Source organism: Phocoena phocoena, chromosome 7 (assembly GCF_963924675.1).
Source record: "Phocoena phocoena chromosome 7, mPhoPho1.1, whole genome shotgun sequence".
Lineage (NCBI taxonomy): Eukaryota > Metazoa > Chordata > Mammalia > Artiodactyla > Phocoenidae > Phocoena > Phocoena phocoena.
The window spans coordinates 21,523,736-21,667,914 of NC_089225.1; the positions used below are offsets into that span (position 1 = coordinate 21,523,736).

At 41.0% G+C, this 144,179-nt stretch overlaps 3 protein-coding genes across 3 annotated transcripts; 1 reads left to right on the forward strand and 2 right to left on the reverse strand.

The window, feature by feature from the left end:
• The first annotated feature begins 2,338 nt into the window (after positions 1–2,338).
• On the forward strand, positions 2,339–34,951 carry UBXN4 (UBX domain protein 4). The gene is made up of 13 exons (XM_065880894.1): positions 2,339–2,421; positions 10,078–10,180; positions 12,740–12,768; positions 13,430–13,548; positions 14,195–14,369; positions 18,754–18,847; positions 22,199–22,253; positions 23,010–23,174; positions 24,213–24,340; positions 28,529–28,631; positions 30,831–30,962; positions 32,409–32,611; positions 34,288–34,951. Exons 1-13 carry the CDS (start codon positions 2,340–2,342, stop codon positions 34,424–34,426), a joined length of 1,527 nt encoding a protein of 508 aa, XP_065736966.1. The 5' UTR covers position 2,339; the 3' UTR covers positions 34,427–34,951.
• A 3,861-nt stretch (positions 34,952–38,812) lies between these two features.
• LCT (lactase) lies at positions 38,813–89,813 on the reverse strand. The gene is made up of 17 exons (XM_065880135.1): positions 89,174–89,813; positions 80,622–80,701; positions 77,870–77,953; positions 75,815–75,917; positions 74,323–74,401; positions 70,238–70,964; positions 58,983–59,628; positions 55,190–56,740; positions 54,275–54,543; positions 51,232–51,522; positions 48,899–49,097; positions 47,276–47,478; positions 45,336–45,445; positions 42,719–42,853; positions 40,751–40,974; positions 39,640–39,864; positions 38,813–39,033 (listed from the first exon to the last, which is right to left on the reverse strand). Exons 1-17 carry the CDS (start codon positions 89,811–89,813, stop codon positions 38,813–38,815), a joined length of 5,787 nt encoding a protein of 1,928 aa, XP_065736207.1.
• Positions 89,814–99,047: 9,234 nt separating this feature from the next.
• MCM6 (minichromosome maintenance complex component 6) lies at positions 99,048–143,962 on the reverse strand. Its single transcript, XM_065880463.1, has 17 exons — positions 143,805–143,962; positions 133,912–134,058; positions 132,480–132,590; positions 131,347–131,596; positions 129,619–129,784; positions 129,187–129,332; positions 128,271–128,421; positions 123,672–123,813; positions 121,216–121,357; positions 120,396–120,503; positions 119,152–119,307; positions 116,532–116,660; positions 114,644–114,805; positions 106,114–106,249; positions 105,482–105,637; positions 103,127–103,266; positions 99,048–99,790 (listed from the first exon to the last, which is right to left on the reverse strand). The coding sequence occupies exons 1-17, from the start codon at positions 143,909–143,911 to the stop codon at positions 99,674–99,676; spliced, it is 2,466 nt and encodes an 821-aa protein (XP_065736535.1). The 5' UTR covers positions 143,912–143,962; the 3' UTR covers positions 99,048–99,673.
• Positions 143,963–144,179: the final 217 nt, after the last annotated feature.

The following is a 144,179-nucleotide window of genomic DNA, read 5'->3' on the forward strand; positions in this document are numbered from 1 at the left end:
TTCTACAATTCTTAGAAAAATGTCTGCAATCCTTAACATGACTTCCAAGGCCCTGGATGAGCTAACCTTGCTATCTTTCCAGCCTCATTTACACCATACAACTCTTTGTATGTTCTAGTCACACTGGACATTTTTCAGTTCTTCAAGGGTACTTTCTCATTTGCTTCGAAGCCTTCACACTGCTGTTTCCTCTATCTCGAATGGTCTCCTTCACCTAGCTAGCTTTCCCCTCACATGCCATCTCCTCAGAAAGGTCTTTTCTAACCCTGCTATTCACGTCGGGTCACATCATCACATTTCTGAAGGACTCAGAATTTCCCCTCTTGTGGCATGCATCATCACTTGTCTTCCTCTTTAGACTGTGCAGTCACAAAGGCAGGGCCTTTGTCTGACTGCCTCACCTTCTTATCAATGCCAGGTACAATGCCTAGTTCATAGCAGATGAGCAATAAATAATTGATGAATGAGTGAAAGGCTGTGAATGATTCTTCTAATATTAATTCTAACATTAGAAATAAAGACATTGCTCTACCAAACGGATATATATGTTGATGGAATCACAAGGAATCCATTTAAAGTTGATGTTGAAGATCAACTCTAATTCTTTCTGAGGCATGGTGTCCTATGTAAGCAGCAACTGTCTGTAATCAGCATTATATTTCGGTTTATAATGACACTGTATGAGAGGCCTGGTTGGAAAAGTGTAAATAAAAATCAGAAAGAGGGACTTCCCTGGTGGCGCAGTGGTTAAGAATCCGCCTGTCAATGCAGGGAACACGAGTTCGATCCTAGGTCCGGGAAGATCCCACAGGCCGCGGAGCAACTAAGTCCATGCGCCACAACTACTGAGCTTGCGTGCCACAACTACTGAAGCCTGCACACCTAGAGCCCGAGTGCTGCAACTACTGAACCTGTGTGCTGCAACTACTGAAGCCCGGCGCGCCTAGAGCTCGTGCTCCGCAACGAGAGAAACCACTACAGTAAGAAGCCCGCGCAGCGCAACGAAGAGAGTAGCCCCCGCTCACCGCAACTAGAGAAAGCCCGTGCGGAGCAATGAAGGCCCAATGCAGCCAAAAAAAAAAAAAATCGGAAAGAATGTTAGCTATTTTTGGTTAAATATTTGTAGGAAAGGGATATTTTCAGATGTAGCTCCTCCTTAACCCTGCAAGGATTGTTAAATGACTGTACTGCTGTAAGAGAAATTTAAATGATGTAGGATATCTAATATAATAGCGTATGCAACTTTAAATAAACCATACAAGGCTTTAGCCAATAGTTAATAGAGACCATGTAATTTCAAGAAAGTATTAAGTATGAATCAGTTTTCATTTTAATGGCAACCAACCACAAAGTGCCCTATCTTGATCACAGTACTCTGTCATCGTAAACAAAATTATCTATTCTTCTCTTTTGTATTACCTTGAAAAGTAGCTGGAAAATACATCATTATCTATTCTCTGCTTTTGACTTACTTTCGAAAGCAGCTGTGGCAACAGCGTAGCTAAGCGTTTTGAGGTTTGGAATGATCTCTAACCAACCACAATGAAATTACTCAAGGTCTGCGTTCAACCAATACCTCCCCTCAGGTACACGGGCTGTACGGTATTACAGAAGGTGACTGCTGTGGTTCTTTTCTTCAAGGTTGAGCTGATAAATTAAGTCCAATAGAAATCAAAGCCTTGCAGTAAATCCCTACAAAGCCCGTTTAGTTCTATACCGAGAGACACCCACCCTATTGCACAATGACCACTAATCATAATACACAATTACATGGTCCCACTACGCAGGGTTCCACCCGGGGCGGGGATGATTTCCTCCACATTTAAGGTCTCAGTAATGCTGAGAAGGGCATCTCCCGGTGACTAGCGCCACTTCTCCTCTTTACAGATTGTGAAGTGGTTCTCACTGCTGCCCCCTTAGCCGTGTCCGGGAAACCACAGTGACATTTCCCCCATTAAAGGAACCAAGCCTAAGAAGACTACAATTCCCGTCATGCCTCAGGAAGGCGCCGCCGCCGCCACTTAGCGATTAGTCATCCTTTCCGCTGCCTCCTTCCACTTCCGCGACTGCAGGGCCTGCGGCCTCGCGGGCGCCCGCACGCACCGACTTGCCAACGAGACAAGGCACGGGGGCGCGGTGCCGACGGCGACGCGTGGCGTCATGTGTCGCGGGGCGCGCCTCGGCCTGCGCGCTTGCGCGCGTCCTGGGGGCCGCTGACGGGCTTGCGCGCCGGTGCGAAGCCGGAGGCGGGCCGCGGGGCCCAACGACGGAGAGGGCGGGGCCAGCTCCGGGACCGAGGCGACTACACACCGAGAGAGCGCCTGTGCCCGAGGGCAGCGATGCTGTGGTTCCAGGGCGCCATTCCGGCCGCCATCGCGTTGGCCAAGAGGAGCGGCGCGGTCTTCGTGGTGTTCGTGGCAGGTGAAGGAGGCGAGGGAGCGAGACGTGGCCGGGACACCCCCTCCGGCCTACTTCTAATCCCAGGGGCCCCCAGCTTTTCCTCCGGAGGCCGAGAGGCCCGGGCTGCCCGTCTCCCTGGCGTCTCAGCTCCTCCCCCGTCCGTTTGGACCGCACCGGGCCTGGCCCCCCCACCGCCCGCTTCTCCCGGTCCCCGGCGGGAGGCACGGCCCCGGCTTCGCTCCCAAAGCGCGCCGAGCCCCGCGGTCACCTCACTGCGCGGGGCGAGGGGACGGGTGGAGCAGGCCTTCACCGCTCAGCCCGCAGCGCCCCGCCGAGCCTGACCCCGCGCGTACACTGACGCCATCGTCGCCTCCCGGGCCCCCCGGGTAGGGCGCTCTGTCCTCGAGGATCCACTTGGGGAGGCTTTAACGCCCGTGTAGTTAGTGTGTAGGTGGGAAGAGAGCCAGGCCATTAGGCAGGCAGTTTTACTTGTAATTAGTTGTGGGCTGTCAGGAAGAAAGCTGTGTCATCGGTAATCAACAAAGAGAAAGCACCTGATGTTCACGGTTACTGGCTTTCGTATGTTCCTGAAACGCAAACTTTTGAGGTCTATATAGGTTTGATTTTTTTTTTTACAGTGATAGGGGAGTGGTGAATCTAATGTGGAATACTTACTTTCTTGCAAGTTGATTTTTTTTTTAAACCATTTGTTTAGAAGAAGTAGACACACCAGCCTTGGTTCTTTTTGTTGTCTTCCTAGTCTCATAGCTACAGTTTCAGAAGGTGTACTAAATCATTTACGCCGTGTTGCTCTGGGTTATTTTGCTCCGTATTTTATTACTGAAATCTTCTAGATTTACCGTAAACCTTTGCTTCTGTGAGGTTTTGCTGGTCCTCATTACATGAACCAAATCAGTGTTTGTGACTACATTGTGAATACATTGAGGTGTATTATTTCAACTATTTGTGTTTAGTAACGGTTTATTCATCATTAACTCATGACTTGGAAGGCTAGGTAATAGCCCTATAACTTTATGCATTGCGGTGAAGAGCAAGTTGCTGGAATATGAGTTTCATTTAACATTAAATCTGGAATTTTGAATTGTTTTAAATTATGCTAAAATGTAAGATGTAAGCCCAGTGCTGTTAATTAGAAGAGCTGGAGTAGTTTACATTCTCTTACGCTTTTATAGAGTTATATTTCACATAAATAAGTAACTGTGGTAAACCTGTAAGGAAATAAGTGGATTAAAAGGGAAAGGAGGGCTTCCCTGGTGGCACAGTCGTTAGGAATCTGCCTGCCAGTGCAGGGGACACAGGCTCCATCCCTGGTCTGGGAAGATGTCACATGCCGCGGAGCAGCTAAGTCCGTGTGCCACAACTACTGGGCCTGTGCTCTAGAGCCCGCAAGCCACAACTACTGAGCCCATGTGCCACAACTACTGAAGCCCACACGCCTAGAGCCTATGGTATGCAACAAGAGAAGCCACCGCAATGAGAAGCCCTTGCACCGCAAAGAAGAGTAGTCCCCGGTCTTTGTAACTGGAGAAAGCCCGTGCGCAGCAATGAAGATGCAACGCAGCCAAAAATAAATAAATACATTTATTTTATAAAAGTAGTCCTGATTTATTTTAAAAAAAAAGAGAGAAGGGAAAGGAAAATTAATGATACTTAGTATGCTTATTAAGAGTACAGTAATGGTTTTAATGACATTTTAAGTTGTGTTTTTCATATATAATCTCAATTGATCCTGGCAGTTGGTAGAACAGGGCTTATTATGCCCATTTTATAGATGAGGGAACTTACATCCACAGTGGTTAAATGACATACACCAGTGTCACAAAAAGGATTTATATCTTGTCTTGACAGATTTTTTTTTTAGCAGCTTCCAAAAGAGTGTCTTCTTTATTTCTCAAGAAAAAAGCTGAACAATTGTAGAATTTAGGTAGTTATTGAAATTGGTGTAGAAATCAGGAAATCTAGGATTATGGTAGTCATATTTTTAAACAGAAAACACATTTGATGGTGTCCAAAGGTTCCTAGAAGGCACTCCTGGGCTAACCAGTTAATTTGAAAGAAGAAATGCTAGATTTAATTAACACATATTTGGAAACCCATTTGGAAACAGTAGTGCTAATTATTACAATAGAAAAATAAAGTTATAGATCTTTAGGGCTTTGTGTGTATATATAATACATACATTCTTCAATTAACTTTTTACTGATGAGCATGTATCTTATGCTTTTATTTATTTTTTTCTTTTATACATTTATTTATTTTATTTATTTTATCTTTGGCTGCATTTGGTCTTCGTTGCTGTGCTCAGGCCTTCTCTAGTTGTGGTGAGCCGGGGCTACTCTTCGTTGCAGTGCACGGGCTTCTCATTGTGGTGGCTTCTCTTGTTGTGGAGCACGGGCTCTAGGCACAGGAGCTTCAGTAGTTGTGGCACATGGGCTTAGTAGTTGTGGCTTGAGGGCTCTAGAGCTCAGGCTGAGTAGTTGTGGCTCTTGGGCTGTAGAGCACAGGCTGAGTAGTTGTGGCGTACGGGCTTAGTTGCTCCGCGGCATGTGGCATCTTCCCTGACCACGGCTTGAACCCGTGTCCCCTGCATTGGCAGGCGGATTCTTAACCACTGCGCCACCAGGGAAGCCCTGTCATATGCTTTTAGAGTATCAGTGACTGTTGAATGTTTGCAGGAGGACTGTTAACAATCTGCCGAAGGAGTCAGTCCTTTGACTCATTGAAAATACTGTTGGTTTTTCTAGAGTTTTAGGAAGTTAATCTCCAAGATTAGGTAGGATTAGTGTCACTCCAGGAGTATGTAGACAGTGGAGTCATGAAACTGCAACACTTATAGATTGCTTAGACCTCTGTTCTTGACTTTGAAGAATACAGCCAGAACTCATGATTTTCTTAGGTCTGAGACCACGATAGTAATATACCAACTCACTGAAAATTAAAAAGATATAATAGTTGGAAGGAGTGGTCTTAAGGGTAGTCTTTGCTTCATGTAACCACTCCAGTGGGAAGCATTTTAGGTAGATTGTTTGTATTTTACTGAAATTTTCATGGATGAATTAAAGAATATATAGGATTGATGTTAAGAGACTAGAGAGATTACTACTAGTTAAGTCAACGAGTTAACAAGGATTTTCAGAGTATTATAGCTGTGTAAGTTGAAAGAAATAAAACTGAAGATTTTGATTCTATTCTTGGGAAGACAGAATAATCTGACAAGGATTCTGAAGTAGAGGTGTGGGTTCACTAACTAGTGTTGCTAGTTGGCTAAAATCTCCGTGACTGACAGACACTATTTCATGCCTCTTTTTTTGGTTAAAATAGACTAAAAAACCCTTTAGGTTTTGACCAGTTGAGTTTTTCTAGGTTGGAGTTACTGATTGTCGGGTCTACAGCTTTTTGCTTCAGAGTTTGTACTATTCTTTTTTATTTATTTTTTTTGCGGTACGTGGGCCTCTCACTGCTGTGGCCTCTCTTGTTGCGGAGCACAGGCTCTGGACGCGCAGGCTCAGCGGCCATGGCTCACGGGCCCAGCCGCTCCGTGGCATGTGGGATCTTCCCAGACCAGGGCACAAACACTTGTCCCCTGCATTGGCAGGCAGACTCTAAACCACTGCGCCAACAGGGAAGTCCTGTACTATTCTTTTAAGTGGCTTTACTTTTGGATACTGCTCATACCATCAAGGATGTAATGTTTTCTCCTAAAACCTTTGGCCCACCTAACTCCACAGCATAGTTCATAATTTAATTAAAAATAAGAAACTAAAGGTACTGAAGTTGGCGATTAATAATCCCACCCAGAAGTGTTAAGATAACTCTTGCTGAGTTAATGTAATTCCATTCAGTCTTCCATCACTTTGGGTCAGGCAGCTGCTGCTGCACTAGCCTGACTCATGGACAGATATTGCTAGTGGGGATGGAACACTTGAGACCCTATCTACGTCGTACAGCATGGGTGAGGGAGTGAAGGACATTGGCCTGAGAAGTGGCAGATCCATCCTTCCAGGCACCAACTTGACATCCCCACTTGGATGCCTCACAGGATTCTCAAGCCTAAAAGTATTACTGCTTGAACCTGTTTTTTTTCCCCCCAGTGTTCTAAGTAAATGGCACCACCTTACATCCAGTTGGAGAAACCTAAGTGTGGGCGTCATCTCTGGACCCTTAACTCTTCAGTCTCGTCTTGTCTCCTGCGCCCTGTTGTTCACAAGACTCGTAATTACACAGACCTTTCCCTACATGGAAATTCCTTCTGTGTGGTGAACTCTTCTGGCTTGTGGCATGGCTCAGCTCTTGCATCCTTTAGGTCTTACCTTAAATATCACCTCAGAGAGGGTGACCAAACAAGTACTTTTTTTTGTATCTTTAGATTTTAAGCTCCACTGAGGGCATACAGTATCTAACTTGTTTTATATTTAGTTTGTAGCTCAGTGCCTAGCACAACGTAAATGTGGAATAAAATAGTGAATGTATGAAAGAAAGAATGAATGAAAAAGATCCCTATCACCTCACAGCCTTCTCTAAGTTTAGTAAAAATGTTCCTATATAGCTGTTTTCTAGGTTGAAAGTCCTGTCATTTACTTGGAATTTTACATCTCTCCTCACCCCATAGTGTCTGAAGATGTGCTCAGAATGATCTCACTGCAAATAAAAGTTTTCCCGTTTGCTGCTTCAACATCTAGGGGTCTGCTAATGGGCATTCTTTTGGTCTTGGTCTGTGGGTGCATTCTAGTCCCTGTCTACTTTTCCGTGGCCAGATTTCTCAAGCCCCTTATTACTGAATATTCCTGTATTTCATTTCACAAAAAATATTTTCAACTGTGCAGCATTAGTCAACTTTTTGTAGGCATGCCAAGATACTATACCAGGAATTTAGCTATTCATTCCACAAAATACTTATTGAGAGCCTGCTATATTCCAGGTATTTTACTGTAGGCCAGGTTCTGTTGTAGGCATTTGAGTTATATCAGTAAATAAAAAGGAACACAATCCTTGCTCTCATGAAACATGCATTCTAATGCAGGGAGACAGACAATAAACAGTAAACATAATAAGTAAAACGCATAGTCTATTAGAAGGTAATAAGCATTACAGAAAAAAAAAGCAGGAAATGAGGGAGCTTTGGGAATATCTGAAGTGTGTAATTTTATTTTATTTTATTTTTTTGCCATGCTGTGCGGCTTGTGGGATCATAGTTCCCCCACCAGGGATTGAACCTGGGTCCCCTCAGTGAAAGCACCAAGTCCTAACTACTGGACCACCAGGGAACTCCCTGAAGTGTTTAATTTTAAAGTAGTGATTAGGGAAAGTTTGTATTGAGAAGATAATATTTGAGCAAGGACTTAAGGGAGTTGAGAGTTAACCATGTAGGTATCTGGGGGAAGAATATTCCAGGCAGAGGAAACAACTAGTACACAGACCTATGGCAAGAATGTCTTTAATATTTGAGGAATAGAAAGGAAAGGGATAGGAAGGAAAGGGACAGCAAAAAAATAAAAGGAAATGAGGTCAGAGAGGTAACTGAAGGCCTGAGGTCATTTGTAAAGACTTTTTGCTTTTACTCCGAGGGAAATAGGGAGCTATTGTAGAATTTTGATCAGAGAGTTGATGTAATCTGACTTTTTATTTTATTTTTGGCTGGGCCGCACAGTTTGTGGTGGGATCTTAGCTCCCCCACCAGGGATTGAAATTGAACCCTGGCCCTCGGCAGTGAGAGCGTGGAGTCCTAACCACTGGACCGCCAGGGAAGTCCCTGATCTGACTTTTTAAAGAAAGGTGCTTTAAAAAATACATATATATATATTTTTTTTTTTTTTTAATTTTTTGGCCGTGCCACACAGCATGCGGGATATTAGTTCCCCTACCAGGGCTCGAACCCGCACCCATTGCACTGGAAGCGCAGAGTCTTAACCACTGGACTGCCGGGGAAGTCCCTGGATATATTTTGGAGATACCGTCAGTTGAAGGCAAGAATAACTAAACTTTTTGGCGTGAGAACTGAAAGGATGGTGTTACCCATTAACAGATAACTGAAATGGGGAAGGCTAAGGGTGGATTAAATTGGGGAAGGCGGGAAGACACATGGGAAGAAAGCGGCTTACAAAAGAGTAGGTATAGAAAGATCTCATTTTTGTAAAGCAAAAAATGTGACCTGAAGCCTTTTTAAGCGTAAATTGGCAAAGGTTGCTCACCTTTGAAAAAGCACTTAGCTCTGCTAACCTCAGAAATATTTTTCAGTGACTTAACTCAGGTAAGTTTCCCTTTGCCCACCAATAAGTGGTTATGCCAAAATCTGGATATTACAAGTCTAAAATGGAAATAATTTCTTGATAGGTATAACTTTTAAAACATTTTGTCCCTGAGGTATGGCATACAGTATATTAAATGAAATATATTCAGTGAACAACTAGATGAATTTTTATAGATGAATACACTTGTGTAACTATCATTCAGATAAGATATAAACATTTCCTATCATATGATATTACTTATATGTGGAATCTGAAAAACAAATGATGCAAATGAACTTATTTACAAAATAGAAACAGATTCACAGAGAATGAATTTATGGTTACCAAGGGGGAACTGGGGGGTAGGGATAGATTGGGAGTTTGGGATTGACATGTACACACTACTGTATTTAAAATGGATAATCAACAAGGACCTATGGTATAGCGCAGGGAACTCTGCTCAATACTCTGTAATAACCTAAATGGGGAAAGAATTTGAAAAAGAATAGATCCATGTATATGTATAACTGAATCACTTTGCTGTAGACCTGAAACACAACATTGTTAATCAACTATGCTCTAATATAAAATAAAAATAAATTTAAAAAAAGATATAAATATTTCCAAGACCCCAGAGCCTCCTTCATCCTCCTTCCCAGTCAATAGTAGCTCTACCAAAGTAGCCACCGTGCTGAATTCTGTCAGCATAATTAGTTTTGGATCAGTGTAACTTTTATAATTAGTATGCCTATAACAAAAGACAGGTCCAAAACTGCAGACAGGATTGCACCTGCTTCTGTCTACCTTGGAGGAATTCTGGAAAATAAGTGGGCTGTGTGTGGAGGATATTGAACTCAACAGAAAGATGCTGCATAAAGGAAAAGTATTGTACATTTATTTTCTAAAATCATATGTAGAAAAGCCAAAGTAGTCACATTTCTGCCCATGACTTCTAATTATTGTGATAATATTTGCATCATAATTCGGATGTCTTCATTTAGAAAACACTTTGTATAATCTAAATAGCAGTATTTTGTTTTTCATTATTATTATTTTTTTTTTTTTTTGCGGTACGCGGGCCTCTTACTGTTGTGGCCTCTCCCGTTGCGGAGCACAGCCTCCGGACGCGCAGGCTCAGCAGCCATGATGCATGGGCCCAGCCGCTCCACGGCATCTGGGATCTTCCCGGACCAGAGCACGAACCCGCGTCCCCTGCATCGGCAGGCGGACTCTCAACCACTGCGCCACCAGGGAAGCCCTCATTAATGTTAACAATGCATATAAGTCACACTTTTCATTTATGGAAAATTCAAATTTGGTAGAAAATATTATTTGTGAGATTACATTTTATTTGAAGTTCCAGATTTCCAGGGAAAAGAATCAGCAGATACTGGCCTTATGTTTTAAGAATGCTTGAAATGTTTTACAGGTGATGATGAGCAGTCTACACAGATGGCTGCAAGTTGGGAAGATGAGAAAGTGACAGAAGCATCTTCAAACAGTTTTGTTGCTATTAAAATCGATACCAAAAGGTTTGCTTATGTTTTAATCTTGTAATTAAAAAATTTTTTAACCATTGTCTTTGGTTGTGATTTATGGTGATACTCTTAGACTATAAGAATGTTGATTTTTGTCTAAGACATTTTAGGGACTTAAATTCTGATTGCCATTTTTCAAGTTCATCATTATATCATACTGAAAAACTTATGAATTCTTGGTCTGCTAAGTAGGTATGTGACGTGCACCAGTAATGCAAAGGAACTGTGGTTCTGAAATATCTCTGAAAGGTTGACCACTCTTTTGGATCCTATTTTTGAAAATGGAACCATTTTATTCAATAAGAATAAGGACATTTACAGGTCCATTGTAGGACCTGATAACCACAAATCTGTTTTATTTGTTAATACATCCCTCTTCCCCCCGTTAAATTTTTTTTTTTTGGGGGGGGATAGAGAATTTCAGACACACACAGAAGTGCTTGAGTAGTGTAATGAACCCCCTTGTACTGTCAACTACTTTGACAGTTATCAACTCATGGTCAGTCTTGTTCATCTATTCCCTCACCCACTTCAACTCATCCCATATAATTTTGAAATAAATCTCAGTCATCAAATCACTTCATCTATAAATATTTTGGTATGTCTCTGAAAGATAAGGATTCTTAATATTTTAACATAACTGTAATACTTCAAAAATGAATCTAATTTCTTAACTTGAAATATCTACTCAGTGTTCAAATTTTCAGTTCTCTCATCAGTCATGGTTTTATTATTAATTTAATTTATTACAGTTTGGTTCAGGATCCATCAAGGTCCACGCATTGTGATGCATTGATCTCTCTCAAGTCTCTTTTACTCTGTAGGCTTCGCTTCTGTGTCTCTCTTTTTCTTTGCAGTTTATTTTCTTGGGAAACCAGGTCATTCGTTATGTAGTTTCCTATAGTACAGGTTTTGTTCATTGCAGCTCTGTTAGTGTCATTTAGTTTATTACTCTGTCCTCTATTTTCTGTAAATTGACAGTTGGATTCAGGTTAGGTTTTTTCCCCCTTAAGACTACTTCATAGATGGTGGTAAGTCTTCCATTCTCCCATTAGAGGGTACATAATGCTCTGTTGTTTCTCTTTATGTTAGCAGCAACCATCAATGATAAATGCCTGGAAACATTAATTCATTAGCAGTTTTAAAGTGGTAGTTCTGTCCTTTTGATATTGGTAATATCAAAATGAAAATTACTGTCAAGATTAAAATATTCAGAAATCTACCTATAAGTTTGTAAACTTTTTATTTAAAAATTTTCTTTATTAACAAAACATCACAAAGCAAATCATAGTATAGTCTGCCTCACAACAGCAGCAGTTAGTGAACTATATATTTATTGAGCTGTAATCGTTTTTTAAAAGAGTCTACTGTGTCATTGATATTGTTCATTTTCTTCCAGAAGCACCTTTTAGAGTCAGTAATGGCAGGAGGAATGTAGAGGTTTATTGGGAATGTGGAAGAAACGAGAATTTCAGAATTGTTGAGATTTATATACAGACTGATATATCCAGTATTTTTAAAAACAAATTTCTATTAGATGCAGGGATACCTGTGTATAGTGATGGTTGATATTTGTTTCATTTTGGACAGTCTGCTAATAGAATCTAGTGTGTCTTTTAAATTATGAAAAGTAAATTTTATTTATTATATAATAGTAACAAAGCTACCTAATGTTCTAGGAACATGTTAGTTTATGTTATGTCCTGCATTGAAAATAGATTGGAAATGCATCAAAAGTTTACAGTGGTTATTTCTGAAAAGGTAGGATTCTTGGTAATTTTTTTCTTTATACTTTTGTATTTTTAGATGTTTTTATGATAATCATGCCTTATATTCAGAGAAAATGAAGCAAATTTCTGGTTCTTAGAAGCATTAATTTGATTCTTGGAATTTCTCCTCTACATTGATCAGTGTCTTTTATTTGTATTATAGTGTAAAGTCTCTCTTCCATCCCTGTCCCTGACCATCCAGTTCTCTTCTCTGGAGGCAACCAAATCAAGAAAATATATTTGTTTTCCTCCCCTTTTTTACAAAAATGGTAGTAGTTTGACATACCTTTTTATACCTTTATCCTTTTTGCAATTGCATGATTCATTAGTTTTTTTTTTTTTTTTTGCTGCTTCAATTCATTAGTTTTTATTGGTGGATATTTAGGTTTTTTTGAATTCTTTGTTATTATAAAAGTATTATCACTTGCACAAGTAAGTCACAGGTATTAATATCTTCTTATTACAAGTTAAGATACTGTATTCAGAAATACTTGCTGCTGAGGAAGCCACGTGGGGCAGATGCTAAGTTGATTTTTAGGTGCCAGATCTGGCCACCAGTGTGTGGGTTGCAAGAACAAGTGCTCTTTAATCTGAAAATTATAAAACAAACCAAAAAAGGTCTGTGAGATAAGGATTACGTTTTTCCCCTTTCAGTTGATGGCTATGAAAGGAACTAATAGTTTAAGAAAAATACTTGTAATTGCTACAGTAAATTTTTATAAAAACAATATTTGGGAAATACTTGTATTCATCTAGTGATTTTCTGTTTGATTTTGTTTTACAGTGAAGCCTGCCTACAGTTTTCACAGATCTGTATCCTTTCCATGAAGAATTGGTTTTATATATATTTTGCTTGAGGAGTTTCCTTTCTTTTGGTTGATTCATGACAATTAGAAATTATTCATTTTTATTTAGGAACTCATGCATTCTTGTTTATGGAAACTTTATATTACTAAGTGTCCTTTGAGACAGTAAGTACCTTGTAGCAAATGGAGTCGTGGGGAGTTTGTTGGTTTTTTTTTGGCTGCACCGTGCAGCACGCAGGATCCTAGTTCCACGACCAGGGATGGAACCCCTGCTTCCTGCAGTGGGAGTGCAGAGCCTTAACCAGCGGACCACCAGGGAAGTCCCCTTGGGGACTTTTATAAATTGTGAATAGCTGGAGAGCAATATGATGCAGTTTGGTTGGAATGTTAGAAGTGGCTAGCAAGAGGTAAGATAGATGTAAAAGTTATGATAGAGGGGAATGTAGTGGATGTTTTCCACTTATATATGTGATATAGGTAAATCATAATTCACATATCACATGCATTACAGGCATAGTGATAGGGTAGTTGAAATTATTTTGTGACCATGTTAGCTGATTATATTGTGAAATTCACAAAGATGATTTCTTTTGCTTTGTTACCAATAGTGTTTCATAAAACTATTCTCTTGTTTCCCATGAATTGTTAGACTTAATTAAACTCTACAGATCCTGTAGTGTGTGTTCCATCCAGTTTCTTTATTGGAGACAGTGGAATTCCCTTGGAAGTAATAGCAGGAAGTGTTCCTGCAGATGAACTTGTTACCAGAATCCACAAAGTCCGGCAGGTGAGAAGAAACAAAATTGTTCTTTGTATAAACATGGGTAAATGGTTTGTCAGGAACTTGACACTGGAATATTTTTGGAGCCACTCTGAATATTCAGGAACTAACCATGCTATCAAAAGGTAGTAAATACTGTCTTTCTGGACTGGTTTTGAAAATAACATTATGCAGTTCGAGGTGCCTGTACCTAATACATGAGTGACTTCTTATTCTCCTTTCCCTTTTTCTCCCTCAGCCAGCCACATAATGCAGTCACTATTATTTTGTTGCAAAAGGGAGTTGCTGTCACATTAAAGTCCCTAACAGTATATTGCTTGACTTGTTTTAAGGACCTTACTCAGTTTCTCACTTGCATCCACTTTGGGCAGATGGCTAATATAGCTTGTAACTTTTTTCCTTGAATTCTGATTGTAAGAAAAATCAACAGTGTGCTTTAAATATCTTTTTGTGCTCTTGTCACCTTGCAGTTGAATTCCATAATGTGATTATGTCATATTTAGGATTATACATTTTAGATTGATTTACTTGGAAAGTTTAGTACTTCTCCCTTCTGTGGAGTACAAATTGACTTGCTCATATTTTGGTCTCATATACCATGGTAAACTTAGATTCTTATCTGTAATTAAATTCCAATGTTTTTTCTCCCTAGATGCACTCGTTAAAAGGTGAAATATCAGTGGCAGATAGTGGCCAGTCAGAAAGTTCAGTCTCTACTCCATCCACCTCATTTGAACATAACAACACTTCTGAAAACTGTCAGTCCAGAAATGTAGAGCTCTGTGAGACACCACCCACTTCTGATACAAAGTCAGATTCTGCAACAGGTAATTTTTAATGTACCCTTTTGGGTACACTAAACACTCCACTTCACTATAAAGGCCGTGGATTAATATCCTTAAAAATAAGAATACTGTATTTTCCCTCTGCACGTTCATTTAACTTTAAATTTAATATGTTTGTCATTTAGTGGCAGAAGGGGATCAAGTCAGTGACTCTGTCCTTCAAACCCAAATAGGCAACAGTCCAGAACAGCTGATAGTAGTAATTTCTGCTACTGTGCTGTGGTTCAGGGACCGTCATTATGATACTCATGAGTTTTGTAAATCTCTTCTCAGCCAGAGGATATCGAAAGGACCACGTGAACTGATGTGTTTGAAATTGTTTTTATAACATAAAATACTATACACTTTTTTTTTTTTTTTATGCGTTACGCGGGCCTCTCACTGTTGTGGCCTCTCCCGTTGCGGAGGACAGGCTCCGGACGCGCAGGCTCAGCGGCCATGGCTCACGGGCCCAGCCGCTCCGCGGCATGTGGGATCCTCCCAGACCGGGGCACGAACCCGTGTCCCCTGCATCGGCAGGCGGACTCTCAACCACTGCGCCACCAGGGAAGCCCTACTATACACTTTTAAGAGAATAGTATTTGCATTTTTAAAATTAGAATTAAAAGTTAATTGTAAAATAGAGCTTGTAGCAGTAGGAGGTGTGACTGCAGAGGGGTTGATAGAAAAGGCAGAGGAGAAATTTTATACTGTATATTAGGGATCATGCACAGTCAGAGTTGTTCTGTGTAATATAGCTTTGTATTAGGCAATGTAGGGTTAGATAAGTTAAGAAGTTAGAATATTAGTATCCTAAAAGGTGATCGTGCTCCAGCATCCTGGATAGATAATCATCAAGCCTCTATTTGAATACATTTAATGACAAGAAGCTTAGTACCTTGCTAGGAAGCCTATTCTATTGTCAAAGCCCTAGTTTTTAGAAAAGTTCTTCCTTTACTGAACTGAAATTTGATGCTCTGTAATTTCCCATTAACTTGAGTGCTTTAGTGCTACTTAAAGACTTACACATAACACTCTGGATTCTATTATATTCCCACAAAGAGTGTTGATGTTTTTGTTTTAGTAGGCAATTAATTTGGTTAGACTCAAACTGTTAGACTCTGTCTTATCCGAGGTGAGTAGCAACTCTAATCTCAGTTCTTTGTAGCTTTTTTTTTTTTAGCTTCATTATGGAAAATTTCAAACATATACAGAAGTAGAGAAAATAGTATAAGAAATCCCATCCCATGAACCCATTGCCTGTCTTCCAACTTTTTTTTTGGCTGCACCCCGTGCCTTGTAGGATCTAGTTCCCTGACCAGGGATCAAACCGCGCCCCCTACAGTGGAAGTGCGGAGTCTTAACCACTGGACCGCCAGACAAGTCCCCCAACTATTTTTGATTCATGGCCAATATTGTTTCATCTATGCCCCCTTTCCTCGTCTCCTTGCCATTTATTATTTAGAACACACTTAGGCATTATATCATTTCATCTTTAAAAATGTTGGGACCGGGAATTTCCTGGTGGTCCAGTGGTTAGGAGTCCGCGCTGTCACTGCCTAGGGCCCGAGTTCAATCCCTGGTCAGGGAACTAAAAATCGCATAAGCCACACGGCACAGCAAAAACAAAACAAAACAAAAAATGTTGGTATCTAAAAGATAAGCACTTTAAAAAAATAACCACAATACCATTATCCCTTATGAAACCTAGAAAGTTTAACAGTAATTCCTTTTTATCATTAATTATCTAGGCAATATTTACATTACACTAAGCTTTTCAGTTTGTTTGAGTTGGAGTCCAGTATATCATTTTTTTAAAATTAATTTATCTTTTTAATTTTGGCTGTGTTGGATCTTCGTTGCTGCGCGTGGGCTTTCTCTAGTTGCAGTGAGCGGGGGCTACTCTTTGTTGTGGTGTGCGGGCTTCTCATTGCAGTGGCTTCTCTTGTTGCAGAGCACGTGCTCTAGGCACGTGGGCTTCAGTAGTTGTGGCGTGCAGGCTCAGTAGGTGTGGCTCCCAGGGTCTAGAGCGCAGGCTCAGTAGTTGTGTCGCACGGGCTTAGTTGCTCCACGGCATGTGGGAATCTTCCTGGATCAGGGCTTGAACCCGCATCCCCTGCATTGGCAGGCGGATTCTTAACTACTGCACCACCAGGAAAACCCTCCAGTTGTCTTCTTAAACCTAAAGACAGAATGTCCTTTAGTAAATTTTTGTTGTTTTTGGATTTTTTTTTAAAAAATACATTTATTTATTTATTTATTTTTGGCTGCATTGGGTCTTTGTTGCTGCGCGCGGGCTTTTCTCTAGCTGTGGTGAGCGGGCGCTACTCTTCGTTGTGGTGCGCGGGCTTCTCATTGCATTTCGGTGGCCTCTCGTTGCAGAGCACAGGCTCTAGGCACGCGGGCTTTCAGTAGTTGTGGCTCGCGGGCTCTAGAGCACAGGTTCAGTAGTTGTGGTGCACGGGCTTAGTTGCTCTGTGGCATGTGGGATCTTCTTGGACCAGGTATAGAACCTGTGTCCCCTGCATTGGCAGGCAGATTCCTAACCATTGTGCCACCAGGGAAGTCCCTGTGTTTGGATTTTTATCAGTTGTTTTAGCTTATTTCTATCCATTTTTCTTTGTTTATGAGTCATAGATCCACCTAAGTTACACACAGTACTTTTCAGCTTGTCCACAGATTATCTTCAGAAGTTTTCTTAAATTTCTTTTCTGATAACAAGATATAAATGTCGGGCTTCCCTGGTGGCGCAGTGGTTGAGAGTCCACCTGCCGATGCAGGGGACACGGGTTCGTGCCCCGGTCCAGGAGGATCCCACGTGCCGCGGAGCGGCTTGGGCCCATGAGCCATGGCTGCTGAGCCTGCGCTTCCGGAGCCTGTGCTCTGCAACGGGAGAGGCCACAGCAGTGAGAGGCCCGTGTACCGCAACAAAATAAAAAAAAAGATACAAATGTCCTTGGCATTCATTTTATTTACTAAAGAAAAGTGATTAATTTCCTACTGAACACACACTGGCTGCCAGAGGTTACCACTTCTTATCCAAGGGTTTCATTCAATGGTATGCTGGTAAATATTTAACAAAAGGCGATTTTTCTGGGGGGAGATAAAAAACCCTTATTGGTAGTGTTTGCTAATTTCCAAAGTGTAAATATTCCTACTGTGACTGATTTCAAGTTACATAGGTGATGCACTGAATGCAGAGGTAAGAAGAGATGTGTACCTTTGGTTCTGCTTAATAATTCTAATATTTCTACTACTCCTGTAATAACTGAAGCACTTACTATGTGCTAGTCCTAGTAAAAGTCTCAGCGTTTTACTTCTATTACCACATACTTCTCATGACATTTCTATGAGGTTACTGTCCCCATTTTACAGAAGAGGTACAGTGAGAGTAAGTAACTTATTTACTAAAGTGACAGAACAGGATTCAACCCAGACTCTGTTGCTCCACAGTCCATGCTCTTCCAAGGATCAAAAAGGTAAAGAAGAATTAAGTTGATGGTGAGTGGTAAGGAAGGAAATAGCAGAGGTTCTGAAAGGGAGTACCAGACCATAGCTATCCTCTACAGCAGGCCAGGACAAAATTCTGTCCTTCAGGAGATCCTTAAAAGAATACTAGTGTAGATGTAAAAAGCTTTTCTAAGGAATCATTGTGGTGTGCAGAAGCAGATCCCTTGGGTCATCATAAGTCTAGAGTGATACTGAGTATCAAACTTGGCCTCTAGAATTCCCTCCCCACCCTTTTTTTTTTTTGACTGTGATGCACAGCATGCCGGATCTCAGTTCGCCAACCAGGTATCAAACCCGTGCCGCCTGCAGTGGAAGTGCAGAGTCCTAACCACTGGACAGCCAGGGAGGTCCCTAGAGCTTCACTATTGAATGCCATAACCGCAGCCACACATGGCAATTTTAATTAAAATTAAATACAATTAAAAATTTAGTCTCTCACCTGCATTGGCCTTATTACCAGTGCTGAGCAGCCATTTGTCCCTGACTAGTGGCTGCCCTATGGGATACCAAAGATATTGGACTATGCTTCTTTAGAGTAGAGCCTACCCCTGGCCAGGCATGCTTAGTCTACTTTTGTTATATCTCTCACTGCCGGATTAATATTTCATGTTTTATCTCACTGGCTTTCAGCTGGGTAGCTGCCTTATTTCCCATTTATATACTTTTGTATCCAGATCCAAACGTAAGAATTGTCACTAGTAATAGCTCATTTCTTATCTCCTACTCCATTCTTAGGGGGAAAATGTATTGTTTAAGAAACAAGATTGTTAACAGACGTTGTAACCCAAAAGATATATACCTTTTTAAAAATTGGCATTGAATGTAATATTCTTCTTAATTCTTTTCTTTCTTTTTTTTTTTTTATTAAATAATTAAGGAGGAGAAATTTCAGGCCAGGCCACTGTGTCTCAAGAGCCTGGTGGATGTTCAAATCAGAGACCTACAGAGGAGCTCACCATCAGAGTGGAAAGGTTTGGTCTTGTTTTTAGAAATAGTATTTTGTTAGAAAGACAGTGGTTTTCAGTTATTTCATTGATTTGAATAAGAGCTAAAATTACACAAATGAAATTTCAGAATTCTAGGTTGAAGTTTTTTATTACCTGACCAACTTATTTGTATCCATAAAAACTACATTCTAGAAGTAAAAACTTCTGTATCTCTGAAGTCGTCGGTCAGCTTTAGGTCTGATAATTTTAAGAATCCCTTTTTCACTAGTATTTTGGTATATGTGTTTCCATCTGTTACTTCTGCTTTTATCTCTCTGTGTCATAGGATAAGTTCCAGATGGGCAAGAACTTCATCTAATTTTAAGACTATGTACTGAGCCTGGGTTCTGCATAAGTGGGTGTCTATTAAGTGTCATGTGTTATTAGTTGGTCTCATAATCAAATTTCTGACTTCTTGTGGTTTCTAGTTTAGTATTTTTATTTTATAGTATTTTGTAGTGATTATCAAATCATAGTCTTATACTATGATTCTTAAAAGATAACTGAGAGTTAATGGTGAATGGATAAGCAGGAATATTTTAAAATCTTGACTTAAAAATCATTCCGTGTAATATGGAAGTTAAGAAAAATTACTTAGACTTGATATTTTCTTGTTCACATAGATGTTATGGGGAACCAGAGTTCAAAATTATTGCTGATATATTGGGTATTTGGGTTAGCTCATGATTCAGTAAAAATGTGCTTCATTTTAGCAAAACCTAGATTCTGATTGTTCTTCATGGGAGTTGGGGCAGGGCCAGAATCTGGAGGTGCAAAGCAGGGTAGATCTCTCACAGCAATGTGAAATGGTGTGTGTCTGGAAGAAGAGCAGTAGGGAACCAGAGTTCCAGGGGCTCATCCTCTTCTGTTTCTTTCTGCTTTGCTAACACCAAGCCCACCACTGTGCACCCTTACTTGCATCACCCTGGGATCCTGGGGTGAAGTGAAAATGAAAAATCAGGAAAAGATTTTGAGAGTTGGGGGGAATGTGAAGAAACATGGCAGGTAGCCCTTTATTGTGGGGTGAGATCAAGTGCTATTTAATTCCTGTGGGAAAGGGGAGTTTCTGTTATTTCTTAATAGTGCATTCTTTTTTTTTTCTTTTTTCTTTTTTTTTTTGGCCACGCCACATGGCTTGTGGGATCTTAGTTCCCCAACCAGGGATCGAACCCGGGCCCTTGGCAATGAGAGCTCAGAGTCCTAACCACTGGACAGCCAGGGAATTACCCCCAATAGTTTCCATTCTTAGGTAAAGGGGTGTCTGCTTGTGTCTGCCTGATGGTTCTGCAAATAGAATATAATACGCCTTTTTTTTTTTTTTTTTTTTTGATACGTGGGCCTCTTACTGCTGTGGCCTCTCCCGTTGCGGAGCACAGGCTCCAGATGCACAGGCCCAGCGGCCATGGCTCACGGGCCCAGCCGCTCCATGGCATGTGGGATCTTCCCGGACCGGGGCACAAACCTGTGTCCCCTGCATTGGCAGGCGGACTCTCAACCACTGCGCCACCAGGGAAGCCCAATATGCCATTTTTAATTAAAAAATAATTATATGTACACATACTGGTGTATATGTGTTATATAGTATAATGAGTCCAAAAAAGATATTTTAAGACATGCACCAAAGTGTTTATACTGGTATCTATGAAATTGGAATTCGAGATTTTTTTCTTTGCTTTGTTCTGGGGTTGCCAAGTTTTCTTCATTGAGCATTATTACTTTTATAGTTAGCCTGTCAGGACAGAGTGGGTCTACAGCTGTTTGAGATTTCTTAAATTGAAAAAAACTATAAAGCACTCTTAGAAGATACATATACACAAAATTTGTTAAGCTTCTAAAAAGGGATACTAATGTTGAGATTAGATAAAATGTTGACAAGCTCTTAATAACGAAACAGTTTTCATTGGGAAGTAACTATTAGCTGCTTAGACAGCATTTCAAAAATCCGGGTCATATGATCATATAATTAAAATCGTGTAAGCACTTCAAATTGTTGCTTGTTACTGTATAGCTCTATTGACTGTGTATTGACTATACCACAATTTATTTATCCAGTCTACTGTTGATGGATATTTGAATTATTTTCAGTTTGGGTCAGTTAAGAATAGAATTGCTATGAACATTCTTTTATTACATGTCTTGGTGAACATATTTTTTGGGTGTATTTTCAGGAGTCTGAATTTCTGGGTCATAGATACTGGCTGAACAGTTTTCCAGAGTGGTTATACCAATTCATAACTTCTGTCAGCAGTAAGATATTTCATGGGTCCTTTTTTTAACCCTAATGTGTTACAATTAATTTCTCTTACAATTTTTTTGATGCACAGATTGCTTCACATTTGGTTAGTGGAACCTCTTCATCCTGGGCCTTATGTCCTTTTGACATCCTTTTTGTAAAAAAGAAATCTGTAGACATTTTGCTAAGTTTTTCCTCTGGTGTTACTGCGTTCTAGCGCATCATTCATTTTTCTCACTGTGTGCACCTAAACTTCATCATCTCTTTGGGGTTCTAAACCATCATTCTTTGAGCGTCCCTTGATTTCTGGCACAAGTTGTTCAACTGAGTTTTAACAAATGCATATACCTGTGTAACCCAGATCCCTCTGAGAGAAAGTGCCATTAGTTTTTAAAAATTGAGATATAATTCACATACCATAAAATTCAGAGTGTATGCAATTCAGTGGGTTTTTATATATTCACAAGGTTGTGCAGCCATTACCACTGTCTGCTTTCAGAATCATTAGTTTTTAATTGCTGAGTTTCTCACAGTTCAGAATCAATTTTGGAATTACTGGTTTTTATAAATGTTAGCCTTCAGCTTTTTGCTTTTATTTTTTAACAGTTTTGTGCCATAATACTGTTTACGTCTTTGTAAGAAGTAAAGCATTTGTAAGTCATTGATTTATACATATGTATTTGAAGATGCATATTTTCAAATAAATATTCAGGGAATTCCCTGGTAGTCCAGTGGTTGGGACTCCGAGCTCTCACTGCCAAGGCCCCAGGTTCAATCCCTGGTCGGGGAACTAAGATCCCACAAGCCACATGGCGCAGCCAAAACAAAAATATCAAGATCTGATAAATTGGGAGGAATGGGAACTAATGTTAAGTAGGAGGTAAGGCACTTAGAGCTGGAGTGAGGCTTCTGATGGTCCCACTGACTACTCATGGATTTCCCTAGGGGCAGGGACCAGGTAGGTAAGTTGTTGCTTTGCCTTCAGGAGCTTTTTTGTCTGTCTCCACATTTCCCCAGTTTTTAGCTAAACAAATCTTCTAAATGTAATTTATATTAATACGATGTATCTCAGTTAATGTACTTTTTAAACTTTTAAAATACAGACTAACCAAAAAACTTGAAGAAAGGAGAGAAGAGAAAAGGAAAGAGGAAGAACAGGTAAAGTGCATGTGCCTGGCATTGTTTTCCTCTTCCCTTAAGTGAGGGAGCATTTGATTCCCTATTCAGTTTGGCAAACCTGGAATGGCTTCCTGGTTATATAGATCAGTGTTGCAGCACAGTGAGGGGAATTACCTGTCTTCTGTAGTAAGATCATAGCGTACACTTTGTGTTCTTTTTATAAATTGCTAGGAATAGGTTGGACCATCTTTTCTTCCTCTGCAATAAATCCTTTACGCTAAGAATAAAGGGACTTGAACTAAAATTGGTTTGATGCAGTTCAAAGTTTTAGTTTTGTGAAAAAGAAATGCGTAGATATTTTGCTGAATTTTTCCTTTGGTGTTGCTGCATTCTAGTGCATTCTTGGTTTTTCTCACCTTGTGCACCTGAACTGTGTCATCTCTTTGGGGTTCTAATATACGAAGGTTATCAGGTCTTCAAGCTAAATAAATGACTACCATGTTGTCCTTAGAGGGCACCTCAGAAACTAAAGACGTGTAATGTTTTTTTTTTTCAAATGACACTGACCACACCATAATCTTAACAGAACCACTGGCAAAGACTTATAAATTGATAGACATTTGACCATTAACCCATGCTGTTAATACATTCTACTAGACCCCTAGATTTTGTGAAGTTGTTCTGTTCCCTTTAGCTGTACCCTACAACTGGCTTTCCCTGCATACAAAATAATATTAAAGGAAGATTATTAAATTTTGTTTTTGGCTCATAAAACTTACTTTTTCTTTAATTCAGAGAGAGATTAAGAAGGAAATTGAGAGGAGGAAAACTGGAAAAGAAATGTTGGATTATAAAAGAAAGCAAGAAGAAGAATTAACAAAAAGAATGTTAGAGGAAAGAAACAGAGAAAAGGCAGAAGATAGGGCAGCTCGAGAGCGTATAAAACAGCAGATTGCACTGGTGAGTATTAAGTTTATTTTTAATGCTTGACTCTAGAACATTAGTGAAATTGTTTTTTCATGCACAATGGTTTTGGTTTACTACCAGACAGGGCACACGAAAACAGTAGATTTTAGGGACTCAGAGCATACCAATTCTGTTTTCTTTTCCTAGAAATTGTGTATTGAATTAAAATACAGTTAAGATTAAAATTGAGATGATTTTTTGGAAGTAGTTTTTCTCAGTGTTATATTATGAATTTTATCAGTAGTGAAAAGGTAGTTTTCAAAGATTCCCTAGGAAAGAAGCTAAGAATTTGCAACGTCACAGGCTCTGCTAGTCATAAGCATTCTTTTTTAGGACATTCAAAGGATTTAGACACATCAAGCTTTAGGATACTTTTGCAACAATTGCTTTTATTTATTTATTTATTTAAAATTAATTTATTTTTGGCTGCATTGGGTCTTTGTTGCTGTGCGCAGGCTTTCTCTAGTTGTGGAGAGTGGGAGTTACTCTTTGTTGCGGCGTGCATGCTTCTCATTGCAGCGGCTTCTCTTGTTGTGCAGCACAGGCTCTAGGCGCACAGGCTTCAGTAGTTGTGCGCACGGGCTCAGTTGCTCTGTGGCATGTGGGATCTTCCCGGACCAGGGCTCGAACCCATGTCCCCTGAATTGGCAGGCGGATTCTTAACCACTGCGCCACCAGGGAAGCCCCAACAATTGCTTTTAGAATTAAGCAGTTGTAATACATATTACACCCTACTTAATATTGTTCGTTTATTTATTCATTCAGTAAATATTTATTGATTATCTGTTATGTGCCAGACCTTGTTCTAGGCTTTAGAGAGAGAATAGTGACCAAAATCAAGTCCTTGTTTGTTTACTAATAACTCTGGTCCCTGAAAGTTGATAAAACTAAAAAAATACCAGAATCAGAGTGATGAAGTTCATGTATGGCCTTAAGGAATTTCATGCATATTTATGTTCCTTATGTTTGGAAATGTGTAACTAGATCTTTCTGGCAGTGAAATATAATTAGTATCTAACAACTGTTTTAAAGGACCGTGCAGAGAGAGCTGCTCGTTTTGCAAAGACAAAGGAAGAAGTAGAAGCTGCTAAAGCTGCTGCCCTGCTAGCCAAACAGGCAGAAATGGAAGTCAAGAGAGACTCTTCCACAAAAGAAAGAAGGTACTTTATTTCCTGCTAAAATGTATGTGTATACATGGCAGCTGAGGAGAAAAGCAGTTGTGGGCTGCTTTTTAACACTGATGTGTTCTGTGGATTAATAAATAGTTCTACAGGAACATATTGATCAGTTTGGCAGCTGCCAGTGGTATTTGTCATTGGATGTGAATGTACAACGTAATGGTACTAAATACATGATGTTTAAAAGAAGGCTGAAGAAATCTCTTTTCAAAAGACAGAAAGCACATACATCAAAATGATTATAGTGATTATCTCATGTGTACTGGAATTATTTACTTGTTAGAGTATCAAGTCAAACAGGATTAAGCAAAAGAGGGAATCTGTTGGCTCTGCAGCTGGGAGTTACCGTGATGGAATTGGTTAGGCATCACCAGAGCCAGGGATCTGAAGGATATTATTAGGATTTTTTCTCTCTCCTTTTAATCTCTTGGTTTCTGTCTTAGCTTTATTCTCAGAGAAACTCTTTAGATAGTGTCAGGAGAGCCTAGGGCCTCCTGGCACCTTCCAGGATCTTAAGCTTCTGATCCTAGAGAGGAAAAACTAATCCTTTTTCTCATTCACTGAGAATTCTGATTGGCCCTGCTTGGGTCATGTGGCCATCTTAATACCAATCACTATGTCCACTTGTATAGGCCAGCTGGTTGGGGTAGTAGACATGCCCATCCCTGTGCTGAAGGAGATAAGGAAATATTACTGATAATCATACCCGAATGAATGAATGAATTGGAGGGATAAGGCAGTTCCCAAAACAAAAATGTGTTACAAAGACAAAAATTCAGATTTCCAGTACGTACTGCTAGTAGGATTACAGTTAATGTTTGTTTTGTTCTTTGTACTTTTCTGTATTTTCTATATTAGAAGATTAACAAGTGGGATTTCCCTGGTGGCGCAGTGGTTAAGAATCCGCCTGCCAATGCAGGGGACATGGGTTCGAACCCTGGTCTGGGAAGATCCCACATGCTGCGGAGCAGCTAAGCCTGTGTGCCACAACTACTGAGCCTGTGCTCTAGAGCCTGCAAGCCACAACTGCTGAGCCCGCACACCACAGCTACTGAAGCCTGTGCACCTAGAGCCCGTGCTCTGTAACAAGAGAAGCCAATGCAATGAGAAGCACGTGAACTGCAATGAAGAGTAGCCCCAAAAAAAAAAAAAAAAAAAGAGTAGCCCCCCACTCACTGCAACTAGAGAAAGCCCGCACGCAGCAATGAAGACCCAATGCAGCCAAAAATAAATAAATAAAATAAATAAAAACTATTTTCCGAAAGTCATAAAATACTTAAGAATATATTTAACAGAAGTGTAAAAAAACTTGTACACTGAAAACTAGAAAACATTATCGAAATAATTAAAGAAGACCTAACTAAATACATGGAAAGATATTTTATTTTCATAGATCAGAAGACTATATTGTTAAGATGGCAGTAATCCCCAAGCTGGTTTACAGATGCAACACAATCCCTATCAAAATTCCAGCTGGTTTTTTTTGCCAAAATTTATGCAGGAATCTGATTCTAAAATTTATATGGAAATGCAAGGGACCCAGAATAGTCAAAACAATCTGGAAAAAGAACAAAGTTGGAGGACTCAAACTTTATGATTTTAAAACTTAACTGTGAAACTACGGTAACCAAGACAGTGTAGTATTGGCATAAGGATGGACATATGGGTTGATGTATAGGCATACCTCGTTTATTGCGCTAATGCTTTATTGCAGTTTTTTACAGATTGAAGTTTTGTGGCAACTGTGTGTTGTCAGTTGATAGCATTTTTAGCAATAAAATGTTTTTTAATTAAGGCATGTACATGGTTTTTCTAGACATATGCTACTGCACACTTATTAGACTGGAGTATAGTATAAACATAACTTACATGCACTGGGAAACCAAAAATTTCATGTGACTCGCTTTACTGTGATAATTGTGGTGGTGTGGAACCAAACCCACAATATCTCTGAGGTACGCCTGTAATAGGAATTGAGTCTCTAGAAATAAACGTATGCGTTTATGATCAACTGATTTTTGAAAAGTTTACTGAGACTATTCAATGGGGGAGAAAATGGTGTCTTCAACAGATGCTGCTTGGACAAGTGGATATCCATGTGCAAAATAATAAATTTGGACCATTATCTCACACCATATGGATCATCTACCTAAGTGTGAAAGCTAAAAGTATAAACTCTTGGGAGGAAAAGAAATGAGGAAATCTTGTGATCTTGGAATAGGCAATGGATTCTTAGACATGACACCAAAAGCACAAGTGACAAAAGAAAGCAACAGATAAGTTGGACTTCATCGAAATTAAAAACTTTTATGCTTCAAAGGATATCATCAGGATAGTGAAAAGACAACCCACAAAATTGGAGGGACTTCCCTGGCGGTCCAGTGGTTAAGACTCTGCGCTTCCACTGCAGGGGGCACAGGTTTGATCCCTGGTCAGGGAACTAAGATCCTGCATGCCACACAGTGCGGCCAAAACAAAAAAATAGGAGAAAATATTTGCAAACCATATAACTGGAATATAAAAAGTCAACAACAAAGAAGCAAACAACCCAATTTAAATATGGGGAAAGAATTTGAATAGATATTTTTTCAGAGAAGATATACAAGTGATTAATAAGCACATGAAAAGATGCTCCACATTATTAGTCATTAGGAAAATCAAATCAAAACCACACCTTCTAGGAAGGCTAAATTTAAAGGGACCACCAGGACTTCTCTGGCGGTTCAGTGATTGAGATTCCATGCTCCCAATGTAGGGGGCACAGGTTCGATCCCTGGTCAGGGAACTAAGACCCTGAATGCCTCATGGCCGAAAAAAAATAAGTAAGTAAGTAATGTAAGTAAGTAACCGCCAGGTCTTGGCAAGGGTGTGGAGAATTTGGAACCTTCCTACATTGCTGATGGGGTTATAAAATGGTACCACCGCTTTGGAAAAACAACTTGGCAGTTCCTCAAAATGCTAAGCAATTCTACTCCTAAGTATATATCCAAGAGAGTTGAAAACTATGTCCACACAGAAACCTGTACATGAATATTCATAGCAGCGTTCTTCATAATAGCCAGAATGTGCTAATAACCAAAATGTCCATCAACTGAAGAGGGGATAAACATAATATAGCATATAGCATACGATGGAATATTCTTCAGCAATAAAAAGGAAGTACTGACCCTTGCTACAACTTGGATGAACCTGGAAAACATAATGCTACGTGAAAAAAGCCAGTTACCAACAAGTCACACATCTTATGATTCCGTTATAGGAAGTGCCAGAAACAGACAAATTCACAAAGACAGAAAGTAGATGAGTGGTTGCCAGGGAAAGGGAGAGGGAGGGATGGGGACTGACTGCTAAAGCGCTTGGTTTCTTTTTGGGGTGATGGGAATGTTCTGGAATTACATAGTAGTGATGGTTGCACAGCTCTGACTGTATTAAAAACCACTGAATTGTACATTTTAAAGGTGAATTTTACCTCAAAAAAGCTGTTGTTAAAAATAATGAGATTTGACTGAAAAAAGCCAATTTTCTTATTTTCTCTAATTGGAGAAATATTTGACATACATTTCTCTATAAGTTTAAGGAATACAGCCTGATGGTTTGATTTACATATATTTTGAAATGATTACCACGGCGCATTCAGCTAACATCCATCTTCTCATACACATTTGGCCCTTGGACAGTGCGGGGTTGCAGTTGGCGTGCCACCCCCGCGTAGTCAAAATTCCATGTATGACTCCGTGTCCGTGGTTCTGCATCCATGGATTCAGTCAGCCGTGGATAGTGCAGTGCTGTAGTATGTGTTTATTGCAAAAAATCCACCTCTACATGGACCCACGCAGCTCGGACCCCTGTTGTTCATGGGCTGAATGGAGATACAATTAAAAACCTCTTTTCTTACAATGAGAATTCTTAGGATTTACTCTCAACAGCTTTCCTATATATCATAACAGCAGTGTTAGCTATAGTCGTCTTGTACATTACATCCCTAGTACTTATTTACCTTAAATTAGAATTTTATACCTTTTGACCACCTTCCTCCAATCCTCCCTCCCCAACTCTCCATAAAAACCCATTTTCATTACACATTACCACTTCCATTTTCTCTTAGTTTTAATGATATCGTTTGAGAATGTATAAGTAAAGATGCTGACTTAAATTTTCATGTTCTCACAGCAGTGTTGCGAGAATTCAGTTCCGTCTTCCTGATGGTTCTTCCTTTACAAATCAGTTCCCTTCTGATGCTCCTCTAGAAGAAGCAAGGCAGTTTGCTGCACAGGTAAACTTATGTCCTGAGTTGTAATGAAGGTAGGTGAATGGGTTATTAGAATGTAGGAGGGGAAGTTTTCCAGGTAGGATTTGAAGAGTGTGAATAAGTTATGACTTACCCCAGGAGCGAGGCACAAGATGCCTCTGGGATGTTGTGGAGCTTCCGTCATGTATGAGTGCCATATGGGAACAGCATATCTGCTTGTTCTGTAAAAAGATGAATTTGCTGCTATTGTAAAATAGACTCTGGAAATTTTTCTCAGTGCTTAGTACATTCAGTTGGAGGCATGAAAAGCAAGTGATTTTCCAGAAGTCTAATCTGAAGGAGTTGTCCTCTGTAAAAGATGCATTTTTTCTTAGTCCTCTCTCTGAATTTTCTGCAAGTTGCTTAGAATGCTTTGGGGCTGACAGTTTTCCCACCATCTGCCAGTTGATCAAACCTAAAGATCAATAATCTTTATTTGGCAATAAGTATCTTCTTCAGGAATTCCAGAACATGGCCTTATTCAAGATCTGAATGGTTGTGAAATTGACCTCTTAGAAGAGAAGATATGAGTACTTTCCAGTTAGTTTTTATTCTCTGATTACTTTTTCAAAATGAGGCATCAGATGTCCTGTAGGATCTAGGCTTATTACACGCACCGGTATTTGTTTTACATATCACTTCAAGATTAAAATTAGGATTCAGACTTTTCTGCTAGACCTCTTCTGCATTTAGTCTGCCATCTCACTTATAGGTCCCAAGAAAAGGATGCCTAAAAAGTTATATGCCTTCTTCCACTGGTGAGCTTTGCTGGACAGTATAAAAAGTTATTTTAATAACCCCTTTCCCCAAGCTTTATAGTAGAATCAACTCCAGATAGCCTCTTTCATCCTTCTTTTGCCTTGGAGCCCCACTTAGGGCTCCCCAAATGGGGTGCTTCTGCCACAGGTAAGTGAAGAGGGAATCACATGAGTAAAAAAGAAAGATCTTTAATTGCATCAGTCCTGTTAGAACTTCATCTCAGTACAGTGACCTAATTTTGTGACCTTATGTTGAGTGAGAACAGTGAGAGAGGTAGTATGACCTAGAGTAAAAAATTACAAAAAACAGGGCTTCCCTGGTGGCACAGTGGTTGAGAGTCTGCCTGCCAATGCAGGGGACACGGGTTCGAGCCCTGGTCTGGGAATATCCCACATGCTGCGGAGCAACTAGGCCTGTGAGCCACAACTGCTGAGCCTGCACATCTGGAGCCTGTGCTCCGCAACAAGAGAGGCCACGGTAGTGAGAGGCCCGCGCACTGCGATGAAGAGTGGACCCTGCTCGCCGCAACTAGAGAAAGCCTCGCACAGAAACGAAGACACAACACAGCCATAAATAAATAAAATTTAAAAAAAATTACAAAAAACAGAAATTAGACTCTTCCTTTGGAAGATTTTATAAGTATAGGTGATTTAACATTGTGAAAGTGACTGTGATGCTTGCCCACTGTAAATTCCTGGACCTGGAATTATGTGTGTGATTATGGGTTGATTATGGACCATTTACTCTCCAAGACAAGGAGGAGGCAAAAACTCCTGTCATATGTATAATATGAGGGAAATTCTGGTCTATTCCAGATTTTTAATACAAAATACCTACAATCAAAATGGGTATTTGTGAGATATTAATGTAAGTTTGCCAAAGGACAGTAAAAACTCTAATTGCAAACTGCAGTCAGTCATAGTTAAGATACCTAATTGTTCATTTTTATTCAGTGTATTTATATAGTCTTGGGAAACATATTCTTGCTATTTCGTGGTCTTTTTTTTTTTTTTTTTTTTTTTGCGGTACACGGGCTTCTCACTGTTGTGGCCTCTCCCGTTGCGGAGCACAGGCTCCGGATGCGCAGGCCATGGCTCACGGGCCCAGCCGCTCAGCGGCATGTGGGATCCTCCCAGACCGGGGCACGAACCCGCGTCCCCTGCATCGGCAGGCAGACTCTCCACCACTGAGCCATCAGGGAAGCCCTCATGGTCATTTTTGAGTTTTAAAAGCTTTTAAGTACTATTTGGATTTGATAGCCTTCAGCTATTTTTTGAAGCACAAAGTTTTTATAAATGTTTTTTGATTTTACATTTAAGTGAACTTTTAAAATGAAAGCAGTCATTTTGGATGCATATGAGTTTGTAATATCTTACTTTAAAAAGGCTCCACTGTAAGGTTTTAAAACTTATTGTTATGTTACAGACTGTTGGCAACACTTACGGTAATTTTTCATTAGCAACAATGTTTCCCAGGAGGGAATTTACCAAAGAAGATTATAAAAAGAAATTACTGGATTTGGAACTTGCCCCAAGTGCTTCAGTGGTACTGTTGCCAGTATGTATATGCATATATATTTTTTCTATTCTTATAGTCCTGTTTGTTCTGCTCTTGATCTTATAATTAGAGGAAGGGAAGGTGAAAAGTGTACTGTGGGTAATTAAAGTCCAAATTATCAAAAAATGTTAGATCAATTTATTGTTCCATTATCCTGGGCTTTATATTTGTATTGCTAGTGAGACACAATATAAATTTTCGACTTTTTCCCTCACCTATTTTCATGTACAAAAAACGACCAGTAGGAGAGGAAAAGAAATGTAGAATATCTCCCTAATCTACTGACTTGGTGTCATTTATTTATGTATGAGCATATGAGTACTGTTTACGAATTTTTAAAAAAACATTTTAATCTAAAAATAACATTCATTTTTAAACATATTAATCCCATCTGATCCTAACAATATTTTAATCTCTGATTTAAAAAAAGGCTCAGAACCTTAAATAATTTTGCCAAGGTGCTACCTTAAGTGCCAGAGCTGGGATGAGAGCTTGGTTCTTCCATATCTTGGTTGGTATATGGTAGTGCCCCCTAACCTGCAGTTTCTCCTTCCGTGCTTTCAGTTACTCGTGGCCAACCGCACTTTGAAAACATTACATGGAAAATTCCAGAAATAAACAATTCATAAGTTTTAAATTGCGGGCCGTTGTGAGTAGTGTGATGAAATGGTGTGTTGTCCCATCTGGAACATGAATCATCCCTTTGTCCAGCGTATCCATGCTCTGTATGTTACCTGCTCATTAGTCGCTTTCTGGCCCTCTTGGTTATCAGATAGACTGTTGAAATATTGCAGTGCTTGTGTTCAAAGAACCCTAATTTTACTTAATAATGGCTCCAAAGCTCAAGACTGATGATGCTGGCAATTTTGCTAGTCCCTTATTTTGCCTAATTTATAAATTAAACTTTATCACAGGTATGTATGTATAGGGAAAAATATAGTATATTTAGGGTTTGGTACTATCCGTGGTTTCAGGCATCCACTGGGGGTCTTGGAAAGTATCCCCTGCAGGTAAGCAGGGGGACTACTGTAGTTTACCCAGATCTGAGCTTTAGCCCCACACCTAAAACAGTCCTCCAGTAATCAGGATTAGTTGTATTCATTGAGATCTGAAACCTTTCCCTTTTTAAAAATCATTAAAAAAGACTTTTAAAATCAAACTTGTTAATTTCATTACAAAAGTTTAGTTCTCTTCAAAATAATTGGTTCATTTCACTGAGAAACTACTTTCCAGTTTCTGTGTTGTAATTACTCCTTTAAAGAAAAAGAGCTCCAGGAGTTCCTAGAAGTTTACACACTTGAAAAACAGCAAAAGATGGCAATTTTACCTTCTTGCAGTAAACTAAAATCCACAGGACTTTTCCAGGTAAAAAAGTTTATCTGGAACCTTGAGTGTGATGTGGTTGGGCCGATGTTGTCTTTATCTAGGTTCTTTCTTAATTTTTAGGCAGGAAGACCAACTACATCCATGGTACATTCTTCCAGTGGCGACTTTTGGACATTCTTGGGGACAGTACTTTACCCATTCCTTGCCATCTGGAGATTGATTAGCAACTTCTTATTCAGTAATCCTCCTCCTGCACAGACCTCGGTGAGAGCAGCAGCATTGGAATCCTCAAACCTTGCATCATCTGGCAACTCAGAAAGAAGGTATTTGTTTGTATTTTCCCCATTTGCAAAATATGTTAGTAATGCCCAATGCCTTATTCAAAATGAAAAATTTTGTTATGGATACTTTGCCTTTTCTCTGTATCAGGGGGGAAACCCAACATGTTCTGGGAAGCTCAATACCTGAGTTTTCTCAGCCATCTTTCTAAAACCTATTCCATGGAAAGCAACTTTCACTGCTACTGATTTTATTATTTTATTTATTGAATTCTCTTTATTCCATATCAAAAGGCATATTTTTTTCAGGTCTAAACAGTAATATCTTTTCTTGTTACCCATGTTTTGTCTGACAAGATACTGCATTAATTTCTCACAGTCATCTTGTATGATTACTTTAGAGGGATCATTGTGCTGTAGATAATTTAACTGCCTCCTCTGGGTCATTCAGAGAAGGACCAAACTGGATGTTCACTTGAAAATGAAATAACTCTTCAGAGAGTTATTTTGGACTAGTTCCTTAACCAAGAGGCCTTACTTTTGTTGGAGATGGCCAAGGTTTGAATGGTAATGATCTTAGCTCATACCTCTGTTAAAATTCTACATATTTGAAAGAGGTTTACAGGAAGTACTTTCTTAGAATTCGAGATTATACCCCCTTCTAATAATTAATAGCACAATTTATTACAATTTGTACCTAGTATTGTTCAATACTTTATTGGGCCATTAATAGCAAATCCTCACACCAGTCATATGTGGTAAGTAATGAAAATCCTTGCCTTTGTCTGCTGTAAGGAGATCCCTAATCTTGTGTCCTGTTGACTCTCTAGATGACAATTTCTGTTAACATTGTGACTGGGCTGATGCAGCCTTTATCTTTATTTCTTTCTTAACTATTAAGCAGGAAGACAAGTACATTACTCAAGTGGGGACAGAGAAATTGTTCTCTATCTAGTTTTAGAACAGCATTCAAACTAGATATTGTTAGGTCTGAATTTCAGAGCTCTTACTGAGCAATGAATGGAAGCATTTCATCCTGAATTACTGTCACATAGAAGAGCTTGCTGTGTGGGTTTCAAAAATTTATTTCAGGTAAGGGAACAGGTCTTGGGTTGGGGCAAAGGATGGGATGAATGTATATCCGAGTGGGTGAAGCTTCGTGTTCCACCACTGGTTTTTGTTTTTCTCTCTCCCTTCCCCTCCAGTGTTGGAGAATGTATTAGCGTAAATTTCACCTGTTTCCTTTCCGTCTTCAGATGAAGAACTGTTTGTTCTAAATTGTCCATGCAGAAATAAATCACTCTTAAAGATTCTGAAAGGATTGAAAATTGCTAACTGACCATTTCTGTATATTAAGCTATGATTGGAGTTTGGGATAGCCTCTAGGGTGTTGTGTAAGTTATAAATAAATATTTTAGTAGATACATCAGCTTGCATAAATAATAAAGGAAAGATTTAGTTGGCAAGTGGTCCCAGTCTTCTAAAACTTAGTGAGTCACCAAGAAATACATGGACAACATGATATGACTAGTTTGGCTTAGAGAACAGATGAAGTTACACCACCAAAAATGTATAAAGTCTAGTACTGCATTAGTAGATATAATGATCTCCGTGGACTTTTCTTAAACTATACTAATGGCAGTTTAAAAGAAATGGCTTTGTGTTACTGCTGTTTTCATTTTATATCATCTTCTTCTTTCCTCCCTCTTTTGTTATTTCAGGGAACCAGTCAGAAAAAGAGTGCTGGAGAAACGGGGGGAAGACTTTAAAAAGGAGGGCAAGATATACAGATTGAGGACTCAAGACGATGGTGAAGATGAAAACAACACTTGGAATGGAAATTCTACTCAACAGATGTAGTGTGACAAGTACAATATGTGCAGTAATCATTGTTCCTCTTATGATTTAATTCAACTAAAATTCTGCTGGAGAAGTGGGACTGCTTTGTTTTCCAACTCATCTACAAAATGTCTCTTTATTCCTGCTTAGTGGGTTAAAGTTGTTTAACCTCAGACAAGTCAAGAGATAAAATAACTGGCTGCTAGGTCCTTGTATATGGTAACCAACTGCTAGAAGCCTAAAATAACAAAAGGTCTGCGACAGCCTCCCTTTATCAGCTTTCTTGTTTAGTATTTCATATGCCCATTAGCCCTGTGCTCTCAGATGATATGTTTTGTTTAGGGCTGTTTTGCTCCAGAACTCCTCAGCCCACACAAAGTAACTGGTATGTCACTGAATAATTTGATTTTGAGTCAGAGCGTTTTAACTAGCCAATCAGATGATAATTTGGGTTTAACTTTTCTCTTCTTGCTCATCAGCTGCAAGCAAAATCTTGTAGTTTTTAATCTTACTTAAACACTGAATAAAAAAATCTTTTTCCAAAAATCAGAATGATCTTATCTTTCCTTTAAGTTTTGTTATCCTAGCATCTTTTTGTTGCACAGGGCTCTGTGGAGGTCATGTGTCTCTGATACCCCCCTACCCCACTGTACTGCCCTGGAACTATCCCAGGAAAGGAGGTGACCACCTTATCTTAAATATCACTGCAGGAAGAAATTTTCTGACACACACTGATGCTATGTTACGGTCTCTCCTAATTCAGGGAGGCATCGCTTTGTTTGCATAATGTTATGGTCTTTGTTCTCATCGGACAAAACAACTGCTGGTCTACAACTAGTTCTCTGTCACCTTTATACTGAAGTTTTGCTCTCAATAATGATGATCACTCTTCAAAGAATTGAAGTACCTGTATTGTAGGACAAGAAGTAGGGAATTAAGATCTGCCTTTTGCTCATTTGGTTATTCTTAAGAATTTTAGGTTCTTAATCTGACTAATGTGCTACTATATGTTTATGGTGGTGGAGACACTAAGAATGTTTGACAGAGGGAGTAAGTTTGACTGTTCCTCTTCTAATCTTTTGTGTTTAGATTGGAATAGAAGGACTCTGACTTTATTTTGTAATGGGAGGAAGAAATTTTCCCAGAGCAAACTTCGTTTTTCACCAATGAAGTAACAGTGACTTTAAAAAATGGTAATAGTGTTGGCAAGGAAACAGTGAGACCAGGTACGTTATTAGTAGGAATGAAAACTGGGATAATCTTTCTGAAAAACATTGTCAGAAACCTTAAATATTTCATGCTCTTTGATCTAATAAGTTTTTTGAAGGAATGACCATAAATGCAGGCAAAGTTAGGTATAAACGTGTTAAGTTTTATTTATTTTACTTCAGAATTAGAAACCAACTAAATGCCTTCTGCAGAATTAACTTTTGCTGAGGAGAAATGGCACAATACTAATTCAACAGTTCAGTTTAACATATTTATTGAGTACCTGTTATGCGTTCCGGGAAAAAAGCAGGATACAGAGCTGTAGGTACAGTATGATCTCAGCTTTATAAACACATTTTATATAGAGGTCGTACTATGTATTAACATAATGTAAAGAAAAAAGAAAACGCACCAAACGTTAATGGTGGTAAGAGTGGTTATATATAATTTTAGTTCTTTTTTGCATCCTTATATGTTTCTCAATTTTCTGTAATGAAATTACTTCCATAATTTAAAAAGTAAGCTTAAAAAAGAAACATCTCCAGCAAGCATCCCATTTCAGTAAAGGTTTGTCGTCTTTAAAAACATAGCAATATGTGAATAAAAAACCAAGTTTGCCTTGAAAAAAAATCAAATAGAGATTCTTAGAGAAACGTACATAAAAGAATGATTCAGTCTTTGAGTAAGAGGATCCTTCATCAATTTTATATTTTAAAAAGTGTGCATGGTAAATTCAAAACCGTATGGAAGGCTATAAAATGACATCTTCCTCTTTGTATCCTATCCCCAGTTCTAGTCCCCAGAAGTAACCTCTATTAACAGTTTCTTTTGTAGTTTTCAGAAAAATTTTATGCATACGTAAGCAAATATGTAATCTTTATTTTTTAAATAAATGGGATCATATTATATATATACTACTCTGCATCTTGCTTTTTTACGTACACAGTCTTGAAGATCTTTCCCCATCAACACATAGCTACCTCATTCTCATTAACGGCTGCAAAGCATTTCACTTGATAAACTTACCCATTCTCTAGTTGCGTTCATTGGTTATTACAGTTTTTGTGCTTGTGTTTGTTTTTCTATTACAAACATTGCTACAGTGAACATCTTTGGGAAGGTGTCTTCTTAGCTGTGGAAGTATACTTGAACGTCACTGAGTCAAAGGGTGTTTGCAGTTTGGATTATAAAAAATGCTGGGGAATTGCCTCCTGTAAAGGCTCTGTGAATTTACAGCAGCTAACAGGTAGGAGGATGTTGATTTCCCCACATCCTTGGCAGCACTGTATTATACTTTCGCATCTTTGTCAACATGATAAATGAAAAACTGTATGCATTTTATATGCATTGTGTTGATGATGAATGAAGGTGAGCATCTTTTAATATTATTGGTCACTTTGATTTATTTTCTGAGAACTGCCTGTGTTTTCTTTCATTTTGTGTTTATCATCTTTTTCTTATTGATTTATAACAATTTCACTTATATTAAGAAAGTTAGCCCTTTGTCTAGCATATGCTATAAATATCTTCTCCCTGTTCATCTTTTTTTTTTTTTTTTTTTTTCCCTGTTCATCTTTTGATGAGTATGTTGATGGTAATTTCTTGCCACAATTTTTATGTGGTCCTGTATCAGCGTTTTTCTTTATGGCCTCTGGGTCTTAAGTCTTGATTATAAAATACTTTTCCCGTTTCAGAAAGTAATTTTAAAAAAATTTACCCATCTATTCCAGCATTCTCGTGGTTTCATTTTTTTACATTTACATCTTGTATCCGAGTAAGGGATGTGGCTCCCTTTCCCCGCCTGTGGCTAACATCCTCAAGAGCTAACCTGTGAGCCACCTCCATTTATGGAGTGGTCCATCATCCACCTGCCCCCCGCCCCTGATTTGGCAGGCCGCCTCTGTCATGCACCCTGTTCCCACACGTGGCTGGTTTGTCTCTGCTCTCTTTTCCTTTGTTGATCTTTCTATTCTCTCTTTCAAAACTACTTTTTATAACTAGTTTTATAATATATTTTATATTCTTTTCCCCCCCAGATTTATCCTGGATCTTTTCTCGTTTGTTTCATGTGAAGCTTTATATTATTCTTTTTCATGTCCTGGCCACCCCCCCCCAAAAAAAAAGTTATATTGACTTCAGGTATAATTGAAATCTTATACGAATGTCTCTGATATCACTTTTAGAACCGTCTTCACCCCATCTGATAAAGTTTTTCTGTCTATTGGTAGGAGAAAAATGCTTGTGCCCTGCAATTCTGACTGTCAGGTTGGGGCCCACGGCAGTGGAACATTTTGATAGGAATTTTCTATAGATACAATTCAGGTAAGGAACACTTATAAGAAGCAAAATTTCGAGTGTGATTGGCCTTTTAAAACCCGTTGAAAACTGCTGTATTTTTAAAAAAAAACTTTCTCCCAGATATCTAGGAAGAATATATAGACTAAACAAGTTTGAGTGTTCCATACTGTGACTGTCTGATTAGCACCTCCGAGGGGCATTGATAAAGACTCGCTGCTACTCAGCATGTTTTGTGAATGAGCACACAAATGCAGCGGGTGTGTTTCCTCTGCCTTGTCTCCAAAATGTGCCTGCCAGGGACACTGAGACGTGGCCCTCTGGCCTCCGAAAGCTAACAGCAGAGGATTACTGTGGTGAAGCTATACAAGCAGACAGTCATAACTTCTGTGGAACCTGCCTTCTCAAGGAGAAGCACCCATAGAAGATAGATAGGACACAGTTAATAGCACCTTTTTTAGTTTCTGAGAAACACAAGGTAAGCGTCTGGGAGGGGGCTTGAAGAGAGAGGGCAGGAGATGACATTGCAGTTGATTTTTTATGAAAAGGATTGCTATGGTTCTTACTAATGTTTTTGCCTTTAAAATCTCTGAAAATTAAAACAGCCCAGTTCAGTGGCTCACAGAACCAGTAGACACATTCAGTATCTACTTATTTCCACAAGAGCCACTCGCAGGGTCATCTAATGCCCACGTGAATTCCTGATACTGGGGCAAGGTGGAGATATTTCCATTTTAATCAGGGACTTGAAATCCTTCAAGTTTAATTAGTATCTAATAGTGCAGAGACTTTTACAAACTCTGTTATGGGTAAAGTATAAGATCCTCAGTGGTCCTGGAGGTGGCAAAGGCTTCAAAGAAACAAGGCCTATTTTGCAGAACTGGAGGAGGTGGTAACTTGAGGTCAGAGTGAAGAACTATGGCTCAATTCCTGTTCACCTGGTTGTGTTTGCTTTTGCTTGGAGCGCTTACAGTTCTTGTAGGACAGAAATGCCACACCAGAGACTCCAAGAAGCATTAGAGCAAAGAGTACATACAGTGCTGTCCGGGCCTCTGTTGTACCCAGCCTGAGCCCCAGGAACTGAACGTCCTCTTCTCTCATGGGGCTGGCGGTGGGCTCAGCATCTAGGAGAGGACAACAGAGGCAGTGTGTGCACCGGTACAGACGGAGTTATCAGATGTATGTTAACCTAGATTAAGCCCGAGCCAGATCCTTACAGTAGAGAAGCTACAGGATGAGCGCGTTGCGGAGGTGACGATACGAATCCCTCACACTGAGTTATGAGCCTCTGAAGGAAGTCACGTCATTTTAGTTTTGAAGCATCCTTCTCAGTGATTAGAGTATAATCTATACTGGATAATTGTCTCTTAATTTGTATAGTACTTTATACTTTTTCAGTCACTGAGCAAACATTGGCCACCTTACATTGTGCCAAGCACAGCGTTTGATCCTTGCATTGGCCCAGCGTTCGCCTAGTTTCTTGCCTAAGGCTGCACGGCAAGTTAGTGGTAGGACTGGGACAAGAATCTAGACCTGCTGTTCCCAGACCAGGGCCTAGTTTCTCGATGTAACTTTAACCCTAATTCCTTTGTTCCATCCTAAGAATGTCTGGAACATTCAAAGAACAGTAATGTTGGTTGAATGAATGAAGGGGATGGAGAGGCAGAGGGGAGGGTAGTAAACTAGAAGAAAATAGAAACAGGCCCCCTCGCCCCTCACCCTCGTCTCACCTTGCTGCAGACAAGGGTGTGGCCCTGCAGCGGGGTCAGGGAAGCCGTTGCACCGGACTATGGAGGCGTAGAACTTGGCCGACGCTTTGGGGATCCTTGGCAGAGAAGTGTCAGTATAGTTCACGAAATGCACACCGAACTTCTCTGCGAAGCCTGTGGCCCACTCAAAGTTGTCCATCAGAGTCCAAACCGTGTATCCTCGAAGGTCCACCTTATCCTGCACAGCTGCCCAAAGACAGGCCCCAGCTTGAGCTTCCCTGGTCTTCCCAAGACACCTTTCCACCAGGCCTCCTGAGGCCGTGCCTGCCCACAGCTTTCCTACAGTCCCTGCATGCAGGTCAAGGTGAGCTTTTTTCAGCTCTTTTAAGAGAGCTGCTCACCCTTTGCATGCAGGAATCGTTAGCTGGTCCTCCGTGGGTGCTCCTGCAGAGCCATCTGCATTTTCTAGAAAGGCTCAGCCCTGAATGGGAGTCAGGAACATGGGTAGAGACTAAATTAATCCTCCTGGGTCATGTGTAATCCTCCTTGTCTTCACATCATGGGTTATTAGTCTTGGACAGAGCCTTAGAGTGTTAATGCTCTTCCCTATAGAAAAGTGGCCCTCAGAAAATATTTTGTCTGGAATAAGATTTTCTAATCGTTTCTTTTTGCTGCTGCATTGCTCATTTTCTTTTACTCAGCATTACTTACCGTTTCCATGTCATAGTCCCATCCCAGGTTGTTCTGCTGAGCTAAGGGCCTCAAACTTTTGCTTGGGGAACAAAAGATCTTACAAACAGCCCCTCCAGCCCATTCCACATGGCCCCCGCCCAGACTGTCCTCAGGAGGGCACTGCTGTTCAGGGACATTGACACCAGAGGATCAAGCAGAGCAAATGACAGGCCAAGAACTCGGGTCTAGCTGTATCAGGCAACAGGTTTGCTTGCTGAGCTTAAATCTAGGAAGGAAGACTCTTAGTGTGCAGCCCCAAAGGCTTAAACCCAAAACGAGCTAGAAACCTTATCTTCCTCATCTCAGGCTTGTGGATGCAGTACTGCCCTGACTGCAGACGTTAGCATATGTTTCCAGCAGTGAAAGGTGCACTTGGAGGAAGGGCGGGGGCCTGGCATACCTTTGAGCGCCTCGTTGATGTAACTGCGGAGGTAGTAGATCCTAGCAGTGTCGTTGAGGTCTGATTCTTCCCGCTGGGACACTCCATTTTCTGTTACGTAGATCGGGGGGTTGTTGTACTCCTCCTTTAACCAGTTCAGGATCCTCCTGAAGCCGAAAGGTGTCATCTTCAGCCAGAAGGAGCCAGAGTCTGGCCAAGAGCGATCTGTGATGGAGGCAACTCCCCTACGAGTTCAAACGCTAAGGATTAGGTCTCGATTTGTAAATCCCAAGAGGCCCTCTGCACAAAACAGGATTTACACTAGAGGAGAACCTAGATTTTTGCCTAGACTCAAGAGTCGTAGCTACACCTAGAAGAGTCAAAAGTCCTCGGATTCTCTTTTCACTAGTTGTAGTGGCATCAGTCAGTGCTGGTGGAACTTTGGACAGGCCACCTAAGTTCTCTGTTCTGCTTTCTGCCCGTACGGAGGAATGGTCTTACTCATGGATCTAACCCTCCACGGCTCTGTTAACAGGCCACACCTCACACTAGATGTGAAAGGGCTCTGAGCTTCCCTTACCGTAATCTCCCATGGGATGCGAGTGCTATGTCTTCAGAGAAGAGGCGCCCTTGAGTCACCTACGTCTGGTCGACGCCACCCGCAGGCCACAGGCACAGCCACAGGCACCAGTATTTGGGCCTCCATTCATGTGATGATGGGGTAGATATGCTGGGACCTGCCTCAAGTGCCCAAGACCCTTCCTCTCTCTCCAGCGATGGGCAAGGAGAGGGCATCAGGTTGTGCCAGAGGGAGCTCTGTGGCAGGGCACAGAAGCTCATGCATTTCATTAGGAGGAACAGCCATTTAGATACTTCTTAACGTCCAAATCCTTCAGGAAAAAAAACCGTTGCGTTTTATCCGGAGCTGGATTTATTGTTCACCTGAACTGCATGTGGGGCATTTCATAAGCTTGAGCACAGGTGCCTGGGGAGACAGTCCCAGGACCCATGAGGCAGCAAGAGTCGAGTGGGTGCGTGAACGGGGACCAGCAGGAGGCCTCTCAGCCCTGCTCAGCAAGCCTGACTCTGGTGGTTGCAGGATGCAGTGGGGATGTCAGCGCTTGTTTCCAAAGAAAGAACCCGGACAGAGTCACAGCTACTGATGGGGAAAGATGCTTGTCAGAAGAGGGACAGAACAGTGTGCACACATAATAATCCTGATTTTTTGTAACAAACATTTCTGTATAACTATATACTATATAAACTGTATATAATATAAATATATAGAGAGAGAGGTAGTACACCCATACACACACACATATACTTCTGAAATGACACTCAAGAATTTCCTGTTCTTGCTTTCCAGTGTTTCTACTGTGAACATATATTATTTGTAATACAGAAATAATAGTTTAACCTTTACCCTCAAAAGGAAAAAAGAGGGGCTTCCCTGGTGGCGCAGTGGTTGAGAGTCCGCCTGCCGATGCAGGGGACACGGGTTTGTGCCCCGGTCCGGGAGGATCCCACATGCCGCGGAGCGGCTGGGCCCGTGAGCCATGGCCGCTGAGCCTGCGCATCTGGAGCCTGCGCTCCACAACGGGAGAAGCCACAGCGGTGAGAGGCCCGTGTACCGCAAAAAAAAAAAAAAAGGAAAAAAGAAGCTTGTTATTTTGACTGAAATAACATCTGGTAAGTGAAACAAACCTGATGAAAAAAGAAAACCGAAAGAAAAAAAATTCTTTTTCACGTTTTTAAAAACTCTAAGCCTGTCTGCTTTTTAAGTGGAAAGCATCTTGGAAACCTTAGCCTGAATTACTATCTGACTGATAGAGGTTCTTTTAGGTATCTCAGGAGATGGGGCTCATCTTGCAAAAACCCCAGGATACACAGCATGAGGAGGCAGTTTCAGAGGCTGTACAGGCCTCTAAGTGAGAGAAGAGGAGCACTTTGCTGTCTTTTCCAAAGATTGTTCCAGGTACCCTTCCTTACCTGTCTGCATCGAAGGAAGAGATCCAAGAGGCATAGTTGACATCGTAGGCCAGGACAGTGGTGTAGTGATTGAACCCAAAAAAGTCATAGGTGCCGTTGATCCTCCTCTTCTCACTCTCTGTGAACTCAGGGAGCCTGGAAGGAAAGGGCCGTTAAGGACGTGGGGTTTGGGAAGAGAACGTGCTGTGGGGTGTTGGTGGAGGGCTCTAAACTCAGGTACCTGGAGGTGACTACGGGCCTCTGGCCGGGAGCAAGGAGAGGCCCTCCCAGCTGCTGCTGAAGGCACCTGAGCCTCCTTCTACCAGACCACAGACCTCGCCTCCCTCTGGCGTTGCAAGACCCTCTCTCTTTTCCTGTTGCAAGTTTTTACTGTGGTTTGTTTAGGCATGCTACTTTTCTCCAAAGTCAATCCTCATTAGTAGGGGAAATACTTTTACAAATTGAATTGACTGAACTTTTGAGATTTGGACTTTTCTGCTCACATGATTTCACTGCACTTTTTAAAAAATGATTTTATTTTTGACTGTGTTGGGTCTTCGTTAATGCAAGCGGGCTTTCTCTGGTTGCAGTGCGCGGGCTTCTCATTGCGGTGGCTTCTCTTGTTGCGGAGCACGGGCTCTGGGCGCACGGGCTTCAGTAGTTGTGGTTCGCGGGCTCAGTAGTTGTGGCGCACGGGCCTAGTTGCTCCGCGGCATGTGGGATCTTTCCGGACCAGGGCTCGAACCCGTGTCCCCTGCATTGGCAGGCAGATTCTTCACAACTGCACCACCAGGGAAGCCTTGCACTTCCTTTTTAAACATCTGGTGGAACATCTTCCTTGTATTCTTTTTTCGTTTAATTGAAGTATAGTTGATGTACAGTGTAGTGCCAATTTCTGCCGTACAGCAAAGTGACTCAGTTATACACATGTAGACATTCTTTCCATGTATTCTTAGTGAGACTTTTCTATACAATTCAATCAACATGCACTTGTGTGCAACACTTAGAGGTTCATCTCAGCCAAATCCTGACTACATGCTGCAGGTTTAGGGTTGCCTAGAGAATGCCCTGCTTAGGTGCCTGACACCTCACCTTGACCTTTCTGCTACCATTAACCTGAGGAAGAACCTTCCCTCCCTGGAGTTTCTGAAATACTGGGGCAAAACTAAGCCCCCGTGCCCATGCCTTTACTTCCCTGTTCAGGAGCCAGCAGGGGCTCCTCAGGTCCCGTGGCATCAAGGCTGAGCCCCTGTGCTCGGCCTCCAGGCCCACCACCATGTGGCCTTGGCCCTCCCACCACTACTAAACCAAGTCTCCCGAATTCCAGCTGCAGGTGTCCCACTCATTCCGACCTCTAGGCCTGTGCTAACACCTCTCCCCATTGGATGGAAAGGGCCTCTGCTCTCCCAAATGCTGTTCCTTGTCAAGGCCCAGGCTCAGCTGATGTCCTGTCTTGTCCGTGAAGTCTCCTGGGTCTACCCAGCCTGCCCTGATCTCTGAGTTTTCCTTGCATGAAGAAATTGGGGAATAGAATTCCTTGGAGTGATGAAGGTCACTGTCTTCCCAGCCAGTGTGTCAGCACTTGAGGAACCATATTTGGAACTTCCTCTTTGTGTGGACCTTGCCGGGCCTGGGCCTGGCCCTGGCCTGGGTACACAGTAGGTGCTCAGCAAGGTTGTGTTAATGGACTGGAGCACTCACTTGCTTGTTGGAGACCAGGGTTGACAGATCAGACCTTTTGGCTCAGTAGGACTTACCCTAACCAGGCCAGCACACACGTGCGTTTTAAGGGCCGGGATGGATTATTTCATCCTCACAGGTGGGCTGTATAAGACTCAAAGGCTGTGTTAGGAATGCTTGCCTTTTGAATTTTTACCCTAGCCTCCCCTTCTTATGGTCACATGAGCTACCTTAGAGCTTGTGGGTGTGTTCCCAGAAGGCCAGGGCACTGTGTCCCCTTCCCCACACCACACCTGTAATCCCCAGCCGGACGACTCTTAAACCAAGCATGGGCCCTGCAGTCAGCCTGCTTTCAATCCCAGCTCCATCACTGAACAGCTGGGCAGTCTTGCCATGATCTCTGTGCTTCAGCTTACTCATCTTTAAATAGGGGTGAAAGTGCCGACAGAAGATGGATAAATGTTAGCTGTCGCTGACGTTGCTGTTACTTCCTTGACGGAAGTAGGACTGCCTCGGTGCAAACCATTGCCACCCACTGGCCAAAGGACAAAAAGCACTCGGCTAAGAGTCAGCCACTGCTACCCACATTCACTCCTAAGGTGATGAAATAGGATAAGATGAGCTGGGGAATTTGTCCTCGGAGTGAGGTGTTGGGTCGCTAAGACGCAGGTGCCCTGGGGACGGATTTCCTGGCTATTCTGAAGAAGAAGAATAAGGGCAACTGCCTTTTGTCTCAGCTGCGTGGCACAGCCATGCCAGGCCCTGGGCTAAGCAATTCACATACACGCGTGTAATCTTCCCGGTAAGCAAGGACGCTCAGACACGCCTAAGACACGCCTCTCTGACCCCAACAGCCATGTTCTCATCCCTGTGCCGTACACCCAGGAGCCTCAGTTGGGCACCACAGAGCAGACTTCCTCCCAGCTCTCATGGCTGAGTGCGTGGCGCCAGGACCTACCGAGACTTGTTGAGGCCTGCCGCCAAGCTCCTGTCACGGACCCGTGTCTTCATCACCTCGGGGTAATCCCCATTCTTGAAAATCGGATGTGCGAACCAGCCTCCCATGAACTGCGGGTGGGGTTAAGGGGGAACAGTCAGTGCCGGCATTAACAGGCGGGCCCACAGGAGACCGGAGCTCCCGGCTCAGGCGTCGCTGACCCCAGGGCCCCTTCTCCCCAACCCAGTATGAAGTGTGCCTCTCTTCTGCGGCTGTTCCCATATTGCAGCTCAAATGCCCACAGGTCTTGTCACCCCGCTGGGAGCTCACTGTGGGCAGGGCAATGTTCTCACCCACTGTAGCTTGAGGGATGTGAACCGATTTGGCCCTGGACTTGACAAATGCGGCTGGCTGCCCTTAGGAGGGTCCTGCAGAAGAGGGGGAGAGACCCCAAGCCTCCAGGCCCTGATTTCCTCTTACCACAGAGCAGGTCCTTCCCCGTCCTCACGCCTAAGGACCCACCAGAACCTTCTGGGAGGAACCAGGTGCAAGGCTGGTTGCCCAGGCAAAGGATGATTCTTCATGGGTTTTGGACTCGCGAAGTGAGGAACTTTTCAGTCTGTTTTCTCGAATGAGGTCCAGGCCATCCTTACCCTTAGGGGGTGTATGTGGCAACCAAATGCTATGACTCTGTGGGTCCTGAGAGGCTTCTTCTACCTCGACATCCTCCCCTCACCTGCTGGCTACTCCCTGAAATGTGGGGTGAGGACAGCCTTCCATTCCCAGTCAGAGATGAGGCTTGGAACATACTCACTCTGGTAAAAGAAGCTTCAATTCACTGAGGTGAGAAATTGTTTCTGTGGAAGCTGATTTTATTAGGGGACATGCGTATCATAGTCCTGAGCTGCAGGATCACAGTTCACGGACGAGCTGTGATAATGAGACTACAGCCTAACATTTCCTGAGGTTTGTTTTGATTTCAGAAAACAAATTATTGCTCTAACTCACCAGTTCTGTGAGTCTGAAATGAGGTAATGAATTAATTTTGTTCCAAGGCCTTCCCCCCAGCTGGCTAGCAAATGGGACATTAAGTTCTTGTTTGCACTTTTTAATTTGACCACCTTTGTCAAGTTCGTTTGTGAAGAATTTGGCAAACCAAGGCCATTGGTGTCCTTTCAGAAATGCCACAGTCTGCGGACTCCTCAGAGCCTTTAAAAGTGGGGAGCAATCTGGAGAGAGAGAGAAGCTTGCTTTTTTTTCCTGATGCTGAAACATGGGAGAGGGTGCCTTCAGACCTCTTCAGAGACAGTAGCAGGAGCCAGGGAAAAGCTATGGCATGAAGAGCACCGTTCTCTCTCTCGTCTTTCAGGGGCCCAGGCTGAAATAAGGGTGGGCCGTGTTGTTGGGACCTGCTTACTTGTGCCTCCACTTCCCAGGAGCAAAATTCCATGACCAAAAGATGCATATCCTTATGTGAAGCTCATGGAAAATTAGGGGCACTAATGAGTTTCACATAACCTAAAGCCCCCAACTTAAGGTAATTCTTAGGCAGAGTAAGTAAAATCAGATGGTGACACCTAGAGGCGAAATGTGACATTGCAGCCCAGTTCTATTAGCTCCTATAATCAAACCACAGATTGAAAAGGCAGAATTTCTGTTATTTAGCTTCAAGCCAGTGTTGCATCCAGTAAGAGCTATATGTATAAATTATTTTTTTAAGACTTGAAAGAAAACAACCCCAAAGAACTTTCATCACAGCAAACCTATGAGGTAGTTAGGTCACCTCCATTTCAAAGATGAGAAGACTACAATACGAAAAGTTTAGATGATTTTCCCAAGGGCAGAGAATAAGGTAATAGCAACTCAGGGCCTAGTTCCTAAATCTTTGTTTCGCAATCTAATTCTGTTTCCAGAATTAGGAGGGGAAAAGAGTAAGAACAATGCCCAGAGGAAGAACAGACCTGAACGTATCTCCTGGCGGCCTCCACGTCCTCCTGGTTGGAGGGGTCTCTAGGCTCAGCCCAGTCGCTGCTGATGGTGATGGAAATCATGCCACCTTGACGGGCACGGTACACATCGTTGTACAGATGCCAGGCCTCAGCGTGAGCCTTTATTAGGTTGTGGCCAGCAATGTAGGGACCAGTGCCAGGCCTGGAGGAGATTCCTGGAAATACAGAGATGTCAGTGAAGAATAAATGTGGCCAAGAATATTACTTTCTGCCTATAGATGGCCTCGTCGTGTTTGGGAGAAAGGCTGAAGATTTTGGCTTGAGGAAGAATGGAATTCGAATCCTGTCTCCACTTTTTAAAGCTGGCCAGGTAACTTTGGGTTGAGTAATTCAGTCTTTCAGTTCCTTCCTCTGCAAAATGAGCAATAGAGAGTTCAGTGTGTGTGCAAAGCACCCAGAAGTACTGTGTCTGGCAAAGAGAAGGCACTTGATTGACAGGTGTTGGTTTCTGTACCCCTCGCCCAAAGAGTGGCTCATATGTCATAGGCAAAGTACCCAGAAGAGTGTGTGCCTCAGGAGGTGACATCCTGGCACTCTGCGGGGACCCACAGTAAAAGTAAGAGTTGGAGAGTATAGCTGATGGAAGCATCTGACACAGAGATTCCTTCAGAGCAAATGTTATGAGAGAGGCTGCCTCTCATATGTTGAAGGAATGATAAACCAAAGCGTCAACCAAGGACCAATGGGAGATACATCTGGTAATGGGTCAAAGCAGATTTCCCCGTGGCTCTTTCCAGCTTTTACATGTAATCCCAAGGAATCACATAAATGAACACAAATTTACTCTCTAAGGCTCAGAACTCAAGGAAAGGAAAATTGGAGGGTTCTCAAGGGACAAGGACAGGTCCACAATTCCTTATTAAAAACTCTTAGGAACACAGCACTGTAAATCAACTATATACTTCAATTAAAAAAACACAAAACCCCCAGGGTTTGATGTATTTTGGGATTAAAAGGTTTCTGTGTCTTGGAAAAGTAATAAGTTGCATATAACATAGTTACATATGACCCCAGCAGGGCCCAGGACAGCTCTCCACGATTAAGGACATTAATACGTCTGCTGCTGAACTGTTCCAATTTTAGTAGATGTGCTGCCGAAACGAGCACTGCTGGTGCAGAACTTTTGAATGTTTACTCTAAGTGGGATGTCACCTCACATTGGTTCAAGTCAGGTTAAGCCCAGGTCAGCCAAATCATATATTGGAAACTTTTGCATTTTTGGAGTTGCAAAACCCACTGTGGATCTGTACAGTCTGATGTATTGTCCTTTCCTATATTGATTAGTCCACACCCTGGATCTCAGGCAGCTTCCTATCTGAGGCAGATCAGACGTAGAGAGAGAGCAATGAAGCCATTTGGATGTATTGAGACGTGAAGTTCATGTTCAGCAAAAGTGGTGTCAGAAAGGGGAGCTCTGCTGCCTGCCAGGCAGCCCTGAGCAGAAGGCGGGGGTTCTGAAGCACTGCCTTTGGGCTTTCGTAGCCTCCTCCTCCAGGACCACCTGGATTTCATATCTTTGTGGTGCTGAGAATGCCACACTCCAAAGAGCTGACAAGGGGGGTCTGGGACCTTTACCTGGAGCTGCTGTCCCATAGCCATAGCCCTGGTTAGCAATGACAAAGGGCTCGTTCAGTGTGATCCAGAACTTCACCTTGTCCCCCAGCCTCTGGAAGAGCACATCTGCATACTCCTTAAACCGCTGTACAACCGTCTCATTCTCCCAGCCTCCGATGTCCTGGAGTGCCTGCGGCAGGTCCCAGTGGTAAATGGTCACCTGTGAAAAAGCAAGATCAGCATTTCCATCAACCTCCTTTTCATGGGAAGCCAGCGATGCTGTATGCACCAGCGTAAATGTCAGCTGCTAAAGCTGAGGATGAATGATGTGACAAGCCTCAAAGCTTCTCTGGCCGGAAGGGTAGGACAGCAGTGTTGAAGCGTGAGAAATTCATACCTCTGGATCAGAGAAGCCTGGGTTTGAGTCTCAGCTCTGCCACCTACCAGCCATGTGACCCCAGGCTCAGGCCCTGAGACCTCCATGTCCCGTAATCGTTGTGAGGCCGAAATCACATGGCAGAGGACACAAAAAGTGGCTGACATCCTGCCATCTCTTCAGCAAATGTTAGCTATGGTTGTAGTCAAGGATCAGAAATGCTGGAGCTTCAGAACCGCCGGGATAGACTGCACTGAGAGTCTGAGGCTCTGAGGCATTTTGCTTGTAAAGGGGCATCCCCATGGACATCTGTCTGGAGGTTCTTTCTGAGGACCTGGGAACCCTTTGCTGCAGAGGGGCCCCTATGGCCATGTCCGTGTGGTAGCCTTTCCTCTCTCCGGGTCTTCCCTTGATGCTCCTGACACACTCCCTCTTGGCCACGCCAGGGGTCTCCACTGTCCGCAGTCTCCACTGGGCTGCCAACCATCTTCAGCTCAGGCCCAGTCTCTCCCTTTGCCTGAAATGCCCTTCCCCTGCCCACCCACCCACCCAGACTGTCCTCTTTCTTCAAGACCCACACCTCCTTGAAGCTTTTTCCGGCCACAGCACTTTTCTTTTCTGCGGTGTCTCAATGCCCTTAAGAACTACAGGGAATTCCCTGGAGGTCCAGTGGTTAGGACTCCATGCTCTCGCTGCCAAGACCCTGGGTTCGATCCCTGGTCGGGAAGCTAAGATCCTGCATGACACGTGGCACAGCCAAAAATAAGTATTTTTAAATCTATTAAAAAAAAATAAGAACTACAAAATCATTAAGCCCTGAGTTCTGTTCTTTCTGATGTTCTGAATTGTTATGTGTAATGGAGCTCGTTTCCCCCCAGATCTTGGGCTCGTGCAGGGCAGCCACTGGCCGTCCCCTCTCCATCACAGCTAGTGGTCACACACTGTAATAAACGCCGCATGGATGATTTGTTCCTGCAGTGTGAGAAGTCCAGGTAGCACTTTTATTTGTAAAAATCTCTGCTTTGGGGGTGGGGAGTGGGGGGGTTTACTGCGGAGATTATGCTCTGGCTGCAGTGCATAATCTCCAATCAATACAGCAGAGGAAACACACAGTATCATAGAACTAGTGCCCTCCAGCTGTTTATCATAAATGGCCCAGGGGAAAAGGAGAAGTATTCTTATGCTCCCAAGTAAAATGTAAAAGATTTGGTGACAGTAAAGAAGCCCACAAGTGAGCTTCTGTATTATTCATAATAACTCATGGCTTAAAAACACGTGCACTTTTGCCTCAGCAGTTCTGCTCCTAGAACCATATCCTACAGATAAACTTCCACCCTAGTGTAATTACGTATCTATGGTTACTCATTGTAGTGTTGGTTATAACGGCAAAAGAGTGGAAACATCACAGGGAAGAGTGTCCATTAATAGGGAAGTGATTAGAGAAGTAAGGTACAAACAATTACCACATAACTAAAACAAAACAAAAAAGCAACAAAGGAGGAAACTATGTATGGATATGGAAATATCTGTAAGAGCCTACCAGCCACAACTAAGGAGCCCACGTGCCACAACTAAATAGCCTGTGAGCTGCAACTAAGAAGCCCACGTACCACAACTAAGGAGCCCGCCTGCCACAACTAAGACCTGGCACAACCAAATTAATAATAAATAAAAAATTTTTAAAAAAGCAAGTATCAAACTGTATGTATCATACCATTAGGAAAAAAGAGGGGAAAAGGCATATACATACACATATACACATGCCTACTGATCACATACACAAAAGGACATGAGAACCCAGAAAACTTGGTCACCTATGAGGGAAACATGGCTAGAGGTCAGGGGCAGAAGGAAAATCTTTACTGATCATTCAAAAATTAAATTTGAAGACAGCATTTTTTTCACACAAGAAATGTGCTCTCCAGCCCAACTGGCTCCCAGGGGACTTGGCCAAGGCCCAGTCAGGGCCCCATCTCACCTGGGGCTGGATGCTGGCAGCCTGCAGCGCGTCGATGAGCCGCATGTAGTAGTTCAGGCCCGCTTCATTGATGTATTTGGTAGTTCCGTCAGGGAGGATGCGAGTCCAAGAGATGGAAAAGCGATAGTGGGTCACACCCAGCTTCTGCAGGGCGACCACATCCTCAGCAATCTTGTGATAACTGTCACAGGCCACGTCTCCGGTGTCATCATTCCCAACCCTCAGTGGTGTGTGAGAAAAGGTGTCCCAAATACTGAGCCCTTTGCCATCTGCTCTCCACGCACCTTCGATCTCAAGATGACAAGACATGGTCTAAGCAAGTCATGTAGTCAAGCCCTTCCCAGTCAGTGGGTGAGTCCTGACATAAGTCAGCATCACCTTCTCTGCCACCCCCCAATTTCTGAACTCCTACAGCTTCCTGTACATACTTTCTGAACATCACGGCACTGTCATGCTGCACTGCACAATTATGCACTTGCTGACTGGGTTTCTTCCTACAAGACTGAGGTCTAGGCATTGCGTCTTTCATCTTGGTGGCCCAGCAGTCAGTGCAGCAGTGTCTGGAGTATGGTGGGTGCTCACTAAAAGTTTGAATGAACAATTCCACATGCCTCAACCCCAATCACAGCCAAGCAAATCCCAATGATGCCAGATGTAGAGGCAGAGTTTCTAATCAGGGTGTGTATCACTGTTTCTGTGCCTCCTTTTCCTCCTCCCACCTAACCTATAAACTGACCACAAGCCACTGGGCAAACGCCTACCTATGGGCTTAGGTAGTCTGAGAGGTGTAATTTCCATAATTTACTTTAAAACACTTAAGCATATATAATGTGATACTGTGTGATTGGCTGCAGCTAAGGTAGTGCTGGCATTCTCAGCAAGAAGACATGTCCAGGCTTGGCCTGCACAGCCCCTCTGACAGTGGCAGGCCCTAGGTCAGCGGGAATGCACCCCATGTGGTCCATCTGGGTGCAGGAGATGGCTTGGTGGTTGGGAGACTAGTTAATGCAGGGGGACTAAGAAAATAAGTGACTATGTTGAAGATATTAGGAACTAGATTTCTCATCATTGGAGAAAAGAGATACAAATATGAAAAGTGGGAAGGCCAGCATTAACTCTGTAGAGTTGGACTGCAATGGAGGTATCAGTGTGTTTTTTAACATACATAAAGATTTGGGTGGATGTAGAACTAGATATATATGCACACGTATGTGTGTGTGTGTGTGTGTGTGTGTGTGTGTACACACACATGCATTTCCTAGCTCTGTCCACTGAGTGGGCCTAGAAGTAATGACACCCCAGTAGCAGTGAGCACACCTAGCACCCAGATCTTGGTTTCTAAATGCCCTTATCCAATAAAAGGAACCAGGGCTCATCAGAGAAATGGCTGATTACAGGGCTGGGGCAGAAAAAGATACAAGATGAGCCTGGAACATCTTGTCGCACCAGAAAGAATTAACAGAGTGCTCAAAGAATGATGGGCCATGTCAAAAGGACACAGGATCCAGCTAAAGGACAATCCACCAGGCAAAAGGTGGACGATTTAAGCATCTGCATACATAATAATAGCAAAAGTATAACCCAGTGGAAAAAAAATAGGACTTCACAAGGCCATACTGATGATATATATCAACATATATTTACATATAAGTAAAATGTAAATAATTAAGTAGGAGAAAAGACAAAGCTTGACCTTTCTTTTGAATGCCACCTAATAAATATAAAAGCAATGATGAACTCAGAAAATCAGCATTTGTCAATTATCATAGTAATAACTGATTCAGGCCTGCAACCTGTGCCCTAGAGTAAGTCCCTAACCCTAGCCCTAGAATAAATAAGTCCAGCTATAAACCTGTGGGGCAGTGGTTCTCACCCAGGGACTGTTTTGTCTCTGAGGAGACACTTCGCAATGTCTGGAGACGTTTTTAGTTGTTACAGCTGGGGGAGGAGCCTACTGGCATCTAGTGGGTAAAGGCCAGGTTTGCTGCTAAACATCCTACATGTGCACAGGACAGGCCCACAACAAAGAACTATCCAGCCCCAAATGTCCAATCAGACCCAGCTGGAGAAACCCTGCTACAGAAGATTCTGTCTCCCTGGAGCAACAGGATCCTGTCTCTGAAATCTTGGCATTTCCTCAAGTGAACCTTTCATGTACAGTGTTGACCAGAGCACCAAAGAGGACCAAGAGCTGAGGTTTTCTCCAGGCCATGGAATAGGATACATGAATAGTTCCTGTGTTAGTGTGCTTAGTTAACATATGTCTGGATATGGCAGAATTTGGTCTGAGACTTCATTATACCTTGGTAGTCTGGTCGTCTGGGGGTAGCTACCCTCACCTTCCTCAGAAACATTTTCAGCAGCTATTGTCACCTAGAAAAAATCCAAGGGCTGAGCGACCCAGAGTCAAGTCAGCTCAGACCACTGACCCCCACCCAGGTTCCACACTGGGAATACAAACCCCTACTCCTGTATCAAAGAAAATAAATGGAGGAAGAAGATATAAGGCAGGGTCACACCCCTAACTGCCTGGGCAAGTCACTCTTCATTTTTTATCTTTTTTTTCTGAGGAAAAGTAAATCCTCATATTTTCTGTATTAGTGAGCTTCACTTAGCATGAATAAGGTAGAGGTATGATGTTATTAGGACATCAGAAAACGCCCAGGCCCACGTGATAGCCATTTTGATCGAACTGTCTGCTGGGAAGAGACTAAGTGAGAAATAAAGGCATCCAGCTGAGAATCTTCATATTTGCATGTCTTTGCCTAAGTATTTCTTCCAGGCTCCACCTGCGCCATCTGGCCTGATAACACCCATCTCAGCACAGCCCTTGTAACTGTGATGGCCCGCCTGAATTTGGGGATGTGAAGAAGCCAAGCTGTCTGGGAAAAGGGCCTCCCAGACTCCCCCTGCAAGGTAGCCATACTTCCCTCCCACAGGTCTATAAAAATCCACTGCTCCCACCTGCCCTCTCCAGCCCTGACCCCAGAGCCTGGCACATAGTAGGTTTGCTGTAGATGGTGAATTGTCCTGAACTCCTCACCTGATACGAAGCGGTAGCCACACTCCAGCTGAAGCCCTTGGGAAACTGTCCATAGAGAAACTCGTCTTCCTTGGGCAGCGGCATGCCGTTGCTGATGATGACCTCCGTGTAGTACCTGGCAGAGGCTCTTGCTGTGCGAGGCCTGTTCACGTTATTGAAATCAACATGGTACAGTCCAAACTTGACCGTGTAGCCATTTAGCCACTCAAAACTGTCCATCAGGGACCATGCAGCATATCCTCGAAGGTTGACACCGTCGAGCCTGTAGGCTGGGAACGTTCCACAGACAGCAGAGGAGAGCTTTACACCAGGAGGACTCCTCACTGCAGGTAGTCCTAAACCACCAACTTGTGCACACAAGTAATGTGTGCCCTGATAGATCATCTTGTCTCTTTCTTTTTGTCAACACTGATGCCCCCATAGCGAGTATTAATTACTGATCTTTGCAAAATCAGATTCTTTTGTTGGGGTAAAGGGACATGTCTGAAATTCAAGAGTCTCAGCCTACTTTAGAAGTTAAATACAGAAATGTGAATTAGAGAAGAGTTTATTGCTCTAGGGTGCATGGAACCCACCAGAATATAAGCTCCGTGTCAGCAGAAAGTTGCTTATTTTGTTCACTGCTGTGTCCTCAGCACTTAGAATAGAACTTGTCGCATAGTAGGTGCTCAATAATGAATGAATGGACCCATGAGAATACTCCTGTGGGACCCTGTGTGTACATTTGGGGAGATGACCATTGCTTTTTTCAGATTCCCAAAGGGATATGTAACCCCAGACCGGGAAAGAATTACGGAATTAGGGTACAAAAGGGAGAGCTGCTGATGGTGTGTAATCCACTCTGCCAAACCATTTCGGGCACATGACATGTGGACGTTGGGAGATTTTGTAAGGGGGACGTGAACACTTACGTACCTTTCAAAGCTTCATTGATATAGGTTTTATGGTAAAACATCCTATTGGTATCTTCCACTTTGGGATCTGTCAGCCCTGCCCCGTTTTCAGTGATGTAAATGGGGACGTCCCCGTACTCTTCCTTGATCCAGTTGAGCAGTCTTCGCATCCCCCAGGATGCAGCTCTGTTCACTGCCGTGGAGGGCCAGGAAGAGTCTTCCCTCTCGGTCAGCTCCCGATCATCTTCATAGGAGGGCGGGTTTAACATGGGTGTTGCGTACCGCACGATTCTGGAGGAGTAGGTGTTGAGGCAGAACACGTCGGCCGTAGCTGAGATGTACCTCTTCTCTTCCTCAGTGAAGCTGGGCAGGCGGGAGGTGGCTAAGTGCTGTAGTTCACTCCTGTTCCCCACTTTCCACTTCATGGCATCGGGATAGTCTCCGTTTCGGAAGATGGGGTGGGCGAACCAGCCCAGTGAGAACTGCAGCATTCGGTCAGCTGCCTCCACATCCCTGGGGACCCCCGGTGACTGGGGCTCTGCCCAGCGTGCACCGAGGCTCAAAGAGATGACCCCCTTCTGCTCTTGCCTGTACTTCTCATTGTAAGTGTGATAGACTCTGGCATGAGCTTTGATGATTGCATGGCCAATTCTGTAAGGTCCCCAGCCTGGGTCGTTCACATTTGGGGGAAATTCCCCTGAGCCATACCCCAACCATGCCTGGGATGTGGGGTCGTTAAAAGTCATCCAGAACTTGACTCTGTCACCAAAGGTCTGGAAACAAAAGTCTGCATAGCTGTTAAACAACTCAATCAAGGAAGGATTCTCCCAGCCTCCAATATCCTGGAGGGCCTGGGGCAGGTCCCAGTGGAACAGTGTCACCATGGGAGAGATGCTGCTTGCCACCAAGCCATCAATCAGCCTGTTGTAGTAATCAACACCATGTATGTTCACAGAAGTGTTTCTTCCAGTCGGGAAAATCCGAGACCAGGAGATGGAGAAGCGATAGGCCTTCACCTTCAAAGCTCGAAGCATATTCAGATCAGCATCCAGATGGTTATAGCTGTCACAGGCTATGTCTCCAGTAGCACTGTTTTTCACGTTGCTCCCTGGTGTGTGGGTAAAATTATCCCAGATGCTGGGGCCTTTGCCGTCAGCATCCCAAGCTCCTTCAATCTGATAGGCTGACGAGGACACGCCCCACAGGAAGTCATTCTGGAACGTGCCGTGGTAGAACAAATCTCTTTCAAACTTGGGTTGGTTGGAGAACTTTTCCCAGACTACTTTAGCCTTGGAGGGTACCTCGGATGGAAACGTGAAGGCTCTGATTTTCTGGGGGACGTTTGCTTTACTGGATGGTAGCAGTCTTTTTACTACCTTGGTGAGGAAACCGTTGTTTTCAATCATGCTGGTGAAAAAGTAGGCAGATTTCCTGGGAGTCCTTGGCCTGCTGCTGTCGTTGAAGTTGACATGGTACAGCCCAAACCTCTGGCTGTACCCAGAGGGGCCTTCGAAGCCGTCGATGAGGGAACGAGCAATGTAAGATTGAACATCCACTGAGTCCTCCTTGACAGCTGTGGAGAAAACCAAAATTGGGATTGTTTTAAAGTCTGTTAGTGATGTTGCCTTTTATTTTTATTACTTTTAAAATAGAGGTGTCTATTTTGGGGTTTGTTAGCACTGAAGCCCGGGAGACACAGAGTCAAGAAGCACTTGAATTGTGTTCCACTATAAAATGGGGGACGCTTATAAAGGCAAAAACTGCAAGGTTACATAAATTGTCGAGAATTAGGACTGGAGCTGGCAAGAAGTAAGGGTGTGTGTTAAGCAAGGATTGGTTGGGGTCTGAAATGATGACAGAGTTGCAAAGGGCTGATGTTACTTTTAAAAGGTTTTCCTTTTAACATGAAAGTTCGGGAGGTGACTTGGGTTACCCCCAAGATATTAACCCTTTTTCCTCCTCATAACAAGTAAAAGGAAAATCCGTAAGACCCACACAAAACATCAGGCCACATCTATGGCCATAAGTCTCAATCGAAAGGTGTGTCCCTACCTTAAAATGAATAATAAAGAAAAAGTGCCCCATCTGCTAGTGTCAGGACTCCTTGGTTTAATACAGAATACATAAATCATTTAATCTTTAAAAAATATGCTTTTTTTTCTTCTTTATGTTTAGTAATATTGACATGAAATAATCATGCATTCCGTTTTTAAAAGGAGAAATAAAGCCTAAAAAAATGTATTCTCTGATTCAGTGGCTTGAATGGTGGTCCCCAAAAAGGTATATCCAAGTGCTGACCCCTGGTACTACTGATGTACCCTTATTTGGCAAAAGGGGTTTTGCAAATATAATTCACTAAGTTAAGGATCTCAAAATGAGACCATCCTGGATTAATCAAGGTGGGTCCTAAATTCAGTGACAAGCATCATCATAAGTGCCATAGGGGAGAAGGCCATGTGAAGGTGAAGGCAGCCACAGCCAAGGAAGGCCTAGAGCCCCCAGAAGCTGGAATAGGCAAGGAAGGATTCTTCCTCAGAGGCTTTGGATGGAAAGTGTTCCTAGTGACATCTTGATTTTGGACTTCTGGCCTCCAGAACTGTGAAAGAATTAAAAATGTTCTAGTGAGTCAACCAGGAGTCAGAGCAATAGCTGTGGATGACTGTGTAAGAGGTAGGTAACGTCGCTCATTCACTCAATAGATAATTTAGTAAGCACCTACTTTATCCCACGCTGTGCTAGGCTCTGGGAACATAAAGATGAATAAAAGCCTCATAGGTTAGTGGGCAGAAGGAATTGCTGAGCCAGAAACAGAAGGGCCTATGGCTCCACTCACTGGATGTCTGGGCATATCATTTAATCTCTCAGAGCATCAGTTTTCACAGTTGTCCCATGAAGATAATATCTGCCCCCATTTACTGAACAAGGCCGTTTCAAGGATCACTTGAGATAATGTCTTAAAGGGATTCCTTGATACTGAGGAGAGTACAGGCGAAGTCTGACCTCACAAACAGTGGGATGTAGGTCTCCATTCCTTACTGCAGTGCCCAGGGCAGGGGTCACTGTTTAACTCTTTCTCTTTGATTCTAGACAAGGCCTCGAAATCTTCTCAACACAGCCCTCTAGGCAGACAGCTAGCCACTATCAGTTGATTAGGACTGACGTACTGAGATGAAACCTATTTGCCGCTCCTTTTTACTTGAAATAAAAAGACATATAAGGTAAAAATGAGACTGTAGATATAGGTTAAGTGGACCAAAGTGAATGACGTGGAATGTAGATTTTATACCCCGTTAAAGGAAATGAAGATCAGGCCAGGCTGGAGCGATGGGGGAAGATTTAATGGGCTGGAGTCCCACCCTGAGTGTCCTCCTGCCACCCTGTAATGCCATCATCACCATATATTGCACTTTTCTGTCTGCATCCCTCTGTAGACTCTGAGTCCCCTCTGGGAAAAGATGGTGTTGGTTCAATATGGTACCCCTACTGTCTTGCACAATGTCTGGCATGTAATGGGCACTCAATAAATATTTGTCAACTAAATGCATTAAAAGATGATGAGGCTTGATGTATAGATAGGACTCAGATAGGCAGAGTGTAGAAGGGAGCGCTGTAGGCACTAGCAATATAAAAGTAAAGGCTTGAGGCCTTTGAGGGAGAGAGTTAGGAGGCTGACATAAAGGACTCACACTATTACTACAAATACTACTTTTTGGCTTCATTTCCTTGGGAGACTGTCTTTGTCCCTCAAAACAAAACTCTGAAGACTTGATGAAGTACCACCCACGTTCCAATCACCAGCATATCCACGTTCTTACCCTTGAGCACCTCGTTGATATATTGATTGAAGTAGTCAATTCTCAAGGAATCATTGATGAGATCTTCACTTTCCCCTATGGGCATGCCATTCCCAGCCAGGTAGATTGGAACTTTGCCTCTTGTGTATTCCAAGGATACAAACTGCAACAGCCTCCTTATACCCCAGGGTACCACACGAATCCAAGGGGATTCGGTCTGGGGCCACGCAGGGTCCACGTGTTGGGAGAAGCCTCCAATGGTATCATAGCTGGGGATGCAGGTATCTCCCTGGGCCTTGCTGATGAGGCGGGAAGTGTAATGGGACAGACCCAGAAAGTCAGCGGAGCCCTTCAGGAGCTGCTTCTCTGCCTCGGTGAACTTAGGGAGCTGGGCCACAGGACTGGGGCACTGTTTGTTCGTCTGTTGGATCTGGGCTCTCAGGGCAGCCGGGTAGTCTCCATCCACAAAGATGGGGTGTGCAAACCAGCCCAGCATGAAGTGCAGGAAGCGTTCAGAGGCTCTCCGGTCCTCAGGCCTCCCTGGGGACAGGGGCTCTGCCCAGTCTGAGTTCAGTACAATGCCTACCCGCCCCTGCTGCTGTGGGCGATGTTGGCTGTTGTAGTGGTGCCAAGCCCTGGCATGAGCCTTGAGGACCACGTGAGCCACCTTGTGAGGAAGAAAGAAGGAAATACAGGTCTTAGTGACAACAACAGCACCCACAAGCCAATAACAAGTCAACAACGACAATGTCAGCAAGTTGACACCAAAGTCAGTAATGGTAGCAAGTTAATAAAGTCAACAGCAACAATGTCAACAATATCCACAACTGTGTCAACAAGTCAACACCACCATCACCACCATCACCAGGTCGATAGCGACAGCACCACAAACACATTAACAATAACAGGTGTCAATGGCTTACCTTGTGTGATCCTCACTTATGTGGCAAATACAAATACTATTACTATGATACAGGTGAGGAATACAGGATCCAGAGAAGGGGAGAGCACAGGCCGTCTGACCCCAGGCCTGGATCATCACCCACAGTTCCTCTGCCTCTGTCCTCAGTAAGTGCTTTTTTTTTTTTTTTTTTTTAATTTTTGGTTGCATTGGGTCTTCATTACTGTGTGTGGATTTTCTCTAGTTGTGTTGAGCGGGAGCTACTCTTTGTTGCAGTGCGTGGGCTTCTCATTGCGGTGGCTTCTCTTGTTGCAGAGTACGGGTTCTAGGCATGCGGGCTTCAGTAGTTGTGGCACACGGGCTTAGCTGCTCCGTGGCATGTGGGATCTTCCCGGACCAGGGCTCGAACCCGTGTCCCCTGCATTGGCAGGCAGACTCTTAACCACTGCGCCACCAGGGAAGTCCCAGTAAGGGCTTATTGACTAGTCCACAACTAATTGGCAGGGGCAATCATTTTAGTTAACACACAAAAGAGGGGGAAATTATTTCTAGCCTTCCTGTTCTCCTTTCTACTTAATGAAGTCTAGGAAGAGAAACCACAACCAGGATCTGCTGTAGACTTAACTCATGGTCTTACAAATGTCAACATCTTTCCTTGGTGGAGCACCAGGAGAAACGGCAAAGGTGGGGTATCTGGAGTATAACAAGCCTACATCTGAATATTGACTCTATCACTAACATGCTCAGTAAACTCAAACCATCTTCTCCCTCGACTTCAGCTTCCTTGTCTGCAGGAAGTGGGTAATTATGGATCCATCCAGGAGGATTCAATGCAACTGTATACATACAGCACAGAGCAGAAACTTGGAGTGCAGGAGGAGGTTTGCTACCGCTTAGCGCCTTTTTCTTTTCCTTTTTATCATGTGAAGAATTTTACACCCAAAACATGCTCTAGGAAGAGAAGCTCCTGACTGCTTCTAACGTCCCAAATGTTAGTTCTTAACTGGGTGGGTCCTAATCTCCAACAGCAAAGTGTGCTCCTTTCCAAAAGGCAGGAAGGCTTCCCTTCTAAGCTTGCTGGTGTTGGGGCAGGGTGCTCAGTGGAATACTAGGCAACCATCAGAAACAATCACTGTGATCATGTAATGACATGGAAAAGGTTTAATGACATTTCAAGTAAAAAAATGGGCACTAGAATGATAATGTGTCGGTGTATAGATCATTGTATATGTCTTTGATTGTAACAAATCTGCCGTGCAGGTGGGGGATGTCGATAACGGGGGACGCTATACATGTGTGGGGGCAGGGAGTAAATGGGAAGTCTCTGTGTCTTCCACTCAGTTTTGCTGTGAACCTGAAACTATAAAAAATAAAAAGACACATGCACCCCTATGTTCACAGCAGCACTATTCGCAATAGCCAAGAGATGGAAGCAACCTAAATGCCCATCGACAGACGAACGGATAATGAAGATGTGGTACATATACACAATGGAATACTACTCAGCCATAAAAAAGAACAAAATAATGCCATCTGCAGCAGCATGGATGTAACTAGAGATTATCATACTAAGTGAAATAAGTCAGAAAGAGAAAGACAAATACCATATGATATTATATGTGGAATCTAAAATATGGCACAAAAGAACCTATCTACAAAACAGAAACAGACCCACAGACATAGAGATCAGACTTGCAGTTGCCAAGGGGGAGGTGGGGAGGGAGAGGAATGGACAGGGAGTTTGGGGTTGGTAGATGCAAACTATTACATTTAGAATGGATAAACAACAAGGTCCTACTGTATAGCACAGGGAACTATATCCAATCTCTTGGGATAAATCATAATGAAAAAAGAATATTTAAAAAAGAATGTCTAGGGAGCCTGAACCAAGATGGTGGAGTAGAAGGACGTGCTCTCACTCCCTCTTGTGAGAACACCAGAATCACAACTAGCTGCTGGACAGTCATCAACAGGAAGACACTGGAACTCACCAAAAAAGATACCCCACATGCAAAGACAAAGGAGAAGCCACAATGAGATGGTAGGAGGAGTGCTATCACAATAAAATCAAATCCCATAACTGCTGGGTGGGTGACTCACAAACTGTAGAACATTTATACCACAGAAGTCCACCCACTGGAGTGAAGGTTCTGAGCCCCACATCAGGCTTCCCAGCCTGGGGGTCCGGCAACGGGAGGAGGAATTCGTAGAGAATCAGACTTTGAAGGCTAGTGGGATTTGATTGCAGGACTTCGACAGGGCTGGGGGAAACAGAGACTCCACTCTTAGAGGGCACACACAAAGCAGTGTGTGCACTGGGACCCAGGGGAAGGAGCAGTGACCCCATAGGAGACTGAACCAGACCTACCTGCCAGTGTTGGAGGGTCTCCTGCAGAGGCGGGGGTGGGGGGGCTGTGGCTCACCATGGGGACAAGGCAACAGAAGTTCTGGGAAGTACTCCTTGGCGTGAGCCCTCCCAGAGTCTGCCATTAGCCCCACCGAAGAGCCCAGGTAGGCTTCAGTGTTGGGTTGCCTCAGGCCAAACAACCAACAGGGAGGGAACCCAGCCCCACCCATCAGCAGTCAAGCGGATTAAAATTTTACTGAGCTCTGCCCACCAGAGCAACAGTCAGCTCTACCCACCACCAGTCCCTCCCATCAGGAAACTTGCACAAGCCTCATAGATAGCCTCATCCACCAGAGGGCAGACAGCAGAAGCAAGAAGAACTACAATCCTGCAGCCTGTGGAACAAAAACCACTTTCACAGAAAGACAAGATGAAAAGGTAGAGGGCTATGTACCAGATGAAGGAACAAGATAAAACCCCAGAGAAACAACTAAATGAAGTGGAGATAGGCAACCTTCCAGAAAAAGAATTCAGAATAATGATAGTGAAGATGATCCAGGACCTCAGAAAAAGAATGGAGGCAAAGATCGAGAAGATGCAAGAAATGTTTAACAAAGACCTAGAAGAATTAAAGAACAAACAAACAGAGATAAACAATACAATAACTGAAATGAAAACTACACTTGAAGGAATCAATAGCAGAATAACTGAGGCAGAAGAACGGATAAGTGACCTGGAAGACAGAACGGTGGAATTCACTGCTGTGGAACAGAATAAGGAAAAAAATAATGAAAAGAAATGAAGATAGCCTAAGAGACCTCTGGACAACATTAAACACAACAACATTCACATTATAGGGGTCCCAGAAGGAGAAGAGAGAGAGAAAGGATCAGAGAAAATATTTGAAGAGATTATAGTCGAAAACTCCCCTAACATGGGAACGGAAATAGTCACCCAAGTCCAGGAAGCGCAGAGTGTCCCATACAGGATAAACCCAAGGAGAAACATGCCGAGACACATAGTAATCAAATTGGCAAAAATTAAAGACAAAGAAAAATTATTGAAAGCAGCAAGGGAAAAACGACAAATAACATACAAGGGAACTCCCATAAGGTAAACAGCTGGTTTCTCAGCAGAAACTCTACAAGCCAGAAGGGAGTGGCATGATATACTTAAAGTGATGAAAGGGAAGAACCTACAACCAAGATTACTCTACTCGGCAAGGATCTCATTCAGATTCGATGGAGAAATCAAAAGCTTTACAGACAAGCAAAAGCTAAGAGAACTGAGCACCGCCAAACCAGCTCTACAACAAAGGCTAAAGGAACTTCTCTAAGTGGAAAGCACAAGAGAAGAAAAGGACCTACATAAACAAACCCAAAACAATTAAGAAAATGGTCATAGGAACATACATATCGATAATTACCTTAAATGTGAATGGATTAAATGCTCCAACCAAAAGACACAGGCTTGCTGAATGGATACAAAAACAAGACCCATATATATACTGTCTACAAGAGACCCACTTCAAACCTAGGGACACATACAGACTGAAAGTGAGGGGATGGAAAGTTATTCCGTGCAAATGGAAATCAATAGAAAGCTGGAGTAGCAATACTCATACCAGATAAAATAGACTTTAAAATAAAGAATGTTACAAGAGACAAGAAAGGACACTACACAATGATCAAGGGATGAATCCAAGAAGAAGATATAATAATAACAATTATAAATATATATGCACCCAACATAGGAGCACCTCAATACATAAGGCAACTGCTAACAGCTATAAAAGAGGAAATCGACAGTAACACAATAATAGTGGGGAACTTTAACACCTCACTTACACCAGTGGACAGATCATCCAAAATGAAAATAAGGAAACAGAAGCTTTAAATGACACAATAGACCAGACAGATTTAATTGATATTTATAGGACATTCCATCCAAAAACAGCAGATTACACTTTCTTCTCAAGTGCGCATGGAACATTCTCCAGGATCCTGGGTCACAAATCAAGCCTCAGTAAATTTAAGAAACTGAAATCATATCAAGCATCTTTTCTGACCACAATGCTATGAGATTAAAAATGAATTACAGGGAAAAAAACACAAACACATGGAGGCTAAACAATACATTACTAAATAACCAAGAGATCACTAAAGAAATCAAAGAGGAGATCAAATAATACCTAGAGACAAATGAAAATGAAAACACGATGATCCAAAACCTATGGGATGCAGCAAAAGCACTTCTAAGAGGGAAGTTTATAGCTATACAAGCCTACCTCAAGAAACAAAAAAAATCTCAAATAAACAATCTAACCTTACACCTAAAGGAACCAGAGAAAGAAGAACAAACAAAACCCAAAGTTAGCAGAAGGAAAGAAATCATAAAGTTCAGAGCAGAAACAAATGAAATAGAAACAAAGAAAACAATAGCAAAGATCAATAAAACTAAAAGCTGGTTCTTTGAGAAGATAAACAAAATTGATAAACCATTAGCAAGACTCATCAAGAAAAAGAAAGAGGGCTTCCCTCGTGGTGCGGTGGTTGAGAGTCCACCTGCCGATGCAGGGGACACGGGTTCGTGCCCCAGGTCGGGAGGATCCCACACGCTATGGAGTGGCTGGGCCTGTGAGCCATGGCCGCTGAGCCTGTGCGCCCGGAGCCTCGGCTCCACAGCGGGAGAGGCCACAACAGTGAGAGGGCCGTGTACCACAAAAAAAAAAAAAAGAAAGAAAAAGAGGGAGAGGACTCAAATCAATAAAATTAGAAATGAAAAGGGAGAAGTTACAACAGACACTGCAGAAATACAAAGCATCCTAAGAGACTACTACAAGGAACTCTGCCAATAAAAGGGACAACCTGGAAGAAATGGACAAATTCTTAGAAAAGTATAACCTTCCAAGCCTGAACCAGGAAGAAATATAAAATATGAACAGACCAATCACAAGTAATGAAATTCAAACTGTGATTAAAAATCTTCCAACCGGGCTTCCCTGGTGGCGCAGTGCTTGAGAGTCCGCCTGCCGATGCAGGGGACGCGGGTTCGTGCCCTGGTCCAGGAAGATCCCACATGCCGCGGAGTGGCTGGGCCCGTCAGCCATGGCCGCTGAGCCTGCGCGTCCGGAGCCTGTGCTCCACGACAGGAGAGGCTACAACAGTGAGAGGCCTGCGTACCGCCAAAAAAAAAAAAAAAGTCCAGGACCGGATGGCTTCACAGGTGAATTCTATCAAACAGAGAAGAGCTAACACCCATCCTTCTCAAACTCTTCCAAAAAACTGCAGAGGAAGAAACACTCCCAAACTCATTCTATGAGGCCACCATCACCCTGATACCAAAACCAGACAAAGATACTACAAAAAAAGAAAATTACAGACCAATATCACTGATGAATATAGATGCAAAAATCCTCAACAAGATACCAGCGAACAGAATCCAACAACACATTAAAAGGATCATACACCATGATCAAGTGGAATTTACCCTAGGAATGCAAGGACTCTTCAATATATGCAAACCAATCAATGTGATACGCCATATTACCAAATTGAAGAGTAAAAACCATATGATCATCTCAATAGATGCAGAAAGAGCTTTTGAGAAAATTCAACACCCATTTATGATAAAAACTCTCCAGAAAGTGGGCATAGAGGGAACCTACCTCAACATAATAAAGGCCATATATGACAAACCCACAGCAAACATTATTCTCAATGGTAAAAAACTGAAAGCATTTCCTCTAAGATCAGGAACAAGACAAGGATGTCCACTCTCAGCACTATTATTCAACATAGTTTTGGAAGTCCTGGCCACGGCAATCAGAGAAGAAAAAGAAATAAAAGGAATATAAATTGGAAAGAAGTAGTAAAACTGTCACTGTTTGCAGATGACATGATACTATACATAGGGAATCCTAAAGATGCCACCAGAAAACTACTAGAGCTAATCAGTGAATTCTGTAAAGTTGCAGTATACAAAATTAATGCACAGAAATCTCTTGCATTCCTATACACTAATGATGAAAAATCTGAAAGAGAAATTAAGCAAACACTCCCATTTGCCACTGCAACAAAAAAAATAAAATACCTAGGAATAAACCTACATAGGGGGACAAAAGACCTGTATGCAGAAAATTATAAGACACTGATAAAAGAAATTAAAGATGATACCAACAGATAGAGAGATATAGCACGTTCCTGGATTAGAACAATCAATATTGTGAAAATGACTATACTACCCAAAGCAATCTACAGATTCAGTGCAATCCCTATCAAATTACCAATGGCATTTTTTATAGAACTAGAACAAAAAATCTTAAAATTTGTATGGAGACATAAAAGACCCCAAATAGCCAAAGCAGTCTTGAGGGAAAAAAACGGAGCTGGAGGAATCAGATTCCCTGACTTCAGACTATACTACAGAGCTACAGTAATCAAGACAATATGGTACTGGCACAAAAACAGAAATATAGATCCATGGAACAAGATAGAAAGCCCAGAGATAAACCCACGCACCTATGGTCAACTAATCTATGACAAAGGAGGCAAGGATATAAAATGGAGAAAAGACAGTCTCTTCAATAAGTGGTGCTGGGAAAACTGGACAGCTATATGTAAAAGAATGAAATTAGAACACTCCCTAACACCATACACAAAAATAAACTCAAAATGGATTAGAGACATAAATGTAAGACCAGACACTATAAACCTCTTAGAGGAAAACATAGGAAGAACACTCTTTGATATAAATCACAGGAAGGTCTTTTTTGATTCACCTCCTAGAGTAATGTTAATAAAAACAAAAATAAAGAAATGGGACCTAATGAAACTTCAAAGCTTTTGCACAGCAAAGGAAACCATAAACAAGACGAAAAGACAACACTCAGAATGGGAGAAAATATTTGCAAACGAATCAACGGACAAAGGATTACTCTCCAAAATATATAAACAGCTCATGCAGCTCAATATTAAAAATACAAACAACCCAATCCAAAAATGGGCAGAAGACCTAAATAGACATTTCTCCAAAGAAGACATACAGATGGCCAAGAAGCACATGAAAAGCTGCTCAACATCACTAATTATTAGAGAAATACAAATCAAAACTACAATGAGGTATCACCTCATACCAGTTAGAATGGGCATCATCAGAAAGTCTACAGACAACAAATGCTGGAGAGGGTGTAGAGATAAGGGAACCCTCTTGCACTGTTGTGGGAATGTAAATCGATACAGCCACTATGGAAAACAGTATGGAGGTTCCTTAAAAAAACTAAAAATAGGGCTTCCCTGGTGGCACAGTGGTTGAGAGTCCGCCTGCCGATGCAGGGGACACAGGTTCATGTCCCGGTCCGCCGCGGAGCAGCTGGGCCCGTAAGCCATGGCCACTGAGCCTGTGCTCTGCAACGGGAGAGGCCACAACAGTGAGAGGCCTGGGTACCACACACACACACACACACAAAAACTAAAAATAGAAATACCATATGATCCAGCAATCCCACTACTGGGTATATACCCAGAGAAAACTGTAATTCAAAAAGACACATGTACCCCAATGTTCATTACAGCACTATTTACAATAGCCAGGTCATGGAAGCAACCTAAATGTCCATCGACAGATGAATGGATAAAGAATATGTGGTATATATATATATACAATGGAATACAATTCCTTTTCATAAAAAGGAATGAAATTGGGTCATTTGTTGAGACGTGGATGGATCTAGAGACAGTCACACAGAGTGAAGTCAGAAAGGGAAAAACAAATATCGTATATTAATGCATATATGTGGAACCTAGAAAAATGGTACAGATGAACCGGTTTGCAGGGCAGAAATTGAGAAACAGAGGTAGAGGACAAATGTATGGACACCAAGGGGGGAAAGCAGTGGGGGGGGGTGTGTGTGTGATGAATTAGGAGATTGGGATTGACATGTATACACTGATGTGTATAAAATTGATGACTAATAAGAACCTGCTGTATAAAAAAATAAATGAAATTTTCAAATTTAAAAATAACTGTTGTCTATCAGATTCAGAATAAAGACTAAATACCCAAAAAAAAAAAGTCTATATGTGTATAACTGAATCACTTTGCTGTACAGCAGAGATTGACACAATGTTGTAAATCAACTATACTTCAATAAAAACAACAACAAAAAGAAAACAAGGGCACTAAGCTGAGTGCACACTGTGACTACACTATGAATGTAAGTAAGCCGCGACTGGAAGGAAATACCAGTACAACTATGAAAAAGATCTTTTCTTGGAAATTTTTCCTTAATGGTGTCATAATGTTTTATAAATAAAAGGAAGAATTGAAAGAGAAAAGTGAGGTGGGGCTTCCCTGGTGGTGCAGTGGTTAAGAATCCGCCTGCCAATGCAGGGAACACGGGTTAGTGCCCTGGCCCGGGAAGATCCCTCATACCGCGGAGCAACAAAGCCCGTGTGCCACAACTACTGAGCCTGCGTGCCACAACTACTGAAGCCCGCGCGCCTAGATCTCATGCTCCGCAATAAGAGAAGCCACCGCAATGAGAAGCTCACGCACCACAACGAGGAGTAGCCCCCACTCGCTGCAAGTAGAGAAAGCCCGCACGCAGCAACGAAGACTCAACGCAGCCACAAAAAAAAAAAAAAAAAAAAAAGTGAGGTGGACTTTCTCATAAAAGTCTCTGTAGAAAAGTCTCAGGAGCCACGGCTGTAGGGATAAGAAGCCTAAGGTGTAAAGGCTGGGATGAGTTTTACAACAAAGAGACAAACAGAAAGGTTCAAGCTTTCCCCTTTCAGAAGTGTTCTCTGTCTCCGTGGGTACGGTCACTTGCTGAACAAGAGCAGAATGGAAGCCTTGACGTAAGCGCTATATTTTGGCATTTCACTGAGTCATTTATTCACAGTATTCCAGCTCACTCTCATTGTGGGTATTTTGAATTGTTCTCTAATTTTCTAATGGACAGTTAAGTGTCTTGGTGGCACTTAACATCTAGCCTGGGGCCCAGTGAATGCTCCTCTTTCAGAAGAGAAGAGAACCCAAAAGGTGCTGGGGGAAAGCTAGACTAATTGTCCTGAAGAATGCAGCCAGGGAAGCTGGTAGGTTTCCTGGGAGCTTTTGAAGAAAAAGGGAAATGATGGATGGGACCCATGTTAAGCCATTTTAAATTTTGTCTCAAGGATACACATCACCTTCTTGTTGAAATGATACCCTGATTGCCCTCTGGAAAGACCATCCTCCCCCCGCCCCACCTCCCTGTCTCTCAGTGTGTTGAGGGGTAGAGCTGGAACCTGGGTCAAAACCAATCAGTGCCACACAGTCCCCTAGCCTAGACCAGTGACTGGTTCAGGGATGGGCATGCGACCCATGCAGAGACCATGAGCACGGGGAGAACTTTCCTGGGAACGCCAGAACAGAGGCAAGCTGTGTTTTCTGTTTTCTGCTGATCTTGAAATAATGAGAGAAGGATTGCGGCCATCTGGCTACCAGCCTGCCCAAGAATAAAGCCAGTGAGCGGAGCAAGAGAAGAAGAAAAATCGAGTCCTGGTAACATCATCTGTGGGCTAATCAAGCTCCACTCTGATCAGCTAAAACTAAGACTCTTCAGTTTCCAGAACTCAGAAATTCCCTCCTTGTTTAAGTCAGTTTGGGTTGGGTTTTCTGTCACTTGCAATTAAGAGTCCTGGCTGACATGGAAAACTTGCTTTGGAGTCAAGGGACTTGGGCTCAAATGTTGGCTTCACACTGCTAACCCACTAGCAATGTCAGCACGACCAATTGCTTCTCCTCCTAAGCCCCGATTCCCTCATCCATCAGAGCCGTTCTGAGGAGGTGGCAACAATTTTTAAAGTGCCAGAATAGTGTTTGGACAAATAAGGTGATTAAGAATTTATGGTTCCTTCCCTCCCTCCCTCTGATTTCCTTTAAAGGAAAAAAAAAGGAAAGACTTGCTGATGGGAAGGTAAAATAACATTTTTCTAACCCAATGTCTTTTCTCTTCCAACAAGTAGGCATTGCAAGGATGGGAAGTACCTTAAAAGAGGCCACCCCTGGGTCGGAGATGCCCGGTGCGTGTTGGCCGGTGCCGTAGCCTGCGTAGCTCATCACCCACGGCTCGTGGAAAGTCACCCACAGCTTCACACGGTCCCCAAATGTGGAGAAGCAGAAGGCCGCATAGTCCAGGAAGGTATCCACCATGCTCTCATTCTGCCACCCGCCGCGATCCTGCAGGGCCTGAGGCAGGTCCCAGTGGGACAGCGTGGCCATGGGCTCGATGTGCGAGTCCAGCAGCCTGTCGATCAGCATGTTGTAGTAGGCGACGCCCCGGAGGTTGGGGCTCTGCCCCTGCCCAGTGGGGAAGATGCGGGACCAGGAGATGGAGAACTTGTAGACCTGGGCCCGGAGGCCACGAAGCAGGGCGACGTCAGTGTCTACCTTGTGGTAACTGTCACTGGCCACCTCTGGCGTTGCTTGGCCCTCGCCAGTGTTCTGGTGCCCGACTCTGTCCCAGATGCTCGCCCCTCTTCCGTCCTCGGCCCAGCCTCCTTCCACATTAAAAGCCCCTGTGGAGACGCCCCAGAGGAAACCCTCAGGAAAAACATCCTGCAGGAAAGCATCCCTTTCTGCCCTGGACTGGTTGGCAAACATTTCCCAGACTCTCTGATAGGCTGAGTGGGGCAGAGAGGAGTCTACTGCTGTCTCCGGGTCCAGCTGCAGGAGAGTCTGGAGGGTCAGGTTGTCAGTCAGAGAACAAGACCAGCTGTAGGAGTGAAGTGACATAAAGGGACATAGTATAAGTAATGACTCTGTAAGTTACAAATGCCCCCAGACCGATAAACAGTGACAATGTGTTTAATCAGTAAAGATTCCAGAAACACTGACCCAAAGTCATGGGCAGCAAGTAGATGGGAAAATTATTATTATTGTCTCTTCTTAGGTGAGTTATCATTGCTCCTGCATGACTGAAAATACTGTACCAATGCTACTGTTTGCTGTTTAGATCACCCTTGAATACAGTCTTCAGTTCTGATGAAAGTTTTTCTTCTTATAATGTATATTTATAAAACATAGCTAATAATAATGACTTCAATTTACTGAGACTTTTGATTCTATGGTGACCACTATGATAAAAATGTATGTACATTATCTCATTTAATTTTCAAAATAAGTATACAAGATAAGTACTACATTATTTATCTTCTTCCTACAGAGGAGGAAACTGAGACTTAAAGAAATGAGTAACTTCGTGCATCAGGGGGCCAGCAGCTACTTACCAGCTGGTACAGAAATATTTCAATAATTGAATGACTGGTGCATCTCTACTGATGTGTACCACTCAAATGTCAACCCTGACTATAACCTCCTTTCTTCTTCATGCTGCCTGGATTATGCTCATAATGGCAGGAGCTCAAGCATCCATCCTGCACCATGAGGTAGAAGTTTTGTTAAGAATAACAAAGCAACAAGATAGGAGCCTGGATTCCTGATGATTTTTACCCACTCTAGACTGTCCATCTTCAGGCTTTATTTATATCAATAAACTTACATCTTGTTTTTTTAAAAAATGAGAACTCCTCCTAGATTACACAGCTTGCAAATGGTACAGCACAGAATCTGTGCTTTTAACCACATATCACTATGTATGTGTGTAGATGTGTAGACATTTATGTGCATGTTATGTTTTATTTCAGAAATAAATGTATCTGAAATAAACATCAGAAATAAACATAGGTGAAATAAAGCATAACATAAAAATGCTATTCTCATACGCAATGAAGTCTGATATATTTTATTTACTTCTAATCTGTTTTCCTTCTCTCTCCTTCCTTCCTCCTTCCCTCCGTCCCTTCTTTCTTTATTGTTTTCTCTGAGTCCTGTCCTGCAGGCTGGAAAGCAGTGCGTGATAACATGCAGCAGTTACACCAGCAGAGGGCAACCTTGAGGAAGGATTGGTGGAGGTGGGTGTGTTTGGCCTGGAGAAGAGAACACACAAGAGGAGAGGGAGTGGAGTACAAGAGCATCTCCCTGTCCTTGGGCCATCGAGGGGCTGACACTTATACAAGGTTGGCCCAGAGCACAGAACTGGTAGAAGTGACGGAGACACTGCAGAAAGACCTCCCTCCTGTGGAGTGGAGCCTGGACCTTCCAAACTTAAGCTCCTCCTATTTTATGAAGCATCAACTCATCCGCATTTGGTAGAAAAGTGGTGAGGGGAAGTGATAGCCTATATTTGTGGATTACCCAAAACAGATGCATGACTCTGGAGCACACCAGGGGCATGGAGGGGTGCCAGCTGTTCTGACCCAACCCTTCTGACTATGACCGTCCTTCTGGCTTGGGTGAGAAGAGGTCTTGAAGAAACAAACTGCCCTTGGATAACACAGAACTTGCCATACAGGCCTTGAAGCTGGGAGTCCTGGGTTTGCCTAACTTGGGAAGAGATTTAGCACAGAAAGTCTCTATGCCCAGCCCTCCAAGTGCCCTCCTTCAGCCACCCCTCACCCCCCACTCTAAGCCACCTCAGAGCATCCCAGGTAATGCTCTTTTTCCCTCCTCTGGGGAACAGTCTGTATCTCCTGCCATACTCTGTGCTAGAATCACTGGCGGGCCTCTCTGTCTCACTTCTGAGGTCTAAAACACTCCGACAAGAAAATGATGCCCGTCCTCTCAGGACGCGCTTCCACCTGCCCCTGCAGGTTCTCCATCAACATCCACCTGAGTGAGAACCCCCCGCCTCCACTCTCAGTTTAACTTTAGCCAATGTTGGATCTTCCCTGCAGGCAAGGTACTGAGAGATCAAGGTGTTAGAGAATCCTGGAGCCGGTGTCTCATGTCATCTTGTGGTTTTGCAATCATTGTGATCTCAGGGTGCCCCCTTTCTTTTTCTTTTGCCATGTCATGCGCGACATGTGGGATCTTAGTTCCCCAAGCTGAGATGGAACCCGTGGCCCCTGCAGTGGAAGCATAGAGTCCTAACCACTGGTCCGCCAGGGAAGTCCCCAGGGTACCACGTTTATTATGACCTCTTGAGTTTTATTTTCTGAAAAGATAGCCCAGCACTCCTCAGCTGACTCCACGTGTGAACAGAGAGCAGTTCTGATCTACCTGCTCATCATACTGTTCATACTGCCGGCACAAAGCCTGACATGTGCAGCTGCTTAGGGTCTGGTGATCTGAACTGCTGATTTGAAGTGAGTTGAGAGGACTGAACAATGGAAGGAGACACAGCTGAGGACAGCCAAATGCTGGGAGAGAAAAAGTACAAAGAGGTGGTGGCAACTGAAGTTTATGATCTTGGACAGAGCTGTGCTAGAAATGTCTGAGGTGAGCTCTAGCTGAAGGTCTGGGAAGCCAATGATTGCCTCCGGGCCTTGGTCCTTCCTTGACACACGGTATATGATGCTCAGGTGCGTAACATACCCCCACGGAGAGCTGAGGGTTCTGGGAAGTTCCCTGCACTGGCTTCCACACCAAACTTTTCTCGAGAAGCGCATTGGAATATAAGTGCATGAGAATGATATAATTATGGAGATAACCTCAAATCTACTCTAATTGTTTTTCAGTATGTCACTTACAAATTTTGGTACTTTAGTCATGTGCTAAGAAATTATTTGCAATCCCACAATAATTTAAAACCTTTGTCCTGAGAAACTGCTGATTTAGGCTTCTGCCCTGCTGCACAGCTGGCTTTCCTATCTATGTCATCTCCTCACGGGTAAGATGTTTCACATTTTGTGTGAGGAAATGGTGCAGAGAACTCACCTTACTTACTCAGATCACATACTTCAGGGATGGGCAGATCTATCATTAACCCAGCCTGCTCGTCCACAACCTCACAATGCCTCCAACAAGATCTAAACTAGAAGGCAGGGGTTTAAACACCAGCTCTGCTAGCTGTGTGCACTTGGGTGAACTAGAGGAGAACCGTGTGGTGGCCAGAGACACTGCTCCCTGCTTTCCCCTCTGAGCCTTCATCTCTTGTCTCTAGAATGGCCACGAAGGACTCACTGGTCCAAGAGGCAGATGACAACAGTCCCCTGTGTTTACACATGTGAAAGAACAACAGAGTATTCTGCAAATATCAGTTATTGGTAGTCCCACAGGAAATCTAACATTACCTTTTCTTGGAACTTGATGAACAGCTCAGGAATGTACTAAGATCAAACCCAATGGTGAGCACTTGTTCTTCACTTATGGCTGTAAGAGAAGACGTTTAATTCACTCCACCTGAAGCCCAACCAACAATATGCATGACTACTATCAACAGTTTTCCTCACTTATACACCACACCCAAACCCCAAGCAATGGCTCCAAACCCCTCTGGAAAATTCCACAGGCTAAAGATTTATAGAAGTCAAAAGTGATAGAACAGTGGTTCTCAAACTTCTATGTGCATCAGCATCACCTGCAGAGCTTGTTCAACACAGATTGCTGGGCCCACTCCAAAGTTTCTGATCACGGTTTCTGATCTGAGGTGGGCTCTAGAATGTGAATGTCTAACAAGTTCCCAAGTGATGCTAATGCTGCTTGTCTGGAGACCAAACAAGGAGAACTGACTCAAAACTCAAATATCAGAAGGGGGCGGAATTTTATTTTTTTTGTAAGAAACTATACATAAAATTGACCATTTTAACCATTTAGAAAGTGATGGGATTTAAGAACGGAAATCATTATACCATCAAAGATGAGTCAGGGCAAGAGTTACTAAGTGGTATCCATGGATGCAGTTCAAGAGGTCTGTGAAGCCAGCTCAGCACTGGTTACAGGTGGTAGAAAGGGCACTACCAACTTCTCCCATATTCTGACCTTACAGGGAGACTGAACTGGATATCCAGGCATGCAGGAGCGTGCCCCTTGGCCCTTCCTGCACAGTGTCTAGTGGTCCTCAGCCCCTGAGGCCTTAGTGGACCTCCTACTTTCCCTTGGCCGGATTGGACCAGGAGCAATCTTCTTCTTCTCCTTCTTTTAATAGCCACACCATGTGGTATGTGGGATCTTAGTTCCCCAACCAGGGATGGAACCCGTGTCCCCTGCAGTGGTAGCACAGAGACTTAACCACTTGACCACCAGGGAAGTCCCAGGAGCAATCTTCTGATTACACGGCCCACCCATCAGATTCACTCTCAAGAATTTGAACTAAGAGACACCAAGGAGATGCTCCATGAGCTGTGGGTCCTATACCTGAAGATTGTGATTAGGTAATGGGGAAATGAACAAAAGTAAGGTGGCTGAGGGGAGAGGGGCAGCCCTGCCAAGTGGGGCAGAGACGAGAGACCTTAGAGGGAGGGGTAATGGAAGTGGACAGATGGACACAGGGCAGTTGCCATGCTTACACCTGACATTTGAGGCCTGATGGTCTTTATTTCCATGAGACCAAGGCATCCTTACCATCCTCGTACAGAACCTCTCTCCTTTCTTGGGTCAGTGGGAGCTAAGGGATCAAGACGAACAACAAGAAGACAAGGGACATTAAACTCATCTGGGATGGGCTCTCAGACCACCCCTCCTCTGGTCGCTCCTCCCATTGGAACCCCAGACTTTTGAAATAGCTACCCCACAAGCCAGTGCACCAAATATCACTCCAAACCTCTCCAGTGATGGTTCACTCACCTGTGAGAAGGCTGAAGAACAGATCAGCTGGGTTCTTCTTTGTGGAGAGGCAGTCCTGGAGTTTCAGATTGAAGATGAAAACTTCCACTTTTGGCTCAATAGTCTGAAATGATATAGGCCAGCAAGTGAACTGAAGCTGCCTAGAGTAAGTTTTTTGTTAACAGCGACAGATTTTAAAGATAAGAAATCATGACACTCAATTTGGTTTTGGAAATGACTGCTAGCTGTCTCAGTCAATAAAGAGAGCAGACTCTAGACTTGAGGGAGAAAAATCTACACTTTTCAATAACATAGACCATTCTCTACACTGACCCCCCACCAAAGAGACAGGCTAATTTCTGCCATCCCCTCAGGCTACAAGGTACCTCCTAGAACCAGTCACTGTGTTAGGACCAGGAACAAGGCAGTCTGCTCATGTCAGGGGCCTGTGCTGCTACAAGAAGCTCAATCAGGCGCCACTGTCAAGATGTTTATGGATGTCTAGGGTTTGCTTCAAAACAATCTGGTTTGGGCTTCCTGGTGGTGCAGTGGTTGAGAGTCCGCCTGCCGATGCAGGGGACACGGGTTCGTGCCCTGGTCCGGGAGGATCCCACATGCCGCGGAGCGGCTGGGCCCGTGAGCCATGGCCGCTGAGCCTGTGCGTCCGGAGCCTGTGCTCCGCAACGGGAGAGGCCACAACAGTGAGAGGCCCGCATAACGCAAAAAAAACAAAACAAAAACAAAACAAAAAAAAACCCCAAAACAATCTGGTTTGAGAGGGGGAAGGTAGGGTATAGATGAAACGAGATCAGCCACGAATTGATAGCTTTTGAAGCTGGGGATGGTTTCAGTTTACTTTTCCTTCTACCTTTGGATATATCTGACATATTCCATAAAGAAATTTAAAAGAAGCTATCTTCATTAGAATTGGAGCAGGTATAATTTCTCTCCCATTTCTAGCCATTTCAGTGTCAAAAGAAACATCTTTAGGCTGACATGTTCTTTGACCCCACTTTAGGTTACCTTTTTTGGGGGAGGTTGGGTTTTGTCATTTTTCCCACACTAAGTTTTCCTCCTCTAGTCGTTAACAGCCACTGAGAAATACCAATAGCAACTACTTAAAAAGAAGCCAGGCGGGTTCTTTATTTTCTCAGAGCAGCCAGTAACAATGAGCCTCAAGCCTTAATCTCTGAGAAACCAAGTAAGTCGCTCAGAACCAGTGAGTGGAGCTGTGACCCACGTAGTCTTGCTCTTTCCCTGGGCCAGGTCAGTGCGCAAAGCCAAACTCCTAAGGGAACCGAGGGTTTTCCCCTCCCTGGAAGATCCATATGCAGTGAGGCAGCCTGTGGTATCACAGGACTGGAGAGCTGCAGGAGCCCTCTGCTGAGTGGGGAAGCCTCTGGTGAGCAAAGCCTCTTCTGAGAAGGGAACGTGGGACTCCTGCATGTACCTCCTGAAGAATTCAGAACCTGTGGATGTGCTGTGGGTCCTCAGGCCCTAAGACACCTGTGTGCCAGTAGGGAGCAGCAGCTGAGGCTCAGAGAGGGGGTGCAGGTGCTCTGAGGAGAGTGGAGGGATAGTGAGGGGTGGCTTGTCAGGATAAATATCTACATGACCACATCCATGAAATGTCTGTTTTAATCTCAGAATGAACACTGGAATTTGGATTCTCAGTAGTTTTCTACACAAGAGAGCAGAGGATCCATGTAAATATTTACCTTAACAAGCCAACCCTCATTATCCTTTCCAGGGAAGACTATCTAACCTCCAGATGTTCTCTATAAGAATCTCTCCAGATGCAACTCTGCAAGTATGTGGACTCTTTTATTTGTTTACTTATTTTTGGCTGCACCGAGGAGCTTGTGGGATCTTAGTTCCCTGACCAGGGATTGAACTTGGGCCCTTGGCAGTGATGAAAGCACAGAGGCCCAACCACTGGACCACTGGGGAATTCCCTGCAAGTATATGGACTCTTGGAGGAAGTTCAGTTTACACATCAGCTGAAGCATTAAATGTCTAATATGCTCTCAGGAAACTTTGCCATTCATCATCAATATGGAAAACAGCTCAAATTACCTGCAATTGACTCAGCTTCTGCCGGAAACCTGCCTCACTTTGGCATCCATAAGATAAATCTAGAGAGAGGAAGTCAACTGCGTCCTAGAAATAAGTAAATAGGATCATCAGAGCACAAGGAATTTCAAGACAAATAACTGCTCAGAAGTATTCTTTTTTTTGTTTCTCCCCTTATTACTAAATGGAATACTCCAAAGTGGGATTTTCCAAGGGAAAAGCAGGATGAGGAAAAGCTGGGGACACAGTGAGAATGTGTGTGGGGTGTGCCTACGTGCTGTGGGGAATACATCACGTGTGCACTCAGCAAAGTGCCTGGCACACAGGAAGCTCTCAGTAAATGCGCACAACTGAATGAGTGAGTGAATGAAAGAAGCACCATATGCCAGAAAGGGTGGGTTTCCACCAAGTGGATGAGCACGAAGGAAGGGAGTCAGAGGCCAGAGCTGCCCTGAGCAGCACCCTCCTCGTGGCCTTCCACTTTGCAGGACGGAGGCAGTGCGGCCCTCACCCACCCACAGGCCCCTTAGTAATTTCGGCAGACCCTACTGGGGTTTGGGGTTTTGTTTTAATTGTAGGCTATAGTCACTCGCTACGTTCAGGCCACAGTTTCAAGTCCACCCCAGGTGGCCCTAGCCTGGTCCACATTATTATTGGAGAACAGAACTCTCATGGTCCATGGACACCCCCGTCTGTGCTCCAGTTAAGGACATACCCCTCTGCTTTGTCTCTGGCCTGCATATACTTTAAGAACTACAGATTCAGAGTCTAAACATATGCAGATACCACGGTGATCCCCTCCCTACCCTTTTCAGTGAGCCATTTCTATCCTGGCCATGAACAGATCATTGCCTGTCTTCTCCCCTTCTCTTCCCTTGGGACAAAGACCGTCAATAATGGTATCTGCTGACAACCCAGTGCACTGTGACATTTGATAACTGACTCTCCTCTGGCTCCCTATGGCTTTCCCAGTCAAGTTATCACTGGTGTTTACTCAACATTCCACTGGCTTGCTCCCTGCTGGTGAGCTCCACTCGAACCTTCCCCTATCAGTGCTTGCTTGCTTTGTCAATTCCATACAGCACATGATCATTGAGTTTATACCCTTGAAAGTCACTGTGTTGGGTTTAAAGATGAGTGAGATCCACAGAAGCTTCCAACTTGATACAGAGTGTTAACAGATGCACCGACTATATGAAGAACAGGCAGAAAGTTCTAAGTGCTATATGAAAAATCCACATCAGTGGTCCTCAAATCTTGGTGGGAATTAGACTCACCTGGGAACTTGGGAAGCCTATGAAGGCCCACGGCAACCCTCCACATTAAGCCTTGGCCTCTGTGTTCTTTACTAGCTCTCCAGGTGATTCTGGTACACACCAAAGCTTGGGAACCGCTGATCTAAACAAGTGGCTAAGGGTTCCAAGCTGGGAGAGATCACATCAGGTTGAGTGAGGGAGTATTATTAACAGAGGCCTCCTGATGGAGGGCACATCCACACAGATGTTAAAAGTAGATAGAATTTTGTTGGAAGAGATTTGAGGAAGGCCAGGAGGATAGGACTTGAGGTAGGGAATGCAGGAGAGTCGGCAGGAAAAATAGCATACACTCTGGGACAAAAAGGTGAGGCCAGAGAGCAAGAAAGCCCCAGTGAGCCATATTCTGGAAGGCCCTGAGGAATTTCACCAATTCAGGGGAGTGTAGCTTCTCAGTAGGGAAATGAACAAAACTGTGCTTTCGGAAGGTGGCCCAGATGCGTGGCAGGAGTGGGGGCAGAGAGACCAGTTCAAAGACTGCTGCTTGACAAACACTTTTCAATCAGCACTTTGGTCTCCCGAGCTCATAACTGATAGCAATTATCGCCCCTCGTAAAAGAATTTAGATGGTAATATGGCCATACAATCAGTCTTGGACCTGGCCATTTCAGAACCTTATCATGTCTGGTTTTTAAATCCCTGAGCTGATAAATCTGAAATTGGACCTTGGCATATGGGGCCTCCATCATAGCACAGACACCAGTGCCGCACAACTAGAGAAATCAGTTGTTTTCTCTGAGGGTGTTCCATACCGCCCTGCGGCCAACATTACAAGGGCCAAAGCTGCTAAGTTCTCAGATGTTTTAACTTTTCTTATTAAAATTATATTTAAAAGGTGTATTTAGAGGAGGTCAAAACCAGGATGGGCACTCTAGGGGGTCATTATTTAAAGAAAAAAAAAAAAAACCTTTACCCTAGTATCTGTTTTGCTAAAAACACTGACCTCTCTTCTAAGAAGCTCTTTTAATAAAAAGAGCAAGAGCAGAGGCATTTGACTTCTTTGTGCAGGCAAAAGCTGACACTTGACCAAGTGAGAGCTGGGGCTACAACAAATAGGATTTTGTTTTAAAGTAATTATGAATCTAGAGAATGCATAACACTCATAAGAGGCATTTGTAAGAATGTCAAGCAAACTATTATACAGAGGATGGATAAACAACAAGGTCCTACTGTATAGCACAGGGAACTATATTCAATATCCTGTGATAAACCATAATGGAAAAGAATATGAAAAAGAATATATATATATATATACATGTATAACTGAATCACTTTGCTGTACAGCAGAAATTAACACAACATTGTAAGTCAACTATACTTCAATAAAATAGATTAAAAAAAGAATGTCAAGCCAAAAGACAAAAATTTCTCTTGGTTTTTTAAAATTAAAATAGCAACTTTCCTGAGAAGTTACAGATGCTATTTCTTTGGGCTGTCATTACCTTGGCAAGTGCAGACGTAGATGGTTCTAGCAGGAGCTCGGAGACCACCTGGGCTCGCAGGACCACAGAGAGCTTTTGGCCTGAAACCAACCAGAGGAAGGGCTGAAGGTGAGAGAGGAAGGAGCCTGTGACCCCAGAAGCCCCTGGCGAACTTATTTCCTCTTGACCTTTCTATTCCATGTTCACTGACGTTAAAAAGGATTTCTTAAGAAATCACTCACATGGCTTTACCCTAGCTGAAAGATTTTAGAAAACAAGGTAGCTTTTTAAAAAATGTCCTGGGCTTCCCTGGTGGCGCAGTGGTTGAGAGTCTGCCTGCCGATGCAGGGGACACGGGTTCATGCCCCAGTCCGGGAGGATCCCACATGCCACGGAGCGGCTGGGCCCGTGGGCCATGGCCGCGGAGCCGGCGCGTCCGGAGCCTGTGCTCCGCAACGGGAGAGGCCACAACAGTGAGAGGCCCGCGTAACGCAAAAAAAATAAATAAAATAAATTTAAAAAAAAATAAAAAACGTCCTTTTAAAGAGTGTTTCATGTAAATCAGGATGGTGAAGTGCAGGACACTTGTAAAGTCTTTTGTAAGAATAAAAGCAGTTCCTTCCCCCAACCCTGAGCAATGTAAAAGCTGGAAAGGAGAGAACTGCGTCCTAAGTTCCTAATAAACCTTGGCCTCTGCGTGCTTTACAAGCTCTCCAGGTGATTCTGATACACACTAAAGCTTGGGAACAATTGGTTCCAAACAGCTAAGAGTTCCAAGTGGGGAGAGACTTTTGAAAGGCAGGGCGTTCTCAGGGGACTGCTGTTACCTGTCCTTTTTTGCTGTGCAAATGTCCATTCGACACTTACTGCGCATGAAGGAAATATTAACCTGTGCAGTTTGTACCCACTTGCTTTGACATTTGATCACCTAACAGTGGTGCTTAAGCTTATGTGCATCAGAATCACCTGTCCTTCCCGTCAGCCGACTGGGGTGGGCCCAGGAGCAAGTGCCTTTTAACAAGCTTCCTGGGTGCTTCTGAGGCAGTGATGCTCAGACCACAACTCGAAACAGGCTGCTGTGGACTTGGGATTCCTCAGTCGTTAGCAGTGCCATCTAACTCTTTGATGTGCATAAGTCTCTATCTCCTGCTGGATTGTGTGCTCCTTGAGGAGCAAACTTAAACATTTCTCTAGGCCCTCCAAACAGCAAGCTTAGGACTGGGTGCATAGGCAGGTGCTCAGACCTGTGCTTTGGAAACAGTAAACAAAAATTGAATGAAACCAGAGTTTGAGACTTAAACTATAAGACTATATGTCTGACTTCTCTCCTGCATCCAAATTCTATACAGGAGAAAGATCTCCCCAGTCAATGAAACCACCATTAACAACCGCTGCCAACTATCAAAGTTCTTACTTTGATAAACATAATGGAACTTTGAAATCCCCGGAGAAGGGAATATCACTCAGAGACATTTAGTCCTCATTCTGATAAGATAACGATATTTTCCAGTTATTCAGTGATTGTGCCTGATGGAGCCATTTCATATTGCACAGATTTCCATGCTTCAGTCTATCATCACATCAGCTCACATAGAACACATGTTCTCAGACTGTGCTGAACACTTTAAAATGTACAATTTAGTATTATCTCCGGATCAATGACATGACACAAGAGTACAGTTAATCCCTAAGCACAATTGACCCACAAATCACTTCTATTTGACTTTACAAGCTGTTTTTAGAATCAGAGTGAACAAATGTTCCTGAAGTCCCAGAAATTCTCATATCATACAAAATAAACTTCCCGATAAGGTTCCCAACCTGTTTCCAGTGCAAGCACAAACTATACTTCTTAAAATAATGTAAAATGCAGATTACTCAAAACTAGATTCTCATTCTAAGCTTGCAGTTTCATGTTTTCTTGGGAATGAAATGGTGGGTAATTGCTCTGGCTTAAGATAATTTATCTTGTAATTTTTGCTGGATATGGTTAAAAGTCGGTATTCTTGTCTACAGAACTTAAAATCAGTATTTGCTGTAGGTTGAGAATTAACTGTTTCAAGGCCATGTAGAAAAATCACTGCACAGCACTGTGTAAGTTCATGTCCCTCACAGGCATTACTAGATTTCACTAAGGATAAGCTCCATTCTGTTTCCACCACAAAGGGAAGTCCTTCCTCCAAAAACCATTGCCGTTGTCCATTAAAAAATAGTCCCTTTCAGTTTGCTCCTTTCTCTTTTGCCCTAAATGCTTCAATAAAAGTAATACGGACAGTACTGAACTGCCAGTATCAATGCTTCAAGAGGTGGGTGGGGACTCGAGTGTTGCTGTAGATTGTGTCCCAGTGTTGTACAAGAGGAGGGTGCTGTGTGCAACTCTACTCTTATGTGGGAGGGATGTTCACTCTTCTGCTCTCCCTCTGACTCTCTGCTAAGAATCTTCTTTTGTATCCTTCCCATGGTGCGCATTAAAAACATCAATAGGAGGTTTATAATAACACATATAGAAAGATTAGAAAAGAACTTCTCAGAATTGTGGTAAAAATACATAACATAAAATTTACCATTAAAATTTTTTTAAGTGGCTTTAAATACATCCACATTGTTGTGCAACTGTCACCACCATCTACCTCCCAAACTTTTCCATCATCTCAAGCTGAAACTGTGTGTCCATGATCAGTATCTCCCCCATTTCCCCCTCCTCCCAGCCTCTGGTAATCATTATTCTACTTTCTGTCTCTGTGAATTTGATCATTCTAGGTCCCTCACATAGGTGGAATCATACAATATTTGTCCTTTTGTGTCTGGCTTATTTCACTTAGCATAATGTCTTCAAGGTTCATCCATGTTGTAGCATGTGTCAGAATTTCATTTCTTTTTAACGCTGAATAATATTCAATTGTATGTATCTAGCATATTTTCTTTATCCATTCATCCTTGTCTGGGCTTTTGGATTATTTCTATCTTTTGGCTATTGTGAATAATGCTGCTATGAAAATGGGTGTGCAAATATCTGTTCAAGTCCTGCTTTCAATTCTTTTGGGTATATACCCACAGGTGCTAGATCATATGGTAATTTTATGTTTAATTTCTTGAGGAACTGCCACAGAGTTTTCCATAGTGGCTACACCATTTACATCCTGGCCAGCAATGCACAGGGTTATAATTTCTCTCTATCCTCACCAACACTTGGGATCTTCTGTTTTTTAAAAATAGTAGCCATTCTGGTTGCTGATGCACATAAGCAGGAGAATTAATTAATAAAATGTGGCTTAGTCCCACAATGGAATATCAGATAGCAGTGAAAAGAAGATACTATAGCTATATTCAACAATATGAATAAGTTTTTGAAACAGTTTTGTTGGAGAAAAAAGAAGTCCTAGAGGACTACAAAAAGTATAATACTCTTTCATGATGCTCAAAACCAAACCAATCAAAATTGAATACTATATTGTTTAAGCACACATGCAGTTGGGATAGAAACTATATTTTTTAAAAAGTAATGGAATCTCAGTGAGATACCATCAGAATGGCTAAAATAGAAAGGATGAAAATGCCAAACGTTGGTGAGGATGTGAGGCCACTGAAATTCTCACACACAGCTAGTGGGAGTATAAAATGGAACAATTGCTTTGGGAAACTGGCAGTTTCTTAGAAAGTCAAATACATCTCTCCCCTGTAATCCAGCAATTCCACTCCTAGGTATTTATCCAAGAGAAATGAAAACATATGTCCATGCAAAAACCTGTACAAGAACGTTCATAGCAACTTATTTATAGGAGATAAAAACTGGAAATTGCCCCAATGCCCCTCATTTGTGATACATCCATGATAGAACACCACTTAGAAGAAACAAGGAGCAAATTACTAATACAGCAACAAAATAATCTCACAAACATGCCGAATGAAAAAAGACAAACAAAAAAGTACATACTGTATGATTCCATTCGTAACTATGCTGATAGAAGTCAGATCAGTGGTTGTTCCTTGGGTAGGGATTGACTAGGAAGGGATAAAATTGATCAGGAATGGGATTTTTGGAGGTGTTGGTTAATGTCTTATATCTTGATAAAGGTATGGGTTACATGGATGTATGGGTTTGTCAAAACTAATCGAAGTGTAAAATTAAGATCTATGCACTTCACTGTGTGTAAATCATACCCTGATAAAAAAATTCTTAGGAAAAAATCAGAACTGCATTTCACATTGTTTATTTTCTAATCAGCAGTAAATGGGAATTTAATTTTTTTTTTTTTTTTTTCTTTTGTGGTACGCAGGCCTCTCACTGCTGTGGCCTCTCCCATCGCGGAGCACAGGCTCCGGACGCGCAGGCCCAGCGTCCATGGCTCACGGGCCCAGCCGCTCCGCGCCGCTCCGCGGCATGTGGGATCCTCCCGGACCGGGGCACGAACCCGTGTCCCCTGCATCAGCAGGCGGACTCTCAACCACTGCGCCACCAGGGAAGCTCGGGAATTTAATTTTTAAACCAATTTTTAAAACATGGTGAATTTTGGGGGGCTACAATATATTTAGTAAAATCCCACTTTTTCTGTAATTAAATATTTTTATTTAAAATGTTTGACCTTGTACCTCCATTACGGACACCAAATGGGGAAGAGAGGAAAGCCATAGACTAATAAAAATGGATGGAATATTTAGCACAGTGGTAACCTGGGATGGGGTGGGGGAGAATGGGAGATGAGATAGGGAAGAATATACAAGTAGACATAAGTTGTGGTATGGTTTGTTTTGTTTTATAAACCCTCAACCTTCCAATTAATTTTTTTTTGTTTGTTTTTGTTTTTGTTTTTGTTTTTGTTTTTTGTGGTATGCGGGCCTCTCACTGTTGTGGCCTCTCCCGCTGCGGAGCACAGGCTCCGGACGCGCAGGCTCAGCAGCCATGGCTCACGGGCCCAGCCGCTCCGCGGCACGTGGGATCCTCCCGGACCGGGGCACGAACCTCCGTCCCCTGCATCGGCAGGCGGACCCTCAACCACTGCGCCACCAGGGAAGCCCCCAATTAATTTTTTAACATTAAAAAATTGAGATATAATTCATATACCATAAAATTCATCGCTTTAAAGTATACAATTCAGTGGTCTTTAGTACATTTACAAAGCTGTGCAACCATCTCCACTAATTCCAGAACATTTTAGTAACCCAGGAAGAAATTATATAACCATTAGCAGTCACTTCCCATTCTCTCTTCTAGCCCCAGATATAGCTACTCTACTTTAGTGTCTCTATAGATTTGTCTACTCTGGATATTTAATATAAATGAAATCATATAATATGTGGTCTGAGACTGGCTGCTTTCACTTAGCATAGTGTCTTCAAGCATTATCATGTTGTAGCACGAATCAGTACATCATTCCTTTCAAGGGCTGAGTAATACTCCATTGTACTGATATGCCACTTTTTGTTTATCCATCAATTGATGGACATTAGGGTTGTTTCCACTTTTGGTTATTATGAATAATACTGCTATGAACATTTGTGATGCATTTTTGTCTGGACATTTGCTTTTATTTCTCTTGGATATATACCTAGGAGAGGAATTGTTGAGTCATATGGTAACTCTAAAATTTAACTTGAGGAACTGCCAAACTGATTTCCAAAGTGGCTGCACCATAATTCATTCCCACCAGCAAAGTATGAGTGTTCCAATTTCTCAGCATCATTGCCAACACTTGTTATTGTGTCTTTTTTAAAAAAAATAAATTTATTTACTTATTTATTTTTGGCTGCATTGGGTCTTCATTGCTGTGCGCGGGCTTTCTCTGGTTGCAGCAAGTGGGGGCTACTCTTCGTTGCGGTGCGCGGGCTTCTCATTGTGGTGGCTTCTCTTGGTGTGGAGCCTGGGCTCTAGGTGCATGGGTTTCAGTAGTTGTGGCACGTAGGCTCAGTACTTGTGGCTCTTGAACTCTAGAGCACAGGCTCAGTAGTTGTGGCACACAGGCTTAGTTGCTCTCCAGCATGTGGGATCTTCCTGGGCCAGGGCTGGAACTTGTGTCCCCTGCATTGGCAGGCGGATTCTGAACCACTGCGCCACCAGGGAAGTCCCTGTCTGTCTTTTTTATTACAGCCATCCTAGTTGATGTGAAGTGGTGTAATATATATATTATATATATGTATTATATATTATATATAATATTTTGCTGTTTTCTTACTCTTTAAAAAATTGAAGCATAATTGACCTACAACACTATGTTAGTTCCATGTGCACAACATAGTGATTCAATAATTCTGTGTTATAAAATCACCACAGTATTCTGTTATATTTTAATTGCTGGACTGAGTGGTCACTCCATGGGTGTTAGTTATTGTGTGGCTGAACCACACTGACTCTATTTTGTCAGCTCCATCTTAGGCCCACAGTCCTAACCCCTCCCCTTCCTGTGTGACTGAGCTTTAGCCTACTCACAAGTAATGCACCCAAGCCAGATAAGTTTCCTATCAACTTTTACCCTTGTCTTCATCAGATATAAGAACTGGAAGAATGCTCTTTAGCTGACACAGATGGTTAATGGTCCTCAAGGAATAATGGTCATGAGACCCCCTAGGGGATGGAAAAACTTCCAGTCCCACTGGTGCAGATGTGCTTCTCCCTTAATAATCAGATTGCATTTTTAGCTTTGGCCCCTTTAAATTCCCTTGTGCCCCTTTTGGCAGTGAGGAATGCAGCTGCAAATGTTTCCAGATCGCTGTTCACCCGATCTTACCCATATGTAAATTACCCACAGTAAACTCCATAATTGCATTTTATGGAGTTGCCTGTTTCACTTTTTGGTCTCAAAGTTCCTTTTCAGTTTGGGGGATATTATTCAATATCCCCACCTTCGAAAAGTTAGTTTGCTTTTAACCAACATATGTTGGTTAAAAGCGGCCATGGCTCACGGGCCCAGCCGCTCGGCGGCATGTGGGATCTTCCCGGAGCAGGGCACGAACCTGTGTCCCCTGCATTGGCAGGTGGACTCTCAACCACTGCACCACCAGGGAAGCTCAACATAATTTTTAATAGTGAAAATTAAATAAACTTATATACAAAAATGAAAGAATATTTTAAACTCTATGATCCATTAATATAATGGGAACCTGTAACAACACTGAAAATCACGCTTTCAAAGAGTTTTTAATAAAATAAGAATATATTCATTAAATATGTTAAGTTTCAAAGGTAGAGTATACAAGTATGCAGATGTATTATATACTATGTATAAAAATATACATACAGTGTATAATAAAAACCAGGAAGCATATATAATCCAAAATTGGTTCTCAAAATTGGTGTACCAATTTTTTGGTGTACCTAGCCTAGATTCACCTAGGGAATTTATTAAAATCAATGTCCTGATTCCATCCGGGTCTACTGAATTGGAACCTTAAACTAGCCATGAAGCAGGAATACGGACAATTGTAAGCATGCTCTTCTCACTATCTGTCAGCATATTATTATTTTATCTTTGTATTTGTCTCCCCTGCTGGAATATAGGCTTCAACTAGAACATGTAACTCGCTTTGCATTAAAAAAAAGGGGAGGCTCAGGAATTCCCTGGAGGTCCAGTGGTTAGCACTCTGGGCTTCCACTGCAGGGCGCATGGGTTTGATCCCTGGTCGGGGAACTGAGGTCCCCCAAGCTGAGGGGCATGACCGAAACACACACACACACACACACACACACACACACACACACACACACACACAAAATAAAAATAAATAAATAAATAAAAGAAAACGGGGTGGATGAGAGGATGGGCAATCTTGAAATCGTAGGAAGAGTCAGGGAGGCAGGACTGGAGAAAGGACAGAAAGATAATCGGTGATAGTGCAGACTCAAGATTGGGCAAGGGGACTTCCTTGGTGGCGCAGTGGTTAAGAATCTGCCTGCCAATGCAAGGGACATGGGTTCGATCCCTGGCCTGGGAAGATCCCACATGCCGCAGAGCAACTAAGCCCATGTGCTACAACTACTGAGCCTGCGCTCTAGAGCCCGCAAGCCACAACTACTGAGCCTGCGTGCCGCAACTGCCGAAGCCTGCATGCCTAGAGCCCGTGCTCCACAACGAGAAGCCATGACAATGAGAAGCCCGCGCACCACAACGAAGAGCAGCCCCCACTCACCACAACTAAAGAAAGCTTGTGCACAGCAACAAAGACCCAACACGGCCAAAATAAATAAATAAATTTATTTTAAAAAAAAAGATTGGGCAAGGGGGCTCAAAAGATATTTTTCAAAGGGAATGCTGGGCACTGTACAATGTAAACCACCACTACCTACCTCCACTGGGAAATCTTCAGTACGGTATTAATTTCTCACTAATAAATAGATATGAGGGGACTTTTTTTTGGCTGTGCTTTGTGGCATGTGGAATCTTACTTCCCTGACCAGGGATGCTTGAACCCACACCCCCTGCGGTGGAAGCTCGGAGTCTTAACCACTGGACTGCCAGGGAAGTCCCAAGGGGACTTGGAGGTAAGTGGAAAGAAATGCTGAGTCCTGCTTTAAGGAGGGTGGAGGAAGGTGGGTAATGAAGGCTGCCGGTGGGTCAGCCACCTGGGTCATGTGTACTCACCTTGAGAAGCATATTTTTCATGGAAAATCTCATAGGCTTTTCTGTGGGCGTCAGTGAGGATCTGGAGACGTGAAGATCTTGATTCCTGGTGGGGAAGCTCCATTATCACTTCCTCCAAGTCACTAAAAGTGAACCAGATCTCAACTAGGTCCCCAAAGGAGTGGAAGATGAAGGAGGCATAGTCAGCAAAGAGATCAGCAAAGGCCTCAGTTCTCTGGACGGTGCTGGCAGGAAGAGTCTGGTGGTGCAGGACCACCAGGGGCTGAAGCTGAGCACTCTTGAGGGCCTCAAGGAGTTGCCGGTAGCACTGCACTGTTTCCTTGTCTGGGTTCTTGGAGGTTCCTTCTGGGAGTAGCTGTGCCCACGGCAGAAATACTTTGTAATGAGTGATCATAATGGCACGAACACTGCTAAAGTACTCTGGCAGGAAAGAGGGCAGTGGCTGGCGACAAACATAAATTTCTTTGTCTCCTGTTACAAAGGGAGAATCCTGGTTTCCCAGTGGACCCCTCAGGTTGCGTAGCAAGTTGCTGGTTAGAGGACCAGCAGCTGAAATTAAGTTTCTATCAGATTCCCAGTCTAACCCCCAACAAGAAAAACTTAGGGGGACAATAAGGACTAAATGCCAGACTAGCTCCATCTTCAAGGAACTGTTAGGAGGTATGTGGAATACTTACTTTATAACTACAGTTGAGGTTGTAAAATACTAAGTGACTGTAAACACTTACTATGTAACTGGGTTATCTACGATAATAAAATCAGTATGTGATTCACCTATGTAACATCAAAAAATTTTAAAACTGTAAGAGATAACACAAAAACCTCAAACTTCTCACACAATTTATGCCAAGGAACCTGGGAAGTGTCTGAAGAAAAATGTTCTCCACATTTTTTCTTACTTACAAATTATTTTAAAACTTATTTACATAGCAGAACAAAAGTGAGTTCCTCGCCAAACTTTTTTCTCCTTTAAAAACATGTGTGTGGGGGGCTTCCCTGGTGGCGCAGTGGTTGAGAGTCTGTCTACCAATACAGGGGACATGTGTTCGTGCCCCGGTCCGGGAAGATCCCACATGCCGCGGAGCGGCTGGGCCCATGCGCCATGGCCGCTGAGCCTGCGCATCTGGAATCTGTGCTCCGCAATGGGAGAGGCCACAACAGTGAGAGGCCCACATACCGAAAAAAAAAAAAAACAAAAAAAACCATGTAGGGGGACTTCCCTGGTGGCGCAGTGGTTAAGAATCCGCCTGCCAATGCAGGGGACACGGGTGCGAGCCCTGGTCCGGGAAGATCCCACACACAGCGGAGCAACTGAGCCCGTGCGCCACAACTACTGAGCCTGTGCTCTAGAGCCCGTGAGCCACAACTACTGAGCCTGCGTGACACAACTACTGGAGTCCGCGCCTGGAGCCCTTGCTCCGCAAAAGAGAAGCCACCACAATAAGAAGCCTGCACACCACAATGAACAGTAGCCCCCACTCGCTGCAAGTAGAGAAAGCCTGCGCACAGCAACAAAGACACAACGCAGCCAATAAAAAAAAAAAAAAAAAAAAAGTAAGGACTTCCTGGTGGTTCAGTGGTAAAGAATCCACTTTACAAGGCAGAGGACACGGGATCGATCCCTTGTCAGGGAACTATGATCCCACATGCCACAGGGCAACTAAGCCTGCACGCCACAACTACTGAGCTCTTGCGCCCCGTCTAGAGTCCGTGTGCCACGAACTACAGAGCCCACGTGCCGTGGAGCCTAGCGCACCACAACTAGAGAAGAGGAAAAACCTGCATGCCACAACTAGAGAGAAGCCTGGGAGCCGCAATGAAGACACCACGTGCCACAACAGAAGATCCCGCATGCCTCAGTGAAGATCCCAAGTGCCGCAACTAAGACCCCATGCAGCCAAAAATAAATAAATAATAAATCTTAAAAATAAATAAAATAAAAAAAATAAAAATATGTAAGTAAATGATGAACACATTTTGTAAAAGATTCAAACAATACAGAAATATATATGAAAACTTACTAATTCCCCTCTTCCCTTCCCTTCATAGGGTAATCACTTTCAACACTGTGCTTCCTTCCAGTTTCCTTTCTCTGTACATATTAATGGCTGTTCAGGAGTTGGAATGCCAGTGTTTAAATCTCATCTGGCAAAAGTTACTAAATTTCTCTGTGCCTGTTTCCTCATCTGTATAATGGTGATAGATAGGTTGTGAGATTTAAATGAGGTCACTCATTAGCATAAGAACAATGCAACTGAATGATAGTTATTATTACATATATATAATGCAAACATACATGTGTATAACATTTAAAATATATAATTTAGCATATATGGAATTATGTCTTATGTAGCGTTCCTCAGTTGCTTTTTATTTGCCTTCACTTAATAGTGCTTGGAGCTCTGTTTATACCAGAATATGTAGACCCACTTCTTTTTAACAGATGCATAGCATTCCACAGTAAGGTTGTACCATAGTTTAACCTCTTGCGTATTGAACACTGGTTGGTTCTTAATTTTAATATGTTGCAAATTAATATCTGTATCTTTAGTTATACATCTTTGTCCACATTTCTTTTCTTTAAGATAGATTCTTAGAAATTAAGTTGCTGACTCAATGGCATGCCCATTTGGAATTTTTATTGTAATCCAGTGTCTTCTAAAACAGGCTTCTTCAAATTTAAATCCTACCTACAGTTAGAAGTGTGTCTAAATCTCTCTGGTTTGCTCACACCTGTTATAAAACTTCATATTTTGGACACTTGTTTCTGTTTAGAGGGGTAGCTTTTCAGGTTAATTGGCTACTTGTTTTTCTTCTTTATATCCTTTATACATTTTTATTATTTAACTTATTATTGATATAAGAACTCTTAATAGAGTTTGGATATCATGTATTAAAATGTGATAGAAAAAAAACTTCCCCCTAGTGTTAGTTTTAAAATTTGGTTTATAGTGTCCTTCAAAATACATTACTTGGTACCATATTTTTGAAAGCTTGTGTCAAATGTATTATTTAATATTCTTGTTTCTAATCTTTAGATCTTTAGCCCATCTTGAATTTTAACTTTGTTTGTTCTGTGTGGTAGGGTTTATCAATTTCTAATGGGTTACTGAATAGGCCATTCTCTCCCCACTATTTGAAATGCCAACTATCAGAAATGAAATATCTATCTAGACATGTGTTTCTAGACTTTCTACTCCTTGTCTATCTATTCCTGTGCCAGTACCACAGTATTTTAATTTTTATACCTGTGTAGCGTAGTACTTTTCACTGTATGATAGGACATGGCCTCTTCTATCATTCTTTTTCCTAGAATTGTCTTGGAAATGTATATATATATTCATTTTAATAGAAAGTTTTATTTCACTTAGTGGAATTTTCAAGGTGGCCCTGACAGCTTCATATAAATGTATCATTTTTCAGATTCCTGTGTTTATAATCATTATCTCTCTAAAAGCATATTATACTAATTATAGAAATATTAAATAAATGCATTCTCATAAATATCCCCAAAATTTAGATAATAGTTCCATTTGCCTTATACCTAATCCCAGCTACTTCCTAAAAAGTATTCACCCTTTATTACATGTGTATGTACATAAAGAATATACTTTTACCTAACAAGTTTACAAAATAAGAGGTACTATAATGTGAGTATTGATCTACAACTGGTATTTTTACCATATAGCACAACTTGGAGATCTTCACATTGTGCAAATATTGATATATCTTATTCTTTTTGAAAGCTGCACTGTGTGACCTTGCATAATCATTATTTTGTTCATTAGGTTTTAGGTTATTTTCCATTTTCAGTGTCACAATGAATGTCATTGTATATGCCTTTTTCTATACATATATAGGTTATTTCTTCAGGGAAAATATTGAAGAGTACAATTGCTGGGTAATAGGGTAGTCAGTGATATTTTAACTTCTAATGGTACTGACAAATTTTTCCCTCAAAGGAGTGTCCCGATTTATACTCCTATCAGTAGTGCATTACAACATCAAATTCCAGACAAACCCACCAATGCTATTATAATATTATCAAATTATTAGTGTGTTTATAATTTTGAATGATTTTTAAAATTGATTTGTATCAGCTCTGTATCCATTTTGGGAAATAACCTTTTTCCCATTATAAACTGAGAAAATATATAGCTATTGAAACATATATATAGTATATTCTTCTCATCTGCAGCTTATTTTTCCTGGACATTAATCCTTTCTCTCGTATATAGGTTGAGAAAACATTTTCCCAATCTGTAGCTCTGGTTTTTAATTTTTAAACTTTGGTGTAGTCAAATTTATTAATTTTTTTCCTTATGGCATCTCTGCTTATACATAGTTTTAAAAAGTCTCTTCTACAAAGTTATAAGAAAAGCTTGCATTTTTCCTTTTTAAAATTAATTTTTAAAAATTGATACAATTGACATATAACATTATATTTGTTCCAGGTGTACATGATTGTATACATTGCACACATATCACCACAATAAATCTAGTTAACATCTCCATCACCACACATAGATACAAATTTTTTTCTTGTGTGTGGTGAGAACGTTTAAGATCTACTCTCTTAGCAACTTTCAAATAGAGTGTTATTAACTATAGTCACCATGTACATTACATCCCCATGACATTTATTTTGTAACTGTAAGTTTGTACCTTTTGACCATCTTCACCCATTTCACCCACCTACCACCTCCACCTCTGGCAACCACCAATCTAGCCTTTGTACCTGAGTTCATTTTTAATTTTATTAAAAATATATTTTTAGGGACTTCCCTGGTAGTCCAGTGGTAAAGAATACACCTTCCAATGAAGGGACGAGGGTTCGATCCCTGGTCGGGGAACTAAGATCTCACATGCTGCAGGGGAACTAAGCCCACATGCCACAACTACTGAGCTCACGCACCTCAACAAGAGAGCCTGCATGCCGCTAACTACACAGCCCATACACCCTGGAGCCTTCGCGCCACAATTAGACAGAGAAAACCCGCACACCACTAGAGAGAAGCCTGTGCACTACAACTAGAGAAGCCCATGTGTCACAACGAAAATATCCCGCATGCTGCTGCTAAGACCCGACATAGCCAAAAAAATAAAACGAATACATTAAATAATTACTCTAAAAATGTTTTAGATTCCACATTATTTGTCTGTCTTATTTCATTTAGCATAATGCCCTCCAGTTTCATCCATGTTGTCACAAATGACAAGATTTCCTTCCTTTTATGGCTGAATAATACTTGATTGTACATATATATACATTTTATCCATTCTTCCATCAGTGAACACTTAGGTTGCTTCCATGTCTTGGCTATTGTAAATAATGTGGCAATGAACATGAGGGTGCATCAATCTTTTTGAGTTAGCTTTTTCATTTTCTTCAGATAAATACCTAGAAGTGGAATTGCTGGATTTATATGGTAGTTCTATTTTTAGTTTTTTGGGAAACCTCTGTTTTCCAGAGGTTCTCACCAATATTACACAAGCGTTCTCTTTTCTCCACATCCTTGCCAACACTTGTTATTTTTTGTCTTTTTCATAATAGCCTTTCTCATGGGTGTAATGTAATAGCTCATTGTGGTTTTGACTTTCATTTCCCTGATGATTAGTTATGTTGAGCACCTTTTCATGTATGTTGGCAATCTGAATATCTTCTTTGGAAAAATGCCTATTCAGATTATCTGCCCATTTTAGATGGTTATCTTGTATAAATTCTTTACATACTTTGGATATTAAGCCCTTATGAGATACATTATTTGCAAATATCTTCTCCCATTCTTTTTCATTTGACTGATGGTTTTCTTTGCTGTGCAGAAGCTTTTTAGTTTGATGTAGTCCTATTTATTTTTGCTTTTGTTGCCTTTGCTTTAGCATCAAATCCAAAAAATCATTGCCAAGATTGATATCAAGGAACCTACCACCTGTGTTTTCTTCTAGGAAGTTTATGATTTCAGGTTTAATCTCCAACTCTTTAATCCATATTAACTTTTGTGTATGGTGTAAGGTAGTGATCTAGTTTTCCCAACACCATTTATTTAAGAGACCGTCTTTCCCTATTGTATATTTTTGGCTCCTTTGTTGTAAATTAACTGACTATATATACATGGGTTTATTTCGAGGTTCTCTATTCTGTCCTACTGATCTATATGTATGTTTTAATGTCAATACCATAATGTTTTAATTACTATACCTTTGTAATACAGCTTGAAATCAGGAAGCATGATACCTCTAGCTTTATTCTTTCTCAACACTGCTTTGGCTATTCTGGGTCTTTTGTGGTTCCATACAAGTCTTATGTTCTATTTCTGTGAAAAATGCCATGGAAATTTTGATAGAGATTGCACTGAATGTGTAGATTCCTCTGGATAGTATGGGCATTTTAACAATATTAATTCTTCCAATCTGTAAGCATGGAATATCTTTCCATTTATCTGTGTCTTCTTCAATTTCTTTCACCACTCTTATAGTTTTCAGTGTACAGGTCTTTTACCTCCTTGGTTAAATTTATCCCTAGGTATGTTTTTTCTTACTATGCAACTGTAAATGGGATTATTTCCTTAATTTCTTTTTCTGGTAGTTTTTATTAGTGTATAGAAATGCAGATTTTGCATATTGATTTAGTATGCTGCAATTTTGCTGAATTCATTGATCAATTCTAAGTTTTTTGGTGGAGTCTTTAGGGTTTTCTATATGCAACATCATATCATCTGCAAATAGTGACAATTTCACTTCTCCTTAATTTGGATGCCCTTCTTTCCTAGCTCTGGCTACGATTCCAATACTATATTGAATAAGAGGTGAGAGCAGGCACCCTTGTCTCATCCCCAAGAGTATGATTAGCTGTGGGCTTGCCATTTATGGCATTTTTATTTTTAATATTTGGCCATGCTGGGTCTTAGTTGTGGCACATCGAATCTTTGTTGTCGTGTGCAGGATCTGTTTTTAGTTGTGGCATGCAGGATCTAGTTCCCCGACCAGGGATCGAACCCAGGCCCCCTGCAATGGGAGCACAGAGTCTTAACCAGGTGACCACCAGGAAAGTCTCTATGGCCTTTATTATGTTGAGGTACTTTCTCTCTATATTCAATTTGTTGACAGTTTTTTAAAATCATAAATGGATGTTGAATTTTACCAAATGCTTTTTTTCCCATCTATGGAGAGGACCATGATTTTTATCCTTTTTTGTTAACCTGGTGTAATACACTGATTGATTTTCAGATGTTGAATCATCCTTGCAGCCTGGAATAATCCCACTTGATCATGTTGTATGGTCGTTTTAACATACTGTTGAATTAACTTTGCTAAAGTTTTGTTAAGGATTTTTGCATCTATTTTGTACATCAGGGATATTGGCCTATAATTTTCTTTTCTTTAGGTGTCCTTGTCTGGCTTTGGTATCAGGGTAATGCTGGTTTCATAAAATGAGTTTGGAAGTGGTTCCTCCTCTTTGATTTTTTGGAAGTGTTTGAGAAGGACTGGTATTAATTTTTCTTTAAATGTTTGGTAGAAGTCATCAGTGAAGCCATATGGTCCCGGACTTTTGTTGGGAGGGTTTTGATTATTGATTCAATCTCCTCACTACTAACCAGACTACTCACATTTCACATTTCATCATGATTCAATCTTGGTAGGTATGTTTCTAGCAGTCCACTTCTAGGCTATCCAATTTGTTGGCCAACAATCATTCACAGTTAACATCTGATTCTTTGTATTTCCATGGTACAACTTGTAACACCTCCTCTTTCCTTTCTGATTTTGAGGGCTTTTTTTATGAGTCTAGCTAAAGTTTTATCAATTTTATCTTAAAAAGAAAAAACCCAGCTCTTAAGTTTCATTGCTCTTTCTTCTACTAACTTTGGGCTTCATTTTTTTCCCCCCCTGAGATAGCAAGTTAGGTTGCGATCTTTGTTTCTTGATGTAGGCTTTTATCCCTATATACTTCCCTCTTAGACTGTTTTTGCTGTATCCCGTAAGTTTTGGTATGTTGTTTCCATTTTCATTTCTCATTATTTTTAAATTTCTTCTTTGACCCATTGGTTGTTCAGTAGGTTGCTTAATTTCCACATATTTGTGAAATTTTTAGGCTTCTTGCAGTTGATTTCTAGTTTTATACCATTATGGTCAGAAAAGATGCCTGATATTGATTTCAGTCTTCTTAAATGTATCTTGTTTTGTGTCCTAACATATGATCTATCCTGAAGAATTTTCCATGTGTGCTTGAAAAGAGTCTATATTCTGTTGCTTTTGGATGGAATGTTCTGCATGTCTGTTACATCCATCTGGTCTAAACATGTTATTTAAGGTCAGTGCTTCCTTATTGATAATCTGACTGGATGATCTAACCTTTTGATGAAAGTGGGGTACTAAAGTCCCCTGCTATTATTGTTTTGCTGTCTATCCTGTTAATACTTGCTGTCTATGTCTGTTAATACTTGCTTTATATATTTAGGTGCTCCACAGCTTTATTTGCACATTTTCTTTTCCATGTGTCCTAGAGATATTTCCATTTCAAACATCTTCATTTCCCTCATTTTAGTTTGCATAACTCAGAGCATTGCTATATCACAATTTATGTAGTCATTTTCTTATTGATGGACATCTGTTGGCATTTGGTTGAAAATATATTAAATTTATGGATCAGTTGACAACTTACAATATTTAAGACGTCCTATTCAGAAAGAAGTTACATCTGCTTACTAAACACTCGTCTAATTTTCTTCATGAAGATCTTATACATGCTCCATCATCCATTAGCCACTTAATTTCCCTGACAAGTAACATGCAGAGAAAGGGGGTGTGTGAAAAGGTAAGCACACTTATTCAGATGGGTAAAAACTGATTTTAGTTGTATTAATGGCCTCACTTTGCTTTAGAGCCCCTACTTTCACTAACGACAGAATTGGGGAGGAGAAGACAGATTCACCATAAAGGAACTCATCTTCCCTGGGCTTCACACTTTGCTTTGGTTCAGTATTTGATCAAATTGAAGTTCAAATTTCTGTCAAGCTGTTTCTCTTTTCGGAACCTCCTCACCCCATTTTCCTTATCAAGTTGGGAATCAATGCATGGAAGGAACTCTTTCTTGCCGTCTTCTGAGTTTTTACTCGTTGTTCTTCCTATCACCTGTTACTGAACGTCCCTGCCTTAGTCCATGCCTTATCCTAGACTCTCCTGTCTCAAGAGGAAGTCTGAGATCCTGTACACTGAAGTTTCCTTGTCCCAACAGGCTCTCCTACCTCCATTAATTAGGAACATAGTTTTCACAGGAGCTTATACCCTGCATCTGCTAACTGTGCAACTTCTCTATCCATTTCCAGTCTCCCTTACCCTATTGTACGCAAACCAGTGGAGAGAGGTTTGTATTAGTGAACTCAAATACCACATATAAACATTCCCCAACTGGCCCTGCAGGCCCCAGAATCATCTGTTGTCAAAAGCTGCAGCAAAAGGAAATGCTACATCATGTACATACTGATCAAAGCTAAGCCTCAGGGACTATTAATATCATAAACAGCAATAACTCTTTTCCTGGAAAAATGCCATAAAATTTAAGGGTGGTCTATAATATAGAAAATGACATATTGAGGACTCCCCTGGCGGCCCAGTGGTTAAGACTTCACCTTCCAATGCAGGGGGTGTGGGTTTGATCCCTGGTTGGGGAGCTAGGACCCTACATACCTCGTGGCCAAAAAACCAAAGGAAAAAACAGAAGCAATACTGTAACAAATTCAATAAAGACTTTAAAAGTCGTCCACATCAAAAAAAATCTTTAAAAAAAATGTATTTCCCTTAAAAAAGCAGTTAGAAAATAATTCTGAGACCTTACTCTTAGGATAAAAGTTATTAAAGAGTAATGCAAAAAGTCTAATAAACTTTTTATTTTCATAAACTGTCTTTAAAAAAAAAGAGAACTGGAATTAACCTTGGAAAGTCATCTCCAAGGCCTCTTAGCTTTCACACTAACAAATTCTTATAAGGACTCTCCTCACAGGAACCTACACCTAAATGTTTACCATAATGCCGTATTTCCACCCCTTTGCCCCAGGAATCAAGCAAAAAGGGAAAGACTCATATTCATGAATAAATGGAAGCAATAATTTATAATAGAAATAAAGCCAATAGACAACTGCAGAAAAAGTTATTTTGGTGAAAAAAAGTAGTTGGCAATTGAAAAATGTTATTTCTCCAGTAAGACACCACATAACAAAAACAACAGACCTTTTCCTACACATGAAAACAAAGGTCTCAGTTATAGAAATGACACACTATTGCAATCCAACTTTTTTTAGGCAAGAAGCACACTAAACAAAGGGATAAAACCTGCGTTGGTATAAAAGGAATGTGACATATGAGGCAATCAACTTGGTTCTTCTTCCTCAGTGTAAATCTTCCTGAATCATCACTCCCAGAAGCACTTCTCTGGCTAGTAGAGCTCCACCCAGACTCCATGCCAGAGGTGGAAGGCCAGTTTCTCTGGTTACTTTCAATAGCTCAATCTTCAAGCAAGTAGTTAGGGTTAACTACTAAGTAGGGATCTTCTTCATAGCTCTCACTTCCTTCTGTGGAGCCTTTCAATCCAGCTTGGGTGAGCTCAATTAGAACATGATCCTATGAAACACAAACGTTTGTCCTCAGTTCTCCAGCAGTATTATAAGAATGCTAAGATACACAGGACTTGGACTTGACCCTTCTTCTGAATGTTTGTGACTAACATTTTCTTTCATTTCCCCCAGAAACTCTCTCAGAAAAAGGACTATATCTTAAAGTCAATATCAAGTTTCTGCTAAGTCACCTTCCCATTAGGATATAGACTTTTTCATATCATAAACTTCTTTTGAAAAATTAAGAAATACATCAGTAAAACTGACGTTGTGATTTTAATCAGGTTCCCTAGCATATATATCAACTACTTATAAATATAACTTCAAAAAAGAACATATGAATTTTACAATCATGCAATTGTATAAAATCCTCTGATAAGTATGTTTATGATTCTGTTTATCACTCTGATAAGTGTTTAATTTCACTTAATATTACGTTAATTTTTAATTATTGGCCACTGAACTCTTTTATATACCATCCATTCATAATTTAGTTAGAAGTAGAATCTAAAGATAATAACAAGAAACAATTTTCCCTCTGACCTATTAACTAATTAAAAAAAGCAGAACATGCCATGTGGCTAAATAAACTTGATGACAGATTTGAAGCCATGATGTTAACTATAAGTCTAATACGTCCACAAATGAGAAAGGCTCCTACCGAAGGCCCATACAGAGGAACTCAGGAAATAGTGATGTGATCCTAAGAAGGTGGAAAAGTCCCACAGTATAAGCACTAATTCCACTAAGAGGGATTGGACACTTTCAAGCACTCACTCTATGTACTAACACACCTTCACAGGAAGCACATTTGATTAGCACAGTACAAGTTCCTTAGTCTTCTATACTGAGTTGGCTCAGGCAGTGAGTCAAACTTAAAAAAGTAAGCCCAATTTAGATCAGTTAATTTCACAATGTGTCCAAATGTGGATTTCTTGCGTGGACCATCTTATCTTACACTGATCCCAGGGCCACAAGGGAGGGAAGGGCTCGCCTGATGCAAACACATTGCCCACCACTAACTAGACAGACAACTCTGAGCACAACACCACCCCAGTTCAGCTTTATTTTTATACATATTATTCATTAAATTTTGAATGGAATAGTTCTTCCCACACCCCCACACCTGTAACCATAGACTCATCTAGTTCTATAGAGAAATAATTTTTCAGATGACAAACCCTGATATGTGACAACTATAATATTTATATAGTGAGCATTGTGAAGTCAACTGCAATCTCTGCCATTTGAACAGAAAAATTCAATCATTTAACAAGTATTTGAGCCCTCTATGACTTAGGCACCACTGTAGATTCTGGGGACACAGTGGCTAAAGAAAAAAGTCCCTGTCCTCATGGTGCTTGCATGTTAACAAGAGAGACAAAATAAACACCTAAATAAAGACTATACTGCCAGGCAATGATAAGCACTATGAAGAAACAAAGCAGGGTAAGGGGGTGACAGCAAGAAGGAGGCTATTTTGACTGGCCAGGCAAGAATAACTTCTCTGAGAAGGTAACATTTGAGCAGACCTCAGAATGGAGGATGGAATATGGGCAAAGAAACAAAGGGCATGTACAAAGGCCTTCATGCTTGGTGTGTCTAAGGAACAGTGACAAGGCCAGTGTCACTAAGCAGAACGGGCAAGGGGAAGAGGCTATGAAAAGAGGTGAATGAGGTGGGCAGGGGCTTGCTTGTGTAGGGTTCTGCAGGCCACGGTACGGAGACTGGATTTTATTCTAAATGTCAGAGAAGGACTAGAAGGAAGGGCACTAAAACAATTTGATTTGTTAAAAGATCTGTCTGGCTGCTGGGCAGAGAGCCACTTCAAGGGAGGACAGTTAGTAGGCACCCATGGAGGTCCAGGCATGGTGGCTTGGGTAGATGTGACGGTGGTGAGAAGAAAACAGAGAATACTGATACTGAAGGCAAGGCTCACAGGATTTGCTTATAAAAGGAGAGAAGTTGTGAGGGGAAAGAGAAATCAAGGAATCAAGGATAATTCTAAGGTGCCTGGCTTAAAGCAAATGAGTAAGTGAAACATTGCAAGGAAAAACTGTTTTGAACACATTAAGCGTGAGACACCTATTAATTTGCAAGTAGGCAGCTAGCTATATACATTAGCAATTTAGAGGACAGGTGAGAGCTGGAGATATAAATATGGGAGTCATCACAAATGGTTTTCAATTCATAGAACCAAATGAGATCACTTAGGCAATGAATATAAATAGAAAAGAGGTCTGAGGACTAAGCATAATACTTCATTTAAAAAGTGACAAGAGAAAGACTCAGGAAAAGAGAATAAGAGGATATAACCAGTGAGAAGGAGAAGACCCAGGAGAACATGGTGACTCAGAAGCCAAGTGAACAAAGTATTTCTAGAAGGAGTGATCCACTTTTTTTTTTTTTGCGGTACACGGGCCTCTCACTGCTGTGGCCTCTCCCGTTGCAGAGCATAGGCTCTGGACGCACAGCCTCAGCGGCCATGGCTCACGGGCCCAGCCGCTCCGTGGCATGTGGGATCTTCCCGGACCGGGGCACGAACCCACGTCCCCTGCATCGGCAGGCGGACTCTCAACCACTGCGCCACCAGGGAAGCCCAGGAGTGATCAACTTTGACAGATGCTGCTGACAAGCTGAATACTGAAAATAATCAACTGACTGGAGTAGTGAGAAGGTATGTATGTAATGGTCCTTTAAGAGAGTAGAATCAACTGCCTAGGGAAAAGTAATAGCATCGGGCAGTGCTACTGTGAGGTCAGTACTACTGTGACGTTGATAAGACAGCAGTAAAGAATTGTCCATTTGAGATTTGTGGTCATGAATTTAAAATAAAAGTGGGCACATGGTTGTATGCTTTTCTCCAGATACTTTTAACTGCATAGATATAGGTATAGAAAACGAATTAGATTGAACCAAATCTGGAATTTTGCCAAGCAAGTAATATAAAAGAGAATGAATGAAGTTGAAAGTATAAGAAAAAAGTGATCATGGGATAGATTTTAAGCTGGGTAATGGTGGAGATAAGAACATGAGGAAAGATAAAATGCAGAAAATAGGTGACAGTGGTCAGGACGCTCAAAGGTTTATGGTAGAGTGGAAAACAAATGTTAAAAACACACAAATAATAAGACCCTAAATTCACTTTACCAGCTTTAAGTTCTGCTTATTTTAGCAGAAGAAATAAGTCAATTAACTGTTAATAATTCTCTCTTGTTTTATACAATTCCTAATTCTGACTAGATCCTAATATTTCAAAATAAATGAACATCTAATGAACCTACAAAGATTTGAGGCATGAACTCCTTCTGTAATACCTCAGCAAGCTTAATTATATACATACATAGTGGGTGAGTCGATAAATGACTTTCTCTATGATTCTCTTTTTATTTATGAGCTCCTCTTCAGAATCTATTTCTGATTCGATTTCCTTCAAGTACCAATTAACAAGCTCACTCCTCTTTAAGGCCGACTCATCCTCTTCTGTAACAACAAAAAATACATTTAAAAAGGATTAAATTATCCTTGTAGCAAACTGTATTGCCAATTCTTGGAGTCTGCATGCACAAGATAATGTACAGATTAGATAACCTTCAATCTGTCAGAAAACATATCTGCTGAAATAAGATTTGCAATCTTCCAGCATAAGCCTGAAATATTACTTGAATTAAAGTATGCCTTACTTTATCCTGAAAAGAAAAATCTAAAAAAATATAGATTATAAGAAACAAGTTTTTTAAAGCTGTAACGATTTCAAAGTATGAAGGTGTTTCCTTCACCTTCTCATGCTTCACCACCTATGATAATCTGTCAACAGCAGTTGAAAGCATAAATTAGGAATGAAGTCACAGCAAGCAAAACTGCTTAAATACAACTATTCCTCTTTGGAAAGGGGAACACTTTATGGAATTGAGGTCAACCAAGGAGTGAAATCCATAGGTGTTCACTCAAAAATAAAAAATTACCCATTTATTCCAGCAAGGTCTATCCTTATTGACTGAACTACCTGTCCTTTAGAGTCCAGAACTCTAAATTCACAAGAAAAGTTGGAACCTGGCAATATTTTAAACTATCACAGATATAAAGTATACTAAAAGAAAACTTCATTTGTCTTGATTTTAGAAATTGCTAAAAAAATACAAAATCAAAATAGGAAAATTTTAGCTTTACTGATGATGTCTCTGAAAAGTTTTATTATGGTTGTACTGAAATTTCAGTGGTTTGTCCAAATGCTTTTGAGTAAGTAATCTCCTTGGTTTACAGTTTAAAGTTTTGCCAGGGGACTTCCCTTGTGGTCCAGTGGTTAAGACTCTGCACTCCCAATGCAGGGGGACTGGGTTCCATCCCTGGTTGGGGAACAAAGATCCCACATACTGCAACGAACCCACGTGTCCTAGAGCCCATGTGCTGCAACCAGAGAAGCCTGCGAGCGGCAACGAAGACCAAGAGCAGCCTAAATAAATAAATGAACTTTAAAAAAAATAAAGTTTTGTTAGAAAACAGCTGTCTATCTGAAGACTGAGAATTAATAACTTTCCTGGCTGGGTGAATAGCGTCTTTTTTCTTTTTTTAGGGAAAGGAGGAAGACCTAGAATTTATCTGTGGAATGCACTGTGTGGCTGCTAATCGTATCTTTGCTCCATTGATGGTTGGCCATGTTTAAAACTTAGTTGCATGAGAGAGAGAAAGAATAATGAAGTACAACGTCATCACAGGAATGTTTGCTCCCAAATCTTTATGTGAGAAGGGACTGGAACTAAAACCTCTCTGTCCTTGTTGCCCTTTTTACTGCCTTCTTTCCTCCTTCCCACTGGTCCACAGTTCCCAGAGGAATGAGGGCAGAAGCTAAAGGGCTTAAATCTTTTAGTAAGCTAAGACAATCTCTGATGGTCTCTTCCTCCGTCACAGTTAGGACACTCTGATGAGAATACGCCTGGAAGCCAGCATACTGACAGTCAAATAAGAAGTTTTTGATGGTTAATCACCAAATTGAAGTTTAAGTTCAACCCCTTGATTTAATCACTTTTCCTTCTGCTTTGTGGCTAATTACAGGTTGAGAAAACCTGGATAGCATGGTAAAGCAGTTAAGAACAGGAAGGGTAGTAATGTTCAGGTATCACACTTTACCTACAGAGAAATGAGGATTTTACTTCATTTCTAGTCTGGAATGTACTTGTGCTAATAGCCTTTTGAGTTTCAGTTACTTGTCTATGAAATATAAATACTCTAGGAGTCCATCCATTTTAAACAAACCCATTGTAAGGAAAAGTGACTTTGCATCTGTAAAAACATTTGTTAAGTGCGTCTTTATATATTATCAGATCCCAAATTCAGCTTCACAAATATTAAAATAGGCCAAGGACATTAATAAGAATGAGTCATAAACCTTTGACAATGAACTTGTGGGGAAATGTCTGGGCTGGTAGATATGCTGACATTCCCTAGTAGATTTTGTTTGCCAAAGTGAGCTTGTCTAACAGTTTCTCATCTCTTCCGACAAAATAACACAATCTTTAGCAATTAGAAGTTGTTAGCTGATTCACTTCGTCATAAAGCAGAAACTAACACACCATTGTAAAGCAATTATACTCCAATAAAGATGTTAAAAAAAAAAATTAGACAAAAAAAAAAAGTTGTTTATGTGAAAACAGCTTATGTAAGTGACTCAGCATGTGAGCAGCACTAAGTATGGCCTCACCTTCTTCCATCTTTCTGAGGTGAAGCACAATAAGGTTAGAGATTCGGCAGTATTCGGAGAAGCCCAGCCTTAAGGAGGCTTTTGGAACAGCATCTTGGTTCATGTCTTCACTGTGGCCATTAATTCCATTCACAGGAGCAGGGATATCAGCATGACCTAAGTGAAATATTAACTGTTTGAATCTTCTTTCTGTGCCTCCAATACTCCCCTATTAAATGTTTATAAATATACTACTTATATTTTAATACTAATTTTAAAACAACCATATAGTTATACTATTTAGTAATTGTACAAATAAATTAGAAAGTTTATAAATGCTACCAGTGAAGACAAAAACCCATTTGGAAGGGATGGGAAGATTGGGAGATAAAAGGATTTCATAATCTGAAAGTGCATTTGCAATATTAAGTCCACTATCTCCGTTTTGGTGTTTTTTCTCTCAGTCTTTCAAGCATATATATTTTATATCAACTAATTATATTTTAACTTAGAAACAGTTAATAAAATTCAATATCCATTTTTTCCCCTTTTGCTAGTAGACTTCACAACCATCAGTAAGTACATTTTTACCATGACATCTCAGAGAACATTTTGGTCCCTAACTCTAGAACAGTCATGAACAGACACCTCACCATGGATGCCATCTGGGCCCTCATCTACCTCCATCTGGGCATCTTCGTCTTGATCTAGATTGACATCAGGTGTTTCTACACGGATGATTGATTTATTCAGTAACCTGAAAGCTTCCTTCACATGTTTAGGCTGGACCTAAGCCAATCAAGATGAAGTAAATCAGTAAGCCAGTCTTTTTGATAAAACAAACAGACTTTCTCCATATGAAATTACAGTGGCATTTTGGTTTTCTCACATTCTCCCTCTACACAACATAAAATATGAGAGAACACCATAAATTCACCAGAATGGTTAAAAGGACTGACAATATTGAGAATGTAGACAACTTTCATTCATTGCTGTTGGGAATATAAATTGTTACAACCATTATGGAAAACTGATTTTCAGGCTTTACTAAACTGCACACATCTACAATCTATGACCCAATGATTCCACTCCTAGGTACACACCAAACAGAAATGTACGTATAAATACATCAGATGAACTAAAAGACCTGCACATCCCATAAGAACCCAAATTGGAACTATCCAAATGTCCATTAATATAAGAATGAACCAATCACTGTGATACATTCACTGATAGTTATGTGTATTTAACCACAACTGGGAGGGGAAAAATGGTTGAAAACAACCTAACTAACCATCAGGAAAAGTATGGTTAGAATACTATATAACCATAAAGAAAAAAAAAAAAAAAAGGTTATCCTCAGAGAACAGTAGCAGTGACTGTAAACAAACTGAAAGGGTAGCTCTTAGAGATGCTAGTAAGGAATGTTCAACTTCCTGATCTGGGTATAGATTACATAGATATGTTCATTGAAAGTTAACAGAACTGTACACTTGTGATTTGTGCACTCTCTGTACATATGTTTTGCCTCAAAAAAAAAAAAAGCCTACTTAGAAGAAAAATTACAAGTCTATTTGGGGGCAGGGGGAGACTCCTTTAAGTCCTTGTATGAATAATCAACAGTCTCTCTAAATCTACTCCCTTCCTAACGAGCTGAGCCCTATAACAATAGATAAACCCAGCAGAGCAGCCTTTTTTTTTTTCTTTAAATACATTACCACCTGCAATGAAACTTTAAGCCATTTGAGAACAGTCAATATCAAGACATATCCTAGTAAACTTACTGGTCTACAAAAATAAGAAAGAATACTTTGGAAAGAGAAAAATATCAAACTACTTATGGAGGAAAAATTAATAATCAAGGGTTGGCCTCAGATTTTCCAAAAGAACAAGTGATATCAGGATACAATAGAAAAATTTATAAGAAAAGAAAATATGAGCCAGAGGTTAGATGTCATTCAGGTAAAGACTACAAATAACCCTGTTGAACATAACACTCAGGGAATATTATTCCCATGAACTCATATTTTTCATCAAACCCTTGAAAAAAGGCCAATTTTCAATCAGCGAAGTGATAAGTTAGAAATCGTAACAAATTTATCTCCAATGATCATGCTTGCACATATTTAGCTACAAAACTAAGACTTAAACAAACGTGGGAATTAAGAGTGACAGAACAAAATGTAAATGGTATTATGTCCTGAAGATGGAGGGGTACAGGGAGACCCGAGAGATGGGAGTAAATTTGCTGATAGCCCCCAAAATGAGCGGAAGACGTAAATAAACATCTCTCCAAAGACATACAGATGGCCAAGACGCATATGAAAAAATGCTCAACATCACTAACTACTAGAGAAATGCAAATCAAAACTACAATGAGGTATTACTTCACACCAGTCAGAATGGCCATCACCAAAAAATCTACAATTAGTGCTGGAGAGGGCATGGAGAAAAGGGAACCCTCTTGCACTGTTGGTAGGAATGTAAATTGATACAGCCACTGTGGAGAATGGTATGGAGGTTCATTAAAAAAACTAAAAATAGAATTACCATATGACCCAGCAATTCCACTACTAGGCATATACCCAGAGAAAACCATTAATTCAAAAAGACATATGCACCCCAATATTCATTGCAGCACTATTTACAATAGCCAGGTCATGGAAGCAACCTAAATGCCTATTGACAGATGAATGGTTAAAGAAGATGTGGTACATATATACAATGGAATATTACTCAGCCATAAAAAGGACAGAAATTGGGTCATTTGTAGAGGCGTGGATGGACCTAGAGACTGTCATACAAAATGAAGTAAGTCAGAAAGAGAAAAACAAATGTCATATATCAACACATATACGTGGAATCTAGAAAAATTGTACAGATCAAACTTTTTACAAGGCAGAAAGACATAGAGAACAAACGTATGGACACCAAGGAGGGAAAGGGGAGGTGGGATGAATTAGGAGATTGCAATTGACATATATATACACTAATATGTATAAAATAGATAACTAATGAGAACCTGCTGTATAGCACAGGGAACTCCACTTTGCTGTACAGCAGAAACTAACACAACATTGTAAAACAACTATACCTCAATTAAAAAAAATTTTGCTGATTGCCTCTCACCTGTAACAGATGATAAATCAAGCCATGGATAAGCATATCTGACTGTGCAAAGGTAAACAGTAAAATATTATTTACTAAAATCAGGTGGTTGGGAGGGAAGGGAAGAAGAAAGAAGATGAAACATGATAATTTTATCACTTCATAGTAGAGAACCAATAGAGAACTAAGGGTACAATATAAAGTTATAATAATAAAAGTAACCACTGAAATAACTTTCTGAATCTCAGAACTACACATACAAGCAAAAGCAAAGTGACCACAAAATGAAAAATCATGTCAACTATAAAAAGAAAACAAAAACAAAACCAAAAACCCAAATAAACCTATCTCTCACACCAATAAATGTAAATGGGTTTAACTTACATGCTAAAAAAAATTTTCTTTGCGTCACAAAACAAAATCCAACTCTATGCTGTATACGTATATAAGACACACTTAAACTTACTCAGAAATGCCGAAAAATAGTAAAAAGTTAGGCAAAGGTATACCTAACAAAGAAAGCAAGGTGGAGTTCAGGCCAAAAGGCATAAATGAGACAAAGTTAGAGGGTACAAATCTCATGAAAATATATGTACCAGTTAAGAGAACAACAATATCAGTAAAATAGAATTTATAGGAGAAAAAAGGATAAATACAAAGAGACAATAACTATGTTGGTAGAGAAATAAAACCTATTCATAGGAGACTTTTCTTTTAATTAATTAATTAATTTTTGGCTGCATTGGGTCTTCGTTGCTGTGTGCAGGCTCTAGTTGCAGCGAATGGGGGCTACTCTTCATTGCAGCGCCCAGGCTTCTCCTTGAGGTGGCTTCTCTTGTTGCAGAGCACGGCCTCTAGGCACGTGGGCTTCAGTAGTTGTGGCTCACGGGCTCTAGAGCGCAGGCTCAGTAGCTGTAGCTCACGGGCTTAGTTGTTCCACAGCATGTGGGATCTTCCCAGACCAGGGCTTGAACCCTTGTCCCCTGCGCATTGGCAGGCGGATTCTCAACCTCTGCACCACCAGTGAAGTCCCCATAGGAGACTTTTAACTTTCAATCTAGAAGACCTATGTAACCTAATAAGGTAACCTCCCCCTTCACAGATATATAAAATTATATACACTGTAAACAGAGACTAGGTCTTCTATTGAAGTACTCATGGAACACTTATGGAAATGGGCTCTGGGCTACAAAGCATCCAAAAACCAAATTCCAAAATACCAAAAAACTAAATGAGAAACATAGACATCATTTTCTAATCACAATGCAGTAAAATTAAAACAAGCAACCAAAAAAACACATTTTAACTGGATATTATTAAACTCTGAAACAACTCTTGGTAGTGGATACTTTTCTAGGAAAATGTAGCTTACCAAAACTGACCCAAGAAGAGATAGAAAATCTAAACAAGACTGACTTCCATGGCAGAAATTAAGAACCATGCACCCAAATTGTATACACTAGACCCAGAGAGTTTTACTTGAGAATTCATATCAGTAAAACAGCAGATAATTTTAATGCAATAGAAAACCATTCTAGAATAGAGAAAAAAGGGAAAAACTTTCAAAAATGTAAATGAAATAACCACGATAATAAAACAGACTGCAAAAACAAATGGAATCAATGTTTTTTATGAGTACTGCTTTAAAAATTCTAAGTAACAGCAAACAGAAGCCAAATGCATTCAAAAAGTGGGATTTATTCCAGGAAGGCTTGACATTAGAAAGTCTATTAATTTATTTTTCATTTTAATAGATCCAGGAGAAAAAAAAATCATGATTAACTCTATATACACTAAAAAGACAACTGGCCAAAAAAAAAAAAATCTTCTTGATAAAAATATTCAAGACATAATAAGAAATGTATAGTTCCTATTGATAAAAACACATCGTATCTCAGCCACAGAGCCAATTAGGAACAAGAAAAAAATGTCCAATGTCATAATTATTAGACATTGTATTACAACAGCAAAAGTAAATTAGTGGAGAATATGGGAAAAGATTAAGTTTAAAAACTACTACAAACAAAAGGTATCAGTATGGTACAAAACTAGCATATAGAAATCAATAGTTCATATATACAAGCAACAACCAGTTAAAATATAAAATGAAAAAAGTCTACCTTCAATACCCACAAAAATAACAAAATATCAAGAAATAAATTCAACAAGAAACATGCAAAAATCATATGAACTTTAAAACCTATTGAGTGAAACAAAAGACATATGTGGAAAAATCTAGAAACAATAAATGCTGGAGAGGGTGTGAAGAAAAGGGAACACTCCTGCACTGCTGGTGGGAATGTGAACTAGTACAGCCACTATGGAGAACAGTATGAAGGTTCCTTAAAAAACTACAAATAGAACTACCATATGACCCAGCAATCCCACTACTGGGCATATACCCTGAGAAAACCATAATTCAAAAAGAGTCACATACCAAAATTTTCATTGCAGCTCTATTTACAATAGCCCAGAGATGGAAACAACCTAAGTGCCCATCATCGGATGAATGGATAAAGATGTGGCACATATATACAATGGAATATTACTCAGCCATAAAAAGAAACGAAACTGAGCTATTTGTAGTGAGGTGGATAGACCTAGAGTCTGTCATACAGAGTGAAGTAAGTCAGTAAGAGAAAGATAAATACCGTATGCTAACACATATATATGGAATTTAAGAAAAAAAATGTCATGAAGAACCTAGGGGTAAGACAGGAATAAAGACACAGACCTACTGGAGAACGGACTTGAGGATATGGGGAGGGGGAAGGGTGAGCTGTGACAAAGCAAGAGAGAGGCATGGACATATATACACTACCAAACGTAAGGCATAGCACACGGAGATCAGCTCCCTGCTTTCTGACCACCTGGAGGGGTGGGATAGGGAGGGTGGGCGGGAGGGGGACGCAGGAGGGAAGAGATATGGGAACACGTGTATATGTATGGCTGATTCACGTTGTTGTGAAGTGGAAACTAACACACCATTGTGAAGCAATTGTACCCCAATAAAGATGTTAAAAAAAAAAAAAAGACATAAGTGGAAAGATAATGAGGTCTCTGGTACTCAGAACTGTTAATGAATGTTTGCTTTTCTCATTCTAGACACCTGAAAGGAAGGCACTGCTTTAACCTCTTGAACTTAGGCATGGCCGTGTTAATTCCTCTGACCAATGAAATGTGACCAGCAGTGTCACGTCATTTCTAGATAGAAGGTTAAGAAATGGCATATGATTCACCTTGTCTTTTCTGTCTTCTGTGATCATGGAAGTGTATGTCAAGAAAGAACCTTTACATCAGCCTGAATTTCTGAGCGATGTGAAGTGCAGAGCCTCTGGGTAACATAAATGAACATGAAGTATGAGCAAAAAAATGTAATTGTTTCTGTTTTAAACAGCTAAGATTTTTATAGTGGCATAATCTAGATTCTAACCGCTATTATGCTTTCTTAGACAGAAAAAATCATCATAGAGAAGTCAATTCTCCATATTAACATATAAATTTAACATGTTCTCAATATCAATAATTTTTTGGGGGGTATACTATTTTTATTTTATTCATATTTAAATTTCACCTCAAATACTGAGCTCAAGTATATGCTGGCCCTATGTTCAGATTTTTGAAATAAAGATAAATGGACAGATAGCTTTAAGGGTGAATGTATTTCATATTTCACAATATATTCAACAATTAGGAAAAATCTAGGGGGTGGTATAATTATATACCTTTATACATTTAGTAGCACAAGTACAGGGAAAAGCCATGCAACTGGAGGAAAAACCCATTTCAGGGCTGAACAGAGAGGTCCTTGAAAGCCAACAGAATCTCCCCTTGACTTCAGACAAACCAAGGAGTCTGTCAGTATACAAAAACCACTGAATTCAGGAGCAATAGGATAGGTATTAAGGAATTGGTTCTTGCCAATCAGGATTATGTGGGCCAGTCTGAAGTGAGCAGAGGTGGCTGGAGGCTGGAAATGTTGTAGCTCAAGTTCAGAATCTGTAGATTAGAACAGCAGTCTAGAGACAGAATGGTTAGTGCTTTGTTCAAAAATTCCTGGGTTTTCCAAACAAGTTCCTAGGATGCTTTCCTCAAACAGTGAATATCAATCATCAATAAAAACCAAAACAAAACAAAGCCAGCTGGCTATTAAGTTCACAACAGCCAAAAGAGAACAATGCAGTGGAACATGCATTGGAACAAAAGTACAACAATGCAGTGGAACAAAAGAGAACATTTAAAATATCGTGGTACTAATGCAAGAGGAGGCTAAGACAGCACAGGAACAGAATTCAGGAAGAGATCCTAACAAACACAAGAATTTAATATATAATAAAAGCATACCAAACCAGTGTGGAAAAGATGGATTGTTCAGTAAGTGGTGTTGGAACAACTAGGAAACTAGCTGAAAAAGATTCAACTGATTTACACCTCACATCTTACAGAAGGATAAATACCAAATGTTTGAATGATTTAAATACAAACAATGAAACCATCTAAATGCTTGAGGAAATCCTGAGAAAATTCTTTTATAATCTTAGAGTGGGGGAGGCCTTTCTAATAAAACAAAGTAAAAAGTGAACAAAGAATATGATCATAAAAGGAAGTAGAAATGGCTCTTAAATATATGCAAAAACACTCGATTTTATTCAGGAACTGCATCTGTGTATATATATATGCATATTTATTTTATATCATATGCATTTACTACCTACTGAAAAACCAAAAGAAGGAAAGAAAAATCTGTTAGAAATTCTCCAAGACACGTCAGTTCTACGAAATTCATTTTAAGAAACATTACAATGAAGAAAAAAGAAAAGGTACAAATGTTAGTATGGTTTTTAAGAATTCCCCTCCATCATGGCTTATTCTTTCTCTACAGATTCCACTATATTCCTCCCAATACCCTTCACTCTAAACTTTCCACCTTCACTCTAAAAATGCCTACCAAAATTCTATACACCCTTCAGTGATCCAGTTTAAATGTTGGCATCTCCCCAAACCCTCCACCTTTGTTATGAAATAATTCATTGATCTCTGTACTCTTTGTTGATGACACTCTATCTAATATCCTCTCTCATATTTCACATGCTTAATTAAACATATGTCTTGCTCCTACCAAACTATCAGCAATGGAAGACAGGGGCTCTTTTATTCATCTCCTAACTTACAAAGATGTCCACTAAATGTCAGGAGAATCAAAGAATAACAAGTAAGACAGTGTGGAAGTATTTTGTAAACAGTAAAGCACCACATCAGAGAATTTGAAAAATTAGACAAAAGGAAAAAAGCCAAAAAATGAAATCTATGAGATAGAAATGGTGAATGAAGTAAGAACAGTGGTTACTTCTGGGGAAGGAAGGGTGCAAGGGAACTTTTTAGGATGATGTAAACCTTCTATGTTACGAGCTGAGTGGCCACAAGGGTGTATGTAAAAAGTCAAAGCTGTACATTTTTCTCTATGTGAATTATACCTCAATCATACTATTAAGAAAAATAGCCAAACTCCTTCCTCAAACAAAATCTTACACTGTCTAAAATATAAAGCTAGATAAAAGCAGGGCTTGTTTGCTTGAAGCAGAGATGAGGGCATCCTTCCACTCTGCAACCCATTTACGCCCTAAATACCCACTGACATGTACCTGTAGAACCCAGGGCTCAAAGAACAATTTAATATACATATGTTATACAAAGGAGAATTCCCTTATTAGGAGACTGGAGGCTACATTATCATATCTGTATCCCCTGCCCACAGGCCTAGCACATTGTAGGATTTAAACAATTTTTCCTTGAATGAACGGCATTAATCTTGAACTCACCTCTATATGTATGTACTCTATGTCATGATTATCTCATTATCATTAATCTAACTACTACATTCAATAAATGGTTGACAGCAACATTCTTCAAGGGGAAAACCCCAGGGTCAGGGGTCATGTATCCTATGAGCACTCAATAGTCATATAAAAATAAATCTGCAGCTAATGCTAGTTATGTCCTATACCAAACATAAAAACAGCTTGTAAGCCAACAAATCAATTTCTCTTTCCCATTATGTTAGAGTGACTTTGATACCTCATCACAGCAGTGCATCCGAGCCATTGCTTCAGAGAGACGGATCATGCTCTCAAGCTGTCGCACTGTAATCCTCCATGAAGACTTGGTTACTCCAGAACCATCCCTCTGGCGGAGGCGTTTATACTGTTCCACAATGAAGTCCTCCGACTCTTTAGAAATCTGTTCCAGAATATCAGTGAAGTCAGAGCATTTCTACTTAATGGGAGCACCTTTAAACATTAAGTTTAAGAGCCTCCCAGGTGAAGATACTCTGGGGGAACTAAGAAGGTCAAAACTTTGAAACCAATGACAAGAAATTAATACTGAAATGCCTTTCAAAAGAAACTAATACAAAGGAGGACTATGAATTCCATGTACTAATTTTATGAATAGGAAGACAGTAGAGTTAGTATTTAAGCAAATGACCATTTCTAAACAATGTATACTTTTATACCCAACATGCCAAAGCTCATTAAACAAATTACTGCTCAGGCTATTCTTGAGGCTCAGTTAATTAACTTATGCAGTCTTTGGGAAAAAGAAAAGTCAATATATAGAATACTGCCCCCTATCAGTGGGTTCACGTTCTGTGGTTTCAGTTACCTGTGGTCACCTGAAGTCTGAAAATATTAAACAGAAAAACCCAGAGATAAACAATTTATAAGTTTTAAATTGTGCACCATTCTGAGAATTGTGATGAAATTTTATGCTGTCCAATGTCCCATCTGGGACAAGAATCATCCCTTTATCCAGTGTATCCACACTGTATATGTTACCTGCTTATTAGTCACTTAGTAGCCATTTTGGTTATCAGATCAACTGTTAGGGTAACATAGTGCTTGTGTTCAAGTAACCCTTATTTTACTTAATAATGGCCTCAAAGTGCAAGAGTAGTAATGCTGGCAATTCAGATATTCTCTTATTGTGCCTAACTTATAAACCGAACTTTATCACAGGTATGTACGTATAGGAAAAAACATTGTACGTATAGGGCTTGGTACTATCCGTGGTTTCTGGCATCCACTGGGGGTCTTGGAACATATACCCTACTGTATATATACCTTATTATTAGTTAAATAATAACAACAAAATGAGGCATACTAAAGAATACTGTTTTCCAGAGCAAGGAACTAAGCATATTAAGGAAGCATGCCAAAGTCAAGAGGGACCAGCGTAGTCATGGAGAACAAATGCCTCTGCAAACAAAAGTGCTTTACCCTTCCCTTGGGACAGTGAGAGTCAATCCCAATATTAAGTGAAGGTGATAGATAATTAAAATCTAAGCATAACTCCCAAAAGTCAAGCCAGAAAGAGTGTAAAAACCTCAACCAGAATCAAACAATTTTTTTTGTACTCTACTTTAGGAAAATGTCAAAAAAATATGCATTATGGAGGTTTATCTTAAAAATAAATGTCCAAGTGAGCACCCTGGATCCTATATTGTAAAAGTTACTCATGTTCATTACAATAACCTAGAGGAATATAAGCTTTCCTCAGAGACAGATTTGAGAGCATTCAGTAGACTACTGATTTAAGCACATGCAGTTTTAAGATTGTTAGGAATAATGGTTGAAATAAAAGGATATCCTACTTTATTTGGTTATTTAAAACTGTTCACCCATAAAAATCTTTTTATTATACCTAAAAAGTTAAAGAAATGGAATTTTTCAGACTTTTAAAAAATTCCCTTTCTCAAGTCTCTCTGAGGAAACAAACTGTTCTCAAAAAAAACCAAAAACAAACCAGAAAACCCAAACTAAAATCAAACCAACCAACTAACCAACCAAATGACCTTAAAAAAACACCCAAACAAGTCAGGTTCAGTTAATTTCCATACAATGCTTTTGTTTAAATGCCACTTTCATATACTTATTATGCCCAATTACAGTACAAAAGGGCAGGTTACCTTGGGCTTAAACTGTCTTGCAAAAAGAAGATACCGCCTGATATCATCAAGGGAATACACACGATCAATTGATTCTTCAATTCTTGAATGCAAGTCTACTATTCGCCTGGCGATAGCATAGTCTGTAACCTAATTCAAAATAAGAAAGTCATTTTAATCAGTTATAGTAATATCCACTCCAGACTATCCCAGGCATTAAGAAATTTTTTATAGCTAACAACAAGCTCTAATATGCCACCATAAGATGTATTAATGGGTTCAAATTTCTGACGAAAATTTAGTACCACATCCAAAATCAAAAGTTTAAATGTATACCTTTGCCCTACTCTAAGACTATTCCTGAAGGAATTTACTGACTTTATTATGGCAGAAACAAGATTTCTAGGGCCCTAAGTGTGTCTAGAAGCATTAATTCATGCAACCCTCACAAAAAATTTTTTAGGTAGATAATTATTACCCCCACTTTACAGATGAATAAATTGAGGCCTGGAAAGATTAAGTAACTTGTCCACACAGTTAGTAATAGAGCAAGGATTTGAAGAGTCTAGTTTCAGAGTCCATCCTCTACATTACGTTGCCGCTTATGAACATACGAATGATGATCATCACAGAACCGTTATTAACATTGAAAAAAATAAAGTCACACTAAAAATATGCAATACTCTCAAATAGTACAGAAAAAAAAAAAAAGTAGAGATACACAGCAAATGGTAAAGCAAATGGGGCAAAAAGTTCATGTGAACTGAATAAAGGGTGTATGAGTATTATATGCACTATTATATTTCCTGCAACTTTTCTGTAAGTTTGAAATTATTTGTAATTAAAAAGCTAAAAAACTAATTTAGTAAATTATATATAGACAGAAATATATGAAAATCAGACAATGCCCAACAATGGCGGGGAGGGGACTGGGTTAAACATTTATATAGATTTGTGAAGGAAAAGAACCAAACCCAAACATAAAAAACGAAAACCCTCTAAACATTCTCATTAATGGCAGGCAAATTTTATCTAGATGAATTTAAAATTTTGCTGTAAGCAAGAGGTATGCATTGTACCTAATGTACTGTAGGACCTCCATGTTCAGCAATTAAAAGTACAGTACAACATGACCTTTTACAGAAGGTCATTTTGTACTTCTGTGCACATCTGAGATGTGCAATGTTGTTAAATATTTAAGTCTAAGTATAAATAACTCTAATACTGATATGTTAGAATGTAAGTAAATCTGCAGTTTTTAAAAAAAAAATTTTTCTTTTATTTCTTTATTTATTTATGGCTGCATTGGGTCTTTTTTGCTGCGTGCAGGCTTTCTCTAGTTGCAGCGAGAGGGGGCTACTCTTCATTGAGGTGGCTTCTCTTGTTGTGGACCATGGGCTTTAGGTGTGCGGGCCTCAGTAGTTGTGGCTCGTGGGCTCTAGAGCAGAGGCTCAGTAGTTACGGCGCATGGGCTTAGTTGCTCCGCAGCATGTGGGATCTTCCCAGACCAGGGCTTGAACCCGTGTCCCCTGCATTGGCAGGCAGATTCTTAACAACTGTGCCACCAGGGAAGTCCCTAAATCTGCAATTTTATATTCAATCTTAACACTCTTACATAGTTAGGAAAAAAAAATGTGACATGCAATAATTTGATAGGAAGACAGAGGAAGACAAATGACTCAATTTGAAAAAAAAGAAAAAGAAAAATTTGTTTGGTACCCCAATTCTTTTCAACCTTAATGAAAGAACAAAAACAAAAACAAAAATCTAATAAAAATCATGGGCTTCCCTGGTGGCGCAGTGGCTGAGAATCCGCCTGCCGAAGCAGGGTACACGGGTTCGTGCCCCGGTCTGGGAGGATCCCACATGCCACGGAGCGGCTGGGCCCGTGAGCCATGGCCACTGAGCCTGTGCTCCGCAACAGGAGAGGCCCAGTGAGAGGCCTGCGTACTGCAAAAAAAAAAAAAAAAAAAAAAACTTAAAGAGTATGGTTGGGAATTAACTGAAATACTTTTTTTTTGAGAATTAAAAAACAGTAACAAGGGGACTTCCCTGGTGGTCCCGTGCTTAAGAATCTGCCTTCCAATGCAGGGGACGCGGGTTTGATCCCTGGTCAGGGAACTAAGATCCCACATGCCGTGAAGCAACTCAGCCTGCGCGCCACAACTACTGAGCTCGCATGTCACCACTACTGAGCTTGTGCGCCTCAATTAGAGATCCTGAGTGCCACAAACTACAGAGCCCACGTGCCCTGGAGCCTGTGCACCAAAACTAGAAAAGAGAAAACCTGCGTGCCACACTAGAGAGAAGCCTGCGCAACACAACAAAAGATCCCACGTGCCACAACTAAGACCCAGTGCAGCCATAAATAAATAAGTAATTAATTTTTTAAAAAAACAAAACAAAAACAGCAACAAAACCAAAAAACTTGATGTTCAACACAATTAAGCAGAACCAGCAATTCAAGTGATTTTCAGTTGCTTAATAAACCCGTGTCCAATCCTGTGCCACTCTGAGAGAAATGAAAGGTCAGTGACAACACATGCACCAGTTCTTCAGGAGTACATCCTCCAGGCTTGTCTCACTCAATTACTCAAACTGGAAATAATAAAGGAAGCTCAGAGCGATAGCTCATAGTTACCTCATTACATTCATCCACAAGTATAAAGAAGAGATCAAATCGGGACATGATAGGAGCTGACAAGTTTATATTCTGTTTCAGTGATTTTGATCTGTCATAGTGTCCACTGATTGGGTTTGCTGCTGCCAAAATGGATGTCCTGGCATTTAGAGTAGCCTGACCACAAAAGGAAAAATCATGACAGGTTTAAAAAGACAACTGTAATGGCATATGACAAAATGCTCAACCTCATTCATAATGAACTAAATGCAAACCAAAAGAATAAGATATCATCTTTCACCCAGTGAATCATCAAAATTAAAGTCTGATAATATATAGCAACAGGTACTCCCATATGATGTTGATGGTATGATGTGCACACCCTTTAAGCCAGCAATTTCTTACAGAGAATTTATCTTGCAGCTAGGTACAGGAAGATATGTACAAGGATATTTACAATATTGTTTGTAATACTAAAGGCTGGAAATGACCTGAATGTCACTCTTCTTTATAAGAGTCTAATGAGCCAAACTGGGGTATGTACAATTGAAAATCATGGAGTAATAAAAAGACAAGTGGACCTAATATATACTGGTATAGAAAGATTACCAAAATAAAATTATGAAGTTAAATGAACAAGGAACAAAACTGTATGTGTATTATGCTTATTTATGATAAAATATTCCTAAAAGGGACATAAACTCAGCAGATACTTCTTTTTTTTTTTTTTGCGGTACTTGGGCCTCTCACTGTTGTGGCCACTCCCATTGCTGAGCACAGGCTCCGGACGCGCAGGCTCATCGGCCATGGCTCACGGGCTCAGTGGCTCCGCGGCATGTGGGATCTTCCCGGACTGGGGTACGAACCCGTGTCCCCTGCATCAGCAGGCGGACTCTCAACCACTGCGCCACCAGGGAAGCCCCAGCAGATACTTCTGAGTATCTACTGGTGCTAGGAGTTGGAGGGGAAGATTTCTCTTTTTAACTTACGGTTTAATGTATTGCTTACATTTTTCTTAACTATTTGAACGTATTACTTTTATTTTTAAAGTTTGATTTCTCTCTAATGCTAGTTACAATATTGTACTTATTATTTTCATTTAAATAATCCATCGACTTGATTAATAATCCTCAAGGCTGTGTTTTCCGATTCAGTAAACTGCATTTCATGTTGAAGTAATGCATTTTATCCAAGTGATCGTCTAGAGCTACATTAATCTACAAGACTAAGGCAAGATGCAATGGAACAGAAGTGGACAAACGTACCTTCACTCCTGCTTTAGTGATGGAGATGGTCTGCTGTTCCATAGCTTCGTGAATAGCAACTTGATCCCGCACCTCCATCTTATCAAATTCATCAATACAACACACACCCTGTAACCAAACAAACCTAGCATAAGAAACTGCCTTTCAGATCTCAAACGGCAAGGAAACTCAAAGTTTGCTACCAAAGAGACCTTTCAGTTCTTTTAAACAACTAAGATAGGTAAGTAAGCAATCCTAACTCCCTCTACTAGAATAAGACAGTACAATAGTCCCCAGAGCTCGAGGCAACCATACTCTTTTGACTCATTTTAAACCAAGAGTGAAACTAAAAACATGCAGTTACTTACTGCACTTTTATTCAACATCAAAACCTTGTGTAAATCTCAGGGTCAAAATATGCTGGGTTACCTCAGTGTTGACTTTAGGCTGGGAAAGTGAAGGATGGAGTTGGAACATAATGTTTATAAGTATATATAGCTACAATTTACACGCATTCACAGAGCTAACTGATCTATGACAAATACATGCAAAATGCAATAGATATACTCATAGATGTGTCACAGTCTAGAAAGGAAAACTGCTGAGAAGTACTAGTCACAGCAAACACACAAGCTCAGGGCAAGTAATACGTTCTAGAGAAGTTCAGAAAGTGCTGATTAATGATGACAATCCCAATTTCTAGATTAATAAAACCATGAATTATTTACTAAAAGTACTTATTAAAAAGAGGACATCTCCTTAATAGGAACTTATAGGCCTTTATTGATAGGGATGGGGATATTCTGATTTCTTTATATCCAAGAGGGTAAAATGTTCTTACATTATCAGCCAGCATCAAAGCTCCAGCCTCAATGACAAACTCATGAGATTCTTCATCTCTCACAACAGCTGCTGTTAAGCCAGCAGCACTGGATGCTTTGCCACTGGTATAGACAGCTCTGGGACTGAATTCCTCCACGTGCCTGTTCAAGGTTATCATATTCATTAATATATGACTACAAAGCAACCTTTTCAGGATTATCAGCTGGTTATGGCTTATGTCAAGTAAGAATTTAAATTTCTAAAAGAACATTTGAAAGAGGCATTAAGAAAAAAAGCAATTCATAAAGACACATGCCATAGACCAAAGAGAAAGCCTTTTCTCCCTTGGTCTTTTAAATAGGTCAAATCCATTCCTGTTAAAGGAAGATGAAGTTCATACATGGCAAAAACAATGATAAACAGTTCAGCAAAAATGATCTATTAGAAGGCCCTGCACTTAAAATGAAAACAAACAAAAAACAAAACAAAACAAACAAACAACAACTACAACAAAAAAAAGAAAAGAAAACAAAACAAGATGGGACATTTATTCCAAAAAGGCAAGGCTGGTTTAACATCTAAGAATCAATAACATGCCATATTAAAAAATGATAAGAACCACCTTAACAGATGCAGAAAAAGCATGTCAAAAAATCTAACAGCCATCATGATAAAAACTCAACTAACTAGAAGAGACTTTCCCTCAATCTGGTAAAGGGCATCTATGAAAACCCACAGCTAACGTCATACATAATGGTAAAAGGCTGAATGCTTTCCCCCTAAGAGCAGGAACAAGACTTAGGGGTCTGCTCTTGCCACTTCTATTCAACATTATACTGAAAGGTTCAGCCAGGGCAACTAGGCAAGAAAAAGTCACCCAGATTTGAAAGAAACAACAACCATCACCATTTGCAGTTAACATGATCTTGTCGACAGAAAATCCTATGAAATCCACTATAACAGAACTAATAAGTCAGTTCTTGCGATGCTGCAAGATAAAAGATCAATAATTGTATTTCTACACACTTGCAATAAACAACCCAAAAATTTAACTAAGAAAACAGTTCCATTTACAATAGCATCAAAAAGAATAAAATACTTAGAAATAAGTTTAATAAAAGAAGAGCAAGCTTATACCCTGAAAACTACAAAACATTATTGAAAGAAATTAAAGAAGACCAAGATATCCCATGTTAATGGATCAAAAGACTTAATATTGTTAAAAAGCAAACAGTCGTGTACAATACTGTTCAGAGGCAACAGTGCAGTACATCTTTCTGTGGTGGTGGTGGTGGGAGAGGTGGGAGGCAGGGGCAGAGGAAATGAGGAGAAAAAAAGAGAATTCTCTTAACACAGGACTATTACCTTCAAATCTAGAACTCAGTCCCTGATATACTTGAAGGAAATAGTATTTAATTATAAAACTTCAACTAAAAATGTTTCAGCTTCTAGAACATTTCCATGTTAAAAATTTCCCAGACAAATAAAGGAAAGGCAGCTTGATATAGTATGAAGAGCACATGCTTGGCAGTCAAAATGCTAAGTTCTAATATTCATGGCTTAGAGGCACTTGTCAGCTCTATGCAGTTAGGCAAATCACTGAGGCTCAGAGAAGTTTTGATTGCCTCCCTAAAAGAAGAGAATAATATTACATGCCTGTCTGGATGCTGGTAGGATAAGACATAACACACACACACACACACACACACACACACACACAGCACCAAGAACACAGCAAGTTCTCAAAAACTGGTTGCTCTTATCTTGACCTCTAAGTTTCTTAAAAGTTTGAAAGTAAGCAAGTGTTTTATTATAGCTTTTAAAAATAAGCAAAAATTGCTGAAGTAGTACTCATACTGATAGGTTTAGCATAAAATGTCTCATCTTTATCACACTGTTTTTGGAAAGAGTGTCCTCTTTAAGAACCTTAAGGATGTTTGTATTCTTAATCTCAGCAATCCTATGCCTAGGAATTTACCCAAAGGAAAATAATAAAATAAAAACTTTTACACATTATGATGTTCACTGTATTTGACTATTAAAATAAATTACTGTTAAATTGTCTAATATCAGGCTAGGGGAATGATTTTGTAAGTTATACCAACAAAAAACAACAATCATGAAAATAAAGAAACATGGAAAAATATTTAGGGTAAATTAAAATTATGCATGCTGTGACTTACAACCATGAAAATATATATTCATATATTTAAAGACTTTTACACAAAGATTAAAAAAATTCTATGTGGGACTGGAATTACAGACAATTTTTCCCTATTCCCCAAAATTGTAAAATGTTCTTACATTCTACTTAACAAATTAAGGTGTACTTAACTTAAGAGAGTTATATATTCAACAGTCATAATTTATACTCCTGCTCCGGTAAGGGCACACTGACTGCATTCTTGGTAGCACAGAAAGCCTGGAACTACGAATATTGTTTTCTCTGCTGTACTATCTCAGGCAAACACTTACTTGAGAAACTGGCTCTTAGCTGTACTTGGGTCACCAACAATGCAAACATTTATGTCCCCTCGAAGAGAGGTTCCTTCCCCTGTTGTCTTTGGAACACCACCAAAGAGCATCAGCAAGATACCCCGTTTTACTTCGTCATTGCCTGAAATGAAAATCCAAGGTATTTTTCAACATGAGGTTAAACAATTTCACAGGAAACTACAAAGGCATATTTACCAACCAAAAGAGCAGAGACCACTGAAGCAAAGCTAAGACTAGAGTAAAAATATCTGGTTCTTGTCCTGTGAATGTAAAGTCACCCAGTCACTGTCCTAATGTCTTCACCTAATCATAGATGGCAATGCTCTCCATTCTAAGAGCCTCTCCTTGTCCGTAAGTCCTACTTCCTAAACAAAGCCTTTCCCTATGTCACAGTCCTCAAATATCTCTCCCCATAAATAAACTATGTCCACTACAGCCTACCACATTTGCTAGTTCTTTCTAAAGGCAAGTCTTACAGCTCTACCAAGAGTTTGAGGAAATGGTCCATGACTTACTTCTTTTGTATCAGGTACAGTGACCCATGCTGAATATAAATACAAGCTAATTGAACTGATATGGATTAGATAAAATGCTGAATGTGTTACAGCTGCTCTGAGAACTGTTTATAAATGCAATATAAGAAGGAAATGCACAATTTAAAAAAAAAGACAACACCAGATTTTTAGAAATGTGATACCAGAAGAAACATTTTTCTGTTTTAGTTATTATGACTTTCTGTGAATTCCATCAACAAAGTGCTATGTACATTTATACAAAACACTCCTTAAAAGCAAAAAATTAAAAATCCAATCCAAAAACAAAATTTCTCTGACTCATAACCTATATGAAACAAATGTGTTGGAGGTGTGGTAGTTTTAAAATGGCCCACAAATTATTTGATAATCCGCTTTTCTAGATGGAGCTTAATTCTCCTCTCCTTAAGTGTGGCTGGGCTTAGCAACTTGCTTCCCACAAATAGCCAATGGTAGAAGTGAAGGTGTCTTAACTTCTGACACTAGGTCCTGAGAAGCACTTTGTTTCCTCCTTGCTCTGCTCTCTTGGATTGCAGGCTCTGGGGGAAGCCAGCTGCTGTGTTGTGAGGACACTGAACCAGCTCAATGGAAGAGACTCATGTGGCAAGGAACTGAGGCTTCCAGCTGACAACTAGCACTAACATAAGCAGTGAGTAAGCTCCCTTGTCAGTGGATTCTCCAGCCCAAGTCAAGCCTTCAGATGACTGCAGCTCCAGATGACGTCTTGGCTACAAACTCATCAAAGACTGAGCCGGAACCACCTAGCTAAGTCTCTCTCAAATTCTGACCTATAGACTGTATGAGATAACGTTTGTTGTTTCAAGCCATGAAGTTTTGGTATAATTTGTTATGTAGCAACAGTTTAATTTATGGGGGAATGGAGCAACATAAAATTCGACACCTACTCATTATAAGGGAGGACACTCTAAAATCCACAAAGGATTATTAACATAAAAGAATTTCAGTTCAATTTCACTGACCAAATATTTAAGCAGAAAAAAAGGTTAATCTTCAATGATTAAAAATGTATACCTAGGGACTTGCCTGGTGGTCCAATGCTTAAGAATCTGCCATCCAATGCAGGGGACGCGGGTTCAATCCCTGGTCAGGGAACTAAGATCCCACGTGCCGCAGTGCAACTAAGCCCGTGCACCACAACTAGAGAGCCTGGATACCACAACTACTGAGCCTGCATGCTCTAGAGCCCGTGTGCCACAACTAGAGAACCCACACGCACCACAACTAGAGAGAAGCCCATGCACCACAATGAAAGATCCCGCGTGCCGCAACTAAGACCCAATACAGGCAAATAAATAAACAAATAAATATTTGTAAAAATCCCAATAGCTTAAAAATATATGTATATACCTAAGAGAAATACCCATAATCTTTTTTTTTTAAAAAGATGTTGGGGGTAGGAGTTTAATTAATTTATTTATTTTTGCTGTGTTGCATCTTCATTTCTGTGTGAGGGCTTTCTCTAGTTGTGGCAAGTGGGGCCACTCTTCATCGTGGTGCATGGGCCTCTCACTATGGCGGCCTCTCTTGTTGCGGAGCACAGGCTCCAGACGCGCAGACTCAGTAGTTGTGGCTCACGGGCCTAGTTGCTCCGCGGCATGTGGAATCCTCCCAGACCAGGGCTTGAACCCGTGTCCCCTGCATTAGCAGGCAGATTCTCAACCACTGCGCCACCAGGGAAGCCCCAAGTACCCATAATCTTATGAATTCTTGCCATAACTCCAACTGAATGCGGAAGATAAGGATGGAAAAAACAAGGGTAAAGCATGAGGCCTGAAAATTTAGTCAAATCCTCAACACACAAGGGGATTTAATGAAGTGAGCAGCTAGTAACCAAGAGCTAAGAAAATACGAAGAAACCACAAACTATAGGCATAGTAATATAGCCAAAAAACATCAAGAAATCTCTCTCCACCATGAAAACTAAAAAGAAAAATAAGATCAGGATATTAATCTGGCATATTAGAGTATACTTAAGTGCAGTTCTATCCTAAAGCCAGAAAAAAAGAAGACTAAATGACCTTTTTTTTTTTTTTAAAAAAAAAACTGTGGTAGAGGGCTTCCCTGGTGGCGCAGTGGTTAAGAATCCGCCTGCCAATGCAGGGGACACGGGTTTGAGCCCTGGTCTAGGAAGATCCCACATGCTGTGGAGCAACCAAGACTGTGTGCCACAACTGCTGAGCCTGCACTCTGGAGCCCGCGAGCCACAACTACTGAGCCTCTGTTCCACAACTACTGAAGCGTGTGTGCCTAGAGCCCGTGCTCCGCAAAAAGAGAAGCCACCGCAATGAGAAGCCCGCGTGCCACAACTAGAGAAAGCCTGCACATAGCAATGAAGACCCAACGCAGCCAAAAATAAATAATAAAAATTTTAAAAAACTGTGGTAGAGTGACGAGGGCTCGGCGATGGCCGCCCTGCAGGCGCACAAACGGCTGTTGGGAGGCTGCTGTGTGGCAGCCGCTGAGGCCTTCTCTGTCTGAGCCACGGTTCCTGAGTCTGGGGTCCCGTTTCCCGGAACCTTCAGATTTAAAGTACTACATGAAAATGAAAAGAAAGGTGGTGTACGCTGCCGGCAAGCTGAGATTGGGTCCTAATGGGGAAGCCTTCATTTTAAAGGAAGATTATGAAAGAAGATGAAAACTAAGATTGCTACAGGTTTGAGAACAAGAAAGAGATATTGCTTTACAAATAACAGAAGATATAAAACAGAGGAGAAATCAGCAACTCACTCGTTTGGCAGAAGAACTAAGGACAGAATGGGAGGAATCACAAACTCAGAAAATAAAGACTTGGAAAAACTGTATTTGGCAAGTTTAAGAAATATGGGAGAGGGGCATCAACAAGCCAAAGAAAATGTAAGTGAGCACTTATTTGACTACCTGCCTGTGGTAGTGATACTTGTTAAAAGTAGATTACAGTTGTTAGACACTTATAAAAATGTTTTCATGGGCTTCCCTGGTGGCACAGTGGTTGAGAGTCCGCCTGCCAATGTAGGGGACACAGGTTCATGCCCCGGTCCGGGAAATCCCACATGCCGTGGAGCGGCTGGGCCCATGAGCCATGGCCGCTGAGCCTGCGCGTCCGGAGCCTGTGCTCCAAAACGGGAGAGGCCACAGCAGTGAGAGGCCCGCGTACCACAAAAAAAAAAAAAAAAAAAAAAAAAGTTTTCATGTATAGAATTTGCTGCGGGCAGTCCGAACTTTTTTGTAAATTTAATATAATTTAAGAATTCTGCTAGGTTCATTTCCTAGTAAGAGTCATGTCAAGAATAATCTATTTCCAATGATGTTTAAGTTAACATTATTCTCTAACAAATTTATGGTTACCAAAGGGGGAAGGTGGGGGGGATAAATTAGGAAGTTGGGATTAATATATACACAGTACTATATATAAAATAGATAACCAACAATGACCTAGTGGATAGCACAGGAAACTATACTCAATATTTTGTAATAACCTATAAAGGAAAAGAATCTGAACAAGAAAATATATATGTATATAACTGAATCACTGTGCTGTATACCTGAAACTAACACAACATTGTAAATAACTATACTTCAATTAAAAAAACCAAACATTATTCTCTTCTAGTCCTTAACTATCTGTGTAAATAAAATAGTAACCTTCAGGAAAAAAAAATTGTGGTAAAATAGACACAACTTTTAAGTGGTCCAGTGGAATTAAGTACATTCATTATCTTTTATAACCATCACCCCTATCCATTTCTAGAACTTTTCATCACCCCAAACAGAAACTCTATCCATTAAACAACAATTCCCTATTTCCCTCCTCACCACGTAACCTCTTTCTACTTTCTTTCTCTGTGAATATACCTGTTTTAAGTACCTCATTTTAAGTGGAATTGTATAATATCTGTCCTTTTATAAATGACTTTTTAAAACCCCTTCTAAACCCACTAAAAAACTTTCATAATCTGACTTTTGTGTTTTAAGAAGTCACATGTTGCTGTTTTTATAATCATTATTTTGATTTCAAGTTTATGCCACAAATGGATAGAACTCTTACCATGTATAGTAGGGAACAGGCTTGTACAAAGATTGTGGTATAGATTTTTATCTTGACTCATTTCAAACACTTTCTCCCACTCCTTCACAGTCATTTGGTTCTTAATGCTCTCAGCTGTCTGTTCCTCATCTCGGAGCTCTTTTCCTCCGAACTGAGGGGTGGAGAAGAAAGGAAAAAAATAGTAGTATAGAAACAGTCAAAATAATGTGAAAGAGAAGAAACATCACCACAAACGAAATATAGCCTGGGAGGTCAACTTCAGAATCTGCTGACTGTAAAGGTTTTTAAAAAAAATCTCCTAACCAGTATGGCCTAAGTTAAGATACTGAAAAGCTTGTCATTTGTCCAGTGATTTAAAAAAAACAAAAAAAGCTATCACTATTGTTTTGTATTGCTATCTAAATGAATCTAGATGCTCATGAGATGAGCCATAATAAAATGTTAATCACTGATATGAAGATGAAAATGAAGAAACAGTATATTATGTTCACCACTCATTTTCCAAACTTTTCCTCACTGCTTTCCCCTCCTGGAACAAAATCAAGCTCTGAAGAACTACAATACCTGGGGTCGATCACTCTCAGAAACAGCAGTATACTGTACTTCCCAGATAACTAAATTTTTCTACTTGTACTTTCTCGAGGAGCATGACAGAGGAACTTTAACAATTAAAAACAGAAAAACAAAAACAGAAAAACCACTGTGAATAATAATAGTACCAATGCTCTTAAAGCATTGAGCTCTTATGTACAAAAATAAATAAGACTTTTCCTTAAGATCAGGAAGACAGACATGAAAAAATCTGGTTTTAAAACTAAAGAACAAATCTCAACCCAACTCCGTCTTTAACACTGAGTTTGCGGCAGCCTCAGGGGATGCCTTTCTTAAGCTCTGCCATTCTACTAAGAAGACTCACCCTCGGGTTGGTTGGTGCAACACAACAGGCAAGAAAGACCAGCCTGTATGAAAGATCCCTAACACCAAGTGCCCGGAGCCCTCGAATGCCTTCTGTCTCATATCCATCAACACCACTGACACGGTAATTAGTTTCTGCACGTGCTCCTGAAACAATGAATGATAGACTGTTTCACAGCTCAAATACTGAAGGTGCTGAGAATCAAAACTGCTCAGATAAATGAAACCTATAAATGCAAAAATTTCATTTAGGCTTTGAAATTCTTCAGAACAGTAGCTTTTATAGCAAACCAATTTGTTTTTACTCTCATCATAGTTCCTTGCTCACCCTCTGATTGGTAGCCAAAAATAAGACAAGGAAGACGCAAGAAGCTAGATACTCTGCAGTTCAGGTAACTGAGAATTTGTTAAATTTGAGCCACAGATTACTGACCTGGTATGCTAAGCTTAGACACATCAGGCACAACAATCAGCGTCCCTGTAAAGTCACACTTGTCACCAGCTTGAGCTGACTCCACAGCTTCAGCCCTCAAGATCACTTCTAAACTGCGAGGGATACTCCCTCGAGGAAGCTCAGCTTGAGTCTCTTGAATACGAACCTGTAACAAAGACAAATAAATTGCCAAGGATGAGAAGAGATCTATTTCAAATGCCATGCAATCTAAATTAAATGCCACAAATATCGACATATCCTAAATTATCTTACTAGTTTGCAGACTTCTGACATGTGCCAACATTCATCTTAAAAATTCTCTACCATAAAACTTTCAATTTGGTAAGAGATTACATCTACTTAAAAACTTCAAGTTCACTTTTATTCTCATTAAACAACATGTATTTTTTTCTTTGTTCAAACTGACTTTAAATAATTGTTCTGTGTTCCATCTTCCTCTAAATTGTCAGGGAAATTTTATGAAAAATATCACATCTTTTATACCCTCCACCTCAACACAACTGTTAACATTACTTAAGACACACATATTTTTACTGTATTATTTGAAAGAAGTTGCAAAAATCAAGATACTTCACCCCTAAATATTTTAGCACTCACCTCTTAAGAATAAAGACAATCTCCTATGTAACCACAATACCATCAATCACACCAAGAGATTTAAATATTTAATTCCATAATGACTTCTTTATCTAGTCCGTCTTCAAATTTCCCCAGTTGTCAAGAATGTCCTTTATTACAGCTGTTTTCTTCCCCCCAAACCAAGACCCAACCTAAATTCATATTTTGTATTTGGTTGTTATATCATGTTCTTTATCAAATATAAAGCATCTTTTACCCAAAGTTGCTGGTAAGAACACGTTTCCTATAAACCAAGTATCAGAATAAAACAAGAAAACTAAGTAAGGACTAAAAACTGAATTTAATATAAATTATTTATTTTAGTCTGGTATTCATTCTCCAGTGCTTGAGCTGCTGCAGCTTTTCTCTTTGCATATATCAGAGTTACTAAGCCCTGAAAAGCTTTAGCCCCTTCATTCTTACTGTTACCATCCAACTCTTGCCCAGTTACTACAACTGCCTATTAGTCTCTTGTTAAATACCACACACAGTTGTCTCATTAATCTTCCTTTAAAATTCCCATCATCTGAAAACTTATCCCCTTGCTTATCAAGATAGGTCCAAGCTTCTCAATCTGAGATTTAAGGCTCCAAGTACTTCCATGCCTCATACCAAATCATCTCTCAGATGATCTCCAATTTGGTTCCTCTACTTTAATCATGATAATCCTCATTGCTATTGACAAGCATGTCCATTTTCACCTGTCCTTTTATTTATGCCTTCCTCCCTCCTAACCACCAACTCCAAGTCTTACACCAACAAGTCTCTACTTCTGCAAAAATTTTCCTAACTCTAGCTTGTAATAATAACAGTAATAATAATGGTTACTGTTTATTCTTTGACAAATACATTTTATTTGCCTGAAGGAGCTTCCAATCCAAGTTATTAATGGTTAGAACACATATACTGATAATTGAAATTTGCATTACAAATTTTTAGCTTAAATCTGTAGTCACACTTGATGAACCTTGACTTACATAAAAACTGAGTTTAACATTGCCTAAGTAAGCTTATAATAATAATTACAAGTGCCTAGAAGTGAATTATTAGCATAGGCTGAATCTGACCTAAAAAGAAATTAATAAGCACCTTTTGAAAATCAACGAATCTCGATTTATTTGTATCCAGCAGGAATCTCCTTCTGTTGGCACAAACTGGGTTTCGGCAGATGTTTGGCTGTGTGTATCTGAACTGCTGTTCTACATCCTTGATCACTGTCTGACAGTCCAAGCACAGGAAAGTTCCGCTCACAAGCTCTGGATGAACTGGGTGAGTCCGTACCACCTGCCCACTGATGCGAGTGAGCAAACCAATTCTGGATGAGTTGAGTTCTCGAATTCTGTTTAAAGACAGATATTGCATTAGTAAATATTCATTTTCAAACTAAAAATTTTCACTTTTAATGAGAGGATATTCAATGATAATTTATGCTTAAAATAACAACAAAATAAGAGACAAGGTATTCTTTGGACTCTCCTACAAGAATAATTTAGTCAACATGCCCATTCCTGAAGTATAATGTACATGCATCCACAACAAAATACATAAATGAATAAATAAGAAAAACTAAGTAAAGGACATGAAAGAAATGCAATTATAAAACAGAATGATCCCATTTTTGTTTTATATGCAAATATATTTTTTTCTTACCTACATTTCTAAATAAGCATTTTCACAGTAAAGTTATCCTTGGGAAAAATTATCATAGGAAAATTTTTTTTTCTGAACTTGAAGGTTTAGAAAACACTGTATTTCACAAACCCATTTTATATTAAATAACTTGGTAATTTTATAAGTAATTTTAGTAGTTCAAGTTTTCAAAATATCACTTCAATTTCCTCCAACAAATTTATTCTTTAAATAACTGCTAAAGAGGAAACAGTTTAAAAGCTATGCTATTTAAGCTCTTGACAATTCATTAATTTTTGTGACTGTTCTCAGTTTTCATATTTTCTCACTAATTTTTCACCTCAACATCCCTTAAAAGGTGCCCTAAAATACTATAATCCCCAGAAATTGCTTCACTTAACATACTTCCCATCCCATTTTCCTGGGAATACATATTTTCCAAAACTAAATCTTCTGGATAACTGGATATAACTCTTTATAGACCTGGATATAACTCTTTATAGACCTGAGACTACAACCTTCTGAGCTTTCTGACAATTAAGTGATGCCTATACTATTTGGGGAATTTTTTTTTTCAAGGAAGGGTTTCTTACTTGTGTCTGGTAGGAAGATCTTGGAATGCAACATAAAAGTCCTTGGCAAGAGGGATCTCTTTACGGTCTTTGACAAAGGTTTTCAAGGCCCGACATAGGTAAGGGTAAACTCTGAAAAACAAACAAAAAGTAAATCAACTGACAACTTCAAGAGGCTTACCAAGGGCTCCTTCCCCTTATGCTTCCCAACAGCTAAAACTAAGGAATTTCATCTGGTTACAACCAAGCTTTAGAATTTAACTCTGTGGGACACTTCTATCATCTGATCCAGGTTTAGAGCATCTTCAATCCTCTCCTATTCCACCATAAATATATCTAAGACAACAGAAACACCAAAGATAAAATGCTGCTCCTGAAAACCTATTATTTTTAAATAATCATTTAGCATGCACACAGCAGGTCACTCCTCTGTCCAAGATGACTCTACTTGAACCACGTGGGCAGTATACTACCTAGCAAGGCAGCCTCCCACTTGTCAAGGCCTACTATTTTCTTCCAGGTTTTATTCTTGATTGATAGGAAGTAGATAAGGGCAGGGAAGGAATTTGTGTACTGATTTGAGAGCAAGTTGGCAGAAACGTTTCACTTGACTGGTTAGATGGAAGTGTGCATGTTCTCTTAAGTTTTAAATAGCTGAGGCAGCTTGGTTTAAGTGGTAGGTTCTGGAAGTCCTCTGAAAAATCAGCTACTTTCAGGAGACAAAACTGTGGCACGGTCTGTGCATGAGGTACAGGCACAGGTGTTTCCACCATCAGCCCTGATTTTCTACTTCCCTCTCACTTGTCAGTACAACTTTTCCTGCTACATACTATCACAATAAACTCTGCTGCTTATCCCTCTAACCGTTCTTGATAGCCATATATGACTAGAAACACCGAGACAAATCCTCCATCTCCCGGTATACCAGGTAAAAGAACAGGACTGTGACTCCTTACTCCTGGGTCTTCATTTCTCTTTCATAACAGTCCACAGTGTTTATTTTAACCTGATTTTACTTAAACTAAGTTTTGTGTAGAAAGATATTTTTGGCTTTATATAGCAATCGAAAGCAAAACAAAAGCCTAATGTCTAATTTCTGCCAAAAAAATACCATTCAGCTTTTAAAATGTTTCAAGGGATTTTATATGATATGGGGAGGGAGAGTGGATTAAATGAATGACATAGCAATAGCACTGAAGCCTGAAACAAAGCAATCCTCTTAACACCTGGAAAAACTACATAGAAAACAAAGGTTTTCAACATTCGCATGTGAAAAACAGTCAACTCCACAAAGGCTTAAATTAGTTCAGAGCAGCACTAAAATGACCACTGGCTGTATCAAAGGGCCTCTGTGACAGCTGCCCTTTTGCCTCACAAATGAACACTTCCGTTCTAAGAATAGCTGGCTTCCCAGGCTACATGTCTATTTAAAGTAAAGATTAATACACCAAACCTATAGAACTCCTCTTGAATGGTGGTGGAAAGTTGCTGGTTAAATTGCTCCAGGTCCAAAAAACTCACAACCAATGTGTTTCTCTCGGGACGAATTAACTCCTCAGCTAACTGCAAGTACTTAATTTCTCCATCGCTGTTCTGGAACCTGTAGATACATGCAAGTCACATTAAACCTAAGAATTAGGCAGCAAAAAGAAGAATGTGAATGCCTGATAATTCAGCATATTGGTTAAAGACCATCAGTTTTAGGGTCAGACAGGCCCATTTTAGTAGTTGTATAACTTGGGGCAAGTTACTTACCTATTCTAAACCTGTCCCTCTTCTGTTTGAAAAAAAAACATAATAAAAAAGATTAGAACATCATCTTATCTCCTAAGATCACTGTGAAGATTAAATGAGAAAATGCCTTTAAAATGCTTTGTACAAAGCTGGGAACATAGGAAAACTACGTCTTCAGGTTTAAATCTGAATTTCTTGATTTAACACTTTCCACTCTTAACTGTACATACCAACAATAAAAGAATAGTTAGTATTTGTTGATTAGAAAATATTAAATCAAGATATCCAGGTTAGGAGATTGGTTCAAGATGGCGGAGTAGAAGGACGTGTGCTCACTCCCTCTTGTGAGAACACCAGAATCACAACTAGCTGCTGGACAATCATCAACAGGAAGACACTGGAACTCACCAAAAAAGATATCCCACATCCAAAGACAAAGGAGAAGCTGCAATGAAGCGGTAGGAGGTGCGCAATCACAATAAAATCAAATCCCATAACCGCTGGGTGGGTGACTCACAAACTGGAGAACAATTTTACCACGGAAATCCACCCACTGGAGTGAAGGTTCTGAGCCCCCCGTCAGTGTTCCCAACCTGGGGGTCCAGCAACGGGAGGAGGAATTCCCAGAGAATCAGACTTTAAAGGCTAGCGGGATTTGACTGCAGGACTTCGACAGGACTGGCGGAAACAGAGACTCCACTCTTGGAGGGCACACACAAAGTAGTGTGCACATCGGGACCCAGGGCAAGGAGCAGTGACCCCACAGGAGACTGAACCAGACCTACCTGCTAGTGTTGGAGGGTCTCTGGCAGAGGCAGGGGGTGGCTATGGTTCATTGCGAGGACAAGGACACTGGCAGCAGAAGTTCTGGGAAGTATTCCTAGGTATGAGCCCTCCTGGTGTCGCCCACCAAAGAGCCTGTAGGCTCCAGTGCTGGGTCGCCTCAGGCCAAACAACCAACAGGGAGGAAACTCAGCCTCACCCATCAGCAGACAAGTGGATTAAAGTTTTACTGAGCTCTGCCCACCAGAGCAACAGCCAGCTCTACCCACCCCATCAGGAAGCTTGCACAAGCCTCTTAGATAGCCTCATCCACCAGAGTGCAGACAGCAGAAGCAAGAAGAGCTACAATCCTGCAGCCTGTGGAACGAAAACCACATTCACAGAGAGACAGACAAAATAAAAAGGCAGAGGACTATACCAGGTGAAGGAACAAGATAAGACCCCAGAAAAACAATTAAATGAAGGGGAGATAGGTAACCTTCCAGAAAAAGAATTCAGAATAATGATAGTGAAGACGATCCAGGACCTCGGAAAAAGAATGGAGGCAAAGATTGAGAAAATGCAAGAAATGTTTAACAAAGACCTAGAAGAAGTAAAAAACAAACAGAGATGAATAATACAATAACTGAAATGAAAAATACACTAGAAGCAATCAGGAGAATAACTGAGACAGAAGAATGGATAAGTGACCTGGAAGACAGAATGGTGGAATTCACTGCTGCGGAACAGAATAAAGAAAAAAGAATGAAAAGAAATGAAGACAGCCTAAGAGATCTCTGGGACAACATTAAATGCACCAACATTTGCATGCAACATTCTCCTCCCCAGAAGGAGAAGAGAGAGAGAATCGACCTGAGAAACTATCTGAAGAGATTATAGTTGAAAACTTCCCTAACATGAGAAAGGAAATAGTCACCCAAGTCCAGAAAGCACAGAGAGTCCCAGGCAGGATAAACCCAAAGAGAAACACGCCAAGACACACAGTAATCAAACTAACAAAAATTAAAGAAAAAGAAAATTATTAAAGGCAACAAGGGAAAAACGACAAATAACATACAAGGGAACTCCCATAAGGTTAACAGCTGATTTCTCAGCAGAAACTCCACAAGCCAGAAGGGAGTGGCACGATATATTTAAAGTGATGAAAGGAAAGAACCTACAACCAAGATTACTCTACCCAGCAAGGATCTCATTCAGATTCGATGAAGAAATCAAAAGCTTTATAGACACACAAAAGCTAAGAGAATTCCGCACCACCAAACCAGCTCTACAATAAATGCTAAAGGAACTTCTCTAAGTGGGAAACCCAAGAGAAGAAAAGAACCTACAAAAACAAATGCAAAACAATTAAGAAAATGGTAATAGGAAAATACATATCGATAATTACCTTGAATGTGATTGAATTAAATGCTCCAACCAAAAGACACAGGCTTGCTGAATGGATACAAAAACAAGACCCGTATATATGCTGTCTATACGAGATACATACAGACTGAAAGTGAGGGGATGGAAAAAGTTATTCCATGCAAATGGACATCAAAAGAAAGCTGGAGTAGCAATACTTATATCAGGTAAAATAGACTTTAAAATAAAGAATAGGGCTTCCCTGGTGGTGCAGTGGTACAGAGTCCGCCTGCCGATGCAGGGGACACAGGTTTGTGCCCCGGTCCGGGAAGATCCCACATGCCGCGGGGCGGCTAGGCCCGTGAGCCATGGCCACTGAGCCTGTGCATCCAGAGCCTGTGCTCCGCAACGAGAGAGGCCACAACAGTGAGAGGCCTGTGTACCGCAAAAAAACCAAACAAAATAAAGACTATTACAAGAGACAAGGACACTACATAATGATCAAGGGATCAATCCAAGAAGAAGATATAACAATTATAAACTTATAGGCACCCCAAATAGGAACACCTCAATACACAAGGCAAATGCTAACAGCTATAAAAGAGGATATCAGTAGTAACACAATAATAGTGGGGGACTTTATAACGCCTTACCTACACCAATAGACAAATCATCCAGACAGAAAATTAATAAGGAAACACATGCTTTAAATGACACAATAGACCAGATAGATTTAATTGATATTTATAGGACATTCCATCCGAAAACAGCAGATTACACTTTCTTCTCAGAATTTATTGATATTTATACAACATTCCATCCGAAAACAGCAGATTACACTTTCTTCTCAAGTGCACACAGAACATTCTCCAGGATAGGTCACATCTTGGGTCACAAATCAAACCTTGGTAAATTTAAGAAAACTGAAATCATATCAAGCATCTTTTCCAACCACAACGCTATGAGATTAGAAATCAATTACAGGGAAAAAAAACCGTAAAAAACACAAACACATGGAGGCTAAACAATACGTTACTAAATAACCAAGAGATCACTGAAGAAATCAAAGAGGACATCAAAAAATACATAGAGACAAATAACAATGAAAACATGACAATCCAAAACCTATGGGATGCAGCAAAAGCAGTTCTAAGAGGGAAGTTTATAACAATACAATCCTACCTCAAGAAACAAGAAAAATCTCAAATAAACAATCTAACCTCACACCTAAAGGAACTAGAGAAACAACAAACAAAACCCAAAATTAGTAGAAGGATAGAAATCATAAAGCTCAGAGCAAAAATAAATGAAATAGAAACAAAGAAAACAACAGCAAAGATCAACTCTATGCCAATAAAATGGACAACGTGGAAGAAATGGACAAATTCTTAGAAAGGTATAACCTTCCAAGACTGAACTGGGAAGAGGCAGAAAATATGAACAGACCAATCACAAGTAATGAAATTGAAAAAATCTTCCAACAAACAAAAGGCCAGGACCAGACAGCTTCACAGGTGAATTCTACCAAAGGTTTAGAGAAGGCTAACACTCTTCCAAAAAATTACAGAGGAAGGAACACTCCCAAACTCATTTTATGAGGACATCACCCTGATATCAAAACCAGACAAAGATACTACAAAAAGAAATTACAGACCAATATCACTGATGAATATAGATGCAAAAATCGTCAACAAAATACTAGCAAACAGAATCCAACAACACATTAAAAGGATCATATACCATGATGAAGTGGGATTTATCCCAGGGATGCAAGGATTCAACATATGCAAATCAACCAATGTGATACACCATATTAACAAATTGAAGGATAAAAACCATATGATAATCTCAAAAGATGCATAAAAAGCTTCTGACAATATTCAACTCTCAAAAGATGCATAAAAAGCTTTTGACAAATTTCAACACCCATTTATGATAAAAACTCTTCAGAAAGTGGGCATAGAGGGATCCTACCTCAACATAATAAAGGTCCTATATGACAAACCCACAGCAAACATCATTCTCAATGGTGAAAAACTGAAACCATTCCCTGTAAGATCAGGAACAAGACAAGGATGTCCACTTTCGCCACTCTTATTCAACAGTTTTGCAAGTCCTAGCCATGGCAATTACAGAAGAAAAATAAAAGGAATCCGAATTGGAAAAGAATAAGTAAAACTGTCATCATCTGCAGATGACATGATACTGTACATAGATAATCCTAAAGATGCCAGCAGAAAACTACTAGAGCTAATCAATGAATCTGGTAAACTTGCAGAATACAAAATTAATGCATAGAAATCTCTTGCATTTCTATACACTAACAATGAAGGATCAGAAAGAGAAATTAAGGACACAGTCCCACTCACCACTGCAACAAAAAGAATACCTAGGAATAAACCTACCTAAGGAGGCAGAAAACCTGTACTCAGAAAACCATAAGACACTGATGAAAGAAATCAAAGATGACACAAGCAGATAGAGATATATCATGTTCTTATATTGGAAGAATCAATATTGTGAAAATGACTATACCACCCAAAGCAATCTATAGATTCAATGCAATCCCTATCAAATGACCAATGGCATTTTTTCCAGAACTAGAACAAAAAATCTTAAAATTTGTATGGAGACACAAAAGACCCCGAATAGCCAAAGCAATCTTGAGAGGAAAAAACAGAGCTGGAGGAACCATACTCCCTGACTTCAGACTATACTACAAAGCTACAGTAACGAAGGCAACATGGTACTGGCATAAAAACAGAAATACAGATCAATGGAACAGGATAGAAAGTCCAGAGATAAACCCACGCACCTATGGTCAACTAATCTATGATAAAGGAAGCAAGGATATACAATGGAGAAAAGACAATCTCTTCAATAAATGGTGCTGGGAAAACTGGACAGCTACATGTAAAAGAATGAAATTAGCACATTCCCTAACACCATACACAAAAATAAACTCAAAATGGATTAAATACTTAAATGTAAGGCCAGACACTATAAAACTCTTAGAGGAAAACATAGTCAGAACACTCTGACATACATCACAGCAAGATCCTTTTTGACCCACCTCCTGAAGTAATGAAAATAAAATAAAAACAAAAATAAACAAATGGGACCTAATGAAACTTAAAAACTACTGCACAGCAAAGGAAAGTATAAACAAGACGAAAAGACAACCCTCAGAATGGGAGAAAATATTGCAAATGAATCAATGGACAAAGGATTACTCTCCAAAATATCTAAACAGCTCATGCAGCTCAATAGTACAAAAACAAACAAGCCAATCAAAAAATGGGCAGAAGACCTAAATAGACATTTCTCCAAAGAAGACATACAGATGGCCAAGAGGCACATGAAAAGATGCTCAACATCACTAATTATTAGAGAAATACAAATCAAAACTATAATGAGGTTTCACACACTGGTCAGAATGGGCATCATCAGAAAATCTACAAATAACAAATACTGGAGAGGGTGTGGAGATAAGGGAACCCTCTTGCACTGTTGGTGGGAATGTAAACTGATACAGCCACTATGGAGAGCAGTATGGAGGTTCCTTAAAAAACTAAAAATAGAATTACCATATGACCCAACAATCCCACCACTGGGCATATACCCAGAGAAAACCATAATTCAAAAAGACACGTGTCGCAATGTTCACTGCAGCACTATTTGCAACAGCCAGGTCATGGAAGCAACCTAAATGCCCATCAACAGACAAATGGATAAAGAAGATGTGGTACATATATACAATGGACTATTACTCAGCCATAAAAAGGAATGAAACTGGGTCATTTGTAGAGATGTGGATGGACCCAGAGACTGTCATACAGAGTGAAGTTAAGTTGGAAAGAGAAAGACAATATCGTATATTAACATATATATGTGGAATCTAGAAAAATGGTACAGATGAACCATTTGCAAGGCAGAAATAGACACAGATGTAGAGAACAAATGTATGGACACCAAGGGGGAAAAGCGGGGGGTTGTTGGTGGTGGTGGTGACGGTGAGATGAATTGGGAGATTAGGATTGACATATATACACTAATATGTATAAAATAGATAACTAATAAGAACCTGCCATATATTAAAAAAAGTGATAATTAAAAAAACTCAAAAAAACCCAACTCTATTAATGATATAAAAAAAAAGAAAGAAATTCAGGTTAAAATCCAAAGATTTAATTTCTAAACAGCAAACTGACAGATTAGTTGTTGATTTAAGAACCAAAATACAAATAAATACACAGAAATGAGGTGCTTCAGCACCTAAGACCTTCAGGAAAAAGGAAACATACATACACACAAAGTAAAGCTGGTGTGTTTTTTCCAAAAGCGTATCATACGAACATATTTGATTTTTGTCCTTCTAACATAACCATGCAGATTAGTTTTGAGAAAAAAATCAATTCCTCCTTCAAATACAGCATGTTATAACTGTTAAATACCTAAATATCTATCTGCAAAGCACTATGCCAGAGGTACCACAGGCTGGAAATGACAGCATCGTCCCTCTGCTGGGGTTGACACTCTCATAGGAGACATTTCTACTAAAGAGAGGGACAAGACATCTAAATGTTCATGACAAATGAATGAACAAAATGTAGTATACACATACAATAGAATATTATTCAACCTTAAAACAGGATATTCTGCAATGTCTCAATATGGATGAATCTTGAGGACATGGTGCTAAGTGAAATAAGCCAATTACAGAAAGACAAATATTGCATGATTCTACTAATATGAGGTATCTAAAAGTCAAATTCAGGAATTCCCTGGTGGTCCAGTGGTTAGGACTCCATGCTTTCACTGCCGTGAGCCCGGGGTTCGATCCCTGGCCAGGGAACTAAGATCTCACAAGCCATTGGGAGAGGCCAAAAAAAACCCCCAAAAGTCAAATTCATAGAATCAAAGAGTGGTATGGTGGTAGGAGGAAGAGGAGAATGTGGAGGTACTACAGGCATAAAGTTTCAGTCAAGCAAGATGAATAAGCTCTAACAGATCTACTGTACAACAATAACACAGTAGTTAAAATTTTGTTAAGAAGGTAGATTTCATGTTAAGTGTTCTTTCCACAATAAAATAAAAAGGAAAAAGAAAAAGGAGGAGGTAAAAGAATGTGACAGGGGAATATAAACTAATTTTGCCTAACAGGAACATCTACAAAGGCTTCATGCATATAAAAGGTAACACTGGAATTCGGCATTGAAAGACTTTCAAAATTTGAAAGAAAAAAAATGAGTGGTAGATAGATTGGCTACAGATGTTTGCAAGTATGTAGCAAAGTCAGGAAGGGTATGGGAGGAGTGTGGATAATGACAGAATGGCTGTGGAAGATCAAACTGGAAAAAGCAGCTGTGAAGAATTTGGATCTTATCCCATAAGCAATGGCAATCAAAGTTGGTATTTTGAGAGGGCGTTAACATTTTTTCCCCAACAAATACAGGGATTATTTGTCTTGTTCATCATTGTGCCCAGGAGTCAGCTGCATGGCAAACTTCAAGGAAGCAAAGGTAATTACATTATTTGTTAAAATCAAACATAACTGAGGACCTGTGTAATGTGGTGTGGTGGCTAGGGGGGATTAAGGATGGGATTTACATTCAGATGAAACGGCTGACAGGTAGATATATTACCAGAGATGACAGAAAATGGCAGCTTGGGAACATAAGGGAAGAAAGGATTGGTGCTGCATGAAAGGTTTCTAGGGTTTAACAAATGAGGTATGATTCTTTAGCTAGGCTTTGAAGGATGAAGAGCTGTCAGGCAGAGAGTAACATTGCCAAAAGTAGGGAAATATAAATTAAACTATGGTTTTAACTATCAGAATTTCACAAGACAGCAGAATTATTCACAGTGGTAAAAGTGTGGAAACAACCTACATAACTACGGATGGATGAAGAGACAAACGAAATGTGGTATAGACATACAATGATATACTATTCACCCTTCAAAAGGAAATTCTGGCGCATGCTACAGCATGGAAAACCTCAAAGACACACTATGCTAAGTGAAGTAAGCTGGTCACAAAAGGACAAATATTGTACGACTCCAAGTCTGAGGTACCTAGAATAGTCAAGTTCATAGACAGAAAATAGAATGGTGGTTGTCAGGGGCAGGAGGGTCGGGGGGGAATGGTGAATCATTGTTTAGTGGGTGCAGAATTTCAGTTTGGGAAGAAGAAAAGTGGTCTGGAGATGGATGTTGGTGATGGCTGTGTAACAAGGTAAATGTACTTAACGCCAGTGAACTCTGTGTTTAAAAAAGGTTAAAATGGGGACTTCCCTGGTGGTCCCGTGGTTGAGACTCTCTTCCCAAAACAGGGGGCATGGGTTCGATCCCTGGTTGGGGAACTAAGATCCCATGTACCACAGGGCACGGCCAAGAAAAAAAAAAAAAAGGTTAAAATGGTAAAGGTTTTACCACAATAAAAAAAAAAAAAAAGAATTTCCTGCCATGTTATGAGCCTTAAAGATGCGGAAGTCATTAAGGCCCTTGAGAATAGCTAAAAGAATTTTAAGGATGGGAAGCATTTTCGTAAGACATGTGCTTATCTTTAAAAAGCTTCACTATAACTAGTGCTAACAACTTAGTGGAGTTTCTAAATATTAGTAAAACCGCATATGACTTTTTTTTTTTTAGGACTATGGCAAAGAGTCTCAGGCCAAGATGTCATCGAGGAGAACTTCAAATGCAAGAAATGATCAAATTAAAAAACGGAGCTCTTAAAAAAAAAAAAAGAATTTCCTAAGACATTCCGCAGTGCTTCCACTTCTTCCTGGAGGCGGTAGAGTCCCACTCAGGGAAAGCAGAGCTATATCTGCACGATCTAAGAAAAGTAACTGGTGGCAGTGGCTGAAAGCCAGGGAGAGGGGGTTTGAGATGCCTGGAGCCTAAAAAAGGCAACAGAAAAAAAGAAAAGTGGGGTTTGGAGGGTCGGAAGGAAAGGAAGAGACGGAGGGAGTGCGTTCAGCGCCATAAGCAGGTTGGGCCCTCGCCCGAGCATCTGTCAACCACGGGGTTCACTCCGGCCCTTTCAACTCCACGGGCTCCAGGGCTGCCAGGCCCTCGGTGGACCCCAGTCAGGCCCCTGCCAGGATTCATACGCCAGTTCGGCCTTCCCCGCGACCCTGAGGACACGCGGCCTAACTGGACGAGTTACTCATCTCCATCTAGCCTCAGGGTCCGAACAAGGAACCGGGGGCTACGCGACCACCAGCCTTACAGGCTGTGAGGACTGAACGACGGGCCTAAAGCGCTCGGCCCAGGGCACTGCGCACGGCAGGAGTTTGCGGAAGAGCTCCAGATGGATTTCACCCCCGGAAACCAGCCCAGCCTCCTCCCCGCGGCCCGCTCTCCGAGGCGCGCGACCCCTCAGTTCCCGAACACGCGCGGGGCCCACGGCGCCCCCGGGCTCCGGAAGCCGCGAGGGGCGGGAGGGGAAGTTCCGCGGGTAAGGGGCGCCCTCCGACTCACTCCTCCAAGAAGTCCACGAACAGTTTCTGGCACTTCTCGGCCACCTCGTCGCGGACTTCCAGGTGCTGGCTGCCGGCGCCAGGCTCTGCTGCCGCCGCGAGGTCCATCGCTGCTTAATGCTGAGGGGCCGCCGGCGCCTCACTGGACCGCAGAGTTGCTTCTCCCCGGACGCTGCCGCTCGGCGCGCACCTCCTCTGCCCCGCCCCTTCGCCGGAAGGCCGGAGCCAATCGTGGCGCAGGAGCTCGGGGATTTCGCGCCAAACCTGTCCAATGAGCGCGGCCTCTCCCTCAGCCCCTCCCACGAAACGGAGATTTCGCGCCAAATGCAAAGACCAGAGAAAGCCGGGTGATCGGCCTCTGCGCCTGCGCAGTTGG

Excerpts from the sequence above, each read along its gene's own strand:
- UBXN4 (XM_065880894.1), top strand. The coding sequence starts at position 2,340 with ATGCTGTGGTTCCAGGGCGCCATTCCGGCCGCCATCGCGTTGGCCAAG. Across the intron at positions 10,181-12,739 it reads ATTAAAATCGATACCAAAAG|TGAAGCCTGCCTACAGTTTT; the intron begins GTTTGCTTATGT and ends TTTGTTTTACAG. Across the intron at positions 18,848-22,198 it reads CTCACCATCAGAGTGGAAAG|ACTAACCAAAAAACTTGAAG; the intron begins GTTTGGTCTTGT and ends TTTAAAATACAG.
- LCT (XM_065880135.1), bottom strand. The coding sequence starts at position 89,813 with ATGGAGCTAGTCTGGCATTTAGTCCTTATTGTCCCCCTAAGTTTTTCT. Across the intron at positions 47,479-48,898 it reads CTATGGGACAGCAGCTCCAG|GAATCTCCTCCAGGCCTGGC; the intron begins GTAAAGGTCCCA and ends CTGTATTTCCAG. Across the intron at positions 45,446-47,275 it reads CCGCCAGGAGATACGTTCAG|TTCATGGGAGGCTGGTTCGC; the intron begins GTCTGTTCTTCC and ends CCCCACCCGCAG.
- MCM6 (XM_065880463.1), bottom strand. The coding sequence starts at position 143,911 with ATGGACCTCGCGGCGGCAGCAGAGCCTGGCGCCGGCAGCCAGCACCTG. Across the intron at positions 129,333-129,618 it reads GTCTAAGCTTAGCATACCAG|GAGCACGTGCAGAAACTAAT; the intron begins GTCAGTAATCTG and ends TCATTGTTTCAG. Across the intron at positions 116,661-119,151 it reads TTGTGGATGAATGTAATGAG|GTTACAGACTATGCTATCGC; the intron begins GTAACTATGAGC and ends ATTTTGAATTAG.